The sequence below is a fragment of the Lepisma saccharinum genome, chromosome 30 (assembly GCF_977018435.1).
Source record: "Lepisma saccharinum chromosome 30, izLepSacc3.1, whole genome shotgun sequence".
NCBI classification, from domain to species: Eukaryota; Metazoa; Arthropoda; class Insecta; order Zygentoma; family Lepismatidae; genus Lepisma; species Lepisma saccharinum.
Genome location: NC_139258.1, coordinates 9,929,046 through 10,070,194, shown reverse-complemented (window position 1 = coordinate 10,070,194; position 141,149 = coordinate 9,929,046). Strand labels below are relative to the sequence as shown.

Sequence of the window (141,149 nt, the reverse complement as noted above, 5' to 3'; positions counted from 1 at the left end):
CACAGCTTCGCAATAGAAAGAGAATTTGTTCACGTCCTCAGGCGCAACTACAAGGGGAAACTAGGGAGAACATGTCAAGCTGATACATTAAATTAAGTGAATCCTATGTTACCATGAAAGACAGAAGATCGGCAAGCTTGGAGGTTGTAATGAACAACTTTCTCATTGGGTAGAGATCAACCAATGAAAGAATGAATGAATGTATCTGTGCTCGTAGTCCGACCGGTGTTGAAGATTTTTAGTTGACGCTGGCCCAGCACCTCGCTACCGAAGGTTCCAAGTTCGAATCCTGGGCTGAGAATATTGTAAGTCTCTTCGTCAATTTCATGTGATCATTATTTTCCCTCACCAACAGGATTACCCAAAAGTGCTAGAAAAGCGACACAAAATAACATTTTATTTTGTTTACTCCACAAAAGCTTAAAAAAAGCCAATTGAGACTCGATCTACAGTTATGCGATCCGAATTACCGTGCCTCCACAGGGGATCGAACCTGGAACTCCTCGATTACAACATTGCAACTATGCCATCAGGGAGGTCTACACGCAAAATTTAAAACAAAAACAGTTGACACTACACATGATTTGCAACGAATTGAATTTTTTGTCTATTGAAGCTTGTCAGATCTTGATAATTCACTGATCGATTTTACATTCAGGGAAAATAGTTTATAAAATAACCTTTCAGAACATTTGGTTCTTTCTTGACTGCAATGTCCTCCTACCACAGTTACAGGAGAGAGATGAAAAAGGTGAAAGCAATTACCCACACACTCGTAGAATATCAGTGATGAATACGCTGAAACCTGAGCCTTCAAGTAACCTGAGCGTTGGTGTTCAATTCGTGTCTGCTTAGACTCAAGCCACGTTAACGCTCCACTTTCTGAGGAAAACAAGGTCAGCTGGAAACTGTTGACTCATGTACTGACAGCGCAAAGGATGCACTCATCTCTCTCTGTATTCTATTTGTTTAACAATTGGCGAACTGCACGACAGGCGTAGCCACGCAAGGGCTCATCGGCCTGAGCCCCCGCCCCCCGAAATATAGCCAAAATGTCTCGAAAAAAAGACACATAAAGAAAAACAAAAGAGCTGGAGAGAGACACAGGAAGGACAGGATGCGAAATCTTCGGGGGAACAGGTAGGATTTCCCCCCACCGACAATCTTGTCCTAACTTCCCCCCAAACAAGAACTACCCAGGGGAGAGTTTTTGTTACAACAACAAAGATTAACAATTGGTTTTGACTTCAAATATATTTGACTACGGAACGAAAGTTACATGCTTGCTCTTGCACTCCCCTCACCCCGTTCAAAAAACATTAGAGATCAACATCAGTAACAAAATATGCACAATAGAACAATAAAAGTACAACAGCAATGCAAGACAAATATGCAGGTGTGAAATCTAAATCATTTATATTAACAGAAAGGATTTGAAATATTTTGTAATTTATTGACATTTTGAACCACTTTGTGGACCTCCCCGATGCCGCAGTTAGGTCGTAATCAAGGAATCTCGGGTTTGATGCCCGGTGGAGGCACGTAATGGTTTGAATCCCACTTTAAACTGTAGGTCCAATCCCGATTTGCTTTACTGTGCATAAAGTGAACTTATAAACACCAACTTAATCAATCAATTAACCAGTTGGTAAAGAAATTTGTTTGCTACTTTATAAATATCTTATGTAGTCTATATAAATGCAACAAATGGATTCCTTTATATGTACGTATTCATATATATAACAGTTGGGCTGAAAAGTTCGTAGGCTGACTCATAGATGGCGTTACTAGAATTAAATCCATGTGATTTTTACTTAGTACTAACCTTCAAAAGATACGTGTATAAATTTCACAGCTGCCGGATAATTAGTTCGCGAGATATAGCATTGTGAGTGAAGCAGCTTTTGTTATTGTGAAAAAATGGATAAAAAAGAATTTCGTGTGTTAATAAAGCATTGCTTTTTGGCGAAAAAAATACTGTTGAAGCCAAGGCTCGGCTTGATAAACATTATTCGGACTCTGCACCAGGAAAATCAACCGTTGAGAAGTGGTTTGCTAAATTTAAACGAGGTGAAATGAGCATCGAAGACGATGCACGCAGTGGACGCCCCAAAGAGGCTGTTACCGACGAAAACATCAAAAAAGTCCACAAAATAATTTTAAATGATCGTAAAGTGAAGTTGATCGAGATAGCTGAGACTTTAAAAATATCGAAGGAACGTGTTGGACATATTGTGTATGAATATTTGAACATGCGAAAGCTGTGTGCAAAATGGGTGCCGCGCGTGCTCACAATCGATCAAAAGCAACAACGTTTTGATGATTCGGAGCAATGTTTAGCGATATTCAACAGTAATAAACACGAATTTTTCCGTCGATATATTACAATGGATGAAACATGGCTCCATAACTACACTCCAGAGTCCAATCGACAGTGAGCCGAGTGGACTGCACGTGATGAACCGAATCCAAAGCGTGGAAAGACGCAACAGTCGGCTGGCAAGGTTATGGCATCAGTATTCTGGGATGCGCATGGTATTATATTCATCGATTACCTCAAAAAGGGCCAGACCATCAACAGCGATTATTACATAGCGTTGTTTTGCGTTTAAAGGATGAAACCACGAAAAAACGGCCCCATTTGAAGAAGAAAAAAGTGCTGTTTCATCAAGACAATGCACCGTGTTACAAATCAATGAAAACGATGGCAAAATTATATGAATTAGACTACGAATTGCTTCCACATCCTCCATATTCTCCAGATCTGGCCCCCAGTGACTTTTTCCTGTTTGCAGACCTTAAAAGAATGCTCGCTGGAAAGAAATTTAGCACTGATGAAGAGGTAATCGCCGAAACTGAGGCCTATTTTGAGGCTAAAGAGAAATCGTACTATAAAAATGGCATCGAAAAATTGTATGACCGCTATAATCGTTGTATCGCCCTCGAAGGAAACTATATTGAATAATAAAATCGAATTTTGTCAAAAAAATATTTTTTACTATGTTAGCCTACGAACTTTTCAGCCCAACTGTTATATATACGAGAGGCGATCAGGTTGCTCTGACCCTAACATAGAAAGAGCGGCAATAGGGCTTCAATTCTTTTTTTATTTTTCAACATACTCCAACCATGAGTCCACAGCCCTTATCACCTCAGAATCATCAGAAAATTTTTGCCCACGAATGTCATTCTTCAAATGTTGGAACAAATGGAAATCACTGGTAGCCAAATCTGGGGAATAGGGTGGGTCGGGCAGCAACTCGAACGATGCATCTGCGATAGCGGCCCTCGCAATGCGTGAGTAGTGGAAAGGTGCATTGTCCTGGTGAAGGAGCACAGCACGGGTCAACATCACACGCCTCTTTTTCTTGATGGAATCACGTAATTTCTCGATTAGGTCAGTGTAGTATGTGCCAGTAATGGTTTGGCCTCTTTGTAGATAGTCCACAAGAAGGACACCCTTGCAGTCCCAGAAAATTAAGACCATCACCTTCTTGGCTGACGTTGCCACCTTGAACTTCTTCGTTGGTGGAGAATGTGGGTGTTATATACAATATACGTACAATATACTGTGTGTGTATATATATATATATATATATATATATATATATATATATATATATATAGTATGTATATATATATATATATCAAAGAAGGAGAAAGAGGAAACACTTACCGGGCACTGTCGGGTGCGTGTTTCCTTCCTCCTTCTTTGATTTTTATTTAGCCCTTTTGGCCCTCCTTGCTTTTATCCATTATATATATATATATTTTCTCGTCGTCGCCTTGTAATCAAGGGGTCCCGGGTTCTATTCCCGGTGGAGGCACATAGTGGTTCGGATCCCACTTTAAAACTGTAGGTCCAGTCTCGATTAGCCTTACTGTGCACAAAGTGGACTTAAAACACCAAATCAATCCAATCCAATATTTCTTTCTGTGTGTGTGTGTTTATCAAGTGAAATCTTCCTACCCCCCACCAGTCTTCAATGATTTCGCATCCTGAGGAAAAATGAAAGAATTTGGACGGAAAAGGCAGGGACAACAAAATTCCTGAAAAACGCGTAATCCCTATTTTAACGGGACACATCTGGTCACTCTATTGAAAATAGGCAGGCCTTTCATAATCCAAAAAGACACCGCCTCCTGCCCGTGACCCTGGCATAAAATTCCAAATACGATTCCAGAGCGCCCTTTCCTGTCTTTCACAATCTTTCATCCAGCAGAAACCTTCCTTCTCAACAACAAACTCCATTCACTTCCCACCGCATGAGGTCGCCCTTGTCGTGCTATTTAGCTAATAAGATCGGAGAAAGAAGACGATCGTTGTCTCTTCTGAACGCAGCTGGAACCGCCCATGCTTCCAGTGGCAATTTTTTTCTCCCCTTTTTTTCGCTTATTGTCAAGGTCGCACGAGAATCCGCATTATCTCTGACGTCACTGTCACGCGCGCCGCTAGTGGCTACACGGTCTTTGCGTTCCTGCAATTTTTCCACGGAAGATTGGATGACTTTTGATCCGAAGTCTCTCGCTAACAAAAGGTGTTACGGGACATATTTTGCAAACGGATTTTAAGGTTTTCACGTACAGAAAATGTGCAAGGAAAAGAACACTTGATATTTCTTCGCAGCGCGGCCAATTTTCAATACCTTATATTGGATTCATTGCATTACAGCCAGTGGTGTATTTACCAGGATATCTTGCAGGGAAGAAAAGGAAGGAGGGGTGGGAGTAATTGATTAATTGTAGACGAGAAATGAGGTCCTTCTAAATGCGACAAGGGAAGGTATTGACGTTTAAACTAATGGTAACCAAGTGTTTGGAAAGTTAATTTTTTTGCGGAGGTTCTTTTGGCATTATATACACATGGGTGTAGTTAGGTAGGAGCTAGGGGGATCTAAGCCCCCCAGAACTAAACATTAGCCCCCATAGGCGTACTTAGGGGTGTGCCGTCACACCCGAACGGGCTATTTTATCAAAGATAATTAAAGACAGATATTTCAATAAGAGAGAAAATAAGCAGCAGTTTTTAAGAAGTTGGAAATGTCATTACTTGGTACCAATGTGTGCATTATCGCTGATGAAACGAGTGTCTGTAGTTTTTGGATTGTTTTATGTCATTGAAGAAAGAAGATATTTACTGCATTCTACTCTGTACTACAGCGCTTTTCTTCTATACCTGTCACAAGCTGCACGTGTGAGAGAGCTTTCTTCAAGCCTACCCAAGTTAAAACTAAATTAAGAGCAACTCAGAAGCAGGATAGATTGGAAGCCATGCTCTTGCTATTTGTGGAACAGGAAAAAGCTTCGTCTATTGATGTAAATGAAGTTATTGATGAGTTTAAGAACATTGTACCTTTTGACAGACGTCTGTTGTTATAGATAACGTGTATTTTGATGTATTTGTTTCTAACATGTATGAACATTTTGTGTGTGTGTAATTTCTATGCAATTTGATATTTTTCTACTACATATATTCAGAAATTTTCAACACTATCATTTAGTGAATTTATATTCCTTTACAAACATCAGTGCAGTTAAAGAGCCAAGTGATTGTGTTGCAAAATATGCTATTAAAAAGGTACAAGACTTCATTTATTTTTCTTTGTGCACACCCAAACATAAAATTCTAGCTACGTCTATGTTAGCCCCCAAACGCACACGATATATGAACAAAATAATTAATGAAAGATACTCTGCCTCAAAAAATTAGTAAATTGTAATTCATAATGAAAGTTTACATCTGAGAATTAACAATTTCATGTATTACTCTTGTGTGTGGCAGTAACACTTAAGGAAAGTGTTCAAGTTATGTTTTGACACAGAGTTTAGCAGAAGGTAAGTCCAGGGTGCGATTTGTAGGGGATTTTCAATTTCATCGTGACGTATCATCGCTCATTTTCATTGTCGCGATTAGCCAAAAGTGGCAGAAAAGTGACACTAAGCAACAAAAATTAAGCGAAATCAAATCAAATCGACATCAACACAATTCCCTGTCTTTTGGATGTGACGATTAGACCTAAATTAGGTCCTAAAATAGGTCCTAAAATCTTGTTAGGCTCGAATAATCCTAAGTAGGTTCAAAAGATCTTAAAATAGTTCAAAATTCGTGAATAATACTGTGAAAATGGGATCCTGAAATACGCACTATCTTGCATAACGTTATGTGTGTTTCCCAACCCTACGGCGATGGCAGAACTTTCCCTTGGAAATTTGCCTATTAATTCCACTCTTCGGCGTATAGTTAGACAACAATCGTTTTCCATGTTATCCACAGTCATACTCCGCAATTTTGTGTGTGGGGATCATCTTATGTGCTGAAAATTATCTTTCAACAAAAACATAGTCAGTGTTGCAAACTTCAATGCTGAAATGTTAGTTTGCAAGAAGTGAATGACACAAAGCACCGAAGTGACTCGAAAGTGAACAAGACCACACAGATCAGAAGTTTGCACTTTGGACTGTACAGGTAACAGTGGCAACAGACATTTTACTTTGTTTAGAGCTTTGAAAAATCACCATGGACTTGGAGGAAGGGAAATCGACAAAGAGTACATTTCGGGAGATGCGACGATGACTTAGCAAAATAATAAAAATACTGCATTTGAAATATTTTGGAGAAGTAAAAAATAAGTCAGAATATTCTCATATTTGTGCGAAATAAGCAACACCATGAAAGAGCTCGAAATACGCAACGGATTCGCTAAGTTTAGCGCATCTGAATGAGAGCCCAGTACCAGGCCCGTAGTCAAGCAGGGGTCAGGGGGGCTTAGCACTGCCATCAGCCCTCCTTGACATTAGGTAAAACTATTCTGTATAATTTGTTTGCAGTGAAGAGTGAAAATTTAGACAGCTCACAACTTTAAGGATAAATCCACAGAACATGAACAGCAGATATTACATTCGCTCATCGTCGCCTTGTAATCAAGGGGACCAGGGTTCCACATAGTGGTTCGGATCTCACTTTAAACTGTAGGTCCAGTCCCGATTAACCTTACTGTGCATAAAGTGGACTTAAAACACCAACTCAAACCAAACAAAATATTCGCTCATCTTGTTTATGAGCTGAAGTCTAAGTAACTGCAAGTATTTAGATTTTCTCGACTTTGTTAGATTTTTCATGCGGGAGCTTCTTTATGTGTATTTTCACTGCCCCTGGTGCGGCCTCCATTTAGAGAAATCTGAGACTTTAATGTCATCCTGCAAATTTCCTTTGTATCTGCATCAAAGGTCAACAGCTCCCAAGTTTTGGGAACGAAGGGGAGTTTCATTGCTTCGGCGGAGGGGGGTGTGGGGGTGGAATGTACTGTAGGCACTATGATTAATATTGTGCATTCTTTGTGTGATGTAAATATCTGTATAATCTAAACCAGTATGGAGTGTGTAAAGGGATGATTTCAGTACCAGTCAATTAACACTTCAAGAGATTTGGCTGTGTCTGTCTCGTCTCGATTTCAAACATCCGCCTTGCTATTGTCTAGAAATATACAACATATACGCTATCAGCACAGACAAAACTTGCCCAGCTTATAGAGGTCATTAAGGAAAATAACTTCTCTTCACAAAGCTTTGCTCTTTGATGTCCTGTTTTGACGTTACAAACCATAGAAAACTGAATTTTATCCTTCATATGTACGTAGAACATAGAACATGATCGCAACTGACACTAATGGATTGATTGCCTTTGTACAGTGGGATCCATGAGTATTGCCGTGCAAATTGTCCATCACCATATTCGTGCAATTTATTTGACTCAATAAGAGCTTCAAGAATTAAAAGAAAACTCAAAACAAGCTGTTGACAACTTCTGCACCAGCATACATAAAAACCCATCGCTTAAAAACGCATAGGATGTAAGAGAAAAATGAATGAAAATAGTCATGGACAATTTGCATGGTAATACTCATGAATCCCACTGTACTTACTGTGGTATAGCGTGCGTACGGTGGGATGCACAAGTATTCGTCAGTAAATTGTCCATGGCTATTTTTTTAGTGATATTTTTCTCGTGCACACGTGTTTTTAAAGAATGGAATTTTTCGTATGCTGGTGCAGAGGTTGTCAGCAGCTTGTTTGGCGTTTTGCTTCATAGCGTAATACAAAGAGAATAATCGTGGTGATGGACAATTTGCTTGTTAATATTTGTGTCACCCCTCCTGTACACTGGGATCCATGAGTATTATTATGCAAATTGTCAATCACCATGTTCGTGCACTTTATTTGACCCAATAAGAGCTTCAAGAATTAAAAGAAAATTCAAAACAAGCTGTTGACAACTCCTGCACCAGCATACATAAAAATCCATTGCTTGAAACACATGGGATGCAAGAGAAAAATTAATGAATGTGGTCATGGGTAATTTGCATGGTAATACTCATGGATCCCACTGTACAGCCAACGGCAAAGATAATAGTAGGCAAATTGTCCATTGCTATATTAATTCTTTTTATTGTGTTTTTGTTCTAGGGAATGGGATTCTGTTAATGCGAAGATGTTCTCTGTTGGCGTTTTCGTTTCAATTTATAAACTGTGGAAAACAGACAGTGAAAATGGTGATGGACAATTCGCATACTATCACTTTTGCCGTGGGTGTACATATAAAATCTCGGTTTTGAAGAATGCTCATTCTCAGCAGAATGGTATGTTCATTCAGAACGCCCAGATTGGCGAATTAGGGATTGCCTTTTGAAGCCCACCCCCTTACGTGCCTACGCCAGACCTCGGCGCCATCTGTATCGATGGCCTTGATTCGGATGACAGGTAGGCGAATCCTTTCCATTCACGAGGCCTCGTTGCTGCCTACAGTACACAATGTGCCTTAGAGGTAAAGTATGTCTACATCAGGCATGTAGCTAGAAAAGAGGCATGGCGTGCACGTAACAGGTGTTACCGCAGATAACAGCAAAATGTGGAGAATTAGAAAGTTAGTTCAATAAAATAACAACATTGTTAAATTCGTTAAACAACAGCGATGCCGTCGAGTAGATATCGCCGACAGAAACAAGGGGGGGGGGGCAGTTTCCGCTACTCTGAAGAGGTAACAAGAGGAGAGGGCGCCAATGCAAGGGATGGGAAGACTTTGGGATAGTGCACTACGGGATTATTCATATGCCTGTTGTTACCGTTCAGGCATGCTGGAAAACAGGCCAGTGTTGTCACATTAGATTGACAGAAAAGAGCTAAATCCCGTCTAATTCTCTGAAGCAACTAGAGCTAGACTGCAAAACCAAGGCTGGATTTAACTACAACCGAGACCAGTTAGGTAATAGACGAAAATATAGTTCCTTTGTGCGATTCTTGATTTGGACAAACCTTGCTCCAAAAAACTAAGTTCGCAACAGTAGTACAGTTTGCCTGTAGCTGGAGGAATGGAATTCTGTGGTCTGCTCGCCGACCATATGTCAAACTGACCCTCTGAGGAGAGGCTCTGGTGGCCGGTTGTATAAACATCATTAACTGGAGATCAGATTTGACCTACGATCCGAAAGTGAACTAAGTTCAAGCTTCTATCACGTTGTATAAAGCTAACTGTCGATTTGTCGATCTTAGATCAAATCCTGATCTTGGGTCAAAGAAATACGTTTGGCAACGTGGCAAATCCAGACATGTCGGTAGTGTGGCTGTTATGTTGCCAATTGTCCAACACCGAACAGCAAACATTTTAAAGTCTGTTTCGGAAAATGCATGTATTTAATATTTGAATAAAGAATAAATCTGAGGTGCTGGACGTAGTAAATATTCGAACATGTTGCAAATTTATTAACATCACGTAAATTAGATACTAAACGGCCATTTATTGTTTGTGCAAGTTCGACGTGGATGATTTGTCCTTGACAAGGAAAGCAAATATCGGTTCTCGGTTGCGAAGGGGAGAAAATATGCTTGCATATATAGATTTTTTTTTTAAAAAAATGTCTCTTTTTAATTCTAAAAAGAGATATAACAACTTACTTATACTCGGATTTGGAGCTATTGTTCATGTAAGATGATGTTTATTATATTTATTTTGTGATTACAGGAACATGTTACAGGTGGACCATTAGTCCCTGTAAGTAATATACGGAATTTTCCTTGCACTTGAATAACCTACGTTGTGAAATGTAAAATGCTCAAAACAAATAATATTCGAAATAAAATATGTTATTCATATATCGGGAGGAGAGAAAGCATTACCAACTAAAATGCAACTTGCTCGGTTCATAAAGCAGTAGATATATACACTACAGCCAAAGTTACATGATCTGTTCCATTCTGCGGACAACATTGAATTGCAATAACACTTGGCTGGATGCAGTAAAGTGAAATGGTAATATTTTTATACTCCCTCTTCATCCCAATGCAAGTTTTACAATGATATCAACAAGAAAATGTAAGCGGGCCATGTTTTCGGTTTGTATCAACACTCGATTGTTCTCGAGTTACTTTTCTCTGATCGTGCATATAAACAATGTTACAATATGCTCTTGCAGTCATTTAAGGCAAATTTGAAGGAAAAAATACATGGTATTTCAAACAGTATATAACAATGACACACGATATATGGAAAGAAAGAAAAATGGAAGAAATATTTATCAATGTTCACCTCGTTGTGATGCTTCTTCTTTATTATTATGGAAACAGGATTTTATGAATTGATTCTCCTGTCTTGCTGCATACGTTCACTTGCAACACATTTTACAAGCAAATATTCGTTAGTACAGCCATGTTACAACAGCTGAACTACGGGCAATGTCTGCTGATCGGAGAAAAATCGCGGATCAACTTTGATCGCAGATCGCAGGGACTTAATCTCAGTTCAACTTTTATACAACACAAAATCAGAGTTCAGCGTGACCGCAGATCAATTTTACTGGCTAATCGAGGCAGTAGCGTACGCAGGATTTCATCAAGGGGGGTGTTATCTCGAAAACTTTCTACAAATTCACAGTACCATTGTTTTATTATACTTTAATTAATTAATAATAATAATAAATTAATTAATAATTCTTATAATTAATTAATTAGTTTAATTACTACTAATGCAGCTGCTATTTATGAAAGAAATAGAACAAAATTACAATTCTTTTGTTTCAAAATAATTGTCTAGTCAACGGTTATTTGTATATGATAAGTGAGACATTTTAAGTGTGAAGAAAATCCATAAAAACAAGCAAATGTATTAAATTTATTGAAATAATCGAAATATGAAACTCATTCAAGGAGCCGCGCTGGTCTAGTCTGACAACTTCGTGGGATATCCGGGTTCGATTCCCGGAATTGGTTGGAATTTATCCAGCCTTGTCTCCGCACCCAGCCTATGGGTATCTGAGAGCAACCTTGGGGGATGAAGGCTGCCGGAGCATGGTGCTGATCACATCACCTGCAAAATAGTTCGAGATCAAGAATCTTTGGGGCCCACCACACCACTATGTGTGACTTCATGGCACGGTGCTATATACACGGGGGAATTTACATTACCTTTACCTATGGAACTCACCCAGGATGATGATGAAGCGCGAGAATACATGTTGCTAAATTCCACTGAGTCTATGTTTTCGTTGTAAAGTAAGTTTATAGACATTCCAACACATTTATCCCTTCTAGGTGATTCACAAAAGACTTCTTCGACATTATTTAATGATGTGGATGTAGACTCAGCATCACTTGAGAGTTCACAAGGGGATGTGAAATCAGTACCGGGAAGAACGTTTGCAATTAGGACGAAGCAAGGAATTTTCACAATTCTCGCAAGAGTCACTGCGCGACTTTTTGCAAAAGAAAATTGCAAAATTGAACTTTGCGGCCGCTTAGATTGTGTTTGGAATGTTGTTTTTTTCTTCATGCTGCATGGGAATAATAATCCAAATTATTATTATTATTATTATTATTACTGTCGCAGATCTTTGACTGTGATAAATTAGCCATTTTTAATTTTTTCTACAGCATTTTCCATAATATTTCAAGAGCTCAAGGGGGGGGTTTAAACCCGGTAACCCCCCCCCTTGCGTACGCCACTGAATCGAGGATCAACTGTTTTATACAATCGGGCCTGGATGTGTGTACAACAAAGTTAGTAATAAGTTGTGTTTTATACAGCGTATAGATTGAATTGTATCTTCTGTAAATATGGTAGAACAGTGTACAGCAACAATTATGTCATTTTCCATACTTAAATCATCACTGTATACCTATCCAAACTGCATTTCTTACTGATGGTTTTGGTGTTAAAACGTTTGCATCTTGAAAATTAACGTTACACTTATTCCAAAAACATGCGTTCATTTTGCGCCACCTTGTATACGTATTAATCCTAATATCTACCAAACATAACCCAAAAATTGCCACAGAAAACATAGCGGATCCAGAAGTTACAGTCGGGAGGGGTGAATTTTGATCAGGCACCTCACTTAACCACGAATCAATTCTAACCGACACTTGCACTGTTTCATATAAATAATATGTATAGTATTGTAAAGAGGAACAAAGCTGACCAGATTATTGTGGGACAAAAATAGGGGTCCAGGGCTGGAATAATTATTATTATTGTATGCTGCTATCATAATTCCTCCCATTGTCACAGTAAACTGAAGGATCAGATTAGGATTAATGTGAATAAAGGAGACAAAGAACCATTCTTTCAAGGGGTGTCCGGTTCGATTCCCTTTTGAGGCATATTGCACAGTGGCTCGGATCAAAGTTAAACGTGTAGGTTCAACTTCAATCCGCCATCATGAGCATATTCTCGACCCTGTTAACTTGGTGATAGAAGACAACTTTTGGGTCTTCAAAAATCTTAGGACAATATAACCAAAAACCTACGAGTCGGGAGGGGCAATCACCCCCTTTCGCACTTGCAAGAAAGTGGTAAATTCAAATAGCCACTTACTGTATTAGATTTCTACATGAAAATAGACTTCTTTTTGTCGAATATTTAAAATAAAATTTCTACTGTAACTAATGGTATAACCCAACGGTGAAACAAAGAGTACGTGAATTGTCCACCACCATTTTCATCCGGCCTGTATTACACGTGATAACAATAAATTGAAATAAATACATCAATAAACAGAGGACAATACCAGTTTCGAACCAACATAGTTTCATTCCTTAAAACAACACAGGATGTAGAATAAAAAAGTAATGAAAATAGCAGTGGACAATTTGCCGACCATTATCCTTGCCGTTGACTGTACTATGCAGTGCATCAAACTGGTGTGGTTTCTCCCGAATTTAAAATTTTTGTTTAAAAACCTGCACTTAGTGCACTACTAAAAAAATGTTGATTTTTGCAGAAACACAACAAATTTCCCTGACATTTTTAAAAAAAGTAAATCCACAGACTATTCCAGAATTTTGAGGCTGGTATATTGGTTTACTTTACTTCGCTTTCTGATACTTTTGGATAATCACGAAGATGAGGAGGAGTCATTACACTCTCACAAAAAGTTTGGAAAATTAAGTTGGATAATAGGTGATAACACAACCTTGGAATGCAACAACACATGGTATCATCCAAGTGGATGTTCTAGTCTTTTGCCGATATATGCCACCGTACCTATCACCTATTCCTAATATAATAATATTCCAAACTTGTTGTGAGGAGTGTATGACGAAATTGATAAAGGGCACTCATAAAGAACACCCATCCCAAGGCTGGGATTTGAACCTAGGACCCTGGCTGTGGTCCAGACTGGAAAAGGTGAAGGATGACGACAGTCTATATCCAAAATATACATTTTGAGGATGAGGGGTGCAGTTTCCTTCACAAAATGCAAAGAACAAGAGCGAGATCCGTGTAGTTGAATGTCAGATGGAAGCTAGAATTTCACGTGGGCACTCACGGAAGTGTTAAAGTACTCGAACATGCTCTTATCATAACTGGACAAAATATATGGATCAACTGTAGAAATGATTACATAAATACTTCAGGGGAAAAAATGCAGGATAGACCAGGTCTCTGGCATATCATGCTATTGCTCTACAAACTCCGGTTTCGCCTTATTTCTCTTGCTCTTGCTGTCCTTCCTGCGTAGCACATCTGTGTGTGCTAAATACAGTGCTTTTCACGGTCAAGTCGCCTGTGCAGCAGGGGCTAGCAAGCCGGGCAGTGCCTGTGTCTGCCGGCATATAAACCCACAGCTTTACGCTAACCTTCCCACTGTACCCAGTATCCAGATAGCTGGTGTCCAGTTTGCAAGTGTTTGTGAAGTGTTAAAAAAAAAGTATTTTAGATTATTTTCTTTGTTTATGTATTACTGATCCTTTCTGTAGTCTAATAATGTCTTGCTACACATACAATTTTAAACAACAAATTTTTATGTACGACTCTTACGTCATTACGAATTCTTGTAGGGAAGTTAGAAGGCATTTTGCAGGAGAATTCCCAGATGTCCCGGTTTCACACAGACACAATTGTTTGAAAGCTTGTGAACAAATTTAGGAAAACAGGGTGTTCTTGGTAAGAAGCAAAGGATGAAATGGCGTGTGCTTACCGAGGAGAAACTAGACAATGTTAGAGCACAATTGGAACTCTCCTCAAAAATCCCACCGGTGCCTTGCACAAGAAAAGATTGATTGATTGATTTGGTATTTTTAAGTCCACTTTATGCACAGGAAGGCTAATCGGGACTGGACCTACAGTTTAAAGTGGGATCCGAACAAGAAACAGACATTTCCATGACGTCTGTGTGGCGAGCTACCACGCTTTTAAATATTTCCAACACCTCTTGTAACAATGTATGTGCTCATTTTAATTGTAACTGTCAACGTAATTGTACCAGCTTGTTTCATTACATAGCTAACAGGTCGAGTTACAAGCATATTGCATGCAGTTTGCCCGGAACGCTAGCCACAGCTCCATGGGCAACTTGTAGGAAAATAATTTACATTCTACCTATGCTGGGAGAAACTTGGCACTGTCAAGATATTTTTGGTGAAGTATCTACGTACTAAATCTCCTGTGTGCCAGATAGTGTAATGGGAAGAAATGGGGTGTTGAAAAACACCAAAACATTGAGTGAGCATTTTCATACTCCCTAGAAATACACAGGTATCAATACATATTTATTAATGATGTTTACTACGATGAAAAAAAATTAAATTGTTATAGAGATATGAAACAGTTCCTTTTTCTTTCTCAAACACAAGACTCAAATTTATACATTGTACCTCCCAATAATAAAAGTTAAAGAAAGAAGAAGAAAATTGAAATGTACACAAACATTTGTATTCAGTTCACCACAACTATGCAAAGTCACATCGAAAATAGGTAGATACTTTTTTGAGGAAAAATAAGAATACAACGTAAGAAAAACAATGTTGCCATCTTATGGATAAAAATCTGTACATACATGGTTACTTTTTAAATAATCGCCATGAAGATTCAGGCATTTATCATATGGTGGGACGAGCTTTCCGATACCCTCTGTGAAGAACGTTGCCACCAGTGATGTGAGATGGGCCTGAACGTTGTTTTGAAGCTCCTCTGACAATAAACAGCTGCTTTGATCGTAGTACCCGGTTCCATAAACTAAACACACCTCTGTGGTCCCAAAAAACTGTAACCATAACCAGTTGTCAGAAGTAGCGAGCTACTTGTCGCGTCGCTACTGTAGCTAGCTACAAAATTTGTAGCTGTAGCTGTAGCGACGCTACATTTTAAAAATTGTAGTTGTAGCGGTAGCAAAGCTAAAAAATTCCTGTAGTTGTAGCGAAATTTTCGCTACAGCTACATTTTTCTCAGCATTTTGAGGTGAATTTTGAATTTGGAAACAGCATCAGAAAAATCGACAATAACCCTTAATTTTGCAGGAGGTTCATAAAGACAGTCTATTACATGAAGATACAGATTATCTAGATTGTAGATTAAAGATATCTGGTTAATTTATTTAATTAGTATCTGAATAATTCTCATATCCAGATAACTAAGTGACATATATGAATATATTCCTGCTAACAGTTACGTTTTTTTAGCTGCATCGCTATTTTGGGGAGAAACATGCCTCGCCAGCTGCACCACTGGAAAAAAGTGCCTCGTTTGCGTCACCCCCGGAACAAATCCTGTGGATATTCATGGTGTAAGACACACCAAAATGTCATTAATTGCTGTGCAAGACACAACTTGCAGTGCAAAAACGAGCGATGGAATTTCCACTGCACTGACAAGGGAATAGTGCCAGCAATAAATTGCTCAGTACGTTAACAGCATTGATCATCGTCAGTATATAAGATCTCACCAGCAAGAAATTATTGTTACAAGAATGATAGTGTTTCTGGAATTACAATTATTTTCGCGATAGTATTTGTTTACAAATTTTAAAATTACAATACGTTTAGAACACTCAGGTTTACACGACTGTTTTCTCAATAATTTTATCATATTGCAGAAAGTATGTACGATTTATTGACTTTCCTGCAGAAACGACAATTTTCTTTAGTTAATATACATAGTTTTCAAATTTATGTATTTCTCCTACTTTTGTGTCCCTTTTCTGTAACTTTTGCTAATCATGACATCATCATCCTTCGCTGTTTCCTGCCTCTGGCTAGGTCTGCAGAGAAGTCAAGCCTCTCCATTTTTTCCTGGTCTTTCACCACTCCTCTCTTTCCACAGTGTTCCAATCGTGTCTCTTCTCCTAACACTCTCCACTATCTGCTCTTTCCACCGACACCTTGGTCTCCCCCTTGGCCTTATTCCCACTCCTTGTGCATTGTAAGCTCTTACTGGTAGTCTTTCTGCATCAATCATCTTCATGTGTCCGAACCATCTCATCTGTGCCTGATCTATTCTGTCCTGAAGCTTCACCACACCCACGGTCTGTCGGATCTCCTCATTCCTTATTCTATCCCTTCTAGTCTTCCCCAATATACTCCTTAAAAATTTTATCTCCACTGCCTGCATAAAAATTTTATCTCCACTGCCTGCATCTTTCTTTTATCTCTCTCTGTCATTGTCAAAGTCTGCTCCTTACGTAATTATTGGCACATAGTATGTGTTCCATAGGTACATCCCTGTTCCATATTAATATTCGAACGCTTTGATATAGTCCACCACCCATTTGTCCTCTTCTGTTTACCTCCTCATCTATTCTTCCACTTCTCTCAATCATGACAACGAGGATGAATGGTTTATTTAAATATTCTATTATCTATAGTTGCTTTCTGCCACTTTCGGCTAATTGTGAGAACGAGGAAGAATGATGAGCAGAGTGGGGAATGGAGGAGCAGGAGAATCTATCCTCCTAACTTGGCGTCTTTCCTAGTTTTTGTTTTGAGTCCATTTTATGCATAGATAAGCTGATCGAGACTGGATCCTAACCACTATGTGCCTCCGTTGGGTATCGAACCTGGGGCCCTTTTGTAGTCAAAGGGCTCCAGGTACTTTTCATTCAAAATGCTGACTTCATATGAGTCTATAAAAAATGAAATATTTATTCTCAAGAAAAATATGTTGATGTGAACATAAATATTTAATCCTACCAAATTTTATTTGTGTATAGTTGTAATAATTAATTTAGGTAACACCCTAATTGCAATATTCATATATCAAATTTGAATTGATATGGCACTTGCATAGGTATGGTATTCTCAAAAACTATAGTAAAAATAAGTAACTTAAGTAACACTGCTATCAAAACTATGGAATGACTGGAATCATGATAATTAATAACAGAATCTATTTACCAGTAGTAGGGGATTTTTTTAATACCCATATGGTTGTTTTCATTTTTTTTATGCAGAAGTAGCGCAAAAAGTAGCAAAGTAGCGTTCTGATCACTGGCCATAACCTTCCGGTTGTTGAAGGTTTGTTTGGTGAGTTTGAGTGCATCCATTGTTTTGACTGTTGTTTGTTTCTGGGGTGACGTACTGAATCCAGGTCTCATCTACAGTAACAATTGTTTTCAAGAAACCTTCATCTTCAGCCTCATAACGGGTGGGGAGGCCAAAGCTTCCAGACCAATGAGGATCTTCAAAACACCGTTCAGGCCCATCTCACATCACTGGCAGCAACGTTCTTCACAGAGGGTATCGGAAAGCTCGTCCTACGATATGACAAATGCCTGAATCTTCACAGCGATTATTTCAAAAAGTAACCAGGTATGTACATATCCCTCTTATATATGAGGGCTATTTTTTTTTTTTTGAAGGTCCGATCGGTCGCGAAATAAAAACCACAGTGAAATCAAAAATGTTTTTATTTGCAATATTTAGCTACACCTTCCAGCTACTTCTCTACATAGTCGCCACCCAAATTTAGACATTTGTTGTAGGGTGGTACCAACTTTCCAATACCTTTGTCATAGAAGGCAGCCGCCTTTGCTTTCAGCCAATTCTCTACGCTGGTATTCAGCTCGTTGTCTGTGCCAAAATGCTGTCCTCCTAGCCAGCGTTTCATGCGCGTAAAGAGACGAATATCTGAGGGAGCCAAGTCTGGGCTGTAAGGTGGGTGATCAAACACCTCCCATCGAAAACGCTGCAGAAGCGTCTGTGTTGCAGCTGCAGTGTGCGGCCGAGCATCGTCATGAAGAAGGACAATGCCTAATGACAACATTCCTCTTCGCTTGTTCTGAATTGCCCTTCGTAGATGTTGAAGCGTCATGCTGTATGAGGCTGCAGTGATGGTCGTGCCATGTTCCTTGAATTCCACCATCAACACTCCTTTTCTGTCCCAGAACAGCCATACACTTTCTGATGGAGAAGGTTCGCTTTCACTTCTTTGGTTTACCCGGCGAATGGGAATGCATCCACTGTTTGGATTGCTCCGTTTCTTCATTTTCGAAATGGACCCATGTCTCGTCCCCTGTGACAATTTTGTTCAAAAAATCCTCTCCATCATGGTAGCGCTGAAGAAACATTAAGGCGGCGCCCATTTACTGTCTTTTGTGCTGGTTGGACAGCATCTTGGGAATCCATCTCGCACAGAGTTTTTTCGGTACTGAAGTCTCTCATTCACGATGGTATAGAGAGCTGACCTTGAAATTTCGGGAAACGACTCGCTCAACACATAAATTGTGAACAGACGATTTTCTCGAATCGCCTGATCCACTCGCTGAACAAGATCATCAGTTGACACTCACTTTCTTTCCTGAGGGCCTTCATCATGAACGTCTGTACATCCTGCACCATTGCTGTCCGTACACTGCACTCATTAGTCGATGAATTTCGGCTGCATTGCACCCCTCAGCATGAAGAAATCGAATGACTGCACGAACTTCACACTTGGCGTGCGACTCTTAATGTTCTAGGCATGTTTCCGTGGTCACTGCACGCTCCGAACTGACACATGTGACGTGATGCAATCAACGGGCATACTAGAGACACTACCCAACACATCTGCGCACAGCTTCATAGGATTTTCAATGTGATTTTTATTTCGCGACTGATCGGACCTTGATAAAAAAATAGCCCTCGTATATAAAAACAAGGACAACTGAATTATCATCTGTAGTTTTCAAGAATGACATGTTAATTGCTGCCGTGGGTGGTGTTTCGTTTGAAACCAGACATCTTGCTAAACACTAATAAACTTTATCTAGCTTATAACCAGAACATACCGAGGAATCCATAATCTAGAACTTGGCATCATCTTTTTAACAATATACGCACTTAGACACCACTGAAACATTATTACTAGGGACATGAAGTTCTGGTTTTAACAATAACACCGAAAAGTTGAGGAAGGCACAATCAAGTGTTTAAAATATACATGGGTAGTTTAAGGGGCAAATTTTCGGTGTTTCGGAATCTCGAAATAACATGAATTATGCCATTTTTCAGAATAACAATGATTTCCGGTGAAACTCCGGAAAATATGAAATATAACTGGTGATAGCACTTTTTTCTGTTCAAAGAGAGTTACCTGAAACACTATGAGTTATGCTATTTCTAGCCTATCTGGCGAAAGTTCAATTCAAGAGATTATCTGCTTCATTTTTAAGTTTGGCAGATTAGTGTTTATTTAGTGCCAGATGAGACGAAATAGTTTTCCAAATGCAAGAAATGTGGCCATTTCTCACAAAGGTAAGCCTTAATTTCATTTGTCACTAAAACTAAACTTTCTCTCAGTTTTACAGAACTAATGTGAAAATCTTAAGCACAGAATAGTGATTCTCAACCTTTTTCAGTTCAGGGACCCACCTTGAAGGATTACACTTCATGGGACCCACAAGTATAGCATAAGCGCCGGCAGAATTACTTGTAGTTTATAATCATATTTTTACTTACATCAAGTACATTAAGAAGCCCTCTTTTACGCTTGCTCAAACAAATTACACATACTTCTTTCTAGAAAAGTAAACATGTAATTTAAGACTAATTTATTCTAGTCTAATATCTACCTAAACACACATGCTGAAATTGAAAACATATTTTTTAACTCGTTTGAGGCTGCCTTTTCCGCATGTTGGGTTCAATGGTGGTTAACTTAAGTGTACTTGCTTTCCAATTGAATCAGCGATGAAAATCCCTTTTCACACAAATGAGGTGGAGAACGGCATGAGCAATTTTAATGCCTCATCTGCAAGTTCAGGATACTCACATCTTAAATACGAGGTGTGGCTAGAAAAAAACCGGACTGTTGCTACAAAATCTTTTATTGGTTATTTTGTACAATACGAACATTATCCCCTTCAAAGTACTCCCCTGCACTATTGATACACCGCTCCATACCAATCTTCCATTTCTGAAAGCAGTGCTGGAAATCATTTTATGAAACCATGTTCATGACCTCCGTCGCTTTTGTTTTCACAGATTCTACGGTCGTAAATCTGGTTCCTTTCACTGCTGATTTGACCTTTGGGAATAAAAAAAAAAAAAAAAAAAAGTCGTACAGAGCAAGATCTGGCAAATAGGATGGATGTTCTAACACTGGGATTCCCAACTTGGCCAAAAAAGCCTTGACTGACAATGCCTTGTGGACAGGAGCATTGTCCTGATGAAGAATCTATGACTTGCTTTACCACAAATCAGGTCGTCATCTTCTAACTTGCTCACGAAGTCTCGTCAGCACAGTAATGAAATAATGTTGGTTGTCAGTTTGACCTTCGGGTACCCAATTCGAATCAGTTCACCGACATTTGCAATGTTGGATTCAATTTTTGACATGCAAGGCCGTCTAGGACACGAGTCGCCCGCGATTACTTCTCGTCCACCTTTAAATCTTTGAAACCACTGAAATACTTGTGTGTGTGATAAACACTAATCTCCGTACACTTCCTTCAACAAATCAGAAGTTTGTGTGGCAGATTTTCCGAGTTTCATAAGAAACTTCACATTGATATGCTGTTCCACTTTCACACTTAACTTTTTTTTCCGACGGAGCACAGATGTACGGTTCACTTCGTCCACAAGCTACAGCGGAACTGAGCGCTGCGCACTCTGGGCAATCACACAGTCAATAGGCAGGATATCACGTTATACACTCATGCATCGCTTGACCTTGACGTGCTTGCCGTTTGTCGACAGCAACATCAATCCAGTTTTTTTCTAGCCACACCTCGTATATCCAAAACTTAGATATCTAAAATTTAGTTTGAATGCCAGAATCACACTTGATATCACACAGTTGTTCTCGTAGTTTAACTGACAACATGTTTGAACTTTCAAAATACAAGAATGGGCCTCGAATCCAACTGAATTCAATGTAACTTTCGGGAAGTTTTTAAGACACATTAATCAATTTTTCAGCCCAACTTCGCGACCCACCAAATGCCCCCTCGGGACCCAGCAGTGGCATGTGCCCCATAGGTTGAGAAACAATGGCAAAGAAGGAACAGTACAAACGCATGTAAAAATAACACCGATTTTTGCACTAAACTGTGAAAAATAAAACCAAACAGCAATAATAAATAATATCGAAATTTAGGAAAAAATAAAAGAGAAACTTCATGTTGCTAATTCTTATCAGCACCTTATGTGAAACTGCATAAAATGTTAGTTTGTAAATCAGAAGGAAACGGTCACTGTTACGTAATCCTTAAAACAGACCCTAAAAGTATTATCTTTTTGGCAGAAGAGCCGGGATTAGTAAAAATACATTAAAAAAACGATTCAAGGTTGTGTTTGGGGTAAGAGCGCAAGGTGTAGGAATTTCAATCGAAGTCCATTACACATAAAGACATAATTTACTAAAGTCTGTACAGCATTCTGTGCTGTAGAGCTTTGTTATCAAATTTATTGTAGTCTTTAATCTTGTGCAACAAAAGTATGAGAACAAAACATTATTTATTACAAACGATTCACTTTCTCCTCGATTTCAGCACCCTCATCTTGTACGTGTGCATCTGCTTCTGTTTCGATTTTATCCTCTGCTCTTTGGTCATGTGTGACACTCGCTTCAGGTACTCCTTCTTCCTCCTCTCCTTCAGGATCTGTGCTGCGTGCTTCAGCTGCGGCCGGATATTCTTCAGGAGCTCCTTATTCTTCCTGTTAATAAACTGGTTGCTGGGCTTGCTCTTTTCCTCTGGAAAGGAAACATCATATCGTCAGTGAAAGGTAAACTGTTGGCACAACAGAACCATGCCAAGCATTTTGAGGTAACATCTACTTGTAGATGAAGTTCCCCGTGCACACTGAACTGTGTTGTGAAGGTTCATATAGGGCAGGGGTGGCCAACGCATCGACCGCGGTCTACCAGTCGACCGGCAAGCTGAAAGCTCAGTCATATTACCTAGGTATACGGATTTTATTATGCATAGTCGCAAAACTGGCCACGGTGGCTCAGTCGGTAACGTGTCTGACTACCATGCTAAAGGCCCCGGGTTCGATCCCCGGCCAGTTCAAATCCGGGAACTTTTCTAACGTTGGAAGCAGCCCCAGCGCCCACCAAGCGTCGAATGACATGGGTACCCGAGGGAAACCCTGGGGGGTAAAGGCAGTCAGGGGCATGATGCTGATCACATCACCCCCACTCACGACCAGATCAAGAAACTGTGGGACGTTACCCCCACACCCCCTATACGCCTTCATGGCGTGGTGCTAAGCACAAGGGAGCACTTTATCTTTTTAGTCACAAAACATTTTATCAGAAATCTGAAAACTATTGCGTGAAGAGAGGAATCGATTAACTCATGATCACTTGATTCCCTGCTTGAGAGTAGCAGTAACGTCATATGACTTGCAACATGATAAACTCATTGGCAGAATTCAGTGTCAAGCAGTAGCGGCTCGTGCCTAAAATAACAGGTGAAGAAGTACATTTATAGGAAATTTTTTTTTTTTTTAAAAAAAACATTGAATTGTATCTTACACTTTAAATGTTCCAGCGAATCATTGTGCTTATGCAGTGGGTTCCAAACCATCCCCACTGGATATTTGCTTTAAAAAAAAGTTGGATTTATTGTTGACAATAATTAATTGAAGTTACTGTTGCATGATATTATAAGTATATTGCTAAATCATGTAGCAACTTAAGCCCAGAGGTTGTTCTTATTTTGATGTCATTATGTAGGTATTAAATAAACACATACCTAAAATAAAAGCGTTCTTTAACAGTAACACTTAAAGTATTTTAAAATTAAAGTTATTATTTTTCATCGTTAAAACCGTAAATATATAACATGGTCATGTTTTTTATTGAAGGAAGGTGGGAAATAGGAGGACCAGAGTTGAAAGTAAAGGGGTGTCAAAAATCCACCTCACATGGGTGAAAACTGCTTACCCCTCCCCCTACCACACACGCAGTTGCTAATTTATTTGAGGCTGGGTAAACCCCAGTCACCCAATGCAGGGGCAAGACCAGAAAATGTCCAACTTTATTCTATGACCAGATAATAACAATTGAAGGGTACAGGGGAAAAACAATCTAAGTCCACTTTCTAACTTTTTACAGGAATGCAATTTGAAGTTTGTAAATGCTACAGAATGAAGCAGAAAAAGAATTTTTCAATGCTGATTTGTGCAGGAATATGAGTGTTTTTCCTAAAATTAGGCATGTGAGGTTGTAGTACACCACCCCTACCATACCATTGTATCATAATCTCAATTTTCACCAAAAGTGAACATTGATTGTTTTCCCCCTGTACCCTTCAATTGTTGTAATAAAAAAATTAATCTTTATTAACGTTTTTCACTAAACATTCACGAGTAGTTCCCTGTACATCTAAGTAAGTATGTGAATAATTTTGAATCTCTTTGCCACTAGACATTTTAAACTAAGAATTGACATACTAAACTACCCCTTGATATTAAAATCCAATTAATACTAATTATTATTATACTACTGATAGCACTATTAATATTACAAATAAAACATCCACTATCTATAGGAATTATACTAATTATACAAACTATTACTGCGTGCCTAACAATATCAACATTTTTAAAATCCACATGGCTTTCCTATGTATTATTTCTAGTATTTTTAGGAGGAATATTGGTTCTATTTATTTATACAACAAGACTTACACCAAACGAAATGTTCAAAATAAGAACAAAAATAATAATTATAAGTGTAACCCTAATATTATTATGTTTATTTATATTAATAATAATGTTCCTTCCCCCCTGGATAATTAGAAAGACAGTGTCCCTACCTCCTTGACAGAAAATTAGAAAAACAAAACAACAACAAAAGCCCTAAATTGCACTCAAAGGCCCAATTTATGGTTATTTTGTCTCAACATGGAAAATTCTGGATAAACGCCTAAAAAACCATAATTAATATCTTAGTGTCTCCTCTCAGCCAGCAAGTATCTTCAACTGCATTACGATCTCCTCACCTGCATCACTGTCCTCATCGTCTGATCTTTGAGCGTTGTTTCTCTCCAGCCACTTCTCGTACTGCTTCGTCTTGTATGTCGCTGGAATCCATACTCCAGACTCTGTCCTTATCTTGCGTTTCTTGGGGTCCTGGAAAAATGCATGCAAACGAATTCAGACACATGGGCATAATTAGAGGCATGCATTTTTGACAAACAAAATGTGACATAACATGTGTAATTTGCCTGTAAAGCGCCAGTCAGTCATTCAGTGAGGTGAGTCATGGCGTTCACAGTGTCAGGTGCCTCAACAACGCAGGGGAGTATGCCATTATGGATGAGTTAATTTCTGCCATTGATGACTTCATACGGGAGTGTTGGGGGATTAGTCTGAACCAGACTGCAACCGAACTCAGCATTAGTCATGGTACAGTATACATTATTGTTCATGAACACCTTCACTATGGTGTTGCCTTCTGCCGTCAAAAACTGTATCATGGATCACTGTACCTCCTTTGTGGCACCTGACACTGAACGGCCATGACTCACCTCACTGAATGACTGACTGGCACCTTGGAGGCAAATTGCACATACACAACCTCCTTTCCCTGCCAGTGCCAGCCTGACCTACATATCCCGTAAGTTTCATCGCTCTGTCACTTTATATCATTTTTTCACGACATTTATCCAGTTATTTATTGACCGTACCAAATAACTTAAAATCTGGTGCAATATATTGATATATATTTTATAGATACAAACAAATAATGTCCATGACGTACTTTTTCAAAGTAAATGTCTAAATATGCATTGTAAAAGCTTGGTTCATCTGGTATTGGTAAATTTTATATCGGTGCTTTATCGGTATTGGCCAAAATTTCATATTGGCGCATATAGTTTTGTGGTTCTAATATGTCATACCTTCATGTGTATATAAATGAACGCAAAACACAGACCTGAATTATCACCTGTACTTTTCAAGAAATAATGTGTTAATTGCTGTTATGTGGTTGTGTTAAGACAGGTATCCCGCCACCATGAGCAGAATACACATGCTGGTAAAACACATATACCGTCCTCTAAAGGTTAAACATTGTGTAGTGCTAAAAGCACTGGACAATGGATAATGGCCAAATAACATTGCATGCAAGGGTTAGTGCATTGCCTCACCGGATTCACTCCAAACATCTTCTTCTTCTTCCTGTCCCACTTCTTCAGCTGCTTCTGCAACTTCATTCCCTCTTCACTGTCGTCAACGATGTCCATCTCCAACCGGTCCGCTTCCTGCAGGAAGTCGTTCACAGCAAGGCTGAAACATACGTATGTACATGTACTGATGGATTCACTGGCATTTCATGAGAAATGATGTCACGTGTACCATTATGAGAGGAGAACTATTTATTTTAGGGACGGAACAGATTAATCGTTACTCTACCAGTATCGGCCGATATAAGCATATCGGTCCATCGGCAAATTTACTGATCTGTACAATATTCTTCTTGAAGGTTCGCATAACCACTTTTTGTAATTTTTAGTGGTTTTTACCATATTTACTCATGTATAATGCGCACTTTTTTCCAAAATTTTTGCCCCCAAAAACTGTGGTGCGTATTATGCACGGAATAATTCAGACAGCCAACATGAAACCGTACAGGGTCATTCCATGATTCTGGGACACTTGCATTGATTTTTCATGTCTACAGAACCCTATCATGTTATATATCGTTGTAAAGCTTGAATCCTTTAGTTTCTGAATATGATAACAGTATTCCATACAAGATAACGACACTAATGTGAAATGCGGTTGAAATAAGTTCATCAAAAAATGAAGAAACGTTCTGATTTTTATGGTACTTTGGGTGAAAGAAAACATAAGGAAAAAGATAATAACAATTAAAATGTATTACTGACCAAATAATATGACATACATGGAGTGTGTAAATTCCTTAATGGAAGAAATCTTGAGCTGCTAACTGCTATTTGGAAGGTCCTGAATGTGCCTCGTATAAATGTTACATTAGTCACGGAAAGAAAAAGTATATATTTTGAAAAAGAAGGAATGATCAATTGAATAGGTATGACATCATCATCATTCACTTTTGATCGCCATAGCAACAGATTTACAACATACAACTAAGAAAGCCATTTCTTGAAACTGGATTGTACGCGCATTATATACGACATATAGTTTTTTTGTCACTTTTACCCATCCAAAACCAGATTGCGCATTATACACGCATGCACACTATACATGCGTAAATACGGTATTTGATTTTATCTGCGATGTTTTGTTCTTGTTTCCCAGAACTTTTTCAAGCTCCACATACAACAACGCAACCTCACATGGCTAGTCAGTCGCTCTACACTTCTAAGGAATAAATGTGTGTCCTTATTTCCTCCTAGGTACAACTGTTTTTTCAGTGAAAAAGAAGGCAAAATAAATAGCCTATGGAAACAGCTGGAAAAGAATGGCTACGAGAAGGAGGATAGACTGGACATAAACAGAAGAAGGAAGAAAAGTCGCAGGGGAGAATTGGAAGAGAAAGAAAAAGAGAGGAGGTTTGGAATAAGGAGTATGGGAAAGACCACAGAAAAGATATGCAAAGTGCTTAGGGAAGTGGGCATTAAAACTTACAGGAAGGGAGGGAGAAGCATCTTAAGAATAGCGAAGAATGCAAACAAGAAAAAGGAAAACAGAGAAGAGGAAGGGATTATCTACGAAGTGAAATGTAAAGAATGTCAGAGTGTGTACATAGGAAAAACGAAAAAGAGGCTGAAAGACAGGTTGAAACAACATAGGGATGATGTACGACTTAAGAGAGAGAGAAATGCGATATTTAAACACACGAGAGAAACAGGACATGACATAGAGTGGGATGAGGCTTAGCAGATAGGAAGGGAGAAGAGAATGCTAGTGAGAAAATGGAAGGAAGCCAAGGAAATAGAGAAGAAAGGAGAAGAAGACACAATGAACTGGAATGGGGGACTGAAGATAAACAAAGAATAGAAGAAGGTGTTAGAAACAGTGGAAAGGACAAGAGAGAAAGAGGAGAGAAGAAGGAAGAAGAATGAAGGAAATAAAGAGTCCAACCACATTCAGGTGAAAGTACATTTGACAAGGGAAAGCCACCTGCTACATTGTTCCAGAACTACTGTCTAAAGTCTGGAGAGGAGTATTTTTGTGTATATATATATCATCCTGTTGTGTACCTGGTTACATTTGTACTTGGTGCAGAGTCTGAAGAAGACCTTGCTAGAAGGTTGAAACGTTACGTTTAGTTTATGTTTTATAATAAAATAAATTTCTGCCTTGGTCAGCATATTGAGTTTCTATATCATGGAAACAAGGAAGATTTCACCTTACCAGATCAATTCAAGGAGAAAGGGAAGGTGAGTGCCAACAGATGAAGGGGAGGGAAGACCAGAAGGAAAGGTTACAGGATGGAGGGGAGGGGGAGAAACAGCCAGCTATAACACCTGCAAGGTGGAAAAAACAGTTGTACCTAGGAGGAAATAAGGACACAAATTAATTCCTTAGAAGTGTAGAGTGACTGACTAGCCATGTGAGGTTGTGTTGTATGTGTAGCTTGAAAAAGTTCTGGGAAAGCAGAGCGAAACATCACAGATGAAATTGAATAAAAATAACTGTGTTAGATTATTTTGCACAGATCTGTACAGGCATGCATATTTTGTTTTTGACGAAATGTGAAATAACAGGCTGTAATGTTCATTTTCATGTTTTTTCAAAAGGTGTGAGGTGGATATTGTTACCATGTTTTGTTACGAAATGATGCAATGTGAATTGCAAAATAAACTCTTGAACAAGAAATTTAGGGTTCATTTACAGACATTACACCTTCTGAAGTTTTAATTATCCTGTGAGTTATGCAAATCACAGAACATATCTCAACATATCAAAATGCTAGAAATACGAGGGTCATCCAGAAAATAAAGACCGTTTGGTTATACAAGATGAAAAACACAATATTGGAAAAAACAATTCTGTTACATACCTGAAGCTTCCTTCACTTCTCTACATAATCACCTCCTACGTTTAAACATTTGTCGTATCTGGGCACGAGCTTCAGAATTCCCATGTTATACTCTTCTGCCACCAGTTCATTAAGCCAGGTGGTCACTGCATTCTCCAACTCTTCATCACTTCCAAAACGTTTACCGCCCAGAAACTCTTTCAGCTTAGGGAAAATGTGGAAATCGCTAGGAGCAAGGCCTGGACTATAGGGTGGATGATCACAAATTTCCCATCCGCATTGATCCAGCAATTCTTGAGTTGCACCAGTAGTGTGAGGGCGGGCATTGTCGTGCAGAAGCACATTTCCTCCAGAAAGCATTCCTCGCCTCCTGTTTTAGATGGCTCGCCGTAGTTTTCTTAGAGTCTCACAATAACGATTTGCATTGATCGTAGTGCCTTTTGGCGGAAATGTGCGAGCAGTCTTTTGTTTGAATGCAGTGACCACCTGACTTAATGAACTGGTGCCAGAAGAGTAAAACATGGGAATTCTGAAGCTCATGCCCAGATACAACAAATGTTTAAATGTAGGAAGTGATTATGTAGAGAAGTGAAGGAAGCTTCAGGTATGTAACAGAATGGTTCTTTTTACAATAAATATTGTGTTTTTCATTTTGTATAACCAAACGGTCTTTATTTTCTTGATGACCCTCGTAAATTTACCACATTTTGCAATTAAGTTTTCTCAGTTTAGTCTGGCAACCGTAAAATTGGTATTTTATCTTCATCAGCAAAAAATTCATGCCAGTCGATCCCTACTTGAAACTGTTATACCTGGTATGGGTACAAAGTGGTATTCAGCTCTCATTTCATTCTCCAGCCAAGGCCGGACTCACCAACTTTACTCACCCGTGCTCCGTGTGGTGGTCTGCCGGTTGATAAGGTATATAATGTTCTTTGTCTATGGTTGACCTTTTCTTCCTCGCCCGAATCTGTTCTTCCAAATTCCTATCCGGTGCAAGCACATACCTGAAAGTGCTACCAATTTCCTCTGCGGTGCTTGCAGGCAGAGTGTTCCTTCTGTCCAACGCTTTACCTGCTGAGATGGAAATCAATAATAATCAGGGAATGGATTTATGTGAACCACAAAATGTGTTAGATGTGTAAATACATATTTAGTTATTTTAATCAAAATATGGAATTAAATATGGACGTACGATAATGATAAATGGCAATTTTCATTGAGCAGGCAGCTGACTTATCTTTAAATGACACTAATTGTAATGCAAAATTCAAATACAAAATGTGCTTAATTTTTTGTTGCCTAAATAATGGATTTCCAAACTTTCTCTTAACACATTCCCACCCGTAAACGACCATTAAAGTATGTGCTTGTATTTGCCTGTAAACGACTAAGGTTGTCTAGCTGCGGTGTCCAATTTTTCAAGTTCTTTTGCCCCCCCCCCCCCCCAACATGTTGATTGTTGAACAAAAAGGGGTACACCATGTGACTTTGGGAGAGGTCTAATGCTGTACCCAAGAACATGTCGCCATGGGGCCCAACACGTTTGGAACCTTGGAGGACCAATGGGGGGTCATTGGTAGGGGACACCAGCAGGAAACCTTGAACAGGTCAGGTTTCGATCCACTGGGCTGAAAAAGTTGACAAGAAAGCACGATTTGCAACAACTAGGGGGCAATTTTGAAAAACTCGAAAATTCAACATTTTTTTATAATTAAGTTTGGATTCAGAAAATGTCAGGGTTGGTCGTTTAATTCCCCCTCCAAGAACTGGCCGTGAATGTGTCAAGTGCTGAAATGTGAACCCCCTCCTGTCGTCCCTAACCACAGATTTATATTCACTGAAAGTGAATTCAATATCGTGTGAAGTAATGGGAGTATATTTAAAATAGGCCTCATATTTGACCACGAAAGCCTAAGCTTGCACTCTTTGTTGACAATAAAGTTAAAGAGCGTGAATATGGAATATGTCAGAAAATGATTGAATATATTGAAATTACGTGTAAAAATAATGAAAATAACATTGATTTTAGCATAATACAAATATATGTATTTACTACAGCTGAGCTAATACCGATGCATCAGTCTACTGATACCAGCCAATACTTTCCTGGCATTTTGGTATTTCATGGGGTCTGCAAAACTACCACCAGACACTTTCGCAGAGCCTAATTATCCTGGAAATTATGCAAAATTTAAACTTTCTTTTTATTTTGCACCAATTTTCACAAGAAACTATATTTTGTGATTAAATAATATCTATTTTAATATTCTGATATATACAGTGCGGCAATTTGAAATAGAGACTGATTTTTTTGCTCGGTAGGTGATGCCACTGTGCACGCGTTCTGTGGTGCGAACAATTGACGCAGAGCTCGTTGACCTTGAGCGAAATTGCCGCTTGTGGCGTTGTTGAATGTGGGCACGTGTCGTGAAAGTGCATCGTGATTTCAACATGGAACAAAGAGCAAACATCAAGTTTTGTGCGCTCTTGGGTAAAACTGCTGCGGAAACGTTTCACATGTTGTAGCAAGTCTATAGGGACAATTATTTATCCAGTACGCATGCATTTGAATGTCTCCGGCATTTCAGTGAAGGACGGGAGCCAATTGAACACGACAAGCATCCAGGTGTAGCAGGGACAGTGAGAACACCAAAATTGGTTGAGAAAGTGAGGACAATCATTCCTGAAGACTGAAATTTCAGACAGACTGTTACTGCTGCATTTTATCTTGAGGTACTGAAACATTTTCATGACAGTGCCCCAAGTCACAAGGCTGTGAAGAACTTTTTGGCCCTAAATCGACTGTGTTGTCACACCCTGCCTACTCACCGGATCTGGCTGTGTGGTTATTTTCTTATTTCCTAAACCAAAATCTGCACTGAAAGGTTTCTACTTTTACGATGTACCAACAATCAAGAAAAGGCTAAGACATGGATTTTATACAGCGTTACACAAAACAAATTCAAGCAATCCTTCCATGCACTGGTAGGCATTGCGCTACGATCTGTGGATACAGGAGGGTCCTACTTTGAATGATCCCTGATAAGTTTCAATGAAGACTTGTTTATTTTTTACAGCACCAGTCCCGATTTCAAATTGCCGCACTGTGTAATTCTTGAATATTCTAAAGCAAATTTCTTGGCAATTTGATGCATATTATTGGAGAAGAATATTTACACATCAATATTTATCAATATTTTGAACAATTTTTAATAATTGCAATCCTCAAGTATCGGTATTGGTGGGAATTGGTAAAAGTACGAGCACCGGTATCGGTTCAAAGTGGTATTTCAGGCCTAGTATTTACATATAAATCTGTTCCGCGATAATAATGATTGTTTCTGGCTGATTCTCTAATAGTTCAATGTTTCGCAGCAGTGCTCATAAACGTTTCTCAAGAGCTACGATTTGGTTCTTTTACACTCATTTTCTTCCACTTTTGGCTAATCGCAATGATGAGAATGAGTGATTCAGGCTAACCAATATGCCACAGAGGCCAGTTCAAGAGCTAACAATGCAATTAAATCTAATATCACAAACCGTAATAGCTAAAAATGTTATAACAATGCGCAAGAGAGTATTAAAATTCTGGCACAAATACAATAGCACCTCATTAGCATGAACAGTAGTAACCACTCTTACCTTTGGTGTCAACATTCAATTTGCTTCCCACAGTGTTTTTTTATTTTTTTTAAAAATTTGATTATGTCCAGATATGTTCATCTGAACTGGGCCTAAAGTTTAACGTGAGCTGTGTAATGTGCCACCGCCAGGACGTGCCTTACACATGGCAGTCAGGTTGCGTCATAATGTGAAATCTATATGGCGGTCACTTTGACCGCTGCAGTCATTCTAGGTAGATTGTTGATTTCCTCGCAAATTATAAAACTTGCAAAAATTATCATTTGGAATTTAAATAACCTAAAAAATGACCACTCCCGTCGTTCTAGTGTTAATGTGAACTGTGCCATCACCAGGAGTCAAACCCAGGACCCTTTCAATAAAATGCAACAATGTTGCCACTATGATGACAGGGAGCATACCCCTCCCCCAAACTCCCTGTCCAGTAGGAACATTATGTTTTCAAGCATTCATTCACAATTTCACGATACAAGTTCTGCGACATTTTCAACTATTGCGTATTTTCAGAATTGTCACTGTCTCCCTGCTCTACATTAACACTGCAGTTTGACAACACTCTTGATCATGGATTTCAGTCTACCTTCCCGGAACAGTCCAGGGACTATGTTCATTAGGTCATTATTTGAAATATATCCATTGTTGAGTTGTTGTTATGGCTCATATTTCAACAGAGCACAATAATAATCTGCGAGACCATTGACAACAAATATATGGAGTGTTTAATGAATTCGGAAGTTCAGACCACCTAAAACCTATTTTTGAAATTTTTGGGACAAGGAAATAACAATAGTAGGATTCTAAGAAATGTATTTTTGTTTGGTTTCATCCCATCCAAATACAATGTACTACATTTAGAACTTCATCCCTACTGTAATGTGTTAAGTGAAATAACTTATGACTTTTTGTTAAGTGAACTAGAATACTTCAAAAAGCAGTCTCGCTATTAAATCAGAGAAATTTTGACACACAATGGGCAAAAACGATAATCTCCATGCAATCGATGATGGGAGTTTTTTCAGCGCAACAACTGCAGTGTTAATATCACAGACGGGGGAAAAGTAGCTGTCAGTGTTGCCACCTGACATAGTGAAACTGCACCATACCTTCTTGTGCCTTTAGCTTCTCCTCCAACTTCTTGTGGTACGCGCTGATGACCTTCTGATGCTTCTCCCTCTTCTCTTTCATCACTTTGACCAATGTACTCCCAGCAGTTGGCCCAACCTCGAAGATGGTCTGAAAGCAACACAAGGAAAAAACTTTTCAAACTACAGAAGTACATGTCAATGCATAATTGTTGCACCTTGTTTCTTCAGTCCAAAAAATTGGTTTGTAATCTTTGAGCAGATAACACATACTTTAAAATATTCAAGAAACACAAAAATGGTACTTACGTTTTATGAGTGTTATTTACTAGGTAAATGAAAAGGTAAAGGCAATTTTCACATAACATCTTTATTTCCACACAAGAAGAAGAACTACACATGTCGCTTCTTCCACATATACCCTGTGCACAGCAATGCACTTTTGGTATCGTGCAATCAGCTTCTGTATCCCGTCCGGAAAGAAGGTTTTTGTTTGCACACGAAGCCACGTCTGCACCGCCCGCTGGACCTCGTCATCTGACCTGAACCAACGACCACAAACAAACATTTTGGTGCACTAATTTACTATTGCATTTGCTGATCCGAAACTTATGTCGAAGAGTTCCGCCACTTGTGCTATTGTGATTTTTCGATCGTCCCTGAGAATGGTATCCACCCATTGGACATTTTCTTCTGGGCGTCCACTTCGACTTTCGTCCGTTACACTTGTGCGTCTCGCTTTAAAGAGGTCGAGCCACTCATACACCTTTCGTTGAGTCATGGTGCTTGCTCCATACTGTGCTAACAGCCGAAGGTGGATGTCGCCGGTTTGACTCCCTCCGACGACAGAAAGTGCAATACGGCACTCTGTTCCTTGATGGTGCATTTGTGGAGTGGTGCGTCCATACGTGTGACCTTTTTGCTCCGCACGTGTGACCTTTTTGCTCCGCAACACTCGACTGAATGGGGCACTCCAAGTATACACGTGGTGACGTCACACACACCCAGTCTTAGTTTATTCCTGCGAGAACTCAAAATTGCCTTTAGTTTTTGATTTACCCTAATATAAAACGACGTTTCGAGAATCTATTGTTCCCTTCTTCAGGTCCAAAACCTTCGGCTATGAAAAACTTTTCATAGCCACGTCAAGATATTTTAAAAACCAGGAATAAGAGTGTGAATTTGATATGGGTTAGACAGGAATTAAAAAACTATGCCTAAAACCTGTCTAACCCATATCAAATCCACACTCATATTCCTGGTTTTTAAAATATCTTGACGTGGCTATGAAAAGTTTTTCATAGTTGAAGATTTTGGACCTGAAGAAGAGAACAGTAGATTCTCGAAACGTCATTTTGTAAATAACATACTCATAAAACGTAAGTACCATTTTTTGTGTTTTTTGAATATTTTTAAATATTTTTAAAATATGTGTTATATTGTTATTGTGAGTAATTCACACATTCATAATGAGTAATCTTTGAGCATACAATCGTCACACAATCTTCAGACACAGAAGATTAATTTTGTAAGTCCGTGCTTTGCAACAATGTAAATTTTCTGAGGCCAAATATTTAGACTATAATGCACAAATCAATAACAAACACCTGGTAATGTGTTAACCTTTTTTTTCTTCCCGACATGTTAGTTTGCAAAACTTTCACGAAGAAAAGGTATATTTACAAGTATTCTATGCATTCTAATCTTGCACCAAAGACAGTTTAGTAATAAATGATTTCTAGGTCATACCAGCACAACTTTAAAAACTTTCATGTGATCATCACACTCCACTTTTTTTGCAAAAACAATTTGCATAAAATCTGTGACAATTATGCAGTGGAATATAGTACATCTGATAATACAGGGTGTTTAGCAAAATATATCCATTTTTTTTTACTTTTCCATGACTTTTTTATTTTTGTTTTCTTAACCTTTATTTATTCGACCCCTACTTATGTAAAGCTCGAAATTAGCAATTAAGAAATTAAATATATTTTTTTTATTTAATGAAAAACCCCTACGAAAAGGCAAGTTAAGATGAAAACTAAGCTGTTCTTTAAGAAGAGACTTAGACTTGCTTTATGTTTTAATGGACTGTAACGTGCAAGTTTCCGCACGTTCAAGTTTTTTTTCTCGCAAACTTGGATTTGGGTGCAGTTCACAACAGGAAGCATTCAAGGCACTGTGGATCTTATCTTCGTCTGTCTTCAGTCCACATGCACTCTCTACCCTTCAGTGAAGTAAGGTCAGCAACAACAGGAAAAATGTGGTTACTGCGCTGGTTTCTAGGAACCGATTGCGATCAGCTACTCCACGTGCGGACAGCTCTACAAGTGAGGACACCACATGCGAATGACCCGATGACACGATAGCAAGGACACCAGATACGATCAGTCCCCTGTCCATGCATCCCTGACCTAGACTTCATGAGAATGACACGAGGCAACAGAAATAACCCTGCCGATGGTTATTTCGGCCACATCCAAAGTATATAAACCCTAGTCACAAGAGTAGAGATGTGGTAGTCGATCAGCAGATCTGGGGTGCGGCCATGTAATACACTCTACACTCTGTGTGGCTCCTGTTATCACTCCTCTATGTGCGTGATTGTGTCTTCATCCATCTCATCCTATAACCACTCATCCTCATCTCCGCAAATAGCCAAAAGGGGCAGAAAAGCAAAATAAACTAAATCAATTAATTTATCATTGTGGTGGAAAAAATTCTTGACCAAATGCATAATTTCTTGACTTCTTCACCTCCTTTTGATTTCTTTACTTACTCTTGACTGTAATAATACATTTTGCCACAAGTATTTTGCCACCAGTACAGAAGGTTGTCCACGATAAAAATAGTCGACTTTGACTGGCCATCACGAACGACGCATTGAACTGCTGTTATGTCCCGATACAGAGCTGGCTACACTGGGTCCTGTACTAGATAACAGTATCAGTTGAGCACGATCTGTGGAACGATGAAGATAAAAGTGACAGCTGCCTGGGAGGGGTTCATTTGTGGACTTTCCGCCGCCCATTCACTCAGCAATAGTGAAACGGTGCAAAGAAGAGGGTTTAATCATCAGCAAAGCTGGTGTGGGTCTCATCATCAGACGATGTGCCCAACAGGCCCCTGCGGTACGTGGTCGGCTGGAAATTGTGAGGAGATCACGGCCCCAGCCCCCTCGAACCCCCAATACAGTGTGCACCATTAGGACATCAGTGACACACGACAATCCCCCAAGGCAGAGAAGTTTGGCTATACGGCACGGTATCTCAAAAGGCACAGTTTCCAACATCATCCGGAAGAACCTCTCATTGGCAGCACGTCACAAAGTGTGCGGACACTGCCTCACAGAGCGCCACATCCAGGAGAGGTTCACAAACGCCAGAAAACTGTATGAAACATACCTTGCAGGTGACAGTGGAAATGAGTATGTACCCTGGATGAGGGGTGGCTCTACCTAGATGAGACCAACAGAGTTCGATCTATTTTCTACCGTCCAACAGACCAGAAGAGCCGTTCTGACTTTGTGCTGCAGTGCAAGGAAAAGTTTTCCAAGGATTTCTGGTGGTGGCTGGATATTGCAGTTGGAGAACGCTGCCACTCGTCAAAGTGCCTTCCAACACCAAAGTCAACGCAGCTTACTTCCAGGAGAACGCTATGGCCCCTCTGTAAGACACACACATCCCCCACCTGTACGGTGACGAGACCATAATGAATGTATGGATCCACATGGACAAGGCCTCCAGCCATACCGCTCGAGCATCCCAGGCGTTCTATGCAAGGAAGGCAGAAGAGACAGGAATTCGAGTGATCCCATTTTCGTCCATCCCTGTGAAATCCCTGGATGCCTCACCAATGGACTACTGTGGGTTTAGACTCCTCGAACAGGCACTTGCTCGACGCCGTCCCCGTACCTTGCAGGGCCTTGGGAAAGTTGCCGAAGGGGTATGGCTAGACATTCCCTTTCCTATTCTATGCAGGAGTTTACTACAGTGGAAACTATGCTGCCGGACGATCGTTTGGGCCCTTGGCCGTCACATCGAACACAATCGGTGGTGGAGCAAGGGGATTTACTAGCCAGTTGCAAGGTTCAATGTAGACTATTTTTATTGTGGGCAACCTTCTGTATTGAAGTACTGACATAAATTGATACCAATACATGAATGGCAGTGGAGATGAAAATACTAAGGAGTATATTGGGGAAGACTAGAAGGGATAGAATAAGGAGATACGACAGACGGTGGGGGTGGTGAAGCTTCAGAACAGGATGAGATGGTTCGAACACATGAAGAGGATGGATGCAGAAAGACTACCAGTAAGAGCTTATAATGCGCAAGGAGTGGGAGTAAGGCCAAGGGGGAGACCAAGATGTCTGTGGAAAGAGCAGATAGTGGAGAGTGTTAGAAGATGAGGACAAGATTGGAACACTATGGAAAGAGAGGAGAAGAGAGGAGTAAACTTAAATTGTTCATTGACTTCAATAATTAAGCCACATTGGATCTTTGGTCTGTGTCTGGAAAGTCCTTCTCGAAAATTCTGATCTTCTTGATAAATCACTATGATATTCCAATTTCTGAAAAATTACATGTGGCAGTGAAGAGAATCGTAAAACAAAATACATACTCACCGTATGTGGTTTGAATTTCTTCATCTTGTCGAGAAACATGAATTTCTCTAGCTCCCCCCCAGATGAATAAAAAAGAGGGTGAAACCCTACTGAGAAGAAGTTGAGCTGCTTCGCTCGCTTTACGCTCTCCACTGAAGCTCCTGGCCGAGACCTCAGATACTTCTTGTACGCATTGCTGATCACTCTCGTCATGCTTTCCTGTGGAAACAAACACATCTGTTAGAACAGGACAAGGGATAATGGACTTTTGATACAGTGTAGGCTTACTCAAATGTTAACTTTATAATAAGATTCAAGTTTTCTCCTTAAGAGGAGTGACTTAGGTTACTGAAATGGTACATTCTTTACAGAAAATCAGTGGCAAGTCACCAACAATTTATTTCATGCCCTACTACACTTCTATAGTGGGACCACAAACACAATATTCTGCACAGAGCCACATGGCTTGTGCATTGTACAGTAGACTCACGATTAGCCGAGCTAATTGGGACCAAGATTACCTCGGATACGGAAAGACTCTGATCATATGGAGATAATGTGCTAATAGGTCGTAAATGACGAAACAACACTTAAAACTGTATAGTAATTATTTATTACTAGTACAACATAAATGACAAGATTACTTTTTCTGCTTAGAATAGGCCTACACAGACTTAAACAACACCGTAACAATCAGATACGCCGACAATGTAACAAATATGTGCAGCGCGGACGGTGACTTGACTCCATAAACAAACAGGGGTGTGTGTTATGAAGCACGATGTTTTCCAACCACTCCCTCGGTTAATCACGAGTCTACTGTACTTGCACCTGGAGGGGAAGGTGTGTGAACCCTTCTGGTTGATCTTTTTTTGTTTTTGGTCACTCTGTACAGAATTTGACTACCCTGTGAATTAATAACCTTGATAAATACACTTCAAAATTAAAATTCTCCTAGAAAACAAAAATAACTGGAGTTCACAAACTTTTTGGTTCATTATTCAATGAGAAAACTCATCAGTCCATGCATATCTTTGCCATGATGGTCTAGTCGGTAGGGGATCTGATCTGGGAGACCTGGGTTCAATTCCTGGGGTGGGTGATCTAAAGTAGGAATTTCTCCAGCCTTGTCCCTGCACAAAAGCATCTCTAGTGCTCACCCAGCCTCAAATCAATGGGTACCACATCACCTCCAAAATGGTTGACATCGAGAATGTGTGGGCCCTACCCCCAAATCCCCTGAATGTGGTGTCTTCATGACATGTCTATATATGCACAGGGAACTTTACCTTACCAACACATCTTCGCAACAGTCATTATACAAGTATTTTATTGATTGGCCTATTTCCAATTTTTATAAATATAAATTATATATTTATTATATATAAGGTGTGGCTAGAAAAAACCGGACTGTTGCTACAAAATCTTTTATTGTTTATTTTGTACAATATGAACATTATCCTCTTCAAAGTACTCCCCTGCGCTATCGATACACCGCTGGAAATCTTTTTCTGAAACCATGTTCATGACTTCCGTCGCTTTGATTTTCATAGATTCTACGGTCGTAAATCTGGTTCCTTTCAGTGCTGATTTGACCTTTGGGAATAAAAAGTCGCACGAAGCAAGATCCAGCAAATACTCTATGTGATCAAAAGTATCCGGACACACCGCGAAACGTGTGTTTATCATAGAGGGTGACACAGTACTGCCGTCTACCGCGTGGAACACATAGTCAGCGAACTCAGTAGTCTGCAGACAGTGTGAGACAGCAGTATGGGATGGTCTGAGGAACTCACAGACTTTCAACGTGGTCAGTTGGTTGGGTGCCACTTGTGTAGGAAGTCTGTGTGTGAGATTTCCACCCTCCTAAACATCCCTCTTTCCACTGTTTCCGATGTTATAGTGAAGGGATGTGTACAACCCAAAAGCGTGCAGGCCAACCTCCCATGTTGACCTCCAGAGACCATCGAGTGTTGAAGAGGGTCGTACAGCATTATCATCAATCATCCATCGCCACCATCACACAGGAATTCCGAACTGCATCAGGATCTACTCCAAGCACCATTACTGTTTGGCGCAAAATGCGGCAACTTGGTTTCCATGACCGAGCAGCTGCCCATAAGTCAAACATCACACAGACAAATGCCAAATGCCGCCTCGTGTGGTGCAAGTAGCGTCGAAACTGGACCATAGAACAGTGGAAAACCGTTGTGTGGAGTGATGAATCACAGTACACAATGTGGCGATCCGATGGTAGGGTGTGGATGTGGCGAATGCCTGGTGAACGGCATCTACCAGCCTGTATAGTGCCGACAGTGAAATTTGGAGGTGGCGGGGTTACAGTGTGGTCATGTTTCTCCTGAAGGGGGCTTGGCCCCCTTGTTGCTTTACATGGCAATGTCACGGCTCAAGCTTACGTTGACATTTTAACCGCTTTCATGCTGCCTACCATCGAAGACCAGTTGGGGGATGACCATTGTGTCTTTCAACACGACCGAGCACCCCTCCATACTGCAGGGCTTGTGGGGGGAGTGGTTTGACGACAACAACGTCCCACTAATGGACTGGCCTGCGCAGAGTGCTGATTTGAATCCCATAAAACATCTCTGGAATGTTTTGGAATGCCGACTTCGTGCTAGACCACACCGATCTACATCAATACCTCTTCTCATTTTGGCGCTCTGCGAGGAACGGGCTGTCATTCCTCAGGAAACTTTCCGACACCTGATTGAAAGTATGCCTGTGAGAGTGAACGCTGTTATCAAGGCTAAGGGTGGGCCAACACTGTATTGACTGCCAGTGTTCCCGATGGAGGGTTGCCCAAACTTGTAATTTATTTTCAGGTGGGTGTCCGGATACTTCTGATCACATAGAGTAGGATGGATGTTCTAACACGGATTCCATACTTGGCCAAAAAAACCTTGACTGACAATGCCGTGTGGGCAGGAGCATTGTCCTGATGAAGAATCCATGACTTGCTTTTCCACAAATCAGGTCGTCATCTTCTTACTTGCTCACGAAGGCTTGGCAGCACCGTAATGAAATAATGTTGGTTGACAGTTTGACCATCGGGTACACTATTCGAATCAATTCACCGACATTTGAAATGTTTGATTCAGTTTTTGACGTGCAAGGCCGTCCAGGACGCGAGTCGTCCGCAATCACTTCTCGTCCGTCTTTAAACCTTTGAAACCACTCAAACAATTGAGTGCGTGATAAACACTAATCTCCGTACACTTCCTTCATCAAAACGTAAGTTTCTGTGGCAGATTTTCCGAGTTTCATAAGAAACTTCACATTGATACGCTGTTCCACTTTCACACAACATTTTTCCGACGGAGCACAGATGTACGGTTCACTTCGTCCACAAGCTACAGCGGAACTGAGCACCGCGCATCCTGGGCAATCACACGGTCGATAGGCAGGATATCACATTATACACTCATGCACCACTTGACCTTGACGCGCTTGCCGTTTGTCGACAGCAACATCAATCTGTTTTTTTTCTAGCCACACCTCTTATATATTATAAATATATATATATATATATATATATATATATATATATATATATATATATATATATAATAATTTTATTGGCAGTTAGCTTATTGTCAATTAACTTTTTGATGAAATAACGTGTTTTCCAGTTATATTCAACAATTTCCAATGGATTCCAACACCTGTAGTTACACAGCATGCTTACCAGATCATGGGACGTCTCAAGAATTTTCACCCCCATCAGCTCGGATTCAATTATCTCTGGAGGAATCCTGCCAATGAGGCCGTCCCAATCGCCAGTTTCCACCTTCCCGAGAGCTGCCATGTTCAGGGGCCGGCCCAGGAAGAGATGCACATCCAGGAGATAGGCGAACTCATCTGGGGCAACTAGCGAGTAGGCCGTTCCACTACGTCCAGCACGAGCACACCGTCCTATCGGGATGAGGGAAGGGGAGTTTTAATCAGACAACAAACAATTCAACATAATTCAACACTTGAGATATAGTAACAGCTTACCACCCAGTCCGGAACCTTACAAACATCCTAGTCCAGTGGATCCCAACCTTTAGGTTCGTATTAAGAAGGCAGCAGGGAAAGCTTCCTACAAGAGTTGGCGTATGAGCTGGTGCGTTGTCGTGCTGCTGATTTGCCGGGCGTGCTACGCTCGAGCATATACAATGTCCTGGTAAATTCATTTTTAAAAAGTTGATGCCCTGATCACAACAATTTTACTCATAAATACCATTGTATTTTATACCTTTATACATCAATTGCTATGTATCCTTGAAATTAAATATTTATAAATAATACAACAAGTATGATTACATGTACGCATTTTAAATCTATAAAAAGTTCCCCACTACAAAAAATGACCCTCGAATATAACAAGATCTCAAATCATTTGGTGCATCTGGATTTTGGTATGACACAGACCAAATTTATGAATATGTTAAAGGGATATTATTCCTAAATAATGGATTTATTATAGGATGGGATTTGTCATATTGAAGTTTGTTGTAATGATATATTGTTTTACCCCTGTTTGTGGCAATTTTGAGTGATTTAGGTGAAATGGGTAAATATCCAAACAATTCTGTTGTCACAGTTGAGTAGGAAACCTGTTCTGTCACGAAGATATATATATGTATTATATGTATTTGTGTGTGTGTGTGTGTGTAAAAGAGGAAGGAGGGAGTGTGTGTATATGCGTAAAAGTTGCAACTGCAACTTTGAAGGTGTATAAATAATTAAATGACTGCATCTATAATGGTCCAAACCCTTCCCATTGGCTTAGTAAACATTTTGCACTAATTGTACAATCAAATAAATAATAATTCAAAATTAGTCAAGAGACTATATTGATTGAAAAGGTTTTAAAATTTACCAAGTACATCTTTTAAAAATACAATCTTAACTTTAACACATATTAAATGAACTAAAAATATTATTATTATTATACAGGTTAATATGATTAACATGCATAAAGCCACTATTTACATCCAAATTGTTTAGAGAAAATGTCTGTAATGTCTAAATGTTTATAATTTAAACGTGATTATTAATAACATTATAGTTAACATAATAAATACCTAACAACAATTACTATTAAAACTGTAATATTCTTGGCTGATATATATATACTGACATGTTTGTTGATAAATATAAATATTTATTAATGAAAATTGCTGTGCAAACAAAATGACATATTTCAGGAGCATCTATCACAACCCAGTATAATTGATACCAGGGCCCAATGGTTGAGAAATACTGTCCTAGTCTACAATAATCCAGCACCTCACGATGAACATCCTCCTGCTTACAAATGGAAGTGCCAAAGGTGCTAAATTTGCAGTCATCATCAAATCTCTCACTCTAAAGATTCACACTGACCCAGGCAACTTTACCTTCCACCCGAAAGGAACCTGTTACACCCCGAATCTACCTCTTGACCTCAAACGTCTGTGGTTGCTTTTAAGTGGGGTGGAAACACCCACAGCTCTCAACGTCAGGATCAAAAGCCACCCTTCCATTGGGTATTTGAAGTAGGGATGGAACAGATTAATCGGTACAGTGGGATGCATAAGTATTACGAATCAAATTGTCCATCACCGTGTGCATTCCCTTCATTTTACGCAATGAGAGCTTCAAGAATTGAAAAACAGCAAGTAAGCTACTGACAACCTATACACCAACAAAAGTAAAAATCTATTCCTCAAAAACACGATGCAAGAGAAAAATTAACCCTCAGTTGGTATACGTGTTTCAGAGTAATGTGGTTAGTATATGGTGAGTGTGGTGATCACATACGAATTTCATTGTTTCTTGACATTTTTTTAAATATAATTTTACATTTATCACACTAAAATAGTTTATAAATATATATATTGCCTAACATATATCACTTATATGTTAAAATTTATCTTATTTATTACATAACAAAATGATATTCTTGTATCACAATATTACTGATTACCTAATACAAGAGACAATTTTTCACAAAAAACAACAATTTTTATAATTTTATTTTGAATTTAGTTTTGATATTAACTAATTTGCATAACATTAGTAAGAAATTCAATAATTTATTACTTGTTGACGGAAGAGATGTACAATCTACTTCGTAGTTTCATCATGTCCAATATATTGAGGGAAAAGAACACGTAAAAATAGGCTCATTGTCGTGAGGAGTTTGAACCATGTTGCTATCAATATCGCTTTTCATTGACTCCTCAACAACATTATCATCTGAGCCCTGAGAATCAAACACTCTGCCCAGATATTCTCTTTTCTCATCACTCGGTTCAGCAAGCCATGCTCCGAACTGCCGTTGTTCTTTCGTAACGAAAATCGGGTTTCAAGTTCATTCAGCCAGAAATAGGGACAGAAAAAAGTGAATTAAGTAAAATAATTACTGAAGAATCAAAACAGAAATGCAACACGAATTCAGTGCACACAGAAATAAAATATGAGTGCAAAAGAATGGTTAAGAGGTTGGTATACGTGTGAGCATGGCACTCACAAAACACGGACTGTCATGAAAATGACACATCTGCTCAGAGAGAGAACAGTTCCACAACCTATAACTGCTATCACCTGGTCATAAACATTCCAAATGACAGCTACACAACACCAGAAAGTAATATCATTATCTGGGTATGAAAAACTTACAATTATATCCCAGGGTGAATGCCGTGCTCATACGTATATCAACGGAGGGTTAATGAAAATAGTTATGGACAATTTGCTGAGCAATACTTACGCAGCTGTAATCTATTGGTATCGGCCGATATAGGCATATTGGTGTACGGATCAAATTACTGATAATTTTACAAATCGAATATATCTAAAAATATCTTACAATTTAGTGCACTATTCTACTATTTTGTAATAATTTTTATGGATATAAACATGTCCAACTTTTAAAAAAAAGTTAATGTCTAAATATGCAGCTTCTTTTGCATTGCAGTCAACTGGTAACAAACATATGTCTGTTATTGATTGATTGATTGATTTTCTTTATTTTACTTCAGTTTTTGTGCCACTTTTGGCTAATTTGCGAAGATGGGGATGAGTAATGATGATGATATTGATGAATGGACACTCATAAGCATCCATGCCCAGGCCAGGATTCGATGTGCTAACCACTCCACCACAGGGGGCGGCTAATATCGGTTATTGGAATTGGTAAATTTTATATCAGTATCAGCCAAAAAAATTGCCCTATACATAATTTGAAGTAAGTGTCCGTAAAGTAAGAAGTCAAGGAAGGAGAAAAAAGAAGTGTCGCTTCAAAGCAATGAAAGTGAGACCTCCTGCACCTGTAAATTTCATAAGGTCATTGTTATAGACTACCCCCAAACCCCCTTATGATTTCACCTGGTTAACAAATGAATTGCAACAATTTCTTTGAGAAATTTCCTGGGATGCCCAACAAGCAACCAGCGTCTAGAAGGACAAAAGTGTAGTATTTTACAAGCCAAAAATGGCACGGTGAGCACCATTGTGGGAAATGTTAGGAACAGAAGCATGCATATGACTCCCAACATATCAAGTGATGCAAGAGCCAAACTGCTCCTGCACCATGGCTGTGCAGTCCTAGACATCATAAAAGGTGGCGCAAAAGTCATCATCCTATTTGAACTGACCTTTATTTTGACATCTTGTTTATATCAGTAATGTCTTGTCAGTTAAATAGAAGATACTCAAGAAATATTGTGTGTGAAAATGAATAAGTATATTCCACAAGAACACTGAAGAATTGTGACAATGTTTTCTAACCCTCACATTACCAAGCCGGGAATTCTGACTACCCCAGCTTGATTTTTCCCTATAATAATTTTATCTCAACAGCTGCATACTTGTGGTTTCATGACTTTGTCCTAAAATGATTGAAATTGTATTCACTCTCACGACTAACTCAATTTTTTTGTTTTTATAGTTATTATTGACGGGATATATTGGTGGGGTTGTGAGACTACCCCGCTTGGTATGAAATGTCTTATCTTCTTATCTGTCAAAAATGAAGGTCTTACGAAATATGTCTCTCATTCATCTTCGTTATTTAATTTTTCCATTGTTGAGTTTTACCATACATCCATTGTTTAGTTCAAATAACATACCAGGTGGTTATAATTAAAGTGACGGTGTTCAGAGTGGTACAGCACGGGCTGTAATGAGAGTAGCAGTCTGAAACTTCGTAGATATGATAATGAAGCAATGCGCTCGCGAATTATGCAAAAAAAAAAAATAGTTAAAATTCTCGCCACCAGGGTAAAAAACGGCGCTGTAAGCAGTCAAAACGTGGAAATTTCCATAACTCTGATGTCAAAGTCGGTGAAATTGCCTAACCATTCTGTGAGATCCCTGGTTGTTGTTGGTGACGCTTGTTGCTTTTTCCTTTAGTAATGTTCATGTAATTCGAATAGTGAAATTGTAGCGATATTTTATTACAAAGAGTATTGTTTTCTGCGATTTATAGTGTTTTTCCTGTAACTATACCAAGTTTTGACTGCTTACAGCGCCATTTTTTACCCTGGTGGCGAGAATTGGAACTTTTTTTTTTGCATAATTCGCGAGCGCATTGCTTCATTAGCATATCTACGAAGTTTCAGACTGCTACTCTCATTACAGCCCGTGCTATACCACTCTGAACACCGTCACTTTAATTATAACCACCTTGTATATTGTTCTCTATTGTGTCAGGTTACTATTGTTGAGTTGAATTAGAGCGCGCATACATGGCAATGCTGCACTAGTGTCAACATACGGTGTTTATGTTCAGTTTAAATACTTTTAATAATTTGAAAAACTGTATTTCAATACTAAATAAAGATATTCATTGAAAATAACAGAATCTAAAAACAAATATTACACTAAATCACAAAATTGTATTGGGGTAGTCAAAGTACCCTGCTTGGTACAATAAAGGCGTCGAAAAGCTTGGCAACGGGAGGGTTAAGGAATAATCTCTCTGTAATCTTGACACAACGAGAATTTAGATGACATTTTCCCAATCGTCCAGGCACGTCCCGCGATTTGACTGCTCCAGAATTTTTTCCTTTGGGGATATTTGAAGTCACTGGTTTATGTGAATAAGCCAGAGACGTTACAGCAACTAAAAAACAATATTCAGCATGAAATCCCCGCAGATTCTTTCCAACACCATGGAAAATGCAAAAGAGTCCAAATTTGCATCAATTCGAATGGTGGTCATTTATTGGATATTATCTTTAAAAATTGAGGACATAAAACTTACAAGTGTCCATAAAAGTTTAACACAAAAAAAAAAATACTTTGTTTAATTTAAAACCCAAGTCATAGGCTAAGAAAATCAGGTGATGACTTTTGTGCCACCTTGTACTTTGCACTCCGGCTATGGATGAGCACAGGTTCAAGTCTCCTGCGGGAAGCGTAACAATTTTTCTCCTGAGATTTCAGCCTGTGTATGGGACTGGTGGTCACTCACCATCGTGAGGAAATTGGGCAGCTACGAATGAGTAGCTTAACCCGGTCGTGAAAACCTACAAGTGAAGGTTCGTCATGCTGACCGTAAGTCAGCTGGTTGGACGATCTACCACCTTCGGTGAGTGAATGACTAGGATCAGGTGGGAGTGAGGTCAGCAGTTAGTAGGTAGGCACGGGCCCTCAATGGGCTACTGTGCTATGGATTATTATTATTTAGGGATGGCCCGATATGAAATTTCGGCCGATACCGATAAAGTACCGATATAAAATTTACCGATATCGATATTCTACCGATCCGATATAAAATTACAAATGGTCCTTGAAGAATCTGAAAGGTTCATTGACCTCCTTAATAAATTGTTTCAATGTGACTGCAGTACAAGAGAAGTTGCATATTTAGACATTTACTTTTTTAGAAATTAGAGCATGGAGATTATCCATAAAAATTACAACAAAATGGCAGAATTTTGCACTAATTTATCAGATATTTATTGATATATCTACCGATACGCCTATTTCGGCCGATACCGATGGAGTACCGATTAATCGGTCCCATCCCTATTATTATTATAAGAGTCAAACTGAGTGATGCAGCCAGATCTCAAAAGAGGTGAATAGGTTAATCAGATCAGTTATAACCATAAGGTGTGTAGTACATGTAAATTCCGCCATTGTATGATGGCAGCACTGCCAAGTGGCAACAGCTGACCGGCAGGGTCGAGTGATTCAAGTCCGACACTTGCTGTACAGACTGTGAGCGGTGCACGATGCTTGTGTGCAATCCGTGTTTCGAAGTGGGCTGGCTGTTGGTACTTGTAAAGCTGTAGTATTCGTGTACTATGTTTTCTTTTTATTTCCTTTTGTGAAATAAATCTGTTGTTCAGCATATGGCCTTTCTATGCAGTGTGGTGATACAGTTTAATCACGAAACAAGAAGAATGCAACTTACCCACTCTGTGAACGAAGAGCTTGGCTTTGGCAGGGAAGTTGTAGTTGATGACATTGTCCAGCAGAGGGATGTCCATGCCTCTGGCAGCCACGTCCGTTACAACCAGAACTTTTGTCCGTCCGGTCCGGAATTTGGCAGTGTTGATCTTCCGTGCTGCCGAATCCAATGTGGAGTAAATGTACGTGTTGCTGATCTCTGCTTTATTCAGCAACTAGAATCCAAAAGCATGCAGTTAGTTTCACAGCTATTCACTGCAGTGAAATGAAATAAGACCAAATAACAGCATGTACATATAGCAGAGCTGAGCCCGATACAGATGTATCAGAAAGTTTGAATAGGATAGTAAGTACGCTCTCATACCCTTAGGTATGGGGGATCTTTTGGGAATGTAGCTCACTAATCATCATTCATCCTTGATGGTAAAGCACACTCTGCTAGTGGTGAGCTTGGTGGTAAGATGCTAGAGGTACTAAATTTACACACTTGAATGGCAACACATGACACTTGAGTTTCACACCCCTAAAGATTGGATCAGCATGGCTAATGTATGGATATACTTGTTTCTGTACTCCAACTGAAGATCTGCTGGGAGAGGTTATGCTTGTGACTGTACGTAGAGTCTGACTTGCGACTAGCGTTAACACGCTCTTCCTAGAACCTCCTCCTCTCTCTCTATTCAATCGTAACTTGCTCCTCAATAACTGAATTGGAACTAACCTCGATCTCCCTGCCTTCCAGACATTTATTGCAATTCAATTTACTAAACAAATGCACAGTCAGGCCTGTAGCCTCTTCCTGGATACCGCTGATGACCAGGAAGAGCTTCGGTGCTGTCTGACACTGCACTCCTGTGATGTTTCTGAATATTTCCTGATTGGAAAACAATGGTTGAAATGACTGAAAGTTGGGAGTTCGTTGTCCATAATAATTAAAAGATACTACAGAACGTTATGGTTCTGATACTGGCCAATTCTATTTCGGCATTTTGATTGTTTACTGGTCTTGCAAAATATCCATGCAACACTTTCATGGAATCGAATTATCCTAAAAGTTACGTAAATTTAGTTTCCATTGCTATTCCACTAATATAATGTATTTTTTTTTATTATTATTATGTAACGGGTATTTTAATATTCTGACGTCATTTTTGTATAGTTTAAAGCAGTGGATCTCAAACTTTTTTCTCATCGTACCCTTTACTCCTAACCAAATGTCTAATGTATCCCCACCATAGGTTTTCTACGAATAGGGGAGTTTGGGGAATTTTGTTGGGTACCTGATTGGTGGGGCATTTTTGAAAAATAAACTCTTATTGTTAAATTTTAAAATATTGGAACCAGTAAGAGTATTGGTTCATCCCTGATTAAACCTTTTATGATAATCATGCAATTTAGTTGTCACATACTATTGATGCAAAGTTAAATAAAAATTTTCATTTGGCATAATTCATAAGATATTTTGAGTCTCTAAATATGTTGTGGGGTACTTCTGATTGATTAAAATTTCTGGGTACTTCGACATGTGTGGCTATTTTGCACCTTTCGAAGAGAGGAAATTTCCCCTTTATCTAAAACCCTTTAAAAAGGGGTGTAAACAGCCCTTTGAGAAAGGGTCAAAGTGCAAGTTGTAAAATGACCTGCACAGCACATTAAAAAATGGCAAGGATAGTTTCAAAATTTAATGAGAAACAATGTAAAAGTCCCGCTCTTCACAAAAAACTAAAAATATTTGCTAAAAAACTGTCGTCTCTGAACATGGATGATAAATCATTGGCAAGGCTGAAACTCTGCCTGAGGAATTTAGAATCGGGACATTCGAGAGGAAGGGGCATTTTTGAGGATCTGCAAGATGCCTACACGCTGTAAAAAGTATCAACATCAGCAGAATCAAGTGCAATGAATGAAATCACTCACCATATGCAGGTAGTCGACATGGTGCTTTGTGGCAGCAAAGATGACAGTCTTAGCTTCACGGGAAATGATCTGCCTCAGTAGGTAGAGAAGAATCGCAGACTTCTCTTCCGCCCGGCAGACAATGAACCCCAGCTTCAGCAGCTCGGGAATTTTTGTCTCAACATCCAACCTGAAAGGAATAAAGACAAAACCATGGAAATGGAGAACTGCAATGTGTTTTACACCCTGGAGTTTATATTCGATGTGAAACTGGCAATAGTGCACACCATCTGGCAATGCATCATAAGTCAGAGGAAAGCTATGATACCAGGTGTAGAAGTATGAAACCGGAATTTGTTTGCAAGAAGGAAACGGCTGGTGTTTGCAACTGAGAAACAATATTTTATTCAAAGCAAGCTCCATTGCTAGTTACACATTTCTCCCACCTTTCCGGCAGGTTATGAATGACACACCAAAAAAAAAACGTTCTTCTTTTGAAGCGAACCAGTCCGCGAGCCATGTTCGTACATCTTCATACGAATTGAAGCGCTGTTCTGCAAGAGCGTCTCCCAATGAGGCAAATAGATGATAATCTGAAGGAGCCAAGTCGGGAGAATACGCCGCATGCCTTAGTATATCCCATTTGAAGGCCTAGATCGTTTCCCGGACCCGTTTTGCTGTGTGTGGTGAGGCGTTGTCATGGAGCAGGATGACCTTGTGTTGCCTTGATTCATATTCCGGCCGTTTGTCATGTAATGCTCGATGTATATTGATCATTTGCTGTTGGTAGCGATCTGTGTTAACGGTTTCACCGGATTTTAGCAGCTCATAATAGATGACGCCCCGCTGATCCCACCAAACACAGAGCAGTGTCTTTTCTCCAAAGCGATTTGGTCTTGCAGTGGATGTCGATGGTTCGCCTGGATTCACCCACGATTTACGACGCTTAGGATTCTCCAAATATATCCATTTCTCATCGCCGGTCACTATGCGATGTAGAAACGACTTACTTTTGTATCTGGCGAGCAGCATTTGACAAGTGGTCTTGCGGGATCCTTGCTGTCTTTCATTCAGTTCATGCGGAATCCATTTGCTCGCTTTCTGCACCTTTCCCATAGCTTTCAACCGAAGAGAAACGGCTTTCTGCGTCACATTCAATTGTTCCGCGAGCTCCTGCTGCGTTTCGGTATCATCTTCATCCAATAGAGCTTGCAATTCGTTGTCTTCGAACTTTTTCGGAGGTTTCCCACCTTCCTCGTTTCGCAAGTCAAAATCGCCACTTTTGAATTTCTTGAACCACTCGAAACACTGTGTTTTCCCGAGAACATGTTCGCCGTAAACTTCGACGAGCATTCGATGCGATTCTGCGGCGGCTTTCTTCAAATGATAACAGAACACCAATGCTGTCCGCAAATCGTAGTTCGTAGGCACAAAACTCGACATGTTCCGGGTGTGCAACACCTTCCTCTGTCTGGCACTCGGGTTACTGTGTTCAGATATAACATCCTCGGGAGTGGCGGGCAGCAGCTGGCGCTGCTTACGCGATCTTCCGTGCCCTCCACTGCCGGCTAGCACAATCTATCGGCCAATTCCGGTTTCATACTTCTACACCTGGTAAACATCTCATCGACTGCTTGTACAAGTGGCAAGTTGTGACAAGAAGCAGGTTATGGTTAGTGCAGTTTCTCATGAAGTGGTTACTTCTTGTGTGACAGCAATGAAGGAGTACAATTCAGAGTTACAATGTGCGATAAAGTTTTGTGTAAACCTTTGGGAAAACACCACACAAACATTTTCAAAAAATCAAACATGCCTGTGGAGAGTATTCTGTGGTGAGGTCACGAGCATTCAATTCGCACAAGGCATTTTTGGAGGGCCGTGAATTGTTTAAATATGAATCCCATGCTGGAAGACCTTCAATTTCAAAAACTGACAATGTGGAACAAGTGCAGAGTCTTGTGCGGTCTGTCAACTGAGGGAGAGAATAATAGGTGAAACCAAAATAATGCACCTTGTCACACGGTGATCTCTGTGAATGAAATTTTGGTTAAAAAGAATGTTCCTGTGGTTTCTCAACCCCCAATTTTCATAATCCGAGTTCCTGTGACTTATCTGTTCCCAAATTAAATGTCCATCTCAAAAGATGCTATTTTGGGACGGTGGATAACAGTTGAGGATGCTGTAACTAAAGGCGATTCCAGTTACCAACTTCCAGCATTGCTACAATGAGTGGGATCAATGTCTCCATCAGTGCCTCCGAAGGGAACCATTTGAAAGAGATAAAAGTTGATTTTTAGTTTGAACACGCGTGTACAGAGGTATGTTGAAACAGTTTATTACTGTATTGACAGACCTCATAAAAAAGAGAAGAAAATTGATTTGACAATTTGCATAAGATTGTTAAAAAAGAACATGATGGTACTTTAGTAGTTGGCTACTTTGGGGAATTGCAAAGAATCACAAGTACTCCCCCATCCCCTATCTGGCCGGCTAACACAAGGGTACATGGGCCTTGCCTTCTCCTTTCTCTGAAAACTAAAGAGCATAACAACAGTGTGTCCAGCTCCCATAGCTTGTTGCCAAATTGATTGGCAAGGGACACACTTCTGCAACAGATGAGTAAATGCTTACAGACAGGTACAAGCTCGTAAGCATAGATTATAAAGGTTCATAGCCTTGATTGTTCTATAGACTAGGGTGTCAAATGCTTACTTGTCAAATTTGTTGATGGGTTGCTTGTATTGTTCAAACTTGGAGACAGTGAAGCAGGTAGGACAAGGGTATGCAAAATTGTATTAGCTGGAAAGATGCTTTATGAAAAATTCTCTAACACTGGTTATTGGCATCCCACATCAAGATTAACATAGATAAACTAATTTTAACAAACACTCTAACATATTGGGTGTACAGTTTTTGGAGAGTAGGCAACACTTCCTTCTTCGATGTCATCTACAAGTTGATAAATATATTAACTTTAAAAGATCTGACATATGTATTGCTACCTATCGCAAGTGCACTGACACAACTTACATGTTGTCATCTACCAACAGCTTTGCCTGATCAGTAGGGGCATGAATATTTAGTTTTTGACGGAAAAACGAAATTTGAAAAAACACATTGTAGTGTTATTTTTTTCATGTTATTGAAAGGTGCGAGATGCATTTTCCTACCATGTTTTGTCACAAAATAATGCGAAATGAACTGCAAAAAGCGAAATTAACTCTTAAACATGAAATTTAGGATTTATTCACCGATGCGACACCTTCCGAGATCTGAATTATCCTGAGAGTTATGCAATTAACGGAAAATTAATTAATTCTGCTGTTAATATTGGAGAAGCGAAAATGGACTCCTTTACACAGAAATAAACTCAATGCTATGATAACTACATAAATGGGCTATTAGAAGTGAAATGTTAATTCTGTGGAATAAGTGTAGTTTTTAAATCAAATTTAGGATTATATTCACAATTTTAAAACCAAAATGTCTTTTTATATACCACTTCCCATCAAATTTTTCACCGCTATAACACCAATATTTTATTTAACGCCTTTGAACCCGAAATTGACTAAGTTTTTGTACCGAAATTTTGCTTTTTTATTTACCAAAAATATGTGCCTCTACTGATCAGTCTGAGTTAAAAGGAACATTTTGTGAAAAATGTCCAGATCGAAGGGAAATTCAAAGACACAGTTAAACATTTTAGTTTCAATTTCTCTTGTGTGTAAGTCCAGTGGTCCCTCTCTAATCTGCTCCCCCCCCCCCCACCAGTAGTCCAGCGTTGAGCATGTGGGGTAAACAAGTTACTGCATGTCGGTGTCAGAGACCTTGGGACATGGTAAACACTAGGCTTAGTACAGCTATCTGTACATGTCATTGTTCCACATGCAACCCCACGTGCACAGTTTTTTGTCTATCAGTGTTAATTACATGTATTGTTGAGTGAAAAACGTCCCTACAGAGCAAACTTAGAACAATACCTGACAACACTGCCATGGATTCCTTCACTACATCCATTACATGGGCAGAAGAAAATGGTGTCTCCGTGAGTGATACCTTGGTGTTAAAACGACTTCAAGAAAAAGTGTTAAAAGTGTCATTTCAAGCAAAGAAACAAAAGAAAATTGACACTTTTTTAGACCTGATCCCTCAAAGGAATAATACAAATACACTGTACTACAGTGCAGAAATGTAAGTTTTTATTTTATTTTTGTTATAACGTAAATTTAACGCAGACCACAGGACTGCTGGATTAACAAATAGTGGAGGTTTATTTTTAAGAAAGAACACGTTTTAATAGCAATATCTATGTTTATTTCACAAAATATTACAAAATATGTACGTATGTACATATATTAAAATGGAAGTTAGTGTTGGAAAAAAAAATGAAACGATACATATTGCATTTTTCTGTAGTTTACATAACTACAGGAAAATGAAATATGTATTGTTTACATAACTACAGGAAAATGCAATATGTATCGTTTCGTAATTTTTTTAAAACACTAACTTCCATTTTAATATATGTACATACGTACATATTTTGTAATATTTTGTGAAATAAACATAGATTTTGCTATTAAAACGTGTTCTTTCTTAAAAATAAACCTCCACTAATCGTTAATCCGGCAGTCCTCTGGTCTGATATCTGTCGGATTACTATACTGTCCTTCTTTAACCCTCGCATTACCAAGCGGGGTATTCTGACTACCCCAGGTTGATTTTTCCCTATAATAATTTTATCTGAAGAGCTACATACTTGTGGTTTCATGACTTTGTCCTAAAATGATTGAAATTGTATTCACACTCGTGACTGACTCAATTTTTTTTTGTTTTCATAGTTATTATTGACGGGATATATTGGTGGGGTTGTGAGACTACCCCGCTTGGTATGACATGTCTTTCATTCATCTTCCTTATTTAATTTTTCCATTGTTGAGTTTTACCATAAATCCATTGCTTAGCTCAAATAACATATACTGTTTTCTATTGTGTCAGGTTACTATTGTTGAGTTAAATTAGAGCGTGCATACATGGCAACGCTGCACTAGTGTCACCATACGGTGTTTGTGTTCAGTTTAAATACTTTTAATAATTTGAAAAACTGTATTTCAATACTAAATAAAGCTATTAATTGAAAATAACAGAATCTAAAAACAAATATTACATTAAATCACAAAATTGTATTGGGGTAGTCAAAATACCCCGCTTGGTAAAATAAAGGTGCCCAAAAGCTTGGCAACGGGAGGGTTAAGGCATAAATAAGTAAAACAAACCATAATTTAAATTGCAAAAATAAATTAGTTACCAGAAGCAATGGCCGTAATCTGTCTCTTGGCTGATATACCATTTAAAATTATTTAGCTATAGTGTAAATCACCAACCCTGAGACCTTCTGTAAACAAACAGTCTCACCGATTCGATGTATCACTGAACACGGGGACCTTCCCGCATGCATAGAACTCGCCATGTTGAAAGTGGCACTACTTCCTTGCTGTTCACATGATTATTTTTAGAAAATAACCAATGTTATAAAATATCATGATGTACACAAATCTCTAAGCTCATTGAAAGTTACAATTCATATTCCTACAAAATGTTCACACTTATCTTGCCTTACCATGCCACCAAGTTATTTTACGAAGTGCACTATATTTGGCGGAACAAAAATCTTTATTAGGATGCTTGTCAAAGTTTCCAACCGCAATAAATTTACAAACTTTATTTGTCTTGTTTTGATCATCATCATCAATACATTTATTGGACTTACAGTATTCCATATGGCTGTTTATGCCCATTATACATCTTATTTACATAAGATACAATTTACATAAAATCTACAAACAAATTTCAAATACACTCCTATCTCTATCAAACCTTAGAAATATACATTACCATGTTATATCGTTTTGTCTAAAAAAAAATGCAAGTAAAATATATTCAATTCGCATGCAAGAAAGAAGCCAAATTGATGGGAAATGATTACTGGTGCAAAGAGTTAACAATAAAGGTGAAGCAATTGGGTTTAATGTGAGACGTCATTTGCGGCAGCATATCCCATACTACAAATTGACCGTTGTTTTACCTTAGGTAATGAATCCTGTAACAACGCTGGATTTTCATGTGGATTGTTTTACTTCTATGAGTTTGCAATGCTTTCTGCATGCACGTGGTTTCGTTTACAGACGGTCTCAGGGTTGGTGATTTGAACTTTAGTTGCAAAATATGGCACTTTGAAACTCTAAACTGAAACTTTGCTTTTCTGCCACTTTTGGCTAATTGCAAACATAAAGATGAAGGATGAAAGGACAATCACAAACAAAAATGGCCAGCACACAACACTGGCCGTACAGGGGGATTATACTGGCTGAGAGTCGACACGAGTGTCTCCTTAGTCTGCAACATGCAGTCCAGTGTGTACTACGTGACGAAAAAGACAATTGGATGCTATCTTGCCCCTTACGATCTTGGACGTGTAAGAATGGACAACCATGTTCCAGATGGGTGAACAGCACAGCAGCCTTAATCTCAAAATATAACAGCATATGATTTGATTTGAGACACTAAGACAACTGAAATATTTATAAATATGTTAACTTTTTAAATTTAGAAATGAAGACTACGAATCTTTAAACATAACCTGTATTTATATTTGGGAAATGAGGGATGCGGTAGTAGATAAATACAGAGCAACTAGTACTAACTTTTTCCCGGAACTGTTTCTTTCGTAGTTCTATTAATTTCAGTGGCCTTGCTGAAACTTGTTGCACGAGGACGGTGGCAGTGGCCACTGAAATTAATAGAACTATGGAAAAAACAGTTTCGCGGAAAGAGTGAGAACTAGTTTCTCCATTTATAACCTGCATTATTTTTCAGGAATGCACGATGTTGATGTTTCAAAATGTTATGTCCATAACTACAGAATTGCCCATATACGAGGTGTGGCTAGAAAAAAACCGGACTGTTGCTACAAAATCTTTTATTGGTAATTTTGTACAATACGAACATTATCCCCTTCAAAGTACTCCCCTGAACTATTGATACACCGCTCCATACGAATCTTCCATTTCTGGAAATCTTTTTCTGAAACCATGTTCATGACTTCAGTCGCTTTGATTTTCACAGATTCTACTGTTGTAAATCGGTTTTTTTTTCAGTGCTGATTTGACCTTTGGGAATAAAAAAGTCGCACAGATTGATACCCGGCGAATAGGGTGGATGTTCTAACATTGGGATCCCATGCTTGGCCAAAAAAGCCTTGACTGAGAATGCTGTGTGGGCAGAAACATTGTCCTGATGAAGAATCCACGACTTGCTTTTCCACAAATCAGGTCGTTGTCTTCTTACTCACTCACGAAGGCTCGTCAGCACCTTAATGTAATAATATTGGTTGTTTTGCAATAGCTCGAATACTCAAGCGACAATCCTCTCGAATCAATTCACCGACATTTGCAATGTTCGATTCCGTTTTCGATGTGCAAGGCTGTCCAGGACGCGAGTCGTCTGCGATCACTTCTCGTCCCTCTTTAAACCTTTAAAACCACTCAAACAATTGCGTGCGTGATAAACATTCATCTCCGTATACTTCCTTCAACAAACCATATGTTTTTGTGGCGGATTTTCCGAGTTTCATTGCCATGCTGTTCCACTTTCACACTAAACATTTTTCCGACGGAGCAAAGATGTATGGTTCACTTTGTCCACAAACTACAGCGGAACTGAGCACCGCGCACCCTGGAAAATCACACAGTCGATAGGCAGGATATCACATTATACACTCATGCACCGCTTGACCTTGACACGCTTGCAGTTTGTCAACAGCAACATCAATCCGGTTTTTTTTTCTAGCCACACGTTGTATGCTCACACACACCTTACATTGTTCACAAGTCCTTACCTTATGAGAACTGGATCGGTGAGCCCAGCCTTCGCAAAGTCTACCAGCAACTTAGGGAGGGTGGCCGAGAACAGAACTGTCTGCCTACTGTCGGGAAGTCTTTTCACGATATCAAGTAACTGTTCTCCAAATCCCATCTCAAACAGCCTGAAAAGGAATCAACAGCTGTTAGATATTACCTTCACACCAGAAACAAATGAAGAACCATCTGAAATCAATGCAGAAAATAACAAAAATAGTTTCAGTGTAAGTAAAAGAAACAAGGAAGTTGTAAGTGACAATAAAACAAACTACCGTATTTACTCATGTATAATGCGCACTTTTTTCCACAAATTTTGCACCCAAAAACTGTGGTTCGTATTATGCACGGAATATTTTTTTCATGTTTATGGAACCCTATCATGTTATATATCGTTGTAAAGCTTGAATTCTGCAGTTTCTGAATATGGCAACAGTAGTCCTTTGAAGAAGGCGACAGTAATGTGCAATGCAGTTGAAATAAGCTCATCACTAGGGTTCGTAAGTTGAGGAAAAATCCTTTTTTTCCCTAGTGTCCAAAGACGAGGCCCAACATAATATATGTTCATTTTGGGTCATTGTAGGCCAGAAAAAGATGGGTTTTATTTGTCCTTTTTTGCCTTTTTCGGCTTATTGGTCCTTCTTTTAGCCTATTTTTAGGTCTTAACGGCCTTTTTATGCAACTTCACCTTCTTTTGACTACGTTTTTACTGCCGATTCTCTATTCAAATCATCATCAGTTCATCACCTCTTAAACATCCTTTCTGTAGTAACGAAATAAAAAGAAATAAATAAATATATTTGAACCATCCCTGAAACGAGAGAAAAAACATTTTTGGACGACTGGAGCAGGTACGGTACAAGGTCCTTTAACCCTAACTTGTGTGGAAGATCGTGCTGTAAGTGGCAACTTTCTCTTGTTTTGAAGCTTTCAGCACGGTGTATACGACCAGACAGCACGCGCCTGCTAAGATCTCAAGTCAGATAAGGAAGTGCCGAGCATATTCATTAAATATGTAATTAGAACTGAAGTTATTAATTAATTTGGATCACATTTATACGTCCTTTTTTTTATATTTTTAGGTCTTTTTATAGGTCTTTTTTTTTTGGCAATTTTTAGGTTTTTAACTTCCGAGCCCTACTCATAACAAAATAAAGGAACGTTCTGATTTTTGTGGTACTTTGGTGAAAGAAAAGATAAGGAAGAAAGAAAATAATAATTAAAATGTATTACTGGCCAAATAATATGATATACTATATAGTGTGTGCAAATGCATTAATGAAAGAAATCTTGTTCTGCTAACTGCTAGTTTGAGGGTCCTGGATAGGCCTCTTATAAATGTTACGTCAGTCAAGGAAAAAGTATATATTTTGAAAGTTTTTTTTTTTTTTTTTTAGAATAAGTGAAGAGAAAATGAGCAAAGCCATGCATAAAAGTTTAAAGGCCATTTTCCACGATTTTTCACTTTGTAATGTAATGTTCCGAGACACAAGAAAAGTAGTGCTGTTCTGGCAGAATTCGAGCATGCACCTCCCATCACATTGGATGTGTATCAGCAGCATTTGTTGGGCGAGAAATATCAGAAAATAACTTCCTAAGCACTGCAAATGCATAACGTAATTTTGATCTCACTTTCTACTATTACAGAATAAATAAGGTGGTTAAAGAGTGAAAGCTTTAGGATGCTATACACAGTGAAGGGAGAGGGGGAGGTGGCTTGGGTTGGTGACTTACTGTTTACACAAGAGGATATTCTCCTCTTGGTCCACATAGCAACAGATGACTCATTGAATAGGTATGATGTCACTAGCTCTTATTGGCATAGCAACAGTTTTATGACCTACAACTAATGGCCGTGTGCACGAACGAAGATCAAATTTTAAACTCGGATCGGGAAAGGATCACTGCAAAATTCCATTGCACGAAGACGCTTCAACACTTGATCGCGATCTAGGAACATCAAAACGAGTTTATCTTCTGATCGGCCATTCGCGACTGTTTTGGTGTCCGATCCTGGTTCACGATACTGATGCTTCGACTGCTGGCAGTTGTTTTTTAATATAAAGAGAGTGGAAAGTGATATCGAGGGAGTACAAACGCTAGAGATGTTGGATGTACAATGCTGATAATTTGAGAACTATGTAAACTAAAAACTGCCAAAATAATAATAATAATTTGTGGTTCTGTGGTGCAAAGTCATATGTTTCTAAATACTGTACTTTCTATCCCAGAACACAAAACATATATAAATGTCATATATTACATTGAAGTGCAAGGTAAATTAGAATAGAGTAATGTTTACGATATTGCTACTTGGTGTTGGAAATATGATTGTATAAATTTACGAAAATACATGTTACTGGCTATTTACACGACACGACAATATAAATATATAAGAATTAAGAAATGAAAAATTCAAATACTTACCACAGTACAGTAATAATAGAAATAATAATAATAATATATCTTTATTGAGCGGGCAAGGTTCAGCGTACGCTGTTCTCTCAAAATCGAATGCATTTCGCAAGGCATTAAGTCCTGTAGAAGAAGGTTCCATGCTTTCTCCTTTTGTGTTATGCCGTCAGTTCTTTTTTAATATTATATGTTTACACTCCACTACATCCTTGTACATATTGTTGTAATCCCTCTTTTACCAGGGATCTGAGGTCACAGGAATGCTACAATGACACATTTAGGTAGAGCTTAAATATACGTGTGGTTTGAACCTGCTCCGACTGAAAGAAAGGAGATATGGAGGATTGAATTTACGTTGTCCACGCTTGTTCATACCTGGTAGACGAACGATGTATCTTGCCTAAATACTTCTTGCTGACCATATTGTGACTGACGCCAAGGTTCAATACCGTGACCCATGGCTCACTCTTCCGAGCAATCCCGCACGAATGGCTGCAAGGCTTATGCAGCCGTAAACTTCGTACACCGTTGCTGTAGTTCAGTTCGTTGTAAAATCAATGAGTAAAATAAGAGAAATGAGAGAGAGCTTGCTTTTATAATCTTTTGCCTCGAAAGGTTATTACACCTTTCGAACACGCTGGATCAAGTTAGATCCACGTATTTACCTCTCAGTCAATAGCTCTGAGGAAAATAATGATGCGTGCACATTCTTGAGATTGCTCAGCGGTCGGACAATTCCAGTTAATGAACAAGCATAAAATAATCTCTTGAGGAGGATTTCTCGTACTTTCAATCACCATATCTCTACTATATTGACAAGGTTGATTAGTACATCTCTCAAATTCAGAGAAGTTTGCAGCCCGAATTATTTTCTTCTCCTACATGTTGATACTTTAACACATCACATTACTCTATGGGGTTCTTGATTGTCATTTGTTTTAGCCAACCAATCAGGTATAGCCTTACAAATTAATCTCTGATCAGTTTAACGGAATCTCCTGAACGTTGTTTTTCGCTGGTGCAATGCAAATCTTTAAACCAAGTTCATTTAGAGTGGATTAAAATTGATCTCGTTCATCTGAACTTCGAAATAATCTGCGTTGATGCACGCGGCCATAAGAAAGCCATTTCTTGTACCTGGATTATACTGCGCATTATACACGAGATACATTTTTTTGTCACTTTTTCCATCAAAAACCAGGTTGCTCATTATACATGCGTAAATACGGTATATTAATTAAATATCTCGGTTTAGCGGATTACTGGATATATCAAAATTGATGAAGAAACTCAAGAGAAAGCCACACTACATAACAAAGCATTATTCATGATTGGGGAATAAAATACACGGCTGTATCATAAACATACGAAAACAAGTTACTTATTTTTTCCCCCAAGACACTTTTTTAAAGGTTATATTAATTCTGGCAGGTCTCGCCCCCATCCACTTGGGAACTTGTTAAAGCATATTATAATAATGTAACGCTATTTAAAAGTATGGCTCAGCTTAGATGAATGCATTTTCCTATACACTTCTGTTATGATTGAAATACTAGTGTTTATGTGTGCAGTTTATGTACGTGAATGCATTTTTCATCTAGTGAATTTGGGATAAAATTCAAATTACAGCCTTTTTCTTGAATTTCAACACATTTTGTGCTTAAAAATGAAAAAAAAAAATTATATGTTATAGTTTAGTATCTGCTGCTGAGAAAGACAATGTGTGAGGTGTAACACGCATCAAACATGGCAGATCGAATTGTGTGTTGCACCAAAATTGAAATGAGTGGAATGGTGTGATTTTTGCATACAGAAGGCTTAAAGCCCATTGCGACTCAACAATGGATGTTAGTGTGGGAGGAAAAAATAAAAACTGGAGTCACAGGCTTTGAAGAGGCTCCCTGGCTTGACCATCCTGTTAGCGCCATGAATCCTGACACCGTTCAGGCCAAGGTCTGAACTGTGAACAGCAGAAGGTAATTGTGGCCTACTGAAAACCATTTGAGGCCAGTTATTGGAAGCAATCATCATAGCCTCCTGGGAAAAGGCATCTTGTCTCCTGTAAGACAATGCAAGGGCCATGACAACGTTGCAAAACGATGCTTCCAGAGCCTTGGGAGTTTCACGTCCTGCAACACCCTCATTTGCCTGACCTAGCACCACCTGATTTTTCATCTATTTGAGGTACTGCAGGCATGTTTTAAACATGTTTTTTCAGACTTGTTTAAAACACATTTTGATACTTTATGTTTGATAGTCTGTGGTTATTTGCGTGTTTTGTAACTTTGCCTTTTCATTCAATCCGTGTTATTTTGTTTACTGTGCATAGAAATCTGTTGTGACTGAAAATAAATCAACCTATCGTGATGAATACCTGTGGGTCACGTTTAAAACATATGGCAATTACTTTTCTTTACAAGTGTTTAAAACTCATTTAAAATTGAATACTATATGTATGACACAGTTTTGTTCCTCACTTAACATACTGCACATGGTTGTTAATGTCAATATTTTGTTCTATTCACGATAAAATATCGTATTTAAAAAACACAAAAACAGAGTAGCTACTATGTGGACTGAGTGGGGCCTGGCAACTGTGGATCAGTTGAAGCTTCTCAAACAGCCTATATGCGATTGATTGATTGATTTGGTGTTTTACGTCCACTTTATGCACAGTAAGCCTAATTGGGACTGGACCTACAGTTTAAAGTGGAATCTGAACCACTTGTGACTCCACTGGGTATCGAACCCGGGAAGCCTATATGCGAGATTTAAGACTAACATGAATATGTATTTTAAGAATTTAGTCAAGAGTTTACATTATAATGGGAACCAAACCATCCTTGGATGATAACAGATTCCATAGAGGCACATATTTTTGGTAAATAAAACAGCAAAATTTTGGTACAAAAACAGAGTCAATTTCAGGTTCAAAACAGGTAAATAAAATGAAATTTCGCTGTTATAGCGGTGAAAAAGTGCCCTATAAAATGACATTTTGGTTTTAAGAAATGTGAATATAATCCTAAATTTGATTTAAAAACTGCACTTACTACACAAAATAAACATATCTCTTCTAATAGCACATTAAATCATTATCAGAATATTAAGTTTATTCCTGTATAAAGGAGTCCATTTTTGCTTCTCAAATATTTACAGCAGAATTAATTAATTTTCCGTGAATTGCATAACTCACAGGATACTTCAGATTTCCGAAAGTGTCGCGTTGGTATATAAAAGGTAAATTTCGTGTTTGACAGTCTATTTCGCATTTTGCAGTTCATTTTTGCATCATTTCGTGACAAAATGCACCTCACACCTTTCAGAAACATGAAAAATTAACATTAGAATGTGTTATTTCATATTTCGTGTTTTCGTCAAAAACCAAATATGCATGCCTCTACTTATTAATCATTATTCTAAGAAAATAAATCTTATTTGCGTAAAATAAAAAAAAAAAAAGTTTTTGTTTCTTTTTTTTAAAAATAAAATACACAAATTTTGCCAACTTTGCAGGACCACAAATTTAATTCTGATGACTAATCAAGTCTGCATTGCACAAATGACTCAGTGATCAACCAAAAGATTTGCTTTCCTCTGGCATCCAACAGCTGGCTTCCCTCTGAAGCAAGTGCGTTATGGGGTTATGTTGAATTATAAGCATGTTCCTTCACTTTCTCAACAAAGCAGTGTTGTACCACTTTGGTTATTTTTGGACTGTACCTCATTATGTAAATTGCTAGGTTGGAAATATCAAAGGGAAAATTTGATTTAAACAAAAATGGAGGATATGCGAAGATGGGCTAATCAAGACAGGAAAATGGGAACTAAATTTGGGCATCCACCAGAGACTGAACCCAGGACCTCTTGATAAATAATAACAAAGAATGAATCTTACCTGTCTGCTTCATCAAACACCACATACTCCACGTTCCGCAGCTTTAGTTCCATCTCGACACATATGTGGAGGAACCTTCCAGGAGTGGCCACTATTATATCCGGATTCCCAAGGATCAGGCTGAACTGGTTCTCCATGGCATCTCCTCCCACGATCATGGCAGACTGGAGGTTAGTGTACTTCCCCAACTCCGTAATGAATTTATGAGTCTGCAAAAACATTATGATTAGAGGCACATATTTTTGGTAAATAAAAAAGCAAAATTTCGGTACAAAAACAGAGTTGATTTTGGGTTCAAACGTGGTAAATAAAATAAAATTTCGGTGTTATAGCGGTGAATAATCACATCAAAAGTGCTATATAAAATGATATTTTTGTTTTTAAATTGTGAATATAATCTTAAATTTGATTTAAAAACTGCACTTATTACACAAAATAAACTTATCCCTTCTAATAGCACATTTATGTAGTTACCAGAGTATTAAGTTTATTCCTGTGTAAAGGGGTCCATCTTTACTTCTCAAATATTTACAGCAGAAGTAATCCATTTTCCGTGAATTGCATAACTCGCAGGATACTTCAGACATCAGAAAGTGTCGCGTCGGTATATAAAAGGTAAATTTCGTGTTTAATAGTCAATTTCGCATTTTGCAGTTCATTTCGCATTATTTCGTGACAAAACTGGGTAGAAAAATGCACCTCAGACCTTTCAGAAACATGAAAAATGAAGATTACACCATGTTATTTCATATTTCGTGTTTTCGTCAAAAACGAAATTTGCATGCCTCTAATTATGATACATTTATATGAGCCAGTCCGTGTCAAAATGTCTGAAAAAAATAGCAAATTTGTCCCCTAAACCAACACTCCCCCTTTCAATTTCTGATTTTGACCACATTTACAAAATTTGTTCCCACAGGTTCCGTCATCACTGGTATTTTGAATATTTCACGTTAATGGTTTCGTTTATTTTTCCTTCACATACATATTGCTTGCATTGTACAATTATTTCTCTTGTAAAGGTAAAGTTCCACATGCATGAAGCATCGTGCCATGAAGGCACATTTAGGGGATGTGGGGGAAGGGCCCCCCACACATTCTTGATCACAGCCATTTTGGAGGTGACGTGATCAGCACCCTGCTGTGACTGCCTTACCGACTAGACCACTGTGGCTTATTTCTCTAGTAGTTCACACTTCTTGCAAGCACATAAACACATTTTTTGATGTAATATTTTTAAAGCACACGTGCTCCCTTCATCAGACATTAATTCTTACTTTCATTAATGTTACAGTTATAACTAGGGCTAGGATTTTCATGACTTAGCGTATTTTTTTGCTAAGGGTGATGTGTTCCCCAAACATATAGAAATTCATATTATGAAGAAGCTAATTAATTTAAGGTGCTTCTTAAGGGCATATTTTGGCATATTTGGCCATTTCTGCATGATAGAGCATATTTTCATGGATTTTTGGTTATATTCAGCATATTTTTTGCTTTTTCAAGAAATATACAGTCATTTTCGAAGTGGATTCGTTCTTACCCCATGTTCACTCAAGGGTTTTATTTTTTTTGGACTGCAGCAAAATCTTTTTCATTTTTAATTGAAAATTTACAGAAAGTATTCATTGTGCATTTCAACTGATCAGGGCCCATAAAGTGAACTAAAAATAGCACGTATGTGAAAATATCTCGGCATTTAGATATTGATGTTTGAAACAGTCCAGTTATGAGGGCATATTTTTCACATTATAGTGCCTAGTTTTTACTAGGGATGTGCCGAAGCCGATTACAGATGTATGAAAATCAGCAGAAATTGACATATTTCGGAATGTATCGGAATTGGCAAAAATCCTATATTTAAACTGGTACAGATTATACTAGAGTTTCACCTTCTAATAAGTTTTATATTTTAGTTTTGTAAGATTTATTGAAAATTTGGTTATGATTCGTCATTATTGTAGAGTTTTTGTAATAAAATTATTGCAAACTCTCATTCAGAGGATCCACCTAACTATAAATCGGAAATAAAACAGTACATTGCTGAACCAGGATCTGCTGTTGTATTGGAAATTCAAAAATGAATATTCAAACCTGAAGCAAGTGCTGAGAAAATACTTGAGCATACCTGCTGCATCAGTATTCAGTGATTGAGTGTTCAGTGTTGCTGAACAGATTTGCGATAAGAGAAGAAGTAGGTTACTTCCTGAAGTGCTTCCAAATCTTGTATTTCTGAAGATGGATCTGGCAGAACAGGAATTCATTTTGCATTTCAAAGAACTGCTTGTGTACTAATGTTAAATCTCTAGGTTCACATAATCTTTTGTAGATGCAAATGTACATTCGCATCTCTTGAGAATATATATATGTATATACATATGATATGCAATAAAAATGTACATAACAAATTTATTTTTGTCATGCAGAAAATAACATCCCATTTCTGTTTAATAATTTTATGTGTCGGAATCTGTTAAATATCCGCATCGGTATCGGTTCCAAAAATTATTGGTGAGTACATCGGCATCGGTAAATTTTCAGCTTCGTCACATCCCTAGTTTCTACATTTTTAGGTCATAAGAGCATATTTTACTTTGCATATTTCAGTGATTTTTAGGTTAGAAAAATCCTAGTCCTGGTTATAACAATTCAGTAAATTTAACAGAAATAAAAAATAAACAGTTAAACAATGAATGGGTATCGGTGTCGGCCCAGCCCTGGTCTCCATTAAGAAAAACATGGAAGTGAAAACATGTTTACTAACATTATTTTAATAGGCTTTATTGACTTGTAAATTTGAGACTTAAGATATTTGCTTGCAACAGTAACTCTTTTCTTCCCTTCTTTACTAATATTTGTGAGCATCATGGCAGCATTGAAATAAACACACAGCCAATCGCAACTACAATAGTTGGCAAATTGTCTATCACTACATTAATTTACTTTTTTCCACAATGTGGGGTTCAAGAATTGAAATAAATAAGTGCAAGACCAGAGCTGCCCCTGAAAACACAAGGAAGAAGGCAAATCTAAAATAGTGATGGAGTACTTGCCTATAGCACTATTATCCTTGTGGCCCATGGACCATATTAGTAATGACGTCACAGCAGAATTTGAGTCCAAAAAAAGTAATTACGTGTTTCTCTCCTACTTAAAAATATTGAATTTTCAATCGAAAGGTGTATATTTAATGAATGTGACAGCAGTTAAGAAACAAAATTGTGATTCATATAAACGTCTTGGATTTAAAATTTTTAATAATATTTGTATTTTAAATCGTTCAGCAGTATTAAATAGAATTTCTTATAATTTTTTACTTGTAGATTTTGATTTGCCACCTTTAAAATCTTGAAGATTAATAGCTCAATATTTTACACTTTATAAGATTATGAATTACTTAATAGATTCGCCTGAAGTGTTGCAATATTTGAAACTTAGTTTTAAGCAAATAAATGTTAGGTGTCTGCTTCAGATTTTTATTGATAAATCGAGAAATAATATACATAAATCTTCAGTTGTTATCAGACTATGCACAAATTATAACAACCTTGTTCAAAAGGGAATCAAAGTAGACTTCGCGCTTCCTTTTATAACATATAGTTCAATAAGAAAAATAAATATATTGTCATTGCTTAACATTTAAATTTGATTGAAGCTGTGTTCGTATTATATTATTTATATCGATATTATATATTTAGAGTCAAGCCTTATTTACTCTCATATGGACTTGATAAGTGTATAAATTGTGTAATTAATCTTAGTGTACATTGACTATTGTGCGATGTATAATATGTATGTATCTAAAAGTATTTACCGATACTATAGTGTGTTTGTATTTTGTTCTGTTAATTTGTATAACATACCTACAGCCATTTATATTCTCTGTATTTTGTAATTCTGTAGTTCTGTAATTCTTAAAATGTATATTTATTTGTTGTTATAAATGTTTTTAATATGATCCTTTATAATTGGAACAACATGTTCTGTTAAGGATCTTTGCTAAATAAATAAATGTGTCAAGTTCATCAATGTAGAGATGAGATTACGGAGAATACGTCCATATATCACACATACCTTACAGAGAATAAGGTTAAGAATAACCGGAGTAAGAAAATCATGCAGATTAAAAGAAATTAGACAATGCAGTTCTGAGCACAGCCGAAGCCAAGCCAATCTCAGGTGCAGTCACGCTGCCGCTTTTGATGATGGGAAACCAGCAGCCTCACGTGACTGAAGCGGCACCACCCATTGGCTGAGATTTCAGATCGGACGTCATTAGGAGCATTCACTTTACTCGATATTCAACTCCCATTTATTCTTCATGTTCTCATATGTAAGGTATGTGTAATACGAGGCGTATTCAGAAAGTAAGTACCGAAAGGATGTAAAAAATAAAGTAAAATATATTCGAACCTTTTTTTATTTACATTGCATTCTACAGACCTTAAACTACTTTTCTACGTAGTTTCCACCATTCTTCAAGCATTTGTCGTAGCGTGGCACTAGTTTTTGTATCCAGCCTGTGACGAAAGCCATCCATGCACTGCTGCTTCGACGTCGTCATCCTCGTCGAAATGCTGACCATCAAGAAACTACTTCTTCAGATGAAGAAAGAGATGGTAGTCACTTGGTGCCAAGTCAGGGCTGTTGGCGGATGAACAAATTGTTCCCAGACAAATGACGTGATGACATTTTGGGTTTGTTGAGCCGTATGCGGACGAGCATTGTCGTGAAGCAACAAAATGCCTTCGCTAAGCTTTCCACGTCTTTTCTTTTGAATTGCACGACGCAACCGGATTAATGTGTCACAGCAGGCATCTTTGTTGGTGGTCTGTCCTCTAGGCAAGAATTCAACAATTCTTGCATTGAGAAAACAAATCACACACCGGATTTCACAGTCGGCGGGCCGATTGATTTTCTTGAACATTTCAAATCTTCAGAAAACTACGAAGAAAAAGCATGACCTTCTCCCATGCGTGCCTGTGGCTAGCTAATGGACGAAGGATGTCAGCGAGAACTCACACGGTCGCGACTGCATCGCTACAGCGGCAATATTTGCAAACGGTACTTACTTTACGAATACACCTCGTATATAGACGTATTCTCATATATCTCATCTTTACATGGATGCATGATATGCATCACAATTTTGTTTCATAATGTGTCACAATTTTTAAAGCTACCCCTTCCGAGGGAAAATTCAATGTTTTTGAATAGGCTAAAACCACGTGACTGCTTTTTTTCGACTCCTTCCAGTGTGATGTCACATTAATATGGCCCATTGTATACCATGTGTGAATTGTACCTCTCCCCCTAAAATTAAAGGATTTGCTACTTCATACTGTTTAGCATAAAAGCTTAGTAAACATCTTCTAGATGACTCACCTGTGCAGCCAGCTCTCTTGTGGGGGAGAAGATGATGGCTCTGGCCCCAGACTGAGCCGACCTGGTCTTCAGCTTCTCAAAAAGAGGCACCAGGAAGCAGGCCGTCTTTCCACTTCCCGTACGTGCCATTGCAACCACATCCTTTCCTTCGAGAATTACAGGGATTGTCTGGAATAAATGAAAGCACCACATTTAATGATTCAAAATGAAATATTATGGTACAAAGTAAAGGAAAAAGTATACCCCCAACACAACTAAACAATCAGCAAGCAACACCTACGTTAGAGACAAAGGCTGTCAGCCAGCATACAGCTTAGTGCATATGGTTTACATTTAATTCTCAGAAGTAGTTTAAGAGTACTGAATTCTACAAATTAACATTTTCAGATATCCTTAAGTTTCTTATACCAGCACCATTAAACAACCATTAATAATTCCATGTTTAGAAAATAATATATTTATAAATTGAAAGATAATATTAGCAATGATTCTTATAATGAAAAAATGTATGATTCTTGAGTTAACGACAAGAAATTTGGGACATTTTTTGCATAACAACTGCAGTTTGAAAAAAGGCAGAACAGGGACTAAAAAGAACTGACTGTTCTGACTAAATCAGGATGTGTGGTAGCTTTGTATCAAAGGTTATACAACTAAAACTACAACTGCAATCGCTCCAAAATTTATTTTTAAAACTGGATTTAAAAATTCAGGTGCCATGGTGACCTTGTATTTATCCACCCCTGGTTATAGCGTAGCGTTCCAACATGAACGCGGGGATTTTAAATAGGGATGTAACTTGCCCCTCCCGATTAGTATTATTGATGGTAGAGACAGCCCTGAATGGGCCAGGTACAAATATTTAATTTAACATTAATATAGACTTATTAGATTAGACTTAAATTATATATACGAGGGATGATCGAAAAAAAGGTTACAAAGCCTATTATGGCGTATGTGTTAGACATAGCTGGAAGATCAACACACCTGATGATGGAGGGCACTCAATATTAGTCCTCGATGTAATCACCTTTTTTGTTCAAGCACTTATTACAACGGTAGATGAGGTTTTCCATACCGGTTGCACAGAAATCCACGTCAAGTTCTCGAAGCCACCGTGAGGCAGCTCTTTTGACATCATCACATGTCAGACAATGGTAGCCAGCCAACCAAATGGTAGTTCCAGCTCAGCTGATATTGAGCATAATGTTCTTCTTCTGTCCTCACGAATACACTCATCCACAAGAGCACAGTTCACGTCAGTGGTTGAGGTACTGGGCCTACCGCTGTGTCCAGGGTTGTCATTAACAATACTGGTCCGTCCTTCTTTGAAGGCACAACACCACTTCCCTACATGTTGCCTTGAAATTGTCCCCTCCCCATACACCTCCACAATCTGCCTATGAATCAGCAGGTGTAGTGTTTTTGGCCCACAGGAACTGCACCACTGTCCTCACTTCTACTCTTGACCAATTTCCTAGACGAGTCACCATTTTAAATGTCCGCTTCTTGGGTATATATGGTCAGAATACGAAGTCCTCAAACTCGCAACAAGACAAACATGTTATTAATTTACACATAAATTTTCGTTACGTTACAGTGAATAAAACAAAAGTTATATGCTTTGTAACTTTTTTTTCCAATCATCCCTCGTATATAGACTTAAATTAGATATTTGTACCTGACCCGTTCAGGGCTGTCTCTACCATCAATAGTACTAATTGGGAGGGGGAAGTTACATCCATATTTAAAATCCCCGCGTTCATGTTGGAACGCTATGATAGCCATCAATATCTTACCTTTCTCTGAATAGGCGTGGGAACTTTGTAGCCTCTCTTCAAAACTCCCTTCAGAACAGGGAAGCTCAGGCCCATCTTCTGGAAGCCTCCAGACTTTGAGCCCTTCATCTTCACCATCTTCCGTTTCTGTGGCATTCCATCATCATCATCTGATACTTCCTCATGATCCACCTCTGTTTCTTTCTCTTCATTTCCAAATCCCCGAACCGTCTTCATGCTAGGAATAAACCGAAATATGTATATCAATCAGTTCCATTTTGACCTAATCTATAATACAGGATGGCCAGAAAGTCCCTTTACACCTTAACTTATCTCATCCCTACATTAATAATATTTACAGTTAGTTGTCCAAAACATCCATATGTGCACCTCCATGATCCCTGCACAGCTTGATACGCCCATTGATGGCCATTGGCTGGAATGCATGCAGGCCTAAGTCGATTTTCATGTGGAACTGCATTGTGCTCCTTGCAATTCCAAGTTCTGCAGAACGCTTTCTGGTCGACTTGCAGGGTGAACGCATCACTGACACACTGCACACGTTTCCTTTTGGGTTGATGGACGACCAGAACGAGGGGCATCCAAAACACTTGCCAGGCGAAAAGCTTTCTTCTCCCATGTGATCAAAGTCTGATGACTTGGTGGCTCCTTAACGAACCGTTCACGAAACCTATCCATCACCTGCGGTATATTTTCGTTGTGCTTCCGTTTTTGGACCCACACACTTGTCACTAAGCGCTCCTCCAAAGTGAAATCACTGGTATCTGCCATTGTTGTTCACCAAACACGGAAAGGCGCGACAATGAACTGGTCAACGCACAGACTTTATTCTCTCTCCGCGGGCAGTCACGTGGCAATTCACGTGAGGAGCACTGTTGCCACATCAATGATCAGGGTGGGAGGTAAAAATCTTAAATATCTTACCATCTTACATTGTTACATGCATTTAGTTCGGGTGTAAAGGGACTTTCTGGCCACACTGTACAAGCAAGCTAGAAAATGCACCACGATGTAATTTCACCAGTTGGTTCTGTTATGATTCAGATGGGTAATTCCATGGATAGTGTACCGTATCAAATTCTCATACATGTTTGTTGGTCATGTTATATATGACCTGTTATAGTGTCTGACTTACCCCTTCTTTGGTCATCATGTGGAACAAAGACTGCTGCCCTGACCCTCTGCAACCCCTCGAGAAAGTGAAATATTTTGAATGGTTTATGATTATGTTTTTTATGAATGTTTTAGTTGTCTTAGCTTGCAGAAATGTGTTATTGTGAAGTAAAGTAAAGTAAAGTAAGTCTGTTACCTTAGCGTGAAGCAAGTGAATATAGCAACCAACACAGCATTCCACAACAGAAGGTAAATCAAACATGAAGGACTGAAAACTTTGGAACCTAAATAGAAATGAAATTATCTTTACAAGTGTTAGATTTATTGGTATGTACAATTTTATGTTCTTAGGTTAGGAGTGCTAAGTTCGAAGGTGTGATCTTTTGCACATGTTCTTTAGCTATTTGAGTGTGTATACAACCAGATTTTACTAATAAAAGCATGCGAAAGTACTGAGATGACAGGTTTTTACTTAAGCGAGCCATACTTCGGGCTCACATATATCCGTTATTTGCATTTTCCATGCACTGGAACTAATTTTATATTACGTAAAATACTGAAATATGTAGTTTAAAACAAAATTCATCATAATTCTCGACAGTGTACAGTGTGTCAACAGCCTCCCTCTCCTAATCTGCATGTTGGCCCTCCTTGATGGCATGGTGGTAACGTACCCGGTGGAGGCACATAGTGATTCAAATTCACTTTAGGTCTCGTTCCAATTGACATATCTGGGCATAAAATGGAAGGCAAAAATTAAAAGCTAACCTACTCATCTTTCTCCCTGATGGGGTTAAAACCTAGAAACAGGGCTGCTGTTAGGAAATGCGAGGCCCTGTGCGAACTATTGGTAAGAATGAAGAATACAGAGAATATCTTCAATTTCTTCCCTACTTCTTGTACTCACTAAATATGCAGTCCTAGTAACGTATCTGGAGTTAAGATTTGGGGGTGACGTGAAAAAATTGTACACTTACGTGTATATATGTTGCAAAATTACGTTCTCCATTACAGGGATCATTCTCCATACAGAAACATAGGAACCATGTTTGAAGATATGAACAAGTGACGTTCGGCATTCGTTGCGCTGTCTACAGTGTTGCCACACTGTTCCTTCATTACTTGCAGACCATTAATTGTTGCTTAGTTACTTGAATGAGGTAGAAGAGCATGTGGGATGCAGACTTCGATTCGAGGTAAGTTTGGCAACGGTGTTTGAGTGTTCTTCTACAAAATGGCATCTTGCGCAGTGAGGAAGCTAGTGCTCCATAAACCATTAAAATTTTGTTCCTAAAACAATGCAATACAGCTGTAAAAAAAATCCACTTATATCGGCTTTTGTCCCTATTTCCACACGTGACGTTCGCAGTTTAACAACAGATTTGTGATTAGAAGGCCAAATTTAGTTAGTGTACCATAAATTAACGAAATTGGAAACATTCTCTATATTCTTCATTTGCTCCGAACTATTTCTGAGAGACCCTTTATTTTGATAGGTGGAAATATAGACAAATTCCATTTCTGGTGAGACTACACTAAAACCAACATAGTCATTAGCACTGTCTAATTATATGTAAAGGGTGTCCCAAAATTAATGCAGGATTTAAATTGTGAGTCATTTTTTCCCCCGCAGGGTTGGTAGCATTCTGGGAGGTCACATATCGTAAACACCTTGTGGTTAGTCAATATGCAGTGCTACATGACAGAGGAGTGAGTTACGATTGTTAAAATTCATGACAAGTATGGAAAATGTTTCACTGAGTCTGTGTGCAAATTATGTGACTTTCCTGGTAGGAGAAGCACCCCAAATGAAACAACTGTGAAAAAACTACTTGAAAAATTTGAGCAAACAGGTTCCGCTGGAGACAACAAAACGAAGGCAACCTCATACTGGCCATTCGGAACGACTTAAGATGACCGGACCCCTCTCCGATTTTATTCATAACGAATATGAAGTTAAAAGTTTAAGACAAATTTTAACTTCAGATTAGTCATTAGCAGCCTCACTTAGTAAGTATGTCAAATATGAAGAAAAGCGGAGAGGGGTCCGGTCATCTTAAGTCATACTGGCCGTTCAACCAAAAACATTGCTGTTGTGAGCGATAGTGTGACGGAGTGTCCCGAAACCTGTGATATAGAATATTGTCAATAGAATTCAAGAGTGTCAAATGCAATGTGGAGGGCATTTGTCAAATACCCTATTCCTCATTAAACGGCAATGTTTACCCTTTCAGCCAACTAATAAATACTTTCTTTTCTCTTTTGTTGAGACTCCAAACTGGCCATGACAAACATGAATACCAACACTGAAACTCTATGAATCCCGCTGTAACATATTATGTACTAAATCTGTATCATGAAGCAAAACTGGGTGGAAAAAAATAAGGAAGTCTCAAGACTTCGTGACCCTACAAAGCCTCTGTTTTCATTTTCTGCAGCTCTTGTGTACACGCTTTGGCACAACAACGTGTTTGAAAATAACCAATCACTAACATTCTGATACATGTGTTAACAGACATAAATAAAAAATCAAACCTTGTAAAAAATGCAGCACAAGTTCCTTTTGTTTCATTGCAATTTTATCATACTACGAGTGCAATTTTTATATAGTTTGATTTCCATTTATGTCTGTTAACATATACTGCAGAGTTTTAGTGATTACTTTAGCTTTGTTCAATACATGCCTTTGTGGTTAGTGTAGGCAGTTCGGGTGTGGTTCTCTTAGCATTAAAATACAGTCCCTAAATGCATTTAATTAAGGTTCCGATTTACTTCTACATTCGGTAAATATGCGATATCGACGTAACGGATTTCTTCAAATTTACAGGAGAAACTACTTACTGAAATCAGTTTCTGTAGCATTGTCGAGGTTCTTCGAGGTATTTTCTTTCGCGGAAACTGAAAACTTCACCATACAATGCTGCAGAACAAGAAATAATCACTTTTTATGTAAGGAACTTACATTTCCTGTAAAGCGACAACATTATGCCGTTGTTTCCATTATGTACCTGCAGATGGCACGAGCGTCGAAAGTCACGCGGTCTTGCCAGTGTTTCCAAACATACCTTTTTTACGAGAATTTTTTTTAACTATGCTTACCTAACCTAACCTTGCAGGAAATGGTCCGTGGGGCTATCGTGAATGGTTTTTGGGGCTATCGTCATTAATTTTTGGGGCTATCCGTCAATGGTTTGTGATGACACAATGAACACGAAAGTAGGTATTTTTCGGTGAAGAAGGTTGAAACACTGCATACCCACTCCAAATTGACAAAACACAAGCACGACGTGCGATGATCCATGACAAATGCACGCAATATTGTCTGTTACCCAAGCGGAACAAGGAAGACAAATAATGACTCGTAATATGAAAAGTTGACACTATTTTATGGAAAAAGGCATAACTTCACCTTAAAGAATCTTCCGCAATGCAGAATAGGTAAGTATCAATGCTAAAATTTACGAAATAAACGAGTGAGAGGTGTTCGGGTGATATCGCATAATTACCCTACATTCATTCCCACTAGTCTACCACAATTACTGTCGCGGTAACCATTAGATATACCGGAAACACATTTCTTGAAATTTACAGGAGAGAAGATGGGAAAGTACTTATGAAATTTAGTTCTTGTGGACTTTCTGAAGCTGGGAAAAATGTTTTTTTGAATTGTGCAAGTTATTCGGCCTGTAAATAAGGTATTTTTCGACATTCATGGATCTCCGTTGCACAATAGCTCGTGCCACCATTACCGTCGACTATGTGAATCAAATGTTCCTGTCACTGTAGCAACCACGCGGTGGTTTTACAAGATGACATGTGAGTGGGATTTTTTTTTCCAATTTAATTTTCTGTTTGCCTAACTGAACCTAACCTAACCTTCCGTGAATGGTTTGTGGATTAAAAACAATCATTTTTCGGTTAGTAAGTGTTAGTGTAACAACCACGCGGTAGTTTTACAAGATGACGCGTGAGAGGGATTTCTTTTTCCAATTCAATTTTCTATGTTTGCCTAACCTAACCTTCCGTGAATGGTTTGTGGATCAATTTTCGTTAAAAACCGTTTGTGAATAGTTTGTGCAGCATTTATCGGTTCATAAGTTTGGAAAAACTGCATATCAGCTGACGATAGACAACATAAGACAAAATTAGCAACAACCAATAAATACTTATAGTGTTAAAAATAACGCTTTTTTCATTGAAAAAAAAGTAATCTCTAGTTGAAAAATGTTCCGCTATGCATATGAGGTAAGTAGAAATGAATTTTATTTCAAAATCAACGAGTTAAATGTGTTTCCGGTATATCTAACTGGTACCACTTGGTTATTTTTAAAGTTTTTTTTTAAAAAAACATAAGTAACTTTTTTTCGAAAGCCAAACAGTGCTCATTACTTTAAGGAAGGTTCAAATTTCGTGTGACAATGATTGCCAAAATGCTACGATAATTAGTCTTCCTGCTAGGAAAATCATAAAACAAACGGAACCGTTACCGGATCAATATTGTTGACGCGGACAGTACCATTACTTTTCATTTTTACATACATTCAATCTAAACGTAACGCCTTCTATTGAACATATCCTCAAAATATAAAAAAAATGTACATTAAACCACTTTAATGATGCACTAAACTGATCACAAGTACACGTGCGTAAATGTAGTGTCAACCTTAAGACAATTTACTTACTTCTTACAAAAGTAACTGTCCTTCAAAATAAATATTATTTGTGTGTGTTGGTTTTTTGCACTACGAAATAGATTTCCAACTCACTTTTCCATCAAAATATTAATAACTTTCTTCCTTGCACCTCCAGAGAAATTTTACTAGAACACAGAAGAAAACACATGAGTCCGAGACTGCCTTGGGTCTTCCTTGTCGCACAACAGGTTTGCTACCTTGTGTTCTGACGTCAGATGAGAAATTCCTACGAGGCTAGGTTAGGGCTATTAGTAGGTTCCATTAGCATACATACAATAAAAAAAATATTATTTAGGCTAAGAGAACGGTAAAATTTTCGTATCACCAAAACGTATTTCTTCAATTTTACAGGAGAAAGTACTTAACGAAATGGGTTTATTTATACTTTAGGAAGGTCTTGGAAGTTTGCTTTCAACTCGTTGAAATTTTTTTGCCGATAAATCATGTAATTTTCGACATTAATGTCGCTCCGATGCATGAAAGCTGTTCCCTTGATGTCCGTCTACTACGTGAACCAAATATTTGCGAGCGTTTCATGACGTAACAACCGGTCAGTGTTTCCAAATGCGCGGTTTTGTAACTGTGTAACAGTTCTAGAACGTAAATAAACGTGAGTTACTGTTCATCATTTCTGATTACGAACTTGCGACAACATGACGTGCACAGGATCAGTGGCGTGCTCAATGTGAGGTTGATGGGGGTGATAACCCCCCCCTTTCGCCCAGTATCTCTAAGGCTATTTATGAATGGTTCGTGGGCTATTTATGTATGGTTCGTGGGGCTATCCGTGAATGGTTTGTGGGGCTATTTATGAATGGTTCGTGGGGCTATCCGTGAATCGTTCGTGGGGCTAGCGCCAATGGTTCGTGGGGCTATCCGAGAATGGTGTGTGGGGCTACGAATATTTTTTTCGAAACCAATTTTTAACTATTGAAACCTTTGCGTGGCCCTACTAACCTATCCACGCGCCAATGGTTCGTGGGGCTAGCGCCAATGGTTTGTGGGGCTATCTTTTTCACTATTGAAACCTTTGCGTGGCCCTACTAACCTATCCACGCGCCAGTGGTTTGTGGGGCTAGCGCCAATGGTTCGTGGGGCTAGCGCCAATGGTTCGTGGGGCTATATTTTTAACTATTGAAACCTTTGCGTGGCCCTACTAACCTATCCACGCGCCAATGGTTCGTGGGCCTAGCGCCAATGGTTCGTGGGGCTAGCGCGAATGGTTCGTGGGGCTATCTTTTTCACTATTGAAACCTTTGCGTGGCCCTACTAACCTATCCACGCGCCAGTGGTTCGTGGGGCTATATTTTTAACTATTGAAACCTTTGCGTGGCCCTACTAACCTATCCACGCGCCAGTGGTTTGTGGGGCTAGCGCCAATGGTTCGTGGGGCTAGCGCCAATGGTTCGTGGGGCTATATTTTTAACTATTGAAACCTTTGCGTGGCCCTACTAACCTATCCACGCGCCAATGGTTCGTGGGGCTAGCGCCAATGGTTCGTGGGGCTATCTTTTTCACTATTGAAACCTTTGCGTGGCCCTACTAACCTATCCACGCGCCAATGGTTCGTGGGGCTATCTTTTTCACTATTGAAACCTTTGCGTGGCCCTACTAACCTATCCACGCGCCAATGGTTTCAGTTGCTTTGTTTTATTTCAATCACTTATCGCACAACACCCTTGCGTTCTGACGTCAGAGAGAGTGAAGTTTATTTTTAGGCTAAAGGCCTATGTTGTTATCATTAAAATTTCAGTAACCACCAAACGTCTCTAATTCCCTTATTTTCGTATTTTCCACATTCATACTTACGTATTCTCCATACTAGTACCTAGATATTTTGCTATCAAGAAGGTCGCAACACTGCATAACCACTGATCATGGACTACGCTAGTCAAGATTTCTCCGCCATATCGCGTGTAACGCAAGCAAAAGCGAAGAAAATAAAAATACTCCATATTTCGAAAATTGAGATTATTTGCCTGCAAAAAACGAAACGCGAAATAGAAGAATCCTTACGAATGCAGAATATGTAAGTATCAATGTGAAAAATACGAAAATAAGAGAATTAGAGACGTTTGGTGGTTACCGAAATTTTAATAAGAGGACTAAACATAACTAGCCTAACCTAACAACGTAGGCATTTAGCCTAAAATTAAAAAGGTTTCTCACGTGACGTCAAAACACAAGCTATCTCAAGTGTTGTGCGATAAGTGAGACCCTGCCTCCTCCAGATGGAAACTAAGAAGATAATCTGTGCTTAAGTTGTCTGTACGCGTGGAAAAAGTATCTGCATAGCCAAAAATATTTTTGGTTCCACGTGAAAACAGTGTGCTCCATTGTGTAATTACACATATGAAAACTGTAGTGTTGAAGATCTTGTGTTACTAGATTCTTAGTTGCGGGATATATTTAATCTAGTGTACGTGCTGTTTGATTTACATACCAGTGAAGGCAGTCATGGAGTACATGAGCGATGTTGATGATACAAGTGGTACTGTTGGTAAAATGTAAGTCTTAATTTAAGAACCTATGAGAATATCCAATTTTGACATCACCAACCCCAGCATCAATGCCTTTGGGCAACTGAAACGCAAATAGCACAACCGGCGAGGAACAGTTTTAGCAAATTTGGAGATATACTGTCAGCAATGACACTTATGACGTCAAGTGTTCGTCTACTGTGCAAGCTATAACAACAGCACCAAGCCTAACCTACCTAACATCCACATGCTTATTTATACTATTAGATGCATACGTGTGTAGGTTAGGCAGGTCAGGTTTGGTGCTATTAACATATATCTATCCAGTTTCCTAAAGCTGTCGTTAATTGTTTGGGTAACAGTATGGTATAGGGAAAACGCATTTCTTCAAATTTACAGGAGAAACTACTTACGGAACTGAGGTTCTGTAGACTTTTGGGTAAAAATTTACTATCCTGCGGACACCTCTAATTTTTTCGTTTCGTCAATTTTTGACGTTCTTACTTACATATCTGCTTTGCGGAACATTCCTGAAGGTGTATCAACGTTGTTTTGATGAAATTTGAACTATGTTTTCTAACCTAACAGTACTAACCTAACCACGTGCAAATGGTTTGTGGGGCTAGCGCCAATGGTTCGCAATTATTTCCAATTTCTAGATCCTGATACTAACACGACACCAAATTTTAACTATGTTTCCTAACCTAACAGAACTAACCTATCCACGTGCCAGTGGTTCGTGGGGCTAGCTATTCTCCGTCGGAGAATTAATTTTCAACAAACAACATGAATTTCAGCTATGAAACATTCCCACATCACACAAAACACCTTCCCGATGTTCGACAATGCTACAGGACCTTATTACGGTAAGTAGTTTCTTCTGTAAAAATATATAAATGTGTCCGAAGGATAGTAAACAAGTACCGTTTCCTCCCTTCGTTCAACTTATTCGGCCAGTAAATCATGTATTTTTCGACATTAATGTGTCTCCGATGCACAAACGCTCTTGCTTCCATTACGTTCGACTACGTGAATCAAATGTTCTGTGACATAACCCCCTGTCAGTGTTTCCAAACTCGCCATTGTTTTGCCAGAACAATTTTAACTACGTTTGCCTAACCTAACCTTGCATGAATGGTTTGTGGGGCTATGTATGAATGGTTTGTGGGGCTAGGCGTTCATGGTTCGTGGGGCTATTTATGAATGGTTTGTGTATTTATGATTGGTTTGTGGGGTTTTCGAACCCGGAAAAAAATACGGAGCGATTTTACAGTACCGGGAATTTCTCCATTTTGTTTGAAATTTGGCATACTCACTAAATTGGGGCTCCTAATCACGAATCTGAAGTTAAAATTTGGTGCTCACGTGTCAAACTTGCAAAATAAGAGGGTCATTCATCGCAACCGACAATGCACAACTGCTCATTATTTATCGCAAGATTTTCCGTTTCGAATACTTAAAGAACGAAATATATATATTCCTCATATTACTACGACCCTAAATTTTTTTAACTATGTTTCCTAACCTAACCTAACCTAACCACGTGCCAATGGTTCGTGGGGCTAGTGCCAATGGTCCATGGGGCTAGCCATAATTCAGGAATTTCTATACGTGAGCGCCAAATTTTAAGTGCAGATTCGTGATTAGGAGACCCAAATTAGTAAGTATCCGAAATTTCAAACAAATTGGAGAAATTCCCTGTATTGTTAAATTATACCAAAAATACAAAATGAGTAACACGAAAGTAGGCATTTTTCGGTGAAGAAGGTTGCAACACTGGAAACCCACTGATCATCGACAACGCTAGTAGATTTCTCCGCCATATTGTGTGTGAGAGAAACGAAAAATAATTACTCGATGTGTGGCAAATTGAAGATATTTTCGTGAAAGAAGCGAAATCCCACCTTAAACAATGTTTCACAATGCACAATAGGTAAGTACGAATGTAAAAAATGACGAAATGAACAAGTGAAATGTGTTTTCCCTATACCATCAGGGTTGTTACGCGACTGGAAAACAGGGAAAAGTCAGGGAATTTGGTTGGTCAGGGAATAGTCAGGGAATTTGGTTGGTCAGGGAATTTTGCATAATTTCTGGAATTTACTCGCATTTTGGAGTTGCAGGAGAACCAGTTACAAAATGAATGAACGGTTCATTTCCACTTCCGAATTTGGTTCTTGTGATTCCAGTCCTCCCAAAAGATTCAGTTCAGAAACTTGTCCCTCTCGTCATTATGACTTCTAGTCTGTTACGTACAAAATTATGGTTCCTTCGCATTTTGATTCTATATTTATTCACTCTCGGATCTAGGTTCTTGGGTCCGTTTTGCGACTCATTCTTGTGAACCTGTTCAACACCGGAATTTGGAGAGGTGTGAGATTTTTCCTTAGAGAACAAGCTACTCAAGACAAAACCTACGCGCCAGCCATCCTCAGAATTTCTTACGGAAAAAATGTTGCTTTAGCTTTTCTTTCTTCAAGAACACACCCGTTCGGAACCCGTTCTATTTCAATACGTGAAGCGGAGCAGGTTGGTGTTCAGACAGTTCATTGGTTTTGGGTCTGTAATAAAGCTTGAAGAGCAGAATTTCATGTAACTGGCTGTGGTTGATGTCACACTGGACGGGTGCGGACGCCGAGTAAAAACAAAGGGGCTCACTACTTCGTTCCCCCCGTGAACCCGTTCTGTGAATTTGAGTCCTTCTTTGCGACCCATTCAGAAGCAACCTGATCAACTAGTTCATTTGCTCATCATAGTTTTTACATTGCAGAGATGTGTTACACCCGAGAAATTAGTGATTTTATGCAGTATGAGTGATGTCATTGTTCGAATATGCACGTGTTTTGTGCATGTAGAACGAATTTATTTTTTAAAACTGGTGCGAAATAGAGGAATTAAACGTACGTTGGTCACACATCATTGTTAGGTTAGGAATGTTGGTTTCATGCCGATAGTAATTTTATGTATTGTTTGCGTGTAGAATAAAATTATGCTGAAAAGTGGTGAAAATGAGCCCAAGTTCCTTTTGTTTTATTATGATTTCATCATGCTACAAATGCAACTTTTACATGGTTCGATTTCGATTTATGTCTGTTAACACATACTGCAGAGTTTTAGCTATTACTTAAGATTTTGTGAATATATGCTTTTGTGGTTAGGTTAGGAATGTCAGGTTTTGGTTGTCTTAGAATTAAAATAAAGACCCTGAATGCACTCTACTAAGGTTCCGATTGGGAAGCATGTATGATTGAGTAAGGTCATTTTGAATTTTTTTTTCCAACATAAATAACTTTTTTCGAATCCAAATAGTGCTCATTATTTGAACGAAGGTTCAAATTTCGTGTCACAATTATTGACAAGATTCTATGATAATTAGTCTTCCAGCTAGAAAAATTTGAAAAAAAAAATCATAAAACATTCGGAACTGTTACCTTTTAAAAGACAGATTTCAATATTTTCCGTAATATAAAATTTGTTCCAGTATGTGGAAAACTCAAATAATGGAGATATTTCATTCCAAAGTATGGCCCGCGTATATATATTTTTTAGGTGTATGGTTGGTCACCGGCCCCATTCAAGTTCTGAATTTCCGTAATATGTACTATTTTCAATAAATTAAAAAATATAATCATTAAACTTATTGCATATTTTCTAAAGGTACATGACCTAATTTTCTGTTGTTTTTCATTTATTTTGATATAGGCTAATTGAGGTTGTATACAGGTGACATTCAAATAATAAATAATAATAATAAACTTTGATATATGCCACATTTTTTTATTGTTTTTTACACCACCTTAATTGTAATGACTTAGTGAAAATGGGGGAGTACAATAGTTATTTATTTTTTCATTGAATAGCATTATATTAATCACTTGGTAAATTTTCAGCTAATAACTGTGTATATTCATATTCATAATAATTAACGTGCCTGCATATTTAATTGAAAAACATGAGGTTCAAAAGCAAAAATCATGACGACAAACATGTCTGGAAAAATTTTATTTCTGGTCTGGAAAACCTGGAAAAGTCAGGGAATTTCATAATCAAAATATCGTAGCTACCATGGTACTGTTTCCATTGTTTGTCCAAATGGCATATCTATAAAATACCACACCTGTTAACACTAAAAGGTTTTTCATGCCACTTTTCTGTTCATTATTGCAATACTACCCAATGAGATTTTAAACATAACTGCCATGCCAGTCGTGGGAATGACAATACTTGCATAGACTACATACAACACCATGACAAGATTGATACTGACTTATTGTCCACCAAAATAAAGTGTGACAGACAAGACACTGAACACTTACTAAAATCCAACAGGATATTGGATTGGATTCTGAAGCTGGGGTATAGGGGGAAGGGGTACACACACCTAATGATTCTGGAGGGCGACAGCCCCACAAGGGCCCCTATTTAATTTTTTGAGGTTTTGATAATAATAATAATGAGCAAATAATGTCATTTTATGATGCACGACACCGCTGTAGTTATGTTATGGGCAAGCAGGGGACAGTGATATGAGAGCTGAATGATGAGGCAACGAAACATGGAACCCCTTCCCTCTGGTAGGGAATGACAAAAATAGGTGGAAAAGAAATGTGGAAGGGGCAAAAAATAAGAGGGAGCCAAAGGTGACTAAGGATACCAGGCAACAAAAGATGGTATGACTTAAGATGACCGTATCGATTTTCTTCATATTTGACATACTTACTAATTGAGGCCTGCTAATGACGAATCTTAAGTTAAAATTTGTCTGAAACGTCTAGAAATTGCAAAATAATTGCGAACCATTGACGTGTGGTTAGGTTAGGCAAACATAGTTAAAATTTGGTGTCGTCGTAGTATCAGGAATATATATATTTCTTTGTGAAACAAAAAATTTTGCGAAAATCGACTGTTTCCATTCCGAAAACTAACGCCTTATATTCGCTTATTTTGCAATTTCTAGACGTTTCCGACAACTTTTAACTTCAGATTCATGATTAGGAGGCCTCAATTAGTGAGTATGCCAAATATGAAGATATGAAGAAATCTGAGAGGGGTCCGGTCATCTTAAGTCGTTCCCAAAAGATAGATGAGGTGAAAGATAAAAGGTAAAATGTAGTTTAGGTGAAGGACTAATATAACATTACTAGGGTGGATTAAAACAGTCTGGAGGTGATTGCTCTTCTCAGAGGACCAGGGAGCGACAGGCAGAAGAGGCTTTGTTATTTTTCAAATGTTGGTATGAAATGAAACAAATATTGGGATATTTTTCAACACACAAGTGAGATATGTGGAGGGGCAAATGCCCATCCCAGTCTGCTCCCTCCCCCATCTTCTTGGATTTGTCTTTCATGCACATCACTGGAAAGGTCGTGGCCAACGGAGAGCAAGCAGATAGCATGTGCCCTGGATGCCAAAAGCATGAAAAAAGTAGGCGAACTATGTGTATGAATCAAACATTGTGGCACTTTGTGACGCACGTGGCAAGGCCTTGAAAGTGGTTGGAGAGATGGGGCAGTGACCTTTTGTATTTGTTAAGAGTAAATTTTTCAAATTTCACTCTCCTTCTTTGGCATATTTCCTGTGAGGTTGAATAGAGACGTTACTAGCTGCTGGGAAGGTGGGCTATGGTTGTGTGATGTAAAATAAAAACTTTGTGGTGGGAAATTTCAGTAATTTCATTTGAAGCATCAGAGTATACCATGTATAAAACATCCCTCCTGGGTGTCCAGAGAGGAGGTAAAGGGGCTGTTGTTTCCCTTGGAAAATGAATGTCAACCTGTTAATTTCATGCATTAATTATTATTAAAAATTCCAAGTAAGACTGACACAGATCATTTCAGGAACAAACTTCAAACTGAAACTGTGTTTTGGGGGGAAATGTTTTGCTCCCTTCTTCCCTGGAAAAAATCCTGACGGGTGTCCATGCCCCAAAGGTTAAAAATTTGCAACCAGGAGAGGTGACCCGGGGGCAATGGAGCAAATTTACAATATAGAGAATGTCTCCAATTTCGTTAATATTTGGTATAGTAACGAAATTTTGCCTTCTAATCACGAATCTGTTGTTAAAATGCAGGGGTCACGTGTGGAAATGGGGGAAAAAGCCAATATAAGTGGATTTTTTTTTTAGAGCTTGCCTAACCTAACTTAACTTAACCTAACTGCAAATTGTTTCGTGGGGCTATCCATGAATGGTTTGTTGGATATAAGTTTCATAGCACTAGCTTCCTCACTGCGCAAGACACTAGTTTTCTAGAAGAATGCTGGAACACCATTGCCAAACTTACCAGCCACGTCCATCATGTTGCACATTAACAATTTTATCACTCCTCTGTTCCGCCATGCTTCAACGATTAGTGATCTGCAAGTAACGAAGCAACAGTGTGGCAAAGCTGTAGACAATGCAATGAATGCGGAACGTCACTTGATCATATCATCAAACATGGTTCCTATGTTTCTGTATGGAGAATGATCGCGGTAATGAAGAACGTAATTTTGCAATATATTGTAGAGATATGGAGACCATTAAACCGAGAAAACCTCGTCATGTTAATATTCACACTTGTTTATTTCCTGAACTTGTCCGACCAGCGAGCGATCTCAAGAATGCGCTAACTTGTAACTTCCGTAAAACAAGGAACTGGAAAGGCAAACGCGTGGATCTAAACAGGATCTACCGCGTTTGAAAGGTTTAACAACCTTTCGACGCCTAGAATGATAAAAGCAAGCTCCTACCCGGAGCTCGCTCTCTTTTGATTCTGACACTCATCGACGCTACATGGATAACTAGTCCGATTACTCTACAACACGTTACACTGCTAACTACGACGATGGAAGACGGAGTTACCGCTGCCTAGCATGCTACAAGGCGCAAGGGATCGCTTGGCTTGGTGAACTGAGGGTCGCTGGATAGAACCTTGGAACTGTCACGATTCGGTCTGCGAGAAGCATCAGGACAAGACATCACACACATCTACCAGGTATGAACAAGCGTGAATAACCTTACACCAACTTTCCATATCTCTACCCTCCTAACGGAGCAGGTTCAGCCATCAAATATTATTAAGCTCTACCTAAATGTTTAAATGAAACTTCCCTGTGACCTCTCAGAGCCCAGGAAAACGGGCTTACAACATGGTGGAGGTGCTTCAGGCCCTTTTTGCAATTAAGTACCCTCCTGTACGAATTGCTTTACATTAAATTATTCTCTCCCCCCCTCCCTCCCACTTTGGGAGCATTTTTAAAGTAAATTTTTAGTAATTCCAACTCATACTCCCACAGTACGCTTAAGATGCGTCAGACCCAGTGACAATTATGTGTATTACCCTATGGACAACAACCCCTCTTTTTCTTTTATGCCGAGCCCCCCCTTTTTCAACGAAATCTAGTTCTTCTGCATAACATGTATTCAAGCATCATTCACACAGGAATGAGAACACTTGCTTATACTTATTTGACCAGCGATATATTCATGACGTAAATAACTGTATGCCCATACTTTCATTTGTTCTTTGGTCAGCACGACGAACCTTCGTTCATGAATACGTCACAGATAGCGTTGCACGAACACCTAGATTCCTCCCTCGACCAAATCATAGAGTTAGCAACTGCAATCACGGCAAATCCAATAAATTCACGACCTTTATCCCCAATTCCCTCCCCTCCACTAACACGGTTAAGGTCTGCTAATAGAAATTACCCTCAATTTGTCCTTGGACTAGCAACACCCGACAGAAACCGACCCCAACCCTTAGCAAGTACCCCAGCTCCCGTTTCAACTTCCTCTAACACTGTTAATAGTTCTGGTAACGTAGCTGTACAAATTTCCACCACTAACATGGCCACCCCAATCCCCACTGCATTATACCCGGCACCATTTAGCGGAAATGACCCTAAGCACATTGACTCATTTTTCCTTAAGTTCCAAAATGTAGCACACGCCGCAGGATGGTCGGAAGCTAAGCGTAAAGAGATGTTACCTTTATTTTTGACGGACACCGCTTTAACTTATTTTCATGACATACAGAAACGACCCAATTTTGTAGACTTGACATATACCCATATCAAAGACGAGCTAAGTACGCTATTTAAGGGATCATACTTGTCAGCGGATCCTGTACAGATAATTCTCCAGAGAAAACAAGTGGTAACCGAGCCCATTCACACCTACGTTATTGCTAAAAAGGCATTAGTCCAGCAATACTTCCCGAACGCCACTGAAGAACAAACTCTCTCTTACATCATCACGGGACTGCGAGCCAAATACATTGGCTGTTTAACCAACAAGCATTTTGCTAGAACAGAAGAATTAATTGCCCACCTACAGAATTTCGAACGCCAGCAGTCATTAATTAATTCCCGTATGTTGGAAGAGAAATTGGAAATAGATCAGGCCATCGCTCAGGCGAGCTTGCCCCAGACATTCATCCCGACACCACTTCACAGCTGTTCGCATGCACAGGTCTATTCCCCCCTCCCCAGTAATTCTCACAACCCGACTCAGCACTTTGTACCATACAACCAGTGTCCATCTCCTTCTCTCTCACCATTGACACATCAAGTCCAAAGTCTACAGTCCAATCCGGCTCTCGTAAATAGTTCCCACACAGTGTATCAAGGAATGTATCATATTATACCGAGTTCTGATAGTGCCCGCTCCGCGGCGCCACCATCCGTAGCCAGAGTAGAACACGCACCAAATGCCGCCTCTGGTGATGAAATAAACAAACTCTCGTCACAACTGTCGAGCATGTCTCTCTTTTCGAACGAACAGATGAACGCTAGTTCTCTTTTCAATCTTTGCTCAAATGTACTGGAATTTGCGAAAACGGCTAATCAAAACGCACAGAACAGAGATTTCAACAAGGGGAATAATAAGTCCTCTTCCTACAGAAATAATAATAATTCTAGAGCTAATCACAGAGGTAACTTTCGATCGAACTCAAGAGGCCAGTTCAGAAGTAATGGTAACAAGAGGTTTCAACGTCGAGATCAGGCTAATCGCGACGATGCAAATACCTCAGCCTGCAAGTTTTGTGGTCGTTATAATCATGAGAGCGACAATTGCTTTTACAAGCCACAACGAGAGAGTGGTTTAAACTAAAATCGTCTTCGACTTGCAGGGACGAAATCGAAGATAATACCAGATTAGATAAAGTTCCTATAATTGAGAGAAATGGCCTATACTTTATTAATAGTAGCATACAAGGAAAACAGGTAGATTTACTTATTGACGTGGGTTCCCAAATCTCAATTTATCCTTCCCACCTTCTCCCTACTGAAAGAAAAACATACAAGGTACAATCCACAATCCAAGGTGTGTCCGGATCGAAACTGAGTGTGTCTGAAATTGTAGTTCTTCCAATCATAATTGGAAAGCGTAAATATTCGCACCCATTTAGAATAGTAGATTCAACTAATGTCCCTCCCCTTTTAGGAAATGACTTTTTGAGAACGCAAAGGTGCGAAATGTCGCTAAAAGACAATACAATAACTATTTATCATTTAGGACGTACTCCTAATTATAGTATTTTAAGATCAAAGTACAAGACTCACCAACTGTCCCATGACATATTTACCCAAATTGAAAATGTAAATGTGTATGAGGGAAAAGCTACCCTTTCAAACACAGTTCAGTTAAGTCCACGATCCAAGACTTATATCAATTTGAACATTACCACTACGACACCTAACACCCCTAAGCCTGTACTTTTTACCCCATCTGCTTCCCTTATGAGCCAGCATCCAGTAGTCCTTCCCAATGCTGCAGTAAACCCGCAGTCACCTGTCATTCACATACACAACCCTACGGAAACCACAATCACTTTGGAAAGTGACACAATAGTAGGTGAAATATCGACATGTGAAATTTTAACTGACGTTACTTCCGTTTGGGGAAAAAGTGAAGATGTTGCATTTTCATACTCTTGTAATGAAAATACTACAGTAAAGCAACAACTTAGTGACAGTCAAAAGAAATTTGACCCCTCCCTCCTCACAGTTAACCCTGATATTCCCCGAGAAGAAAGAGAAAAAATCCTAAAGCTCGCATACACGTATGCAGATATTTTTCTCTGGCCAGGGGATAAATTGACTAAAACTAATGTTTTGGAGTATGATATCAAACTGACAGATGACACCCCAGTGTATGCCAAAACCTACCCTATTTCTTTTCATTACCGAGAACCCATGAAACAGGAAGTTCAGAAATTACTAGACCAAGGTGTTATAGAACGCTGTGAAGGGAGTCCCTATCGACACCCAGTCCTATTAGTTAAGAAACCCAATGGGACTTAACGTTTTATCTCTGACCTCCGCGACCTAAACAGGATAATAGCTCCGATTTCCTTACAATCCCCAGACATAAAAACCATCATGACAGAGATGGCTGGAAAGAAATATTACTCAATTCTAGATCTGTCCAGTGCATTCTTTCAGGTATCATTAACAGAGCGTTCTAGGGACATTACCGCCTTTTCTATTAACAATCTGGGTAGTTTTAGGTATGCTAGGTTATGCCAGGGATTGAAAACATCGCCCGGTGTAATGAATCGCGTAAGTGAACTTGCCCTTAGCGGAATAGACAGTTCAGAACTTTCTGTTTACACTGATGATATTATTATTTACAGTTCAAATCTCCCCCACATGCTTAACATATTGGACAGAGTGTTTCAAAAGTTACGAACAGCATCCCTTAAGTTATCACCCTCTAAGTGTAGGCTAGCTTTTACCGAAGTAAAAGTCCTTGGTAATTTGGTATCTCAAAAGGGAGTTAAGATTTCAGAACACATTCTTAAAGCTATTTTGGAATATCCCACCCCTACCACCAAACGCAAGCTTCGTAGTTTTCTAGGACTTGTCAATTTCATTCGACGATTTGTGCAAGGTTTTGCAGGACCAACAGAATGTTTATTCAAGCTTCTTAAAAAGAATGTTAAATTTCAATGGACTGATGAACACCAGAAGAGCTTCGAAACACTGAAAGAAATGATTACGTCCGCCCCTATCCTCCGCCCTTATGACCCTACACGCCCCTCATATGTATACATTGATGCGAGCGGAATTGGCATTGGAGGAGCCTTGTTACAGCCTGATGAAGAAGGAAATTTACATCCATGTGCCTATTGTTCACGAGCCTTAACAGACACAGAGAAAAGAGCTGACACATTTTCACTCGAAATTGCAGGTGCATATTATGTTTTGAAAACTTTCAAATTTTTTCTTATGAATCAACATTTTGTGGTTCTCACAGACAACAAAGCCTTATCCTATCTTCGTTCAACTAAACACCATAGTTCTATTCTAGGAAGAAGAGCCCTTTATTTTCAGAATTTTGATTTCGAAATAAAGCATGTCAGCGCTAGTAAAAATGAACTTGCGGATGCACTCTCCCGTGCAAGTTTACCGCTTGACAAGACTAATCATGACAAGAAAGATGATGATGATGATGATGACTTATTCTTTCATCAAGTATTTCATGCACAAGCAGCAGATTTTGATATTAGTTCAGAACAACGTAAAGACCCCTATTTCAGAGACATTATTGACGTATTAGAAAACAAAGATAAAGCTAGTGACCCTAAACTAGAAAAGCTTTCGTATTCTTATGTACTCAAAAATAGAGTCTTATACAGGACTAATAAAATCAAAACTGGTAATAGGGATAGACTTTGTATTCCTCATGCATTAAGAAATCAAGTTTTCGACCTTATTCATGCACACAAAATGAACGGAAGTCACCAAGGTGCACAAAAGACATATAATTTAATGCTTATGCGTTACTTTTTCCCTAATATGAAGAAATTTGTGTACGATAAGGTTAGACATTGCATCCCTTGTCAGATTTCAAAGAAACCACAAGGTTCTAAACCGCATACGCTGCAAACATTTCAACCAGCCCAAATTCCTTTCCAACGAATTCATATTGACGTATGTGGTCCTTTAGTCTCTTCAAAAACGCACAAATACAAATATTTCCTATCAGTAGTCGATAGTTGTACAAGGTACGTAATAACAGCCCCTTTGGCTAATCACGATGCACAAAACATAGCAACAGCTTTAGTTGAGAAAGTCTTTTTAGTTCATGGCATCCCGGAAACGATTTATTTAGATCGTTCAACACCCAATTCAAGTTTACTCTTACGAGAGTTAGCTAATATTACAGGCGTACAACTAAAATATGTAGATACTTGTGCCCATTTCACGAATGGATTAGTTGAAAGTTCATTTAGTTACTTGAAGAAAGCTATGAGAGTTTTTGTGTTAGAAAAGAAGGATTCATGGTGTGACTATTTAGCTAGCGCAGCGTTCAGCCACAACGTTACAATCCACTCTGGATCCCTCCAGAGCCCGTATTTTACTTTGTTTGGCTACAACCCAAGGATCTTAGCTGACGCAGTCCTTCCTTCGAACCCCGACAATGTTTCCCAGACGAACGCACAGAGACTTGAACTCCTGACCTCCATACGTAAGACCGCACATGACAACTTGAATAAGCGTTACGAACAGCAGAAAAAGTACGTAGACCGCACTTCTAGGAAAATGCAGTACTCACCAGGACAACATGTATGGATTCTAGATGCCACTCCAACTCCAGGCGTGTCAAAAGCTTTTGCGTCCTCTTATAAGTACAAAGGAACTATTCTTCGCAAAGTTAACGAGAATTCCTACGAAGTAACTTTCATCGACGGCAGAAGTAAACAAAAGACTGACACTATTACTATTTCTAGACTCAAAGCCCGCTACGACTAGTGCCATGATAACCCCACTAACATTCATTAACACGCCACTACGTTAACCTCCTCTTTAGCCTCCTAGATCCGTACATTGCACATGCTAGCATCCCATGATCCAGCATTTTCTCACGCTCATCGACTCCCCTCCTCCCTCTTTCCACTTCCAGTGCTCGCACTGCATTTCTGCGTTAGAACGAACTCATTTTTATTTTAATACAACATGGTCATTTTTATTTTTAACAAGATCAGGATTATAGAATGCTATCTCAATCGTCGGAACATTTATAATACATCTCTTGCCTAATAATTAATTATTTTTACTGATATTTTAATGTTATTTTATAATATGCGATTAAACGCATAGTAATAGTCAGAACATATCACTTAGTTGATTTGACTAATAAGTACTTAGTGTGTTTATGGTTCTCACTAGCAAATATTTTTTTTCCCCATTTGCTGGTACATATACGCTCAAATGAAGAAAAAAAAAGTACACAGAAATAAAGAACGAATGAACTAAGATAGAACAAGATCAATGATTTAAAGAACAAATGAACTGCGTAGAACTTGCTTGAACAATTGGCTTTTTGGCCATAGCAATTTTTTTTATTTACGCTCAGGTGTAACGCGAACTGCTTCTTTGAAAGCTGCAATGCACTAAATATGTTAACAAAGCATATAATAAATATAGGCAAATGTTCCCACTCTCTCCTTTAATATTATAGTTCCAATATTGATAGCACACAGCATGGTATAGCTCATATCCCATGAAATTACAATCTACTGTATTTTTCAACGAACTATTACACAAATCTATTACTTACTATTTTTCACTTCTTTTTCAATTTTTTTTTTTTAGCAGCGAATCGAAGGCGCTTAAACCTTTGTCCACAAGACACGTAAAATTCTTGCAATTGCTTTTATAAACGACATTTACACATATTACAGAAGGAAATGTCTCGTAATCACTTAGTTCGTTCTATTATCGCTGAATTCTCCTTTCTTTTCTCATTTCATTCCCGGCTAAGCCGACTATTCAAACTCCCCCCCCCCATTCCCTCCCGGCGAACTTTCCTTACAACATGGAATTATTCCACCTACTCCCCCCCGTTACCCCGGGGAACTTTTCTTCAGGTAAACCTGTTAATCATAAACAGGCCCCCTTAAAAACTCTACATCATATACGTAATAACGCCCCTTCGCCGTCATTCAAATTAGATATTACCTCCCCTCCCCCCCAAAATAATTCACCAGCTTTAACTGAAAGTCCCTTTTCAATTGATTTCATAACCCGTCATCATTTATTGTAACCCTGCTCCACTACCTTTTGCTTTTTCCTAATTTTTCCCTTTTTTGCGCTTGTTTCATTCTCATCGCCACGGATGCTGCCGGACTCATGACGACCACCGGCCTGTACCATCGACCGAGAGACCTAGGCTCATCGCAGAGACCGACGACGATTTTGTGGAATTCCAGCACCAACAAGGATCCGTTCCCGTCTGGACCCCATGGCTGCTTTTTCCATATCCCGCGCCGCGACCCAGATGTGGAGCGCTTTACCCAGGACGTTTGTTGACCCAAAGCGCCATCGCAAAGTTGACTTCCAGACTGCCTTCCCATGACGATCTACATCGACAAGGCCCCGCCCACTGAGTGCATTGTGCTCTTGTTTCCTGACGTCATATGATGCATATGTTATTTTTCATCGGCTACAAGTGTTCCGGTGCTCAGCTACTTCAACTACAGTAAGGCACATGCTATTAGTACACACGCATGTCCTTTACAGTGCCAAAAGTTTGTGCCCATGGGTACTGCCCATACTGGATTAGAGATACGTCTCTTTCTTTTGTGTTTTTTTTTTATCGTCAGCTGCACAGAACGACCAGCCTATGGCGGCATGCAGTTTACAGAGTTGCCATAGGTAACGTACCTCAAGGCTCCGCCCAGCATCGTGTATGTTCCGCCGAGTGTACTTTGAACTCAGCAAACAGTAAATACAACCGCTTGCGGTTCCCGGCGTTTCTTCACACTGAGCTGACATGTGTTTTTTTATTATTATTGTGCTGTCATCATTCAATCAAAACTAGTTCAGTATAACACTTATGTAATTATTTTTATCCATGCCTCAAGACTTAGTTAATTGTGCTCGTACTTTTTGAGTATATATGAGGCTATGACCTACAGTTTTCATTTTTTTTTTATTCTACGTGTTTTTATATTTTTTTTTCTCAACGGTGTTTAGTGCCACGTTATTTTCGATGATATGACTATTCTGGTGATTACAATTTTTTTTTATGGTGATGCGATTCTTCTAGTGATTTACTGTATTGGTTTTCTACGAGTTTGATTTGTTAATAAATCCTAATTTTTAAATATAATCTACTCCGGACGAGGTAGTCGACCATCACAGAGTGGTTCGATTATTTCAACAAGGGGAATGTAGAGATATGGAGACCATTAAACCGAGAAAACCTCGTCATGTTAATATTCACACTTGTTTATTTCCTGAACTTGTCCGACCAGCGAGCGATCTCAAGAATGCGCTAACTTGTAACTTCCGTAAAACAAGGAACTGGAAAGGCAAACGCGTGGATCTAAACAGGATCTACCGCGTTTGAAAGGTTTAACAACCTTTCGACGCCTAGAATGATAAAAGCAAGCTCCTACCCGGAGCTCGCTCTCTTTTGATTCTGACACTCATCGACGCTACATGGATAACTAGTCCGATTACTCTACAACACGTTACACTGCTAACTACGACGATGGAAGACGGAGTTACCGCTGCCTAGCATGCTACAAGGCGCAAGGGATCGCTTGGCTTGGTGAACTGAGGGTCGCTGGATAGAACCTTGGAACTGTCACGATTCGGTCTGCGAGAAGCATCAGGACAAGACATCACACACATCTACCAGGTATGAACAAGCGTGAATAACCTTACACCAACTTTCCATATCTCTACCCTCCTAACGGAGCAGGTTCAGCCATCAAATATTATTAAGCTCTACCTAAATGTTTAAATGAAACTTCCCTGTGACCTCTCAGAGCCCAGGAAAACGGGCTTACAACAATATATATAGTGTACAATTTCTACACTTCATCCCCAAATCTTAACTCCACATACATTACCAGGACTGCATATTTAGTGAGTATAAGAAGTAGGAAAGAAATTGGAGACATTCTCTCTATTGTACATTCTTACCGGGGCAATTTCCCCCATATCCCTACAAATATCACCCTGTTTTAACTTTAGTTCAATATAGTTTCCATTGAACTTATTTATATCCTTGAAGTTGAGGGGGATGCAGTAAAGGCATCCTCCACTGCCTTATGACAATATTATAGTGAGGCTTTATATTTGTTCATAAATCTTACTCCTTCATTACAGACTTTGTTGTCAATGCGGAGTGGCCATTGAGCCTAATCCAGCTAACATGTGCGTGCCATGTCTGAGGACTCATGTAGACATCACAGAAGGAATTCCGAAGCAGGGAACCTTGTACTTCTGCAAAGCATGCGAAAGGTAAGAACTCCAATGGAACCTCTAGTTCTGGTGGGGTAATTCAGGTATAACCCATATATATACATGAATAGAATTCTAAAACACATACTGATTAGGTTTTCAGTGTATATTTTGTGCAAACCTATTTCTTCCATGTAGCCTTATGTATAGAATGTGTTCAGGTAGCACCAACTTACGTGCATTGTCATTTGAGTAACCTATTTTGGAGCAAATTTACAATACCGGAAGTATCTCCAATTGCTTTCAAATTCGGCATACTCACTAATTTTGGCCTCATAATCACGAATCTGCAGTTAAAATTTGGCGGTCACATCTAGAAATTGCAAAATAAGTCGAAAAATGTGGGTCCATGAACTGAGTAAACACCCTTGATTTATAAAGAAAATAACTATGTTTTGCAATGATTAGCGTTTCAAAACTATGTTTACGATGACCCTTAATTTTAACTATGCTTGCCTAACCTAACCTAACCTTACCGTGAATGGTTCATGGGGCAAACGTTTTCCACCTTTACGCAAGATGCCATTTTCTCACAAATCAAATCAACGCGCCATGCAATGGGTCTCACTTATTGCACAACACTTGAGTAACGTTGTGTTATGACTACGTCAGAACACAAGTTAGCAAGACCGTCGTGCGGAAAGGAAGACGTCTTCATATCAGAAAACATGCTTTCCATGTTAGTGTATGGAGAATCATAGCAGTAATTGACAAGGTTTTTGCAATTTCTAGAAGTGACTGCCAAATTTTAACTGCAGATTCATGATTACGAGGCCAAAATTAGTGAGTATGCCGAATTTGAAAGCAATTGGAGATACTTCCGGTATTGTAAATTCGTGCCCCTATTTTCATACAATGTAATACTTTGTGCAATTTTAAAGCTCGCAAGTTAGTTGTTGCAAACTTCAAACTTATTTCCAGGTAATGGAGGAGAATGCACACTGATTCCATATCAAATCATCCAGTTTAAAAATAATTAGATGCATGACAATTTTAGAAAAAATAATTTTTAGTACATAAGTTTCCACATGTTTTAGGAACCAAGAACCCCTTGATTAATTGATTGATTTGCTTTATTTTACTTTGCTTTTTGTACCATTTTTGGCTAATTTGCGAAGATCGAGTTGAGTGATGATTTGATGAAATTGATGACTGGACACTCACAAAGATCCATCCCCAGGCTTGGATTCAAACCTGGGACCTCTGGCATCCTAGCCCCATGTGCTAACCACTCCACTATGGGATCCGGTGAGCCTCTTGATTAAAATTACATTAGCAACTACTACTAACTATGAATACTGAAACGATCTAGAAGTAGTTTAACTCTTTCGCTGCGGTCGATGCCAGGTGCCTTGCTCTGCGGAAGTCGCATTATTGCGAGTTCATACTTCCACTCGCTGCGGATGTCGCATTTTCGAAGTACGTCGCTTTTAGTAGCCTTCTGACATCTGTTGATAGTATTTTGAACTATTTGAACTTGTAGTTTTGTTTTTATCCGTATGATGTCGCTAATTTCGCCTCCATTTAGAATTCTTTGACATACGAGCGTTGAGTGCTCTGACATGTCAGTTTCAAATGCATGTTCGAATGTAAACAACATGGCTTCGTCAAGTCATCAACACTTGTCTGATAATGATGTTACTCAACTGTTATTTGCCGACTCAGAAGGTGAATTAAGTTGTGATGATAATAGCGACAGTTTTTATGAGACTTCAAGTGGTGACAGTGATTGTGTAGTGTCTGATGAAGAATTTGTACTGCCGTCCGTAACATCATGGAGCAGAGTGCAAAACAGCATTGATCTAGGTGCGGGAATTTCAAAATTTTTCAAAATATCATACCACCAGGGGCTACAGAATGGTTTGTCAGTGCAAGGAATGACTTTTGTAAGTTCTCTATAACATATTTTGCAATGTAATTTTGTAAAATTATTCTTTCTAAAAAAATGTTTTTTCTTCAAAATTTCAAAATTTTTCAAAATATCATACCACCAGGGGCTACAGAATGGTTTTCCAGTGCGAGGAATGACTTTTGTAAGTTCTCTATAACATATTTTGCAATGTAATTGTGTAAAATTATTGTTTCTAAAAAAATGTTTGTAGAATTATTGTTTATAAAAAAAGGTTTTTTATTTCAAAATTTCAAAATTTTTCCAAATATCATACCACCAGGGACTACAGAATGGTTTTCCAGTGCAAGGAATGACTTTTGTAAGTTCTCTCTCATATATAATGCAATGTAATTGTGAAAACTATTTTTTTATAAAAAAAAATATATTTTCAAATTTAATTACGCAGCCAAGGGATACTGTGTGCCAGAGAATTCCGCAGCGAAAAGTTAAGAATGTAGATTCGACCAGGACTCAAAAACCAGGGTCTTTGGTGACGTAACATGCTATTGCTGTACCAGCTGGGTGGAAATTATGTGTTAGGGAGCTTTCAGACCAAACTGAGTTGTGTGGTCATAAATGTTACCTTCAAACCAAAGCAACACATGTGTTGTTTGTCACTTGCATGTCACTTGGACTGGGCACTTTTCTTAATATTGTGTTACCTCTGTCCGTTGGTGGTGAATGCTTGCTTGTAGACTGAAGGGGGCTCGTGTTGCTTGTTTGGTCTGAAAGCTAGTCATGCTGGAATGGGATGTGGTGGATTTGAAACACTGATGCTATCCGCAAGGTTGAGTCATGTGTTTTTTACCTGAAATTCTACATAGTACAGCATATGTGTGTACCAAAATGTAAGCATGTAAATTTCTAATCATCTTTGCAATCATACTATTCGCAGACCGTCGTCTACTCATTGTTACTTTTGAAACCCGCTCTTTTCTCGTAGATACTTGAAGCCCCCAGCCGAGTGGGTGTCGTGTTGCCTGGAGTCCCGAGAGCTGCTCGCCCTCTGCTTGCAGAAGTTGAAGGGCCTCAATAGGGTCAAGCTGGTGGATGCAGGCTTTGTGTGGACGGAACCACACTCCAAGAGAATCAAGGTACCTTCTCAATATTCCGGGAGATAAAATACTTTGACCTGCTTTATTAGTTAATTTCTAGAATTTGCAGTTTAGAATGAGCTATCACTCAAATGTATTAAAAAATATATATTAGTGGACGAGGCTTTATAATGCAAATAATGCTATCTAAATATTTCACGGTTTTCATATAGGACCACTGATAGGAAACTTAAGGGCCTATGAAAACTATATCTGTGAGATCTTTATAAAGGGTGCGGCAGAAATAGTTAGACAATGTTTTTTTGCAAAATTATTACTTTAATGAACTTTTATTAAAAAAACATTTATATGCCAAGAATTTACATACAAAAGCATTACATATGGTAATTACTTCTTGAAAATTATTTCACTGAGGTGTGCACCATGGGTAGTCAAACAGATCTCTGCACGTCGCCTCAGCACACTCACAGCTCGTTGCACCATGTTGAGGGGGGTTTGTTGCATTGCAAGTTGAATTGAGTCACGCAAATCCTGTAATGTTGCAGGTTTATTTGTATACACTACTTGCTTCAAGTAACCCCATAGGAAGAAGTCACATGTCGATAGATCCGGCGAGCGTGCAGGCCAAGGAACATTGCCGCGACGAGAGATAACTCTTCCAGGAAACATCCTCCCAAGAATGTTGATTGAAGCATTTGCTGTGTGTGACGTGGCTCCGTCTTGTTGACACCACACCCGTGTAAGGCTCTCAGTTCTGGGAGAACAAAGTTTTCGAGCATGGCCACATATCGAGTGCACGTGACAGTTACAGTGTCACCATCCTCGTTCTCGAAATAGTATGGTCCAATAATTCCATCAAAAGAGACACCACACCATACTGTTACTTTAGGGCTATGAAGGGGCACTTCATGCAGCAACCTTGGATTTTTGTTTGCCCAGTAACGGCAATTATGCTTATTCACACAACCATTAATGTGGAAATGAGCCTCGTCTGACATGATTAAGCTGTGCAGAAAGTTAGGGTTCTCATTAGTCATTTGTAACACCCAATTACAGAAGTGAACGCATTCATTGAAATCTTAATATTCGCCGCACACTCCTATCTGAAATGCCAAGTGACACAGCATGCCTACGAGCTGAACGCCTCGGACTTTGTTCCAATGCCTCTCGAACCATCTCTATGTTTCCTGGTGTCCTCACTGTACGATGACGACCTGGGGATTTCTTTGATGTTGCAGACGCCGAAGCTCGGAAATTCTTCACCCAATTAAGAATAGTTTATCGTGTCGGTACTTGTCCATTTCTACCAATGTTAAAGTGACGCCTGAACTTATGCTGCGTAATTGTTGCAGAGTCTTTGTTCTTCAAAAAACACTACGCAGCGAAAGCGTGATGTTCGTTCGGCCAACGCTCCATGTCTACTGACGGAAGGATTACGTAATACTTAAAATACAGCGCATGCGCAATGAACATTCGACCAAAACTACATGCATACAAAATGCTTTGAACCACTTTACAAAACAAAACCAACAATGATCACTTTATTTATCGGGATACGTTTCTATGTTCATTTTACATCGTCTAACTATTTCTGCCGCACCCTTTATTTTGAAAAGTAAAAATATAGAAATTCGCAAATAAAGCAACATGGTTATTAGTATTGCATAATTATTACATATTTCTTATGGTTTTGCTGTTAACTGCTGACAGATTTTGATACTGTCGAGAAAACGTCAAGGTAAACTACTGTTTTGGCTAGATGAGACTTTGTTTCATTGCTTCATTTCATTTCCATCATTCGTTTTGTGTAGTATTGCAGGGTGGCAACTCTCCGGGAATTCTGCATGAATTACTCGCTCTGTGACTTATGCGTGAATCCTGCTTGAATTTTTTTTTTCGTGTGACGCAAGTGGTCGAAACAAAACATAGATGTTCCAATTTTGCTTACATGATAGCGAACGTTTCGTCGGAATAACTACGCAGATCAAGTAACCCCAAATAACTTACCAACCGAACAGCAATTCAATGCAGGCATTAGCTATAACTTCCTCCACAGCTGAAGGTCAGTTGAAGGTACTGAAGGTGCAAAGGGCATCATGTGGTAAGAAGGGGTGGGGAAAAGCTTTTTGCATATACGCGTCGTCAATTTGACTAAGCCATAGCTCTCTAAGGTTAAGCAGACCACTTGGGTTTGAGAAACTTGCCATTTCAAGTGTCGAGCAAACTTATTGTGTCATTCCAATCAACTGTTTTTAAATTTAAAGACCATCTTTCTCCAGTCTCTTTTACATGCTTTCCTTATGTGTAAAATGAAGTCAACGAAATAAGCACAGAACACAGATATTATGCAGGGTGTCCGAATCGAAAGACCCTAATGGAAACTGTCTGTAAGTCCACATGCATTTGATGTATCCAATCATACATCAATGTACATAATCATAAAGTTAAGTTAGCATACAAAGAATGTAGATACAAGGGTTGATCAAATGAAAAGGTACAAAACGACACTGTCGGTGTAAATGAATACTTTATTCAAAGTATCCTCCATAGGCCTGAGCACATTGATCCCATTGATGAACGAGCCGAATGATTCCTTTTTCCCAGAATTCCTTTGGCCGTGACGCGACCCAGTCCTTCACAGCATCCTTGAGTTGATCGTCCGAGGTGAAGCACTTTCCTTTGAGATGCTTTTTCAGGGGACCAAACACATGGAAGTCACAGGGGGATAAGTCCGGACTGTAGGGTGGATGGTCTAGCTGCTCCCACTTGAACCTTGCCAGTTCCGCGTGTGTGACCCTGGAGACGTGTGGACGTGCATTATCATGGAGCAGAACCACACCCTCCGTGAGCAGCCCCGGTCGTTCGTCTTCCCCGTAAATGTTCACCATCCGGCGATGAATATCGGCCGGTGTAACAACTTCCGCTGTCAGAAAACGGATAACGCCTCGCTGCTCCTCAACAGTCGAATTTGCCAATGTTAACACCATCCTGTCCGAACACGCACTGCCGCGTCACTTGGACGGCGCTCTGTATCGGAGCCTCTGCTCTCTCCTGCATGCTCCGATGCCGCGTGGCAACTCCAATCGCACCCCTACATATCACGCTACGTTCTCCCATCGCGGCATCGGTATTATATAAACGATTCCGTTGTTACGACGTTTCGTACCTTTTCATTTGATCAACCCTTGTACTTAATGGTACTTACGATTGTGAGTTTTGATTTTAACGAAAACTACGTTTCAGGATTCCACTGATCCCTTCCCTAATAAAGAATACATAGGGAAAACCGGCAGAAGCATGAAAACCCGATGGGGGTGAACACGATAAAGATATTCAGGAGGGGATACCAAGAACTGGGTTATCAGAACATATAAGTGAAGGTAAAGGTAAAGTGTTTCCCTGTGCTTAGCACCACACCATGAAGGTGTATAGGGGGTGTGGGGGTGTGGGGGTAACGCCCCACACTTTCTTGATCTGGTCATGAGTGGGGGTGATGTGATCAGCATCTCGCCCCTGACTGCCTTTACCCCCCAGGGTTTCCCCCAGGTACCCATGTCATTCGATGCTGGGTGGGCACCAACATTAGAAAAGTTCCCAGATTTGAACTGGCCGGGGATCGAACCTGGGACCTTTAGCATGGTAGTCAGACGCATTACCGACTGAGCCACCGTGGCCACAGTGGTAACTAATCGAAGAAGAACACGAAATTAAGAAACGAGAGATTGTCAGAATTGATAACAAACCAATAAGTCAGAATGTTTACGAAGCGGCATCTATCTGCAAAGATAGGAGTAATAAGCTAAATAGAGAAGATGGGAACGTCGACGACTTGTGGATCAAGATGTTCAAGCGATGGGGATCAACAAAAGAAAAGATCGGTTTCTGGGTCACTCTGACTGTGATTAACGCAGCCCAAGAGTTTAAAGAATTCGAACTCGATATGACATAGCTCACCGAATACAGAAGAGGAAAGATAGGGGGCTGGGACACCAACCGAAGGACTTCTTCTAAGTGGGAGTTTTAACGTGTTTGTGAGTCAAGCCCCGTGTTCACATGCCCTTTTAGATTAGTCTTTTAACGTGTTTGTGTGAAGCCTTGTGTTCAAATGACTTTTTGATCAGTGTTTTATAGTTGGGAACATTGTAGTTTTACGTATGTGGGGTCAGATGACCAAATGTTCCTTTTTATTCCTTTCTACCCAGCCTCACCATAAATTCCTGAGTCCTTGTCTTATCTGATGCAGCTAAGGTGTAGTTACACTGGCCTAGTTTGGTAACCTGATGAAGGGATCAGTGGAATCCTGAAACTTAGTTTTCGTTAAAATCAACACTCACTATCGTAAGTACCATTAAGTATCTACATTTTTTGTATACTTATTCAACGTGAGTAAGTCGCACGAGCACTAACTGTCAGCGGTCAGCCTGCTGATGTCCTCAGTGTTGCGAACTGCACGATTAAGTGTCCAAGTGTACTATATACTGTCAGCGGTGTAGCATATCCACCAAGCTAGTTACAATTTATATTCATAAATAAACTATAAAGTTTCAAAACACAAGAGAAATACAAAATATGATTGCTGACATACGGATGATATGTGAAGATAAACGTTTCTGAGCGTTCGGTCTATTAAGACAGCTAACATGTCCATGGACACATCCGCCAAATAGAGTTGGTAAGAATCGCTGGCCGCGGTCACACTTTTTCAAGCGTTTTGCGAGGTGAAAAGTAATGGCTATTCAGGCAGGTCAATTTCTATTTGTTTGCTTCAAATAGTGTTGGCATTGTTTACTATTTATTACGGAAAGAACTACGTGGGGCCAAAGTGGATTTGTGAATATTGCAATGTGTGAAAATCTTGAAAATTGTTTCAGTCATCCGCCATCATCTGTTGCATTAAATACGTTTGACAACAGACCAACTGAAATTCGAAAAAATGAATAACTGCACCAGTTATTAGACGTTATGAAAACAGTATCAGGTAGAGTGCTATTTTTTTCATTATAACGTACCATGTAGAAGCAATGAATTCTTGGTTTTCGAAATTTTTCGGGATTGCTAGCCCAACGGAAAATGTCACCGCACACTACTGTGTTTAAGATATGTATTTTAGAACATGAAATCAAGTAAAATGAACATGCTTTGTTGCACCTTTTTGTGAGGTTAGCACATTCATCCCCTTTCTACCCCCTCTTTGATGCTTCAGTGCGTTTTTCCTTCCTTCTCTTTGTTTTGTATGAAATTGGACAGAAAAATAAATTATTTCCCTATTCTTGAGCAACTACATAAAATCCTACAGTCTTATTTTGTAGAGCAGGACGAGAGCTACAAAATAGTACAATATAATCATTGCAGCCCCAAAAGTTTCCAAGATAATGTAGCAAAACCCGCGAGAGAAAACACAAACTTCAATAAAAGCTATTCGGCAGAACCACATTTCTTTGTGGGGTCCGCGAGCATTATATACATAAGGTGCAGATAAAAGAGAGAACTTTATTTCCCCCTTTCTCAACCATAATTTTGCACCTTAAAATCTTTTCCCTAGTGATAATGCTGGTGTTAAGCTGGTGGAAAAACTGCTTTTCAACTACAGCGTGTCCCGCTTATACGTATAATTAGAGACATGCAAATTTCGTTTTTGACGAAAACACGAAATATGAAATAACATGCTGTAATGTTCATTTTTCATGTTTCTCAAAGGTCTGAGGTGCATTTTTCTACCCTGTTTTGTCACGAAATAATGCGAAATGAACTGCAAAATGCGAAATTGACTCTTAAACACGAAATTTACCGTTTATATACCGACGCAAAACTTTCTGAAGTCTGAAGTATCCTGTGAGTTATGCAATTCACGGAAAATTGATTAATTCTGCTGTATATATTTGACAAGCAAAAATTGACCGCTTTACACAGGAATAAACTTAATACTCTGGTAACTACATAAATGTGCTATTAGAAGGGATAAGTTTATTTTGTGTAACAAGTGCAGTTTTTAAATCAATTTTTAGGATTATATTCACAATTTTAAAACCAAAATGTCATTTTATATAGCACTTTTGATGTGATTATTCACCGCTATAACACCGAAATTTTATTTTATTTACCACTTTTGAACCCAAAATGTCAAACCGGTTGTCAGCCTCAAGCCACACGTTTTGAAGCATGTGCGGGGTAATGTTGCTTACTGCAACCACAATTCTTTCACGCAAGTCTTGTAAATCTCTACCCGGTGTACAGTAAACTTTGTCCTTAAGACACCCCCACAACAAAAATTCCACACAGTGAGGTCTGGTGACCGTGGGGGACATTCAATAAAATCCGAACCTCTTCCTATCCATTTTCCATTGAAATGTACGATGGAACTACTTCTTTAGCACCCAAACCATAACGTGCACGAAATCGTCTCAGCACAAGTGTCACAGACTTCACTTCAGACAACGTTAAACCACAAAACACCTTTTCTTGTGGCGACCACATGACGAATGGCTACTGAGGAACAGATAATATCAGTTTTCAAGACATTCTGGGTACTGTGCATGCGCAACTACCAATGAATGTGTTGCTAAAAATATAATTCTGAGTCATTCTTTAAAATGAAACAACAATCACATCATTCTGACAGTTTGTTTGGAAGTTATGAATTTTTCTTTTATTATACGTATAAGCGGGACACGCTGTATTTATGTGCTATTTGATTTTCCAGACCTAGGAAAGCATGATCTGTTCAGCGCGTGATTTAAGAAGTTAAGTTGAGTGCACGTGTTCTGTTGTTTGTTCCAGGTGAAGCTAACCGTTCACGGAGAGGTCTTGTCAGGCACCATTCTGCAACAAGTGTTCGTTGTGGAGTTCACCGTGAACAACCAGATGTGCGAAGACTGCCACCGGGTAGAAGCGAAGAATTTCTGGAGATGTGTTGTAAGTAGAGTTGGTTGAGATGCTTTTTCGTTAAGGCTTTGCTGGACCTTAAATCGATGCCAGGACAGCCGTTTTTTAAAATTTTTCTCTCATTTTGAAAAACCAATATGATATTCTAAAATCTGAAAAGGTATCAAAAAGTTTTGCCTGTTTAGGTATAATTTTGTTTAATAATAGAAAGATTGAAACAATGAACATGCATATAGTTTGCCTGTAGCATCCTCTACTCAGAGTTACTGCCACACATTTGCCATCACGTTTGATGCATTTGTGCCAGCGTTTTATCCAACCCTCAAAACCAGTTTGTAAAAATTCTACAGAACACTCCCTGCCCCACCGTTCAGAGGTGTTTTAACCTCCTGTAGGTCATCGAATCTCATGCCACGAAGCACAGACTTAGCTCAGACTTAAGTAGTTAAGTTCAAAGTGGGAGAAACCAAAAGTGTGGACATGACAAGAAGTGGCATAGGGATGATGAGTTCATTCGAGAGGATAGATGCATCACCATCTAGGAATTTTCTGATGCAGTGCACGTGTCCTATGGGTTAGCACATGCAATGATTCAGAGTTTGGAATACTATAAAGTCTGTGCTTCGTGGCATGAGATTAGATGACCTACAGGAGGTTAAAACAGCTCTGAACGGTGCTGCAGGGAGTGTTCTGATGATTTTTTGCAAACTGTTTTTGAGGCCTGGGTAAAACGTTGGCGTAAATGCATCGAACGTGATGGGAACTACGTGGAAGGGTAACTCTTGAGTAGGGGACACTACAGGCAAACTGTGTGTATGTTCATTGTTTCAATCTTTCCATTATTTAACAAATTATACCTGAACAGGCAAAACTTTTTGATACCCCCTTGTACATCTGCTGAGAATTCCTTCTAGAGTATTGACGTGAATCTTCATGTGGTTTGTATTTGCTGTTCCCTAGACATTCTTAAGTTTTGTGACAACGTACTCTATTAAACCGTTGATAATATCTAGATGACGGTGCAAGTGAACCACACAAAGATTCATCTGAATGGTCTACAATGAATTCTAAGCTATGTATATTTTTCAGATTTTTGGTATACCAAACCGGTTTTTCAAGCGAAGAGGAAAATTCCAAAAGAACAGCCCTAGCATCAAAGGTCTGTTATGCGAGGGCCAAACAGAATCTTTTTCGATATTGTGTTTGTTGAACTTCAGCTGTTTCAAGTAAGTTTTAGTTAAGCATACATTGCACAGGCTGAATGACACCAAAATCAAAGAGACACATGCAATTATGCACTTTCCACATGATGTGAACATTGAATGTGGTCAGGTGCATCATATTTGGCTCCCGCTGTTGCAACAACTTAAAACCCAGCACAAGCAGCAGATGAAGTGGCTACACTAGCACTCCTAGCAGCACCCAGGGAAACAACAAAAGCCAGCCCAGCAGTGAAGCAACGAGTTCCGAAGCAGACGGGGGCAGAGGCCACGAAAATTAATAGAACCTCTAAGTTAAGTTTCGTGGAAAAGTTAGTAATTTTCTTACGTCTAATTATTATCAACCATGTCTTTTATTCCCCTAATGTGAATTAACAAGCATGATTGAACTTATGAATGAGGTATTACTCTCCAGCCACCATTTTGTTGATTTAAGCAAAAAGTTCTCAAAGCCAGTTTCATTTTACTTCCAGGTGCAGGTGAGACAAAGAGTGGAAAACAGGAAGACCTTATACTACCTGGAGCAGCTGATATTAAAGCACAAGGCGCATGACGCTGCACTGGGGATCAAGCAGATTCACGGTAAGAAACAGTTAGATGTTGTCCTTGGATTCTGTCGCAATCTCTACACAATGCAAGCAAAAGACAGAATGATCCATTGAAGTGTAGACCACCGTGTCAGTGTTTGCGCTATCAGCAAGCAAGGTGATTGCGGCTGTAAGTCGGCACTGTAGACGTCTGTGAATCTAGAGCGCAAGTTTCCGTAACAAGTTTAAAGAGTGATTTATTTAAGATATGGAACTTGACACACGGGAATCTTGTTTCAAATTGCTTTTAAATTCACGTACCGATTGAGTTACCACAAGTGAATCATAAATAAACACACGTTGTGCAGTAGAATACATATGCTCAGCCATAACACATTTTGCGATTGAATACACTAGAAAATACAATACGTAACAAGTACCCTATCACTCAAAGTCGCCATACTAATAAACAGGCCACATAACGCAAAACAAGGACCATTATCACTTCACAGTCTCCTGTCTATTTTCAGGACCTCCGTAAAAACTTGTTTCTAGCCCCCCTGGAAGGTTATATTGGTGGGTGTCTTAACGAAGATGTATCAAAAGTGTGTGCACATCAAAGGTGACTGGTTTGAACACCTCCTTTTATAAATCTGGCAAGTAAATCACTTTTTAAAATAACAGAAACTGTTGTGTGCTTGCTTCATAGCGCAATCACTGATGAGGAGGACTACACTGCAATGGATCACACTGTACTTTGGTCTTGGGTAAAATTTAACCTTATCATATATCTGGTTGCAAATGAAACCACCAAAATTATGTGCTGGTTTCAAATAAAACCATCACAGTGTGACAGCAATTAACACTCCATTTCTTGAAAACTGTATGGCGTACGGTTTTAGAAGCGATATCGGGCAGGGCCACGCGGAGCATGTCCTTGGGGACAAGCCAGTGGCAGGAGCGCAACGTTGTACAGTTAGAAAACTGCGGCGTGCAATTTTCTTCTGTATTTTTCTTGCACGCAAGAAGTTTTCATAAAACTCGCCACTTTAAAGTTCCTTGAAGAAACACTGGGAAACAACACGTCTCAACACACACAAAATGACCCTTTCATTTTCCTTCCATCTGTTTTTTTTTCATTGACAGCTGAGTTGTGTCTTGGGAAATCAACTGGTGTGAAATTTGTCTCAATATACAGTATGAGTAGGGGCATGCATATTTAGTTTTTGACGTAAAAACGAAATTTGAAAAAAAACATTGTAGTGTTAATTTTTCATGTTTTTGAAAGGTGTGAGATGCATTTTGTGGCCATGTTTTGTCACGAAATAATGCGAAATGAACTGCAAAAAGCGAAATTAACTCTTAAACACGAAATTCAGGGTTTATTCATCAACGCAATACCTTCCGAGGTCTGAATTATCCTGGGAGTTATGCAATTCCCGGAAAATTGATTAATTCTGCTGTTAATATTGGAGAAGCAAAAATGTACTCCTTTACACAGAAATAAACTTAATACTCTTATAACTACATAAATGTGCTATTAGAAGTGAAATGTTAATTCTGTGGAATAAGTGTAGTTTTTAAATCAAATTTAGGCTTATATTCACAATTTTAAAACCAAAATGTCTTTTTATATACCAGTTTTCATCCAATTTTTCACCGCTATAACACCGATATTTTATTTTATTTACCGCTTTTGAACCCGAAATTGACTCCATTTTTGTACTGAATTGTTGCTCTTTTATTTACCAAAAATATGTGCCTCTAAGTATGAGTCTTGAGTCAGTTTCTGTTCTTATATGCTGCAGTGATATTATAATCCTGTGTAGAAATATTCACTGTACTCATATATAATGTGTATGCATTATGAAGAAAAAAAATAGTTCAATATTGGACACTGCAAATTCTGTCTTTCCCTTCCACAAGGAGTTAGTTTGGCAACAGTGCAATAGCACTGGCTGCATATTGGCTGAACTCATGTTTTTTCTAAAACCGTACACCGTATATGGACAATAATTCAGTTGTTCATTTACACACATGAAGGTATGACATGCTGAAATGACAAAACATTTTAATAAACAAAGTAAAAACAAAATAAAGTGTTCCCCTGTGCTTTGCATCATGCGAAACGGGGTGTGTGGAGTTAGGGCCCCACACTTTCTTCATCACGGCCGAAGGTGGGGGTGATGTGATCAGCACCATGCCCCTAGCCACCTTTACCCCCAGAGTTTCCTCCAGGTACCCACTTTATACGATGCTGGGTGGGGGTGGAGCCGCTTGAACAGGTGGAAAAATCGTGGTTTTCCCCCACCAGGGATCGAACCTGGGTCTCTCGCATGGTAATCATATGCCCAAACGACTGAGCTACTGCGGCACACATTAATAAACACATTTTAAAATGTTTTAATGTAAGTTGAGGTACATTTTACAAACTAGACCAATGCTGTGCACTTTGTAATAATAAAAAAAATCAAGGTGTTTTGGTTTAGATCCCCAGTGGAGGCACATTGTACAGTGGTTTGAAACTCACTTTAACGTGTAGCCTATATGACAACAGAAAGTGACAAATTTAACCAAAGTTTTTCAAACAAATAATGGCAGTGTGTAGCATTTTCGTTTTACTTGCATGCCTGCATTGCTGTTTTATTTTTAGTACAGGGTGGTCCATATTGATGGGACACATTTTATTTTTTATTTTCAGACCGTAGGAATTTTCTAACATTTTTCAAATGGATGGTAATTGAGAGCCTGAGCTTGGGAGTTTATAGTAGTTCAATTTTCATTCTATTGTTCCAATGAAGTATGGTGCTGTGGACTCCGGTTGAAATTTGCTTATGATATGGAAGTGTTCCTCACAAGTCGAAGCTTCATCTTGCAGCAGAAAGGCGAGTCAGAAGCTTGAAGCACAATCTCGGAAGGTAATCCTACGTGCTGTGAAAAACATCCGTGAGACAGCTAATGCCGACAAGAAACCTTCACCTGGGCAACCTCGAACGTCTCGTAGTGCAGTGAACATTTAACACCTCACGAATACAGTCGAGTGAACCATAACAGTTACTGCTGAGCGCTACAACCTTATTTTAATCTCATTTCCAGATTCGGCGATATCAATTGGCCATCCAGATCATCTACACATAGCCCCACAGAACTATTCCTGTACGGTTACCTAAAAGAAAGGGTGTCCACAACAAGACCCCAAACAACTGCTGAATTGAAGTGAAACACTTGGAGGGAGATAGAAGTCATTCCAGCCCATTTGCTGTGCCATAGTATGGACAGTATGACTTCGAGAGCCCAGGGATGTTGTCCTCAAAGTGGTGCCCATCTGTGGAATGTTATATTCAAACGATGAACAGTGCTGTAAACTCCTGTATCTTGGTTAACCTTTAGTTAAAATTTGGTTTAAATTTAAACAAAAAAAAATAAGTGTCTTGTCGTAATTTGGTTTATTTTTTAACCATGCAGATTTAGATAAAATTATAGAGGGTTTGCCACACTCATATTTTTATATTAGGGTGGAAAAACTCAGTCGTTTTCCGAACAAGTTTCGTCATCATGTCATCCAAACTTTCTCCCTTCCAACAAGCCCATGTGACATGTTCGAGTCCTGAGTTGACAGAGAAGCCATAAACGCTAAGAATGCCGATTGTGACACACAGATTCATCTTTGTTCTTGAAGTTTGGGAGCTTGCTTGCAACACGAGGTCTCGCTAAAGGGTGGGGGATGAGGTCAGTTCGCTCCTTTTTCCCAAAATAGGCGTAGAAGAGGGGGCGAACTCCAGATTTTCGTTCTTTTCTCATTGAAATTCGGGGGTCGCGTCCCCCGCCTGAAACCCCCCTCAGTTGGGTGTTCTGAATTGTACACGGTTGCATGCCCTGATGTTTTAGCTGCATAGCAAAAGTTATCCGAAGTAGATTGGTCCCATAGTGCCAGAGTTATTACGATTTTTCTGACTAAAGGTTAAATATTATACATAGTGCATAATGCTTTTTCTATTCCTTGAAATGTGTCCCATCAATATGGACCACCCTGTATAGTTAATTAACTAGATGGGTGGGTGTATAATAAACAGTGACAGCAATTGGGTGCCAAAACGGGGGGGGCAAAGATAGTTTATTTTTTCTTGATAGACAAGGCTTAGCATTAAGAGGTCATAGTGCTGGGCCAGAAACTTGCAAGTAGTGGGCAACTGCCTCCTTGCCCCTCCTAATCGCCGCCAATATAAATTTCATCTCTAGTTAAAGCCCTTCCATTCTGAAGAAGGAAAAAAAAGATTTTGTCTCTATGACAATCAGTTCTTGAACTATGATTTTTTTTATACATCACAGTAAGTTTGAAAAGTGCGCGGGAGGTTCCATCTGCTAAACGTTAAGCATATTTTGTTCTTGTAATTATTATTTTAAAAAAGGAATATTGTTAACGTAAAATATTCTTGTACAGTAGTGAAATCTGTTTTTTGTCCAGTAAAAGAAATGTGTAAGAGCTAATTAGGAGTATGTGGTGTCCAGATAATTCCAGTTTTCCTAATAGGTTCTGATTAACTTTGGTCACTAATTAGTCAGTTATTTTGTTTAGTTAAATCAGTAATTTGAACCCTTTAAGTAGTTTCCACCCCTAAAACTGCTTCTTTTTTTGCAGATGGCCTGGATTTTTACTACTCGACACACAGCTTGGCACGGAAGATGGTAGACTTCCTGAATTCGGTTATCCCTTGCAGGCACCAACAGTCAAAGAGGCTTATATCTCAAGATGTTCAAAGCAACATTTGCAACTACAAGCATACCTTCAGGTAATTTTACTCGTTCTTCATTTGGTCATGTTTTTCCTTTTTATTAATTCCAAAGTTGTAAGTAAATAGACACAAAATGGTGAGAGATATTGTAATATCACAATAACATGAGGTGCATGGATGCATTATGAACCAAAATCACAAATAATTATTCGAAATGGCCACCTTTAGCACTGACACACTTCTGAAGTCTTCGTGGCCACTCATCAATGGAATTACACAATACATCAAGTGGAAACTCCGCAGCTGCCTCCTGAAGAGACCGCTTTAAGCTGTCAATATTGGGATGTCTCTTCTTGCAAGCCACCACAATTTGTAGTCCAAAGGGTTTAAGTCTGGACTGGCAGAGGGCCAATCTGACGTGGAAATGAAGTCAGGAACATTTGCCTCCAACCACTGCTGGGTGGTGCGTGCTTTGTGTGCTGGGGCTGAATCCTGCTGGAAGCTCCAGTTCTCTCCATGGAAGATGGTGTCGGTAAGATTCTTGCATAGTTTCTCAAGCACTGTCTGCTGGTACACTTTGGCTGTTGTTTTGACCCCTTTTTCACAGAAATGGAGCGTGCCCTCATAGCAAGTGTTCCAGACTTCATTTCCACTTCAGATTGGCCTTCTGCAAGTCCGGACCTATACCCTTTGGACTACAAATTGTGGTCCAAGCTTCAGGAGATGGCTTGGAAGAAGAGACATCCCAATATTGAAAGTTTAAAGCGGTCGGTCTCTTCTGAAGGCAGTTGCTCATTTTCCAGTCGATGTGTTGCGTAATTCAATTGATGCGTGGCCACAAAGACTTAAGGAATGTGTGCATGCTAAGGGTGGCCATTATGAATATTGATTTGTGATTTTGATTTGTCATGCATCCATTTCAGTAATGTTATTAGGATGTTAAAATATCTCTCAGCATTTTGTGTCAATTTACTTAAAACTTTGTGACAGTATTTATGGTAAGACTAGGTGCACCGGGTACTTCATAAATAATTGAGGGGTTACAAAAATTTATTGCAAGTAAGGTGTTAAACTTATGTTAATCAAACCAGTCCAAAACGATCGAGGAATTCAAAAGTTTTTTGTTTTTTTTCACCTTCAAATGTTCAATGAGTGCACCATAGGTGACACGACACACATCGACATTATAGTCTAGTTCTTGCAACACTCGCATCAACATGGGCCTGTCGATAGTGTCTATCGCTGCGATGATACGCTCCCTTAGGGCTGCGATATCACGTGGCATCGGTGAGACGAATACCCTGTCTTTGAGGAAACCCCACAAGAAGAAGTCACACGGTGAAAGGTTCAGTGATCTTGGGGACCAAAACATTGCACAAAACACTTGTGAGTGATTTGAGTGTCCCTTATCGGCAGGGATGTGAACTCTCAGCTTAACAAAACATACATGCACAAACGGTTTGCGTTCCTCGATCGTTCTAAACTGGTTTCATTTCATTAACATAAGTTCAATAGTTTTCTTGCAATAAATTTTTGTAACCCCTCAATTATTTCTGAAACACCCTATATAATGTTCCACACAGTGGCTGTACAATCTAAGGTACCAGGGTTTGGGGTCTTCAAATCTTCTGGCATACCGTATGTCACCACTTAATCATTAACAAAACTAATGATAACAGCACAGAATCTTCAGACACAGAAAATTAAATTTTGTATGTCTATAGTTTGCACATTAGAAAATTTTCTCAAATGGAATGTTTCAAATATAATGCACAAATCAATAACAATGTGTTAACTTTTTTTTTTTAAGACTGGAAAAATGTTCCCCAAACTGTCAAGGAGAAATGGTGTGCATCAATTTGGACTATCCACTTTAACTGTTCATGAGTATTATGTGCATACTTATCTTGCACCAAAGACAGTTTACTGGGATGGGCCGATATGAAATTTTGGCCGATACCAATAATGTACTGATATAAAATTTACCGATCCGATATAAAATTAGAAATGGTCCTTGAAGAACCTGAAAGGTTCATTGATCTCCTTAATAAATGTGTGTTTCAAGGTGACTGCAGTGCAAAAGGAGTTGCATATTTAGACATTTACTTCTTTAGAAATTAGGGCATGGAGATTATCCATAAAAATTACAACAAAATGGCAGAATTTTACACTAATTTATCAAATATTTATCGATATATTGGATCGGTAATTTTACCGATACACCGATATGTCTATATCGGCCGATACCAATAGAGTATCGAATAATTGGTCCCATCCCTACTTATTGATAAATTATTTTTAAGTACCGGTAATACCAACACAAAGAAAACATTTCCACACCTCACTTTTTCCAAAAAAATTGGCACAATATCTGCAACAATTATCCAGTGAAATACAATATGTACTGATGTGCATATAATTGTAAAATCAGTCAATCTAATTTGAAGTGAAGAATGTCAGATATGACTAGTTTGGTGTTTCTTCACTGTGCTTTGTGCCTCAATGCAGTACCGTCTTCTTTTCCTTTCCCTCAAGTATCGGGTTCCATCATCCACTTTTTGGTCCAAGACTAATTTTCGGATTTCCAGCATTGATTTCCCTTTCTTCTTTCCTATCTTTTCCACATACTCTTCCCATTGAACTCTTGGTCGTCCTCTTCCCCTCTTGCCTTCTGGTCTGGCCTCCAGCACCTGTCTAGCCTTGCTATCCTCCTCCATTCTTGTAACGTGTCCAAACCATTGCAGTGCCTTTCTCTCTATTGTTTCCAATAGTGGTTTTTGCTGTAACTAGTCTATAATGGTTGTATTTCTAATCCTATCTCTTATAGTCTTTCCTACTACTTTTCGTAGGTATCTCATCTCTGCTGGTTGAAATCTATTCTGTTTTGGTAATAATGTCAAGCGCTCTGTTCCATACAGCCGTGTGGGAATGTAGTGTCTCTTGTAAATCATCTTCGTTTGTTCACTTATTTCCTGTTTACCAATTAAAGTGTTGTTGAGTTGATAGTACATTTGGTTTGCTCTTGTATTCATTTCTTCATCCATTCTTCCATCTGACGTTATGACTGTTCCTATAACTTGACAAGTTTAAAAACAAGACGCTTAAAATAGCTGTTGCGCATCTCACACCACATTTCCCCACTCCATTCTTCGCAGCGACGTTGGTTCGCAGTGTTGCAACCTGGAGGGATTGGACCCATTTTCAACGAAATTTGTATTCGCTTTTTCCTGGGCTGTTTTCTACCTGTCCATGTACAGAACTTCACCTCACCTTTCGCCAACAACTGTTTTCCTTCTTTTAAAACTAGAACTCCCTGATGGCGCAGTGGTAGCGTCGTCACCTTGTAATCAAGGGATCCCGGGTTCGATTCCCAGTGGAGGCACATAGTGGTTCGGATCCCACTTTAAACTGTACGTCCAGTCCCGATTAGCCTTACTGTGCATAAAGTGGACTTAAAACAACAAATCAATCCAATCCAGTTCTTTTAAAACTTGAGAAACCATCCATTTAGATACTCCTTCTGATTTCGCAAATATGTTGCAACATTGTAAACAATTTCTCTGGCCTGTCCTCTAAGGGGCTTTCCAGAGCAGATTGTGGATTTCGTTGGACCCGGCATGATTTGATTTTTGCATTTCAGCCAAGAGTAAAGAGCAAGAACATTTCAGTGCTTTAAAAAAGAACACAGGAAAGCGTGTTATCAGATTGCCTTCTCGTAGTATTGTTGTACGATAAACAAAAGAACCCCCACCCCACTCGGCTTTAAAAGAAAACCAGGCCACTGCTCGATGTCGCATTCAGAAAATGAAGTCATTCGCCCAGAAGCTTCTCTTCGTTATAAACCTTAACTCACGTGCGTAATACTACAGTTTACGATCCGCGCACCGCACGCATTTTCAAAGACCGGATTAAATCAAATGAACCACTGATAAACTGATATGAGCCAGCACAACAATCTACACAGTAAAAATCGTTTGTCATATTTGTTTTGGCTTAATTTTGCTGAGTTGGCACCACTCGTACTCTCAAGGCCAGACCAGTACGTAGAAGAGTGGTGGGGAGGATGACGTAGTAGGAAGTGCTCCGCAGCGATCTGTGCATATCGGGACTTAACTTGTCAGGCTATAGGTATGTATGTGTATTTGTTTCTTTCCACTGTATATTTAGGTGTGCAGTTTCTCTCTCTTCTGGCACCACTATCACCTTGTCTTCCATCTTTAGATAAAATTCATAAAGTGAATAATTGTTTCTTTGGCAGCGTGGAGATCATCCCCTTGTGCAAACACGGCCTGGTGTGTCTTCCGAAGAAACTGGCCAATCAGCTGGGAGGCATCAGTCCCGTGTGCCTAATCAGCAGAGTCACCAAAGTGGCCCATTTGATCGACCCTTCCACAGCACAGAGTGAGTGAGCTCTTTACATTTTTAATTTTGTAAATAATTAATTCCAAATGAAGCATTTTGTCATTTTTCTAATTGGTATGCATTAATGAAAAATATTATATATGTAAAAGAGACTTACAAATTCTTACGTGCCGACTTGGTAAGGACATGCATATTTTTTTGGTTTTGACGGGAACACGAAATGTTAATTTTTCATGTTTTGAAAGGTTTGAGGTGCATTTTCCTACCCTGTTTTGTCATGAAATGATGGCGAAATGAGTTGTAAAATGTGAAATAAACTCTTCACCCTAGAACACTAACGTGTTCCAATATTACAGTGTAACTAGCGCTACGTAAATTTTACATACATGAAGGAATCTATTTTTAACACAACCTCTACATCATGAAAACAAAATAACAATTCTTTGTGAACGTTATTTTCCTTATATTTGAATTTTATTCTTAATTTTAAAATGTATAAACATGGTTTTATTAAACATAGAATATTTTAAGAGAATGTCTTGATTCACAAGCCTGTACATACATTAAGAATGAAGGCGAAAAGTTCGAACAATGAAAAACAAACAATACTAATATTCATAACTCTGTAAATAATGAACAAATGTAATTTTAAAGTCTTACAAGAAAATAGTGCATGCTTCTAAACTATTGTTTTCAAAATCTAACTATTCAAATGGAATTTACGAATATCAAAATTATGTGAAAGATTTTTCTCGTTTCACTACAGCTACGTAAAATTGACATACAGTGCACAACATAATGAACAAAATGAAGACATTCAATGCTTGCACCCTCCTTACCACAGTAGTGCCTCGCATCCTAAAGAATGCAAGAGGCACTGCTAGGCAGAGGGGTGAGGAGATGGGAGGTAGGGGAGGGATTTGAGTGCAAAACATATGTAAATTTTACATACGGTAGAAGTAAAATTGCTATTAGAAAGGAAATGCTTCGTTTCTGTAATGAATTTAGTTTTTAAATCAAATTTAAGGTTATATTCATCATTTTAACACCTAAATGGTGTTTTGTATACAGCTTTTGATCCCACTTGATGTTTTGTTCACCATAAATGTTGCACTATGAATGATGCGTCCATGGTTCTGATGTGCAAAATATTTATTGCTTCAGATGACACTCGAAGTAGAACTACTGCTGCCCAGGAACAAATAAAGCAGTGACCACTACCATCTCTGCCCCGTTCACCGTAATCTCAGTTAATGAAGGCAGTGGTGCTTTGAAATTAATTGGGAAAAATTATCCAATTTGCAACGTGTAGACATGAAGCATCACTAGTACACTTCTGAACCGTGTTTACTGCACCCACCATGAAATCATCTAATTTTGTTCCCCATCCTCAGTTGCAGAAATCAGCGGCAGCGTATTCTTCCGGGAGCCGTTCAATATGATCTGCGTGCCGAAGCAACTACTTGAGTATATTGTGATGGATGTGGAAGTGAATGACCAGCAGAGCTTCCCGGGACAAGGAGCAGTCTCGAAAAAGGTTGGTGGTCTGTGCACTAACAAGGGAGATTGCATACCATATAATGAGCAACATGTGGCATGGTCCATCACTGGTTGCTTGACCGTTTTTAAAAATTATGTACAGGGTGTCAAAAAAGAAATTCATGGTTTTGAATTCAAGTTATTTTCTTACATTCAGAACCATAGATGTATGAAAGTACAATGTTCAGTGGTACCTTTAGTGTAATTCAATATGCCCACCAATTCGACCGTACACACATCAAGCCGATACTCCACTTCAGTCCACACACACGAACATATCTACAGGAATTTCATCTATAGGTGTGGTTATTCTTTGGTGCAGGTTGTCAAGGGACTACATTTTTTTGTGCAGTGTCTTTTTTTGTAGCCCCAAATCAAAAAATCCACTTGTGTCAAATCGAAACTTCGGCATCTGACCTAATTCAGTAATATTTCACTAAAAGGCTTTCACTTCAAACGAAGACAAGCATTTTGTGTTAATTTATGAACGAAATTCATGCACATTTCACCATTGGGGATGGTATTATGTTCATGACACTAAAAATTACATCGGTTTTCACGCCTTATGAAAAGTCAATGTCCTTTTCAATAAGTTGCCAAAATGTAAGATATGAGGTAGCAGGCTGCTGTTAAGAAATGCAATACCTGTGATCCGAGAAGCCTTTGTAATATGAAAATTAAGAATAGAGGTAAAAGGTAAAGGTAAAGTGCTCCCCTGTGCATAGCACCACGCCATGAAGGCGTATAGGGGGTGTGGGGGTAACGCCCCACACTTTCTTGATCCGGTCGTGAGTGAGGGTGATGTGATCAGCATCACGCCCCTGACCGCCTTTACCCCCTAGGGTTTCCCCCAGGTACCCAATGTTATTCGACGCTGGGTGGGCGCCGGGGCCGCTTCCATCGTTAGAAAAGTTCCCGGATTTGAACCGGCCGGGGATCGAACCCGGGACCTTGAGTATGGTAGTCAGACGCGTTACCGACTGAGCCACCGCGGCTATTAAGAATAGAGACAACTTCGATTTTTTGTAAAATTCTGCACTGAAACCAACATGGTTATTGTTATTATTCCTATTGTTATATATCACCCACAGGGTTATCCATAATTTTACAGTTAAATTTAGCAGCATCATGTGTAACCTAATTTCATGATTGAAACAGCATTTTTTTTCATAGTTGAAATCAGGGAAAATGTTCATAACCTGGTACATTACACATGTTTTCCAAATGAATTCGACTGTGTTATGCCTGGAAATTTTCTTTTCACAACCATGTCGTGCATTTCCCGTAGTAAAGTGGAATCCATAAGTATTACCAAACAATTGTCCACCACCATGTTTATTCTCTCTGTTCTACCTTACCTGATCAAGAATTGAAACAAAGATCTGGCGACCTCTGCACCAATATACTTAAAAATCCGTTCCTTAAAAGCACACTATACCTGCTGGAGAGTGGTTTAAATCCCACTTTAAACTGTAGGTCCAGTCCCGATTAGCCTATCTGTGCATAAAGTGGACTTAACAACACAGCAACTCAACAACAGCAAGACACAAATTAATAGTCCTGTACAATACAAGCAATACTTGTGCACCCCACTGTATGTATGCTTATAACAAATAGAGCAGCATCGGTAATGCCGTTTTAATTTGCTATTTGAATGGGATCTTGATGTCTCACACCTCTAAGGGCAGCCCTGTGGGATGGTCACATAAACCTCATCCATTATTGAATTCAGTTTACCACTAAATATTAAAAAGTAATATGTTATCTTGTGAGTATATTGACACAGGAGCTTTCTTTTCACAGCATGTTGTTGCTGATGTGTGGGTGGTGAAAGCAGCAGATCTCGGAGTGTCAGACAACACAATCCACACACGCTCACACCTTGGATATATTCTGAAGCCTGGAGATTCAGTTCTAGGGTGAGTGTTGATGTTCTAAAACTGGTCAGTGAGAAATGGACAGATATTTCTCATCCATTTCTTTTGCCGTTAGGGATACAAGTAGTGGGCTTTTCTGAAAACCCTCAAGTGTAAATCTCACTTCCACGTAGTGCAACCTGAATCACTAACAAGTGTCTGGTAAGCGGACTCACAGCCGATATAATTTTCTGTGGGGCTTGTAGTAATAGCATTTTGGCTATTTTTGTTACAGTACAGTAAATTTAAATTGTTACATACAAGACCCTCACAATAGGAAGGGTGTATGGACCAAAAGTCAGTTCGGAGGAACATCCATTCAAAATTCTGCTATAGGTTTTTCCTCATTGCACGTAGAGGTGTATGCGCCAACTGCGGCATTCATTGTTGTACTAGTGTTTTTTTTTTAAGGACAGTTGTTTCAACCTGTTATTTATTTTTTATTAATTTGTATGTTGCGTTTAGTATTACACTGTATTCTATAAGTAGTTCGGTGCTAATAGTGTATTTAAGCGACAACTAGGAACTAGTTAGAATAATGGTAAGAATAATACAAGTTACCATAACTACCGTATTTACGCGTGTATAATGCGCACTTTTTTTCAAAATTTTTGCCCTTCAAAACTGTGGTGCGTATTATGCACGGAATAATTCGGACAGCCAAAATGAAATCACGCATTTTTTTTTCACTATGTCACTGCGTATAACATGTATATATCTACAGATTGCCTTTCTTTAGCAATAATAATTTTAAAAAATAACTTTTTAATGCGAAATGACCGTTTTCCATGAGTTGTCACTTAGTAATGGAAAGTTTTGCGACATCGAGAAAAGCAGCACCCGTTCTGGCGGCATTCAAGCACGCGCCTACCGTCACACGGGAGACGTATCAAGCGGTATTTTTTGCGGGAGAAATAACTTCCACAAAAATTGTTTTCGCCTTAGACATGGTCATGAACAGAGATAGAGCGAAAAATACGTTTTTTACACTCGTTCCCTTCAGAAGCACTCTACCGCTCGCAAGTGGGTCTGATCTAAAAATAAACACCAGACCACGCTTCAGTTATATCCAATAGCACTTGACCTCTGCCCTCCCCTCCCCCAAGCGTACCAATGTTACCCGCAGCCGACGGCTGCTACCCAACATGCCAGGCTTGTTTTGCCATTGTGATTTCGTTTGCTCTTGGATACATGAGAAGAGATCGAATATGCTTGGATGTTATTTTAAATCGACTTTGTAGCGTACAACTTCCGGTAATCGCTTTCATTCAAAACATATTCTTTGTTCCCTGTAACACTTCATAAAGAAGTGAAACTGTTATAGATAATCAAAGCCATATAGGCCAACTAAAGATCGTCAACACTCTTAATGCATTTTCATCCAGGTTTCCGCAAAAGTTCACTTCGATCTTACTTGCATCATAACTCTCGTTTACCACTTTCTACATTTTCATGACTGTGCCGATGTCCTAATATTTGCCAAAAGTGTTCCGTTGGCAGAGTGACTTCTCCCTCTTCTTGTGTGCGCACACAGGCTGATTACAGGCAAGGTGGAAGTGGACCGCTCTTTCTTTCCTTTGACTTCTAAAATGGTCAACCAGTTCTGGATGCATTCTTGAAAATGAACAAAAACCATAGGACAAGTATAAAAAAAATATTAAAAAAATGCCCCCCTACCCAGCTTTCTCCGCCACTGGTCTGCACGGCAATGTAATAATTGCAGAATTCAGGTCCTATTTTTTTTCTTCTTTTAATGCTATTGTATTGAAATATTGCCCGTATTATTGTCTGTTGCAAGGTAAAACGTAAAGAAAGGGTTTATTCTTTCTTCTTCACACAGCTGATAAAAGTTCAGCCTTCGACAGCTGCATTATCTTTGAAATACGGAGGATTTTCCCTGACCACCTGTTGCTCGAACTTCCAGCTGGTCGCCTTGTTTTTACGCTGCAACTGGCGCCAGTGTTTTGTCTAGCGTCTGCGAAGTTGTCGCTTGTGGATAACAGCAATGACTCATCCAGCGCGAAGGCAAGTCATTGTTTTGTATCTCGCAAAGCTGTTTTGATTTGACGATAACGAAATTCGATCTTCAGAAAGAAAAAGAAGAGTTAAAACAACTTCATGTTCTGCACCTTTATCTTCAGAACCTCAATGTGCAAGCTGCGAACGATTTTTAAAAAAATGCTCAATGTATAAGCTGACACCGATTATCGTCGATTAACGTGAGAGTAAATAAAGATCTCCCATTTTGATATCTGATAATGCGCAGGTTTCATAAAGCTTGTTTTGAGTTCATTTTATGCTTTTGGGCTAATCGGGACTAAATATGCAATTTCACTTTAGTGAAATCTAATTCCAAACCAAAATGATTATCGAGTGTGACACTGTTCACTGTGTCTTAGAATACGCATTGGGTGCAAATAGATCGCAAGTTGCCCGTTTCCTTTTTCAGGCTGGCTTACAATGCAAGTCGAGGAAGAGGAAGGACTGCTCCCTGGAATGGGGGGAGGGGGTGAATTAGAAGTTGGTCGAAGGAAGGAAAATGACATTTTTACGACGTATTTTACACAGCCGAACCAAAACGAAATTTACACCCCCTTTTTTTTGTGCCTAGAAAGGTGAGATTTTCTGAGAGATCTTATCTTACCAGTTCATCTTGTAACAGACAATGCTCTAGTAGACCCGTATTAAATCCAACATTCATTCTGCCCGATTATCTCCTAATAATTGTTTTTGGTGAAAATTCCAATAACAACCCCTTCGATATAACTACCTTTTTCCTGGGAACTATGAAAGGTCGTTGTATCGAGAGTTGACTGTAACAAATATGAAGGTAAAATAATTACGTCAACACTTACCAAATAGAAATAATTACTGTATATTTACTGCACTATTGCGGCTTGACTCACGTAAATAAATAAATAACGTTTACACTTAATTCACTCCCAGTTACTAATACAAGCAGTCTGAAATGTCCTAACTTCCATCCATCTTGTTCGATATTCCCGTTACCTTAAAACTTTTGATCATCATTTCAAGGGAGATGGAGTTCCATGCCTCACGAACCCATTCACAAACAATCGGCAGCGACGCACGTTTCACCCTCCCGCTTGATGCGAGTTCATGCTGCCTTAATGTCATCCATCTATTGTAAGCATCACACACTGCGACCTTGAACGGGTGGTTGATAACTGCTCCCTCCTCTCCTATGAAAAGCCCAGCATCTGGAAGTTCAAGGTCGCGTGGTGAATGCATCAGCTACGAAAGCAAGGAAAATATCGTTTTTATGATCTACTGATTAATTTTAAATGAAATACGTAAATGTTAGTCCGACGCTAAGAAAGCCATTTCTGGAACCTGAATTGTACTGCGCATTATATACGAGATATATTTTTTTGTTGCTTTTCCCCATCAAAAACAAGGGTGCGTATTATACACGCACGCGCATTATACATGCGTAAATACGGTATACCATTTTATTACAGTGGAAGAAAAATTTCCTGTTTCGGAGAACAAGTGTTATATATTATACGGTATGGGTTAAGTTATCTGGGGAAACTATTTTTGTAACGTGTCCGGCCAAGCAGTATCTGTCAGACACTGCATTGTTTTAAATGGATCTTGCCCTTCTAATGCGAGATTTTTATGTTTCATCGCTGTGGAAACAATCGAGTAACATTATATTTTACCTAATCATAATTGTTATGTCCATAATTCTTGTATTCATCATCATCATCGTAATTGCATGTTGTTGTAATTTTTGCAGAATAGTATATGAAACATATTAGGAAATTGTTTTATTTGCTCCTATATTTTTCATTTTTTCTATTTTAGCGTTAATAATATTTTTATGTGATGTCTTATTATTAATACACATTCAAGTAGACTTCTTTACATATCAATTGCACACTGTGTCCGACAGACACTGCTTGCCCGTTTACGTAAATGAAATGGAAAATATTTTTTTTACACCTGACTTTCTTTATCAAACAAAGTCAAATATTGTGAAAGAAGAAAAAAGAGAGAAACAAACAAAGTCAAAAAATATCATGTTCGCAGAAAGTATTGTTTGGAGTATGTGACAAAAAATATAAGCAACAGTGTCTGATAGACACTGGTTGCCCAGTTAAGGGTTAAGAAAGTTTGATTTTAGGGACATATCACTTTAGTTTTCAACACTAGCAGGTCAAAATTTTGTCAGCAGGCGCAAGCAACATGTACGTGACTCTTGGCGACACGCTGCTCACACGGCACTTGACTTCCTACTGCACAGTGCAAGGCGCATACACCGTTCCTATTCTCAGAGTTTTTCCACCGTCTCTACGGTGCGTACAGTTGCACACCATGCCTTATCAATAGCAATGTCCCTCTTTACCGACCCGTATTGACCATGCATAATATCTAGGATGGAAGAGTGCATTTCAGAGTGTATGCAACTCAAATATCAAAAACAAGCATGTTGGCGCATACGCCCTTCCTGTTCTCAGGGCCTTGTATGTACTGGGATTTGATAAAATTGAGGGGCACCCAAAAGTCAACCTCACTTCCACATAGTGCACCCTGGACTAAAGACTAGCTAGGCTCTGGCGACTGGCACTATGGCCAGTATAATTCTCTGTGTTGTCCTGTGTTTTGTCCTTGTGTGTGCTGAGTGCCCGTTTACAGCCTCAGCTTTTAACGGAAGTCAGAAGATTTTAAGATTTTTAGTTATGCAACATTAGAGTTGTTATTTGTAATGATAAGGGGCTGGCCCCTATAAAACGTAAATAGCCTAAGTGCTGACGCACCCAAAATTTTAAATTCAAATTCAGAAAAAAAATTCAATTGATAAAATTGAATATCTGGAAATCTAAAATTGTATTGAGTTGTAGTTTTCACTTCCCTTCTTAAGAATTACATTCTTGTATGGGTGAAGTTTTGTAAAAATATTAAACGAAGCAATGTGGCCATTTCCCATCCAGGATGAAGTCTGAACCATTAATTTTTATGTGCATTAATAATTAAAGCAAGTCTAAATCTCTTGTTAAAGTACAGCTTAAGTTTTCACCTTAACCGGCCGTGTGGTAGGGGTTTTTCATTGAATAAAAATATATATTTTCTTAATTTCCAATTTAATACCAGCTGAGTTAATTAAATATGGTGGAAATTCGTTAATATGTCAAATTCATAAATTAATTTGTTTAATATGAAATAAAGAAGAAATCCCACAACAGTGGGAAGAATCCATAATTGTTCCTGTGTTTAAAAGAGGTGATAAAATGAACTGCAATAATTTCCGTGGAATTTCTCTACTCTGAACAACATATAAAATATTGTCTAACATTCTTTTAGCAAGACTAAACCCATATGCTAATGAATTTATAGGTGATTATCTATTAAACGTAACAGATCAAATTTTTCCCATCAGACACACTTGAGACAAAGTAGGAATATAATCAAAATGTCCATCAGCATATGATTCGGTCAAAAGAGATAAATTATATAATATATTAGTAGAGTTTGGAATACCTAAGAAGCTTGTTAGTATGATAAAAGTATGCACCAGTGAAACAGAAAGTAAAATTCGTGTGGGTATTATTATGTGTGACAAATTTACAATTCATGATGGGTTAAAACAAGGAGATGCATTGTCTCCATTGCTCTTTAATTTTGCCTTAGAATATGCTGTTAGGAAGGTAAAAGAAACTAAAGAGGGACTAAAATTAAATGGTATGACTCAGTTGTTAGCATATGCCGATGATGTAGACTTATTAGGGGATGATATAGATACAATTAAGAATAATGCTCAAATATTTTTCAAAACTGCTAAAGAGATAGGTTTGGAAGTTAACAAAGAGAAAACTAAATATATGCTTACAGGCCGAAACCAAGTGTTAGGTAATAATCAAAATCTAATTATTGATAACAACTCGTTTGAACCAGTTTCCAAATTGAAATACTTAGGAGTAATATTAACAAATGAAAAGTATATTAAAGAGGAAATAAAAAGTAGGCTTAATTCAGGAAATGCATGTTACTTCTCTCTTCATAAAATTTTGTCTTCTCGTTTAATATCTAAGAAACTAAAAGTTAAAATATACAAAACAGTAATTTTGCCTGTAGTATTATATGGATGTGAAACTTGGTCCCTTACATTGAAAGAGGAACATAAATTGAGAGTATTTGAAAATAAGATCCTTAGGAAAATCTTTGGATCTAAAAGGGATGAGGAGACAGGTGAGTGGAGAAGGTTACATAATTTAAAACTACATAATTTGTATTCATGTCCAGATATTATTAGAATAATTAAATCAAGAAAACTTAGGTGGGCAGGCCATGTGGCACGAATGGGAGAGGAAAGAGGAGTTTACAGGATTCTTGTTGGGAAACCCGATGGTAAGAGACCTGTCGGAAGGCCAAGACGAAGATGGAGGGATAATGTTGAGATGGACGTAAAGGAAATCTGTAGGGATGGAAAAGAGTATATAGATCTTGCTCAAGATAGGGAAAGATGGAAGGCCTGTGTTGCTGCAGCCATGAACCTTCGCATTCAAGATGGCTAGATAGTTAGTGAGTTTTTTCTTCTTAATTTCCAACTATACCTAAATAGGGGTCGATGAAATAAATGTTAAGTAAAAAGGAAAAAGTGAAGAAAACTGAATGAAAGGTCAAGAATCTTGGATTTGTTATTTTGGTGAACACCCTGTGCATCCTGTCCATGTATGTTTGTGATTCTTATCACTAGGGCCACATACTTACGGTAAATAAAACATCAAGATTTCAATACATAAACAGGTCACATTTCAGTGTACAAAATAGCATTTTGATGAATGTAACTCTAAATTTGATTTAGAAACTAAGCTTATTACACAAAATAAACCTATCACTTCTAACAGCGAATTTATGTTGTTAAGTTTATTCCTGTGTAATGGAGTCAATTTTGGCTTTTCAATTTTTTACAGTAGAATTAATCAAGTTTCCATGAATTTGCAGATTAACTGATGGACTCCTAAATTTCAGATAACTTTTTAGTAAGCTGTACACTATTTTTAGTAAATTATAAAAATTCACAAAACACTTTTTTGTTGCTATAATCAGTATTTAATGATGTATGCAAGCAATTCCATGTGATATAACTTTGTATGTGAAGTAATTCTGTTAATACGCGTAACAGTATTCAGTTCAGTGTTTGTCATATTCACTATAATTTTGGAATATAAATTACATGTGTAGTACAGTATATTATGAATTACGTGAAAAGATTTTGTGGTCCCATGATATTCTTATGAAGAGTTTTTAGTGCAGTTTGAATCGATTTACATCAATCAAATTGGAAATGCAAGTATAATTGTTTTAATGTTTTTGTTGTAGATATTCTTTGGCTGACAGCAACGCAAATGATGACAACTTTGACAAGCTGGACCAAGACCACGTGCCAGACGTGATCCTCGTGAAGAAGCATTATGCAGACGCATCGGCCCGCAGGAGGCAGAGGAACTGGAAGCTCAAGCATCTCAATGAACAGAACTCAGACTTGGGAACTAATAACAGGTAGGAAATTAGGAATCGTAGCATTATGGTGATGTCATTTGAGTGAATGTTCTGGGACATTCACCTCAGTTAGACTGGAATTTGCATTTGAAACTTACATAACTGTTCTCTTCAGGGAACAGAACATAATAGTGAGGGGCAGATATGAAATTATTGCCAATGCTGAAAAGTACAGATATAAAATTTACTGCTAGTAACTAGAGCCCGGAACTATATTATAACGTATTTTCTATTTGGCATTGTATCGAATACTGAGGTGAGACCTTGACATATCTGATGAAATGAGCCGATAAGACTTATTTTGAAATATTTTATCAATTTAACATTTTTACAACATATTTCTTCAATTTTCTTCTAATAAGACATATTTCTGTATAATTTTGTAATTGTGTTGCATATAATAGGTTATTTTAAAATTTATTCTGTGTGCCTTTAGTGCAAAGGATAGTTAATATTATCGATGGCAGGATAAGGAAATTACGGACAAAAATATGAAGAGCAAATGCCGTCTTTCAATCCAACTGTAGGTCTTTTCTACTCTTACGGCGGGCACTCTACATGCTGGCAAAGGAAGTGGGGAGCAGGTATTTTTCCGCAGACCAACCAGACAGCAGCGGTGGCGCCGAGAATTAAGACGTCGAGGGGAGGAAGTTATGTCCCCACCTCATTCTACAGGCTGCTGTGTTTCTTATCGTGCTGGTTTGGTTGCTTTCCCGCTCCCCACTTCCCTTACCAGGATGTAGAGCGCCCGCTGTAAGATGGGTAAAGACCTCTAGTACAGAACAATAATACCCTACATTTTTTATGCCGCCAACAACTAATAGTCAATTCATAATTTATGATGTGTGCGACTTACTCACTTTTATATAGATTAATTCGTATTTTCAATAAATTAATCAAAAATACAAAACTTTTGTACTTACGTGTAGGGAGTAGCTATTATTTCAAACAACGTTTTGGAAACAACTGTTCCCTTGTTCAGGTTCTTTTTCTAGGCTAGCAACAGTCAGCACGGGAAGTGAACAAGCAGACATCTTTTTAACGTTTTAATTGTATAAACAGAGCATTCCCTGACATTCCCTACGAGACACTGCGGCAAGCGGCCCGACGTCAGCGCTTGTCTTTACCGGTGAACGGGTCCACGACTGCTTTTTTCGCTCTCCCTGCCTTCGCTCTCTTTCCCTTTCTGTTGACGTTGCAGACTGATGCCAGTATAATCCTCCCTCGGAAGTTGTGTTGTGTCATGTCCGTGTGTTGAAGATTGTGGCTTAATATGGCACCACAAAAGTTTACATTGCATCAAAGGATTTATCTTGCCGAGTGTTACTTCGGAAAGAGGAATTGTGGAGAAGTGCGACGACGTTTTGCTACGAAATTTCCTGGTGTTCCCGTTCCACATAGGACCAACCTCGTAAAAAAGTTGAGTAACAGGGTCAGTTCTGAATAAAAGTGGAAAGAAAAATGGGGTAATTAAAAAATAAAGTATACAAAGACAATCCGCACACCATCCGTGAGTTAAAAGACAGTATTGTACGAGAAATCCGGAGAATTACAGTAGACGAACTTGCACGTGTAAATGACAATTTCCTTCGGAAATGCCAGGAATGTGTTGCAGCAGAGGGACATCATTTTCAACACCTTCTGTAGTCAAGGTTACTACACAATATGGAAACTGTAATTTTAATAGCAGACTCTAGCGACTGTCGTGGACCCCGTTCACCTGGAAATACAAGCGCAGACGCCGGGCCGCTTGCTGCCGAGTCTCGTAGCGAATGTCAGGGAATGGCTCTGTAGGTTTTTAGATCGAGAAGTTTTTGCAGCTGTGGTTTTAAATAAATGAGGGAACATGGGGGTAGTAAAGGTTTTAGAGAAATTTTCCAAATTCTGCCTTCACCTAAAATGTACCGTTTCCTTTTTTCCTGATGTTTGAGATTATTTGACGTGGCTGTGATATATTTCTGGTAGCCGAGAAAAAGAACCTGAAGAAGGGAACAGTTGTTCTCGAAACGTCTTTTGAAATAATAGATACCCGCTACATGTAAGTACAAAAGTTTTGTATTTTTGATTAATTTATTGAAAATACGAATTAATCTAACTAATGGTCGTGCAAATATTATAGAGGTAAAATAATCTCAGTCATTGTTGTGCAGGCACGAGAATCAATGGGCAGGAAGTAAACAAGTTTCATTGTTGTAATTTATTTACCTTTTTTTTCTCTTCTCATAACAATGAGTCAAAAGCGGAAATAAAATACATCTCTCTTTCTCCAAGCACCTGTGCAAAACTTTTGTAAGTGGGCCAATCCATGACAAAGTGATCCTACCATGTCACAAAGTAAAAATAGTCCAAATTCTATTTAAACAGCATTAAACTTAAGCCTTGGCTTAGTGCAGGACACTAAATAGTTATTAATTTGATATTTACATGTCCTTGAATGGCTTTAAGAAGTGGAAAATGTGATAAAGGTTGTCTTTTTACATTAAGACTTGAGTGTATAAGCAATGCTCAATAAATTTGTAATTTTCACAAACAAATTTGGTTATTATTAAAATTTATGAATTGGGGAGGTTCTTTTCCTCTTTGATATTGTTCAGTTACAGTATTAGGTGAGTAATATGGTATTAAGTGGAGGTTAATTAATGAGGTATTCACATAGGTCACACCTGGAGCTTTGAGTGGTCAAACCCGGAACTTTTTTAAAAAATTTATAACAGTAAAAATAAAAATGTTTTTGCTGGAATAAAAGACATGAGATGAAAGGTTATAATCTAAATTTTTCACCAAAAAATAATAATGGATAAAAAAGATGTAAAAATTCAGTTTTCAAGTTGTGTGGTGGTAGGTGAAGCTTTTACCACCATGTGAGTCACACCATGAACACCTGTTATTCTTGAATTGCCCAAAAACAACATTGTTCACAGAGTTCACTCTTCAGGACAGTAACAACGTCATCATTCTGAAACAATAATGATGATATGGATGAGCTCAGTGTATTTGTTCACAAAATATTTAGATTTGAAGCGTGTGATTGTCACACCCAGAACTCATGGATTGGGCCAAGTGCTGGAACAGAAATGTATTTCGTGTAACTTGTTCTGGAAAAAATTTGTAGACTTTTTTTTAATTATATATACTTAAAATCTCCCTAAAATGTACGTGTATTGATTGCTGTCACAATATGAGATATGTGTATTGTGGAACGGAAATGATATTGAGTGTAACATGTTCGGACAAATTTTGTAGGCTGTTTTTCAGTGTAGTTAAAATCTACCTAAAATGTTGTTTTACCAGAGCTGTCAATTATGCTTTAGTTTTCACAAAGGTGTAAATCTGACATAATAGTAAATTAAACTTAGGGGGCCTCCCAGGTAGCGCAGTGGCAGCATTGTCGCCTTCTAATCGAGGGGTCCCGGGTTCGATACCCGGTGGAGGGACATAGTGGTTCAGATCCCAGTTTAAACTGTAGGTCCAGTCCCGATTAGCCATACTGTGCATAAAGTGGACTTAAAACACCAACTCAATCAATCTATTAAACTTAGGATAATTGCAGTGAACCTCAGGATATTTCCAGTAATTTCCCCCCTACATTATACGGTTAAAGGGATTCTGATTGTTGGCTTGACTGGGAATATTTCTGCATTTTCCGACATATTTTTGATTTTTTATGACATATTTGCAATTTTATGACATAATTACATACATATTTTACAGTTTTGTGGGACATAAAGTCCGGGGCCCTAGTCATAACTAACGACCAAACAAGAGAAATTATGCAAACAGCTCATTAAGAGGCAAAGCCTGCCAAACTCCTTTTCGTTCTTGGTCAGTTGACTGTCAAGACCTGAGTCTGTTATTATTTTTTTCAAGACATTCCCCAGTTATCCTGATGATACTGTAAACACTCAACATTTTGGAGCTCAACCAGGAATCAAGGCTCGCAGTGTGGCTGCGGTCTTAGTCGTCATGCTTTGAACTCCGGCTACGGGACATGCACAGGTTCAAGTCTCCTGGGGGAAATGTAATAACTTTCCAAAAAAAGACCTAAAAATATTAAAAAAAGGACGTATAAATGTGATCCAAATTGATTAATAACTTCAGTTTTAGTTACATATTTAATGTATATGGTCATATACACCGTGCTGAAAGCTTCAAAACAAGAGAAACTTGCCACTTACAGCGCGACCTTCCAGACAAGTTACGGTTAAAGGACATTGTACCGTACTTGCTTCAGTCGTCCAAAAGTATATTTATTTATTTCTTTTTCTTATTTCTTTACTACAGAAAGGATGTTTAAGAGGTGATGAACTGATGATGATTCGAATTGAGAATGGGCAGTAAAAACGTAGTCGAAAGAAGGTGAAGTTGCAAAAAAAAGTCGTTAAGACCTAAAAAAAAGGCTAAAAAAGGACCAATAAGCCAAAAAAATGCCGAAAAAGGCAAAAAAGGACAAATAAAACCCAACTTTTTCTGGCCTACAATGACCCAAAATGAACATATATTATGTTGGGCCTCGTCTTCGGACACTAGGAACAAAAAGGATATTTCCTCAACTTCCGACCCCTAGTAATCACTATTCTCTTGATTTTAGCCTATGTAAGGGACTTGTGTCCTCCCACCATAGTGAGGAAGCAGCGTAATCCAGTTACAGAAACCTACAATCACTGGGGGTTCATTGTGCTGACCACACATTACCTCATAACTGGTCAGAAGATCTCAGAATATGAATAATAATAAGTTGTGTACAATAGGTAATATGTATTTATCAAATCATAATCATCACCAAGTGAGTACGTATGTGGTGTTAGATTTCCCTTTGCTGTAGCCATTGGTATTTTGACTGTTCTGATGATCGTTTCCTCTTTCCTAGTGAATACAATGAGTTCCTGGAGGAGCTCGAGGAAGACCCAGTCATCAGGCAGAATGTGAACATCTACAAGGACAACCGCAACGTGACCGTGGACAGGAGTGACGTGGATGACGGAGGAGCCTTTCCTCGCATCTCATTGGCTGAGATGTTGGATGACCTCCATCTGGATGATGTTGAAATGACGGAACAGTGATGTGCACATTTCAGTTTATACTGTACAGTTTATTTAACTGTATTTGTTGAATAAACATATGATTTTTCTAATCTGTTTTCATTAATTTACATGTGGTTTGCTGTTATTATAGGCAGATACTTTTGGTAAATAAAAAAGCTAAATTTCCGCACAAACCAGAGTCAATCTCGGGTTAAAAAGTGGTAAATATAATAAAATTTCGGTGTTATAGCTGTGTAAAATCGGATCAAAAACAGTATATAAAATGGTTTTGTTTTAAAATAGTAACTATAATTCTAAATTTGATTTAGGAACTGCGCACTTATTACACAAAATAAATATATCCCTTCGAATAGCACATTTATGTAGTTACCAGAGTATTAAGTTTATTCCTGTAAAAAGGGGTCCATTTTTTCTTCTCAAATAATGAAAGCAGAATTTATTTATCTAATTCGAACTTCAAAAAGTGTCGCATCAGTAAATCAAAATCTAAATTTTGAGTCTCTCGCATTTTGCAGTTCATTTCACATCATTTCGTGACAAAATAGAGTAGGAAAATGCACTTCAAACCATTCAGAAACATGGAAAATTAACACTACAATGTGTTATTTCACATTTCGTGTTTTCGACAAAAATTAAATATGCATGCCTCCAGCTATCAGGTGATCAATCACCTTGTCAGGAGAAAGGTAAAAATTTTCAAATGTGGTGTAACCTCAATTGTACGAGGGTCACTATTTATATTTTGAGCCTAAAAATGAAAAAAACTCAGGAATTTGGCATTGAAAACTGCTTTATTATTTTTCGAAGTATTCTCCTTTATGGTCAATACACTTTTGCATTCGTTCGAACCATTTGTCAAAGCAGTTTTTCCAATCTTCTTGAGACACCTCCATAATATGGTTTTTGAACGCATGAACGGTGTCTTCCGCTGACGAAAATCGTTGTCCACACAATTTATTCTTGACATTCGTGAACAAGAAGAAGTCATTGGGTGCCAAATCAAGACTGTTTGGCGGATGACCCATCAATTCGATTTTTTGACTGTTCATAAAGTCGGTTGTTAGACGAGATGTGTGACAGCTGGCATTGTCTTGATGAAGAATGATCCGACGGCGTTTGTTTGTTTTCCGTATTTGACTGAAGACCTCTGGCAAACAAATTGTTGTGTACCATTCAGAGTTGACCATTCTACGTTCCTCTAAAGGCACAGTTGCCACATGACCAGTTTTCCCGAAAAAACAGGCAACCATTTGTTTCGATGTGCTTCGAGCGCGAACAACTTTTGTTGGATTGGGTTCATCTTGAAACACCCATACAGTCGACTGCTGTTTACGTTCCGGCTCATATGCATATATCCATGATTCCTCACCTGTTACAATCTTAGATACGTCTTTTGAAGCACCACAATTGTATTTATTGAGCATTTGTTTGCACCAATTGACGCGAGCGTCTTTTTGAGTTTTTGTCAAATTGTGTGGGATCCAACGAGAACATACCTTTCTCACAGCTAAATGATGATGTAATATTTTATATATGCTGGTGGAACTAATGCCTATGGTTGCCTCAATCTCACAGTATGTCACACGACGATCTTGCAGTATTAGGTTTTGCACAGCATCAATGTTTTCTTGAACAACAACTCATTTTGGACGACCTTGGCGAATCTCGTCGGTGAGCGAATGGCGGCCACGATTAAATTCGTTATACCAGCATTTCACAGTAGCAAAGGATGGGGCTTCATCGCCAAATGTGGAAGTAAGTTGATCGATGCACTCTTATCTTGATAATCCACGTCGAAAATCGTAAAAAATCATCGCACGAAAATGTTCACAAGTTAATTCCATTTTATTGTTGTTGCGCAATCTCCAAGGCAACATAAACAACACAAATGAAGCTATTGACAAAACATTTGAAGTACGTTATGGTCAATAATGCCAGACGATTCCGTGCAACCGTCAAATCGCACCTAACTTCGATCAGTGTTGCCAAGGCTCAAAATATAAATAGTGACCCTCGTATGTTGTTCATGGAACTGGGGCTAGCTAAAGAACTTGAAATGCAGCACAATCTCAATTTTCTGTTTTTCATGCGATGAAGATGATGATGATACTACTAGTATTATTAATAATAATAGCTTTTAAAAAAAGAACCGAAAATGTAAAATCCAGTGAAAGATTTCAATTGAATGCATAATGCAGGAAAATATAAAATTAGGGTTCCAAATGTCAGATGATGAAAATTCCTTTTCTATATTCTGCCAAAATTGAGCGTTTCAAGGCCAGTGTTTGAAAGGGGTTTGCAGGAAGCATTCCCAACTATCCCAAGGGTTGAAGCCAGTGTCGGAATGAACTATTTTGCTTTGGGGGAAAGGGATACCATATCCACAGATGTTGACAGAAAATGCATATAATTGCACATAAATCATCTCAATCTTTGAGGGAAGATATGTGCAAATTATTAATAGTAATAATTATAACAGTATTAAAGTAATAAAAACTAACCAAAAGTATTTTCCCTGGCTCCATTGTTAATCTATACTGATTTATTTTGTTATTTTTATTGAATTATTGTTGCAATTTGCTGCAGTATGCCCTGGTTGCATGTAAAAAAAATGTACCAGGATGGCATCACTGAGAAGCAAGCTTTTTCAGGTAAGGCATACTTTATGTTGAGTCTGGGGCTTCCCAGACGGCACAGTGGTAGCGGAACCCATTAGAAATTATGGGTTTCTGGACCTTTAACAACCTTGGAAGAAATGATTTGAGGGAAGGAAACAAGTTGTGCAAAATCTGGCAAGTAGGCTGGATGTAGCAGTATTTCCTATGAAAAACTCAAAATGCTGACCAAGGCAGAAATTTATTTTATTATAAAACAAACTAAACGTAATGTGTGTACATAGGAGAAACGAAAAAGAGACTGAAAGACACGTTGAAACAACATAGGGATGATGAATGACTTGAGAGAGAGAGAAATGCAATATTTAAACACACTAGAGAAACAGGACATGACATAGAGTGGGATGAGGCTAAGCAGATAGGAAGGGAGAAGAGAATGCTAGTGAGAAAATAGAAAGAGACCAAGGAAATAGAGATGAAATGTGAAGAAGACACAATGAACTGGAATGGGGGACTGAAGCTAAACAAAGAATGGAAGAAGGTGTTTGAAAGAGTGGAAAGGACAAGAGAGAAAGAAGAGATAAGAATGAAGAAAATAGAGCATGAGATAAAGAGTCCAACCACATTCTCTTGCAGGTGAAAGTACAGTTGACAAGGGAAAGCCACCTGCTAGAATGTTCCAGAACTACTTTCTAATAGTCTGGAGGGGAGTATTTTTGTGTATATATATCGTCCTTTTCTTGTACCTTGATACATTTGTACTTTGTACATTGTCTGAAGAAGACCTTGCTAGAAGGTTGAAACGTTACGTTTAGTTTATGTTTTATAATAAAGTAAATTTCTGCCTTGGTCAGCATATTGAGTTTTTCATATCATGGAAACAAGGCTTAATGGTGTTACAGTATTTCCTATACTGGATCCGCGCTTAGAAGGAACTGTACTGTAAACAAATGCACGTGTATGAATACAGTGTTGCCAACCAATAACTGCAGAATATACCGAAAAGCGAATTCTCACAGTGTGTAGGGTTCTACATTATATTGTAGAAATGCTTTTTATGGATAATCTCCATAATCACAATGTGGACATGTCATACCCTATTTGTTGCTAGTTTTCATAGAATAAAGAATACAAATTTTCCTCCTCACTTCCCTCACAATAAAATACATTTTTTGAATGGCCAGTTCCTTCCGAGTGTTATCTTTGTATATCCGTAGGTTTATGATATATATATATATATGTAGTATAAACATATTCACATAAATATAGTAGTTTTGCATACATTTTTAGAGTTTTCCAAATTTCACGCAAATTGGACAAGAATTGTAAGAGAATTTTGAAAAAAAAATCCAATATCGTGGATCTGCGATTTTCTTTTTTTATGCTATCAAAAAATGAAGTAGACCCTGTCTTGCAATGGACGTAGAGAATAGATGTGCAGAATTTCGACTAATTTACTCAAAAATCGTAAGAGGTATGACGAATCGAAAATTACCAACGAAATGGATGTTCAGCCACTATATTTCTTCCATTTTTCAAAATTTTGAAAATCTAGCATCATATTTGCAAACAGCGACGTATAGAACGTTCGAATAGGAACATCTGCAACAATACCACAAGGATTAACACTGCTATTAAAGAAAATAAATAAACAAACGAAAAATAGGTCACTTTGGTGTCTATTTTTGAATGAAGTCAAATAAGTATGATACTACTGTGCAAATATCTGAAAGCCATTATTGTAACCAATGCAGGGCCAAAAAGTTCAAAACAGCTAATTTTAGCAAAAGAATAGGCGGATTGGCAACACTTCTCGTTGAGTCTGCTTGAACAACAGACCCTGCCACGCGCAACAAAATATAGTCCACTTTCTAACTTGCAAGAATAGAACATTCATTCAACACAATTGTAATTATCGTACTCTAGAATTATCATAACCAATATTTAGTATGTAAATGAACTCCAGGTTGTCATAAATACACAAGACGTGACAATTTTTACTCTGGGTACAACACGCATGCGTAAAGGCTGGGCAGGTGGGAGGGAATTTCAGTTTGTGCGAGATGGATGTGCGCGTTGGCTACGATAAAAACTGCAGCGGGAAACCGTTGAAGAGCGGCGAGAAACAAATTGTATTGAATGTGTTCGCAAAGTTTTGCGAGAAATATCCCACTATGGTTATCCAGGACGTGATGAAATTGACATCTGAGTTTACTGGTGTGTCTGTTAAGAGTGTAAAATCTGCGCTCAGTGAGGTTCTAAATAAGGACATTTTAACAACACCAGGGAAAAAGCGTCAACGTCAAAAGCCTGTGTTACAAGTTCAGTGTGATGAGTTTGCGAGAAGTGCCATCCGTCGTAGAGTGCCACACACGTAAATTTGCCGTTGCGTAGAAACGAATTTTCGTTTCGTCTCCCTCTCTCTTAGCATCACGTGTTCTACCCTGCTCGAAAACCTTCGCTATTGTTGCCATATTGTCATTCCATTCCTGGACACACTCGCGCAAACTTCATTGAAAACAATTGAACAGCGCTCCAGCTCGCGGTTCCCACCGGTCAGCAGGGACGGCAATGTGGCAATATAGCACGGCGTAGTCGTTGCTTCTTTTATGCAGTGCATGTTCATTGGCTAGCTAGTAACTAGTGTTGCCAACTGTAATAATGAAGCACTATTTCTGTCACGGAAGGGGAAAGCAGGTAAAGTGGCGGTGAGTTTTGTTGGATTGGAAGCACCATATTTTTATTTTATACTAAGTATTTGACCGGTTTGACGTTGTGTGCGTGTATTGTGTGTGTGTATGTAAAAGTGTGTGTTTGCTAATGAACGTTAAATTCCATAATGCCTCCAGTTCTGTCGAAGTTGAAATCAAAAACCTTCCCAGTCAACAAGGTAATGTTGCCACAACGTTGTGGCAACGTTAGCCCCTAACATACCTAACGTTGTTACAACGTTGAATGTATGTTGATACAACGTTGTGAAAACGTTGTGTCAACGTTTCAGGGTCATTTTTTTCAACGTTGCTGCAACGTTGGTTGACAACGTTGTCACAACATATACTGAACATTATGTAGCAATGTTAGGTATGTCAGGGGTTAACGTTGCCACAACTTTTTTGCAACATTACCTTGCTGCCTGTGTAATTTATGAATATAACAATGCATATTTAAAATATGGTTATTTCGCATGGTAAGCTATTAGCAATCTTTCCAAGCCATTTTTGTATATAATACATATGCGTCACAGTTTCTCTTTACATATTATAAAAACTTTTCCTGCTCCACCACAATAGGCAATTGTTAGTCTGGAGATTGTGATGAATTAACCAGTCTCTAACTACACCTGGTAATCAGTTTCTTTTAGTAGTTTTTTTTTTTTTTTTTTTTTTTTTTTTTGTTTTTTGTCCTCGTTTTCCATTTAGAAGGCTACACCTTCTCTTTGGTAAGTGAATTGTTTTCATAAATGTTTTCCCTTGCAAGGTGATGGTCTAAGTGTGTTTTCAGTATTGAAGTGGTACAGATTTACTTATTCTGGGGGTAGTTCACTTAGATGTTATTTATTCAGTAGTGGGAAAATTACTTGTTAGGAAAGTAATAATTTGCTATGGTGCGGCATGTGTTGGATATATCACGTGCCGTAGTTCCGGAGGATGATGGATTATATACAGCTGGTAATCAGGATGCTGTGGATCTATCAGGAAGGTATACATGGTTAAGAGATGCTGTAATGGTGTGCAGTGGTAAGTGGGAAGGCAGTCGTGTAGAGCATCTTCGTACATTGTGCTGAGAAGTTGTGGATGGTGCGAGTTCATTCGACCAGTTATATATTTGTGACGGATGGCTTCGATGTGGGTTGTGATTTCGGGAAAGGTTATTCGCTCGTACAGTAGTCGTGTAGGACTTGGTAGGACTACTCTGAAGGCCAAACGAAGAGCATGTCTTTCCAGAACTTGTAGTTTGTGATAGAATGAGTCTGGCGCTGATATCCATGCAGTGTGGCCGTAAATTATTGCTGGTCGAAGGAAAGCCTTGTAGGTATGTAGGACAACCTGGGAGTTGAGTCCCCAGGATGTTCCAATTAGCCGTTTGAGCAAGCTCAGACGATTTGTAGCTTTTTGGACGATGTTGAGCAATTGAGGTTTCCATGTTAGCTTGGAGTCAAATATGACTCCTAGGTATTTTGCAGTGGTGGCAGGCAGAATTGGCGTTCCCCGTATTTTGATGTTTAATAATGTTGGGTTCCTTTGGATCTTCGAGCGACAGCCTGTCTGTAGAAACACCAATGCTTGTGTTTTGAGAGCATTTATTGTGAGACGCCATGTGTCACACCATCTTTGAAAGGAGTTTATAGCTGGTTGGAGAGTTTTGTTTATAGCTTGGATGGTTGAACAACAGGCGAGAAATGCGGTGTCGTCAGCGAATTGGTAGATAGAAACTTGTGGGGGTTTTGGCATATCGGCAACGTATAGTATGTAGAGTAATGGTGATAAAGCAGCACCCTGTGGAACGCCAGAGTAAGGGAAAATGGGGTATGACATCGCTCCATTTACAGTGACATAAGCGACCCTATTTGTTAGAAAGCTGTGTACTAATCTGACATAGCAAAGCGGTAGTTGGAATTTATGGAGCTTGTAAATGAGTCCAGTATGCCATACTTTGTCAAATGCTTTCTCCAGGTCGAATAGTACTAGACAGGATGGTTTGGAAGTGTTGAAGTGATTTGTGATGCGAGTCGTTAGTTTTAACAAATTATCAAGGACACTGTGTTGAGGTCTAAAGCCTGCTTGGTGCGACGGAAGTAAACTGTGTGCTTGTAAGTGCATGTGTATGCGTCGAACAATGATGCGTTCGAATATTTTGCTAAATGTTGATGTGAGCTGAATAGGTCGATAGTTTGTGGGGTTGGTACTATCTTTGTGTGGCTTTGGAAACATTAGAACTTTCGAAATCTTCCAGTCTGTCGGGTAGTGTCCTGTGCGGAGGATAAAATTGTATATAATAGCCAGAAAGGACAGCAATGCAAGCGGGGCCTGTTTGATCAATACGTATGTGATATTGTCCAAGCCGGGAGCGGTGTTTCTCTTCCTACGCACAGTATTGATAATATCGTCTGTTGTAATAGGAACAGTTAGAGCATTATTAGGATCAATATCGTGCGTATTGCTGGGTTGCAGTTGCCTGTTATTGGGGTTGGTGACTCTGTCAATTTTGGTCTGGAGGCGGAGATTTGGAGCTAATTGTGGTGTTGGAGTGAAAGTGTCTTGCAAGACATTTGCGAAGGCATAAGCTTTTTCAGTGTCGGTGTTTAGGGCTGCGTCCTTGATTGTTATTGGATAAGGAGTACTACTGGATTGTCCAGTGAGCACCTTGAAACGTTTCCAGTATTTGGTGGGATGGCTTTCATCACTCAATTGGTTGCACGTTTCAATCCATCGACGTTGTTTATAAGCTTTTATATAGTTTTGTACTGTACGCAGCCATTGACGGTGTAAGTTAAGGGATTCAGGATTTCTGGTCTGGAGGTAGTCCCTGTATGCTCGTCGTGATGCTGTGATTAGGTGAAGATATTGCGGAGGTAGCTTTGGTTTGT

General features: G+C 38.8%; 2 protein-coding genes across 4 annotated transcripts; one reads left to right on the top strand and one right to left on the bottom strand.

Moving 5' to 3' along the window:
* Nucleotides 1-21,901: 21,901 nt before the first annotated feature.
* On the bottom strand, nucleotides 21,902-77,744 carry LOC145981689 (ATP-dependent RNA helicase DDX54). 3 transcript variants are annotated; one of them, XM_083115084.1, is made up of 14 exons: nucleotides 77,598-77,744; nucleotides 71,719-71,935; nucleotides 69,920-70,087; nucleotides 64,535-64,743; nucleotides 58,203-58,349; nucleotides 50,327-50,495; nucleotides 48,414-48,624; nucleotides 41,706-41,932; nucleotides 38,021-38,218; nucleotides 33,412-33,541; nucleotides 29,551-29,737; nucleotides 25,842-25,980; nucleotides 24,693-24,822; nucleotides 21,902-22,435 (listed from the first exon to the last, which is right to left on the bottom strand). In XM_083115084.1, the coding sequence occupies exons 1-14, from the start codon at nucleotides 77,603-77,605 to the stop codon at nucleotides 22,212-22,214; spliced, it is 2,364 nt and encodes a 787-aa protein (XP_082971210.1). In that variant the 5' UTR covers nucleotides 77,606-77,744; the 3' UTR covers nucleotides 21,902-22,211. The 3 variants fall into 3 exon arrangements, with proteins under 3 accessions (XP_082971210.1, XP_082971209.1, XP_082971211.1); XM_083115083.1 differs by having other exon boundaries at nucleotides 21,906-22,435; nucleotides 29,551-29,740; nucleotides 77,598-77,741; XM_083115085.1 differs by having other exon boundaries at nucleotides 21,908-22,435; nucleotides 29,551-29,740; nucleotides 77,514-77,740.
* A 2,031-nt stretch (nucleotides 77,745-79,775) lies between these two features.
* Nucleotides 79,776-133,007, top strand: Nmd3 (60S ribosomal export protein NMD3). Its single transcript, XM_083115628.1, has 11 exons — nucleotides 79,776-80,032; nucleotides 96,119-96,253; nucleotides 99,088-99,238; nucleotides 105,977-106,111; nucleotides 107,775-107,883; nucleotides 112,468-112,618; nucleotides 116,820-116,962; nucleotides 118,318-118,460; nucleotides 120,266-120,381; nucleotides 127,726-127,905; nucleotides 132,773-133,007. The coding sequence occupies exons 1-11, from the start codon at nucleotides 79,983-79,985 to the stop codon at nucleotides 132,963-132,965; spliced, it is 1,506 nt and encodes a 501-aa protein (XP_082971754.1). The 5' UTR covers nucleotides 79,776-79,982; the 3' UTR covers nucleotides 132,966-133,007.
* Nucleotides 133,008-141,149: the final 8,142 nt, after the last annotated feature.

Bases quoted from the DNA above. Each gene is read 5' to 3' on its own strand.
- Nmd3 (XM_083115628.1), top strand. From the start codon at position 79,983: ATGGAGTACATGAGCGATGTTGATGATACAAGTGGTACTGTTGGTAAA. The intron at 107,884-112,467 runs GTAAGAAACAGT...CTTTTTTTGCAG, and splicing joins GGGGATCAAGCAGATTCACG to ATGGCCTGGATTTTTACTAC. The intron at 127,906-132,772 runs GTAGGAAATTAG...CCTCTTTCCTAG, and splicing joins GACTTGGGAACTAATAACAG to TGAATACAATGAGTTCCTGG.
- LOC145981689 (XM_083115083.1), bottom strand. The intron at 25,981-29,550 runs GTGAGTAAAGTT...CGTATGTTTCAG, and splicing joins GACCACCACACGGAGCACGG to CCTTGCTGTGAACGACTTCC. The intron at 24,823-25,841 runs GTGAGGCAATGC...GCATTTTTCCAG, and splicing joins AGATGTTTGGAGTGAATCCG to GACCCCAAGAAACGCAAGAT.